At 45.6% G+C, this 144,179-nt stretch overlaps 2 protein-coding genes, 1 long non-coding RNA gene and 6 other non-coding genes across 9 annotated transcripts; 5 read left to right on the forward strand and 4 right to left on the reverse strand.

Annotated features, from left to right (window-relative positions):
• The first annotated feature begins 426 nt into the window (after positions 1 to 426).
• Positions 427 to 62,070, forward strand: KAT5 (lysine acetyltransferase 5). Its single transcript, XM_040328890.1, has 14 exons — positions 427 to 532; positions 6,196 to 6,262; positions 6,546 to 6,614; positions 8,241 to 8,377; positions 12,998 to 13,069; positions 13,192 to 13,272; positions 22,959 to 23,054; positions 24,252 to 24,500; positions 39,625 to 39,714; positions 47,761 to 47,901; positions 58,657 to 58,750; positions 58,832 to 58,991; positions 59,126 to 59,207; positions 60,794 to 62,070. The coding sequence occupies exons 1-14, from the start codon at positions 524 to 526 to the stop codon at positions 60,926 to 60,928; spliced, it is 1,482 nt and encodes a 493-aa protein (XP_040184824.1). The 5' UTR covers positions 427 to 523; the 3' UTR covers positions 60,929 to 62,070.
• TRNAG-GCC lies at positions 27,390 to 27,460 on the forward strand. Its single transcript has one exon. It is a non-coding gene; the product is annotated as a tRNA-Gly (tRNA).
• Positions 28,504 to 28,575, forward strand: TRNAK-CUU. The gene has a single exon. It is a non-coding gene; the product is annotated as a tRNA-Lys (tRNA).
• Positions 62,071 to 64,467: 2,397 nt separating the features above from the next.
• On the forward strand, positions 64,468 to 66,435 carry LOC120916927. Its single transcript, XR_005744142.1, has 2 exons — positions 64,468 to 64,594; positions 66,350 to 66,435. It is a non-coding gene; the product is annotated as an uncharacterized LOC120916927 (long non-coding RNA).
• A 20,779-nt stretch (positions 66,436 to 87,214) lies between these two features.
• Positions 87,215 to 111,520, reverse strand: RNASEH2C (ribonuclease H2 subunit C). Its single transcript, XM_040328891.1, has 5 exons — positions 111,413 to 111,520; positions 111,163 to 111,324; positions 95,338 to 95,450; positions 88,928 to 89,047; positions 87,215 to 87,415 (listed from the first exon to the last, which is right to left on the reverse strand). The coding sequence occupies exons 2-5, from the start codon at positions 111,320 to 111,322 to the stop codon at positions 87,395 to 87,397; spliced, it is 414 nt and encodes a 137-aa protein (XP_040184825.1). The 5' UTR covers positions 111,323 to 111,324; positions 111,413 to 111,520; the 3' UTR covers positions 87,215 to 87,394.
• Positions 111,521 to 120,705: 9,185 nt separating this feature from the next.
• Positions 120,706 to 120,788, reverse strand: TRNAL-CAG. The gene has a single exon. It is a non-coding gene; the product is annotated as a tRNA-Leu (tRNA).
• A 21,932-nt stretch (positions 120,789 to 142,720) lies between these two features.
• Positions 142,721 to 142,792, forward strand: TRNAQ-UUG. Its single transcript has one exon. It is a non-coding gene; the product is annotated as a tRNA-Gln (tRNA).
• Positions 142,793 to 143,062: 270 nt separating this feature from the next.
• On the reverse strand, positions 143,063 to 143,134 carry TRNAD-GUC. Its single transcript has one exon. It is a non-coding gene; the product is annotated as a tRNA-Asp (tRNA).
• A 551-nt stretch (positions 143,135 to 143,685) lies between these two features.
• On the reverse strand, positions 143,686 to 143,796 carry TRNAL-CAA. The gene is made up of 2 exons: positions 143,759 to 143,796; positions 143,686 to 143,731 (listed from the first exon to the last, which is right to left on the reverse strand). It is a non-coding gene; the product is annotated as a tRNA-Leu (tRNA).
• Positions 143,797 to 144,179: the final 383 nt, after the last annotated feature.

Raw genomic sequence — 144,179 nt, forward strand, 5'->3', positions numbered from 1 at the left:
AATGCTTGGACCATGCACTCATAAGCCAACTGCAGACACCAGATGGCGCTTCGCCTCCTTCTCCTCAATAATGCTTTTACAATGATATAGTCAAACATAATGTGTATTCCATACTGGTATGACGATAAACAGATGTAATTATTTATTTTATTTTTTGAGGGAAAATAAGAAGTAGTCGTTTGCTCGTGATGAATACAACCAAACACTTCCTGTAACGTTAGTCTCTGCACTGCTGCAGTGAAGCGCGCGTTGCGTTCCAGACAACAGAGCAGAAGGGCCCCCTTTGTAAGCCTTCGAAGCTGCCTTGTTAAGTGCCTGATTTTAGATAGCGTTGCAAGCGTAACCTAAATCGAATCGGTATGATTTGGTGTGACGGGTATGACTCGAAAATCCACCGTATTTGGTGGAAAATGGAAAACTTGAAAGTGTCAGGCGCGGTGTGGGCAACCTCAGGCTCAGTGGTCTGGGGGGGAAGAGGCGGAGTCGGCGGGGAAGGGAGGCGGAAGAAGCCCGTAGAGTCAACATGGCGGAGGTGAGGGATTATTATTAGTAGTATCTCTGTGTACAGGTTTATTTGTCGCTAGCATTCATTGTTTCTTATTTCCAGTTAAATGAATGTAGAGGGGACAATTCCTCACACGTTGTAGCCGTTCTGCTCCTGTTTCATTAAACAAGGGATGCTGGAGGCCTGTGTTTTCATGTCACTCATCCATTATCAGTGAGCTGGGGCTGCTTTCAGTGCTGAAACCTGGGCGAGGAAGCAGTCACTGCCTTGTGTAAGACAATGATATGTCGCTGCTGGGTTATTCAGTGATGAGCAATGTAGAATAAATGACAATTTGTTTAAATTAATTAAAATGTATCAAAAGACAACTTTATTTAGGCTTTGTTCACATTAAAGCATGTGCCTAATGGAGGGCTGTGTTTACCTGGACAGGTATCCCATGCATCCCCGTGCAGGCAGTCCTATTGGGATGCAGCAGCTGCACGGACACAGACGGTACTCCCAATCTGACAGTCATGTGGGTGAAAGGATTTCAGATTGGGAGCAGCATTTGTGTCCTGGTGTGTCGCTGTGCAGGTAAATGCAGCTCTCCACGGGTGTGCACTGTAATTTTCAGTAGAGAAAATACAGAATGAAAATGTTCATACAGTGCGCAGCGTTTTGACATGCCCTCTGCACATCCAGCTAAAGTGGTTGTAAACCCTCTACTATACCCGGTGAAGTGAACCGTCTCGGATAATGCACAGAGAATAAAAAATCCTCCTACATAAATTTTACTTGTATATCCGCTAGAGCTGCACGATTAATCGCAAAGAATCAAAATCGCGATCTTTTTTCCTTCCCGATCTTCAAAACCGCAAGTCACGGTTCTCTCTAAAGACCCTCTTACACTAGCGGACTCCGTCTCAGCGGGAGATCTTTCCGCTGAGCTGGCGGACGACGAGTCCCTCTCTGCTCACTGAGCGGGGAGGGGCTTGTGCAGCGCCGCTGTCTCTTATGAAGAGATCTGATTAGGGATGAGCTCCGGCGTGTTCGCACAGTCCACGTGCAGAGCCTGCCAGGAAGTCGGCACTGCATTGCGCTAATCACAGAGAGACATTGTCCCGCTGCTCTGCTGCAGAGATCGGGAAATGTCTCCCTGCCTGTGGTTAGCGCAGCGCCGTGCAGAATTCCTGGCGGGCTCTGCACGTGGACTGCGCGAACACACCGGAGCTTATCCCTAGATCTGATGAAAAGGACAGCATGTCCGTTTTCATCAGATCTCACCCGAAACGTCGTCATCCGTCCATATCGGATCGCCATCCGTCTGATTTTAACGGATCGGGTCGGATGTCAGCGGACATGTCTCCGCTGACATCCGACGCTCCATAGAGATGTTTGAATCGGCCGTTCAGGTCCGCCGACAAATATGACAGGCGGACCTGAACAGTCCAACCGTGTGAAAGGGGCCTAACAAGTGCAGAGAGTTCTCACAGCTGGATAAACAAAATTCAGGCAGTCTGACAAGTTTTAATATAACACAGTGAATAAGTGGAAATTATGTATCTCTTCGTTCTTTTATGAAAGGAAAGAGCTTTGGCGTTTAGATGAAAGAAGTTTAACCATTTAAAGACCAAACCTTTTCTGACATTTGTTGCTTACAAGTAAAACAAATTGTAATGCCAACGGCCACCACCAGATGGTGCCAGGTCACAGAAGCAAGCTTGGGCCTTCACAAGGCTGCAAAGCCGCGGCCTCAATTACCGGCGGGCGCAGGCGCCAGGTCACAATTTCTTGTCGCAATTGCGACCTGGCACCCAGATTTTGTCGAGCCCTGCCCTAGAGAATAAAATGGTGGTTGGTGCAATATTTCATGTCACACCGTATTTGCGCAGCTTTTTTTTTTTAAATGCAATTTAAAAAAAAATACTCTTTAACCACTAGCCGACCAGCCACCGTCATTATACGGCGGCAGGTCGGCTCTCCTGGGCGAGAGCCCGTAGCTATACGTCCTATCGTATAGCCGCCACTAGGGGGCGCGTCGCCGGGCACACGCGATCGCTCGTTACAGAGCGGGGACCGGGAGCTGTGTGTGTGCTCCCGGTCCTGTCAGCAGGGGAAATGCTGATTTTCTGTTCATACAATGTATGAACAGAAGATCAGTGTTTCCCCTAGTACGGCCACCCCCCCCACAGTAAGAACACACAAGGGACATACTTAACCCCTTCCCCGCCCCCTAGTGTTAACCCCTTCACTGCCAGTGGCATTTTTATAGTAATCCAATGCATTTTTATAGCACTGATCGCTATAAAAATGCCAATGGTCCCAAAAATTTGTCAAAAGTGTCCGAAGTGTCCGCCATAATGTCGCAGTAACGAAAAAAAAATCGCTGATCACCGCCATTACTAGTAAAAAAAATATATTAATAAAAATGCCATAAAAATACCCCCTATTTTGTAAACGCTATAACTTTTGCGCAAACCAATCAATAAACGCTTATTGCGATTTTTTTTTTACGAAAAATAAGTAGAAGAATACGTATCGGCCTAAACTAAGGAAAAAAATTTTTTTTTATATATTTTTGGGGGATATTTATTACAGCAAAATGTAAAAAATATTATTTTTTTTCAAAATTGTCGCTCTATTTTTGTTTATGGCGCAAAAAATAAAAACCGCAGAGGTGATCAAATACCACCAAAAGAAAGCTCTATTTGTGGGAAAAAAAGGACGCCAATTTTGTTTGGGAGCCACGTCGCACGACCGCGCAATTGTCAGTTAAAGCGTCGCAGTCCCGAATCGCAAAAAGTGCTCTGGTCTTTGACCAGCAATATGGTCCGGGGGTTAAGAAGTTAATAAAAAAAAAAATAAACAGCAAAGTTAATCCTTTTTTTTTTTTTTTTTGTATAATGTGAAAGATGTTACACCGCAAGAATCGTGATCTTTATTCTAAGCAAAAAAAAAAAGTGTGATTTTCATTTTAGCCAGAATCGTGCAGCTCTAATATCTGCTGTGTTTCCCATTCTACACTCTTCGGAAACTTTTTTTTCACCCTTAGTTCTGTTTATTTGCAACACGCAGGGCACTACTCTTGCAAATCCCATAGTCCCTGGTTCATCTCGGGAGTAAGCAGAAGAGGGTGGCTAATTTCTATATAGTGAGACCATAGAGAGCGAATGTAGCCACTCTTTAAAGTGACACGAAAGCTTTTTTTTTTATAAATAACAAACATATCATACTTACCTCCACTGTGCAGTTAGTTTTGCACAGAGTGGCCCCGATTGTGCTCTTTTGGGGTCCCACGACAGCTCTTGCGGCTCCTCCCTGCAAGAGCTAACCCCCTCTGGGAAGCTCTCTCCCGAGGGGGTTACCTTGCGGGCGCGCTCCCATGCCATACAATCGGCTTCCATAGCTCCGGCGGCCCTGTCATTGGATTTGATTGACAGCAGCAGGAGCCAATGGCTGCGCTGCTATCAATCTATCCAATGAAGAGCCGATCGGGCATGGGGAGAACTACGCGGGATCACACCCTAGGAAATTCTGGGTAGCAAGTAAAACTGGGGCTGGGGGGGGGGGGGGGGGTGGTGTCTGCAAGATGTTTTTTCACCTTAAAGGGACACTAAAGGTTCCCGTTTAAAAAAATAAATAAAATAACATGCATGTTATACTTACCTCCACTGTGCAGCTCGTTTTGCACACAGTGGCCCCGATCCTGGTCTTCTGGGGTCCCTCAGCGGCTGACTCTGCTCCTCCCTGCAAGAACTAACCCCTTCATGGGAGCTCTCTCCCATGGGGGTTCTTGCAGATGCGCTCCTGTGATACATCCGGCGGCTATAGCCACAGACTGTATCACTCGGCCCGGCGCGCCACCTCATTGGATGTGATTGACAGCAGCGCAAGCCACTGGCTGCGCTGCTATCAATTCATCCAATCTAGCCAATTAACAGCCAGACTGAGTGGAGGAAGAGGACGTCAGGGGCGAGCGCAGCAGGTGAACGGGTTCAGGTAAGTAAAATGGGGGGATGCATTAAGGTGAAAAAAATAAAAAAAACCTTTACAATCCCTTTAATGCATAGGATGCATTAAGGTAAAAAAACACAAAGGTTTACAACCCCTTTTAACAAAAGTCAGGTCACAGCAGCAAAAAAAAAAGAATTTGGAGGAGGCTGAGAGCAAAAAACTGTATGCCCTAACTTGCCTTTGTAATGTTACAGTTAACATCATGTGTTTGGCAGCTTGATGTTGGCACTTCCTTAGTTGGCCATTGGGCTGCCTACCAGATCCACGCATGCCTACTGCAGACCTCATAGGCAGCCCAACAGCCAAATCATTTGCTTAAAGCAGAATTATACGTGCCTCAAATCCAGCAATATGATGTTCCGGCCGCTGACATTTTCGGGTGTCCGGCTTCTGGGTCTCTTTTATTGGCCGGTCGAGGATGATGTCAGTTATCTTCGCCATTGCCGAATTTGTACAGGATGCTGTGTGTGCGCAGCTCACTCTACAGGCAGGCAGGTAACTTTAACCACTTAAGGACCTTGCCTGTTTTTCAGACTTGGTGTTTACAAGATTAAAACAGTTTTTTTTTGCTAGAAAATTACTAAACAAAACCAAACATTATATATATTTTTGTTCTAACACCCTAGTAAATAAAATGGCGGTCATTGCAATACTTTTTGTCACACCGTATCTACGCAGCGGTCTTACAAGCACACTTTTTTGGAAAAAAAAAACACTTTTTTGAATTAAAAAATAAGACAACAGTAAAGTTAGCCTAATTTTTTTTATATTGTGAAAGATAATGTTACACCGAGTAAAATGATACCCAACATGTCACGCTTCAAAATTGCGCCCGCTCGTGGAATGGCGTCAAACTTTTACCCTTTTACCCTTAAAAATCTCCATAGGCGATGTTTAAAAAATTCTATAGGTTGCATGTTTTGAGTTACAGAGGAGGTCTAGGGCTAGAATTATTGCTCTCCCTAACATTTGCTGTGATACCTCACATGTGTGGTTTGAACACCGTTTTCATATGCGGGCGCTACTCACGTATACGTTCACTTCTGCGCGGGACGGGGTGCTTTAAAAACATTTTTTGTTTTCTTATTTAATTTTATTTATTTTATTTTTACACTAAAAAAATAAATAAAAAAAGGGGCACTTTTATTCCTATTACAAGGAATGTAAACATCCCTTGTAATAGAAAAAAACATGACCGGTCCTTTTAAATATGAGATCTGGGGTCAAAAAGACCTCAAATCTCATATTTAGACTAAAAAATTAGCCTTTTGAAAAAATGACAAGAAAATGTGCGTTTTAAGAAGCATGGGCGGAAGTGACGTTTTGACGTCGCTTCCGCCCTGCTATGCTATTGAGACGGGGTGGGGGCCATCTTGCCCTCACTCGTATCCCAGCCAAGCAGGAGACAGGACCCGATCGCCGCTGCCGACGGTTCCGCTAAACGACGGAGTCAAGAGTAAACACAGTTGATTGATAATAAATGGATTCTGCCAAACACTAACCATGAGTCCAAGAAACGTTTTTGTGTTTATCATTCATATTCACTGAAAAATGACAAAGAAATCATAAATTCTGCCAGTGTACGTAAACTTATGAGCACAATTTTATACAGTATTTGTAGATCTAAAAAGATCTATTGTAGATAGATCAAATATATATTTGCATGTTAACACCTGCTGCTTTCATTCTTTCAGCCAGAGATTGTGGAAGGATGTCGATTACCTGTCCTTCGCAAGAATCAAGACAATGAAGTGGAATGGCGTACGTGATTCTGATAGTCTCTTGTTTATTATTCATTATTTTAAAATAAATGCCCTAAATCTGAGAATATATAATGTACAAATCAAAATCCAGTTGTCAGCTATGAGGGTATTATAATATCATGTGGTATTTTAGCACAAAATGACTGAAACCAATTTTTTGTTTTTGTTTTGGATAACGTAGGTTATATTTAAATATTTTAGACAATGATCTCGCTAGGAGTCTATAAACGAATGACAATATGCCCATTTGTTGATGATGCTATTTTCTGTATTATTTTTAGCACTGGCAGAAATCCTGAGTGTTAAAGACTTATCTGCAAAGAAACTGTTCTACGTTCACTACATTGACTGTGAGTAAACTATCTATTTATAAAATATTATTTTGTAGATTTATTTTTATTTTTTTGTATGCTTTTAAATGCCTTCAAAAACTTAAATTACATGTTATGTTTTACAGTTTCCTGCAGTGACTGTTTCCCTGTGTACTACTATTAGTTGTAGATATGTGGGATTTTGTGTTATTAGAAGCGGACAAGTGTGTTCTTAAATTGGGTAAAACAGGTGTATAAACCAAAATCGATCTTCACATAAGAATTAGTATAGTTTGAATTGTTTTTGTTATTTACATTGAACAGAACGTTGAACAAATAAATATACTGCATGCAGCTCTTTCTACTACTGAAGGTGCTGGGAAAAAGTGTAGTGGTTTGTAATGCCCCTTGACATTGAGAGGTCTTTCATACCAGGCATGTTTTCATGCACTGTTTGCATTTTGTAATGCATTACTGGGCTGCATCAGCAGTTTGCATATGTTTCTCTGCATGGTCCCATCTGTTAAAGGGGAAAAACCTTCTGTCATTCAGCAGCCCCCCCGAGCCTCCGTTATATATCTTTTTTTAACAAACAAGGTTGGTCTTTATTAATGCAAAAATGGTACAAGACACAGTACAAGCAGTAAGGAAGCAGGATATAAAATACACAATGTACATGAGACAGGGGAGAACCCACAGGGTGCACCAAGGAACACACATCCAGTCTAGATATCCCCGTTATATTTACCTGAGCCCTGTGTTTCCCTCGATGGGAACAAGCACACCAGCTCCGGCTGGTGTCTCATGTCCTGATTGTATAGATTGATAGCAGCACGGCCATTGGCTCCCACTGCTGTCAAATCCAATGACGTAGGCGCTGGGGGGCGCGGCCGGGTCCTGCTTTCTGTGTCAATAGACGCAGAAGCAGGACACGGGAGTGTACCTGCGTGGGTGTCCCAAAGGAGAGTGCTTCTCTGACGGGGCACTCGAGAAGAGGAGGAGCCAGGAGCGCCGCCAAGGGACCCCAGAAGAGAAGGATCGGGCCACTCTGTGCTTAACCAACTGTTTTGTTTTTCAAAAAATGTACAACATGTCGGATTTCTAAAATTTGTTTGCCGCACGAAAATCGGCTGTTGCTGCAGCCCACTAACGGTGCGAAATTTGTACGAAAATTCTTTGATACGATTTTCGAAAGAAACTTCTTTAGAAATTCGAACCGTGTATGGCCACCTTAACTGAGTATAACCATCTGATGCACTCTGTGTTCTGATGAGAAACATTGCAGTTTCTGCATCTTTTATAAAGTCACTAACCCTTAGGGAGTAGCTAACCAAAAACCCGACTTGCAGAGTTTTTCACCCAAGCAGGAAATCACATTTTTATAGGTGTTCTGTACACCAACGATATACAGAACATATTGCCATATTAGTTAGAATTTTACAGAAAATTATAGTGGCGGCAGATTTAAAATAAAGGTAATTTTTTAATAATATTAATACTAAATTATAGTATGGCTTGATAGCAATTGTATGTGCTAATCTTTTTATTTGCATGAAAGCGGAGTTACTTCAAACAAACCAATACAACATATGTTGTAGCATAATGTATTTTCATAGATAGAGCTGTTGTAAAGCAAAAATGTTAATTATTTGTTTATTATTACAGTTAATAAGCGGCTAGATGAGTGGGTTACTTATGACCGTTTAGACTTGAAAAAACTCCAGTTTCCAAAAAAAGAGGCAAAGACTCCAACCAAGAATGGGCTTTCTGGGTCAAGGCCCAGCTCACCAGAACGAGAAGTGGTGAGTAATCTGACAAGATGATAAAAAGCAGATTTTCACCTCCGTGTGTGCGCCAAATGTGCACTGTTGCTTGGATTGAAAAAGCAGTCATTAAAAACTGGACACACCTGAAAATAAACACACTGGTTAGTGTACAGGGTCAGATCAAGGGTTCAATACTTGCCTTGCACTAATTGTAGCCATTTGTAATAAAAAATAAATAATTTATTAAACCAACCTGTTCCAAAATGTATACTTGATTTGTAAGTGGTCACCACCTGGCTGGATCCCATTAACTCAGTCCATAACAAAGGTGTCACTCATTTTCATCTGAAATCTTTAAATGTGCCTAAATGAAAGAGAAGTATCTATTTGGAGGGCTGGATACCAAAAGTGATAATTTTTGTAGCGAGATATAATGGCAGGCATGCCTGAGAATTAAAGCCAGCATGCTTCAAGAAATGATCAGTTTTTGGTAAAGTTAATTTCCAAACTAGAATTATCAACTCCTTTTCTTGATTTACACAACTGGGTGTTAACGTTAGCATGCTAATGCTAGGAGTATCATATTCACAAACATTCTGAAAATAAAGTTTGATTAACTCTTCTCTTGGCTGGGAATGCTGAATGCTATTGTTATGGCTGTAGATTTTCTATAAATATGATTTTATAGCCACAGGAAACCTTCACCACATTCACGTTGATTTCCAGGCTGCGTAATGATTACTTGATGCATTCAGAATTTTTTTCCAAAAACGTTGCTGTGCTCGGTGCCTGCCAAATTTTCGGACCACAAACATGCATTGTTGTTACTTTAATTAACACTAAACACACACTGTTTAATTTACATTGTCCATTCTGTATGTGAATGATGGCACTGTAATAATGTTCATACAAAATATATATATATATGTACCTTTTGCCTATTTGATATACAGCTGTCACATGACCCAGATCTTTCCCAGCCTGTCTGCAGGGAAACATAAGCAGGTTGAGTTTCTGGTTCTCTGCTGCTGGTCACATTTTCAGAAAAATAAAACGGCCTTTGGAATACAGAGTAAAAATAATTGATATCCATAAACTGTTTTAAATTGACATACAAATATATATTTGAAATCAAATCTTTATTATTTTTTGGAAATAACATGGTGTGGTGATTTCAGCCAGTCACAGGCTATGTCACACCCCTCCAGCCTGTGTCTTAGAATAAGGGGGAGGTGAAGCCTTTATCAATCAAGATGTTATATCCCACCCCAATTGTGTTTAACTGGTTAGTGGGCATGGAGGAGGAGGGAGGGAGTTGGCTGTCATTTACCACTGTGTGACTCTCTAGTCAAATGGCCTGCTCAGATATGATGGGGAGGAAATGCTCAGCTTTGAAAATCACTGAGCATGTGCAGAGTTACCACCACAGCTGCAAAATCCCTAGCTGAATTAGAGACATGAACAGGAGGTGGTGATAGAGCGCAACAGGATCAACCAGTTTTGGAGAATATAGAAAATGAATCTCCCACAACAGTAAAATCTGTCTGTATATGCAGAATAGCATGCTTGTTATACTCACTGTGGAACTTAAGTGATTAATCCTCTGCATTCTGTAAAAAGGCAGTTTGATCCTGTATGTACAGATCCTCCCCCTCCTGCACATTCACTCTGGACAAATCCATATAAGACACAGTGAGGGTAAGTCCTGCTGCCATGCTCAGTTTGGTATCAATTGCTGGAGAGAACATTTCTGTTTCAGTTGTGCTGTTCATGTCACATGATATTGGCATCACACATTTGGGCGTGTATAAGATTCTAAATGAAAGCCCAGTTACTGATAAAGAACACAGTGGGCGGGACTGTCACATCTTGATTGATGGATGATCCGCCTCCCGTATAATCATAAGGACACAGGCTTATAGTGGATTTCAAGAGGCTGTGGTTCCCATAAACGACATAACACCACTGTATGTGTTTTTGCAGTGTTCCTTTTTTGACACCTCAAACAGAATCAGTTACAGCCTGCAGACGTGCATATTGAGGTAATCGATATTTCTAAACTTTAAAAATACAATTATTTCCCCAATTTCCTCTAAATTCATAAATAATACAGATCGTGCCAAAAATGTGTTATGTTTTTTTTTTTCTCATATTTGTCCCCCTCTCTCTCTCTCTCTCCCCCTTTTCTGTGCCTTCTCTCTCTCTCTCTTTCTTTCCTTCTCTCTCTGTGCCCTCTCTTTCTCTTTCTGTGCATTTTCTCTCTCTCTCTCTCTCTCTCTCTCTCTCTCTCTCTCTCTCTCTCTCTCTCTCTCTCTCTCTCTGCTCTCTCTCTCTTTCTTTCTTTCTGTGCCTTCTCTCTCTCTCGCGCTCTCTCTGTGCCGTCTCTCTCTCTCTCCTCTCTTTGTGCCGTCTCCTCTGTGCGTCTCTATTGCTCTCTCTCTCTCTGCTGCCGCTCTCTCTCGCTCTCTCTCTCTCTCGTGCCGTCGCTCTCGCTCTCTCTCTTCTGTGCCGTCTCTCTCGCTCTCTCTCTCTCTGTGCCGTCTCTCTCGCTCTCTCTCTCTCTGTGCCGTCTCTCTCGCTCTCTCTCTCTCTGTGCCGTCCTCTCTCGCCCTCTCTCTCTCTCCTGTGCCGTCTCTCTCGCTCTCTCTCTCTCTGTGCCGTCTCTCTCGCTCTCTCTCTCTCTGTGCCGTCTCTCTCGCTCTCTCTCTCTCTCTGTGCCGTCGCTCTCTCTCTCTCTCTGTGCCGTCTCTCTCGCTCTCTCTCTCTCTCTGTGCCGTCTCTCTCGCTCTCTCTCTCTCTGTGCCGTCTCTCTCGCTCTCTCTCTCTCTCTCTGTGCCGTCTCTCTCGCTCTCTCTCTCTCTCTGTGCCGTCTCTCTCGCTCTCTCTCTCTGTGCCGTCTCTCTCGCTCTCTCTCTCTCTCTGTGCCGTCTCTCTCGCTCTCTCTCTCTCTCTCTGTGCCGTCTCTCTCTCTCTCTCTCTCTCTCTCTCTCTGTGCCGTCTCTCTCGCTCTCTCTCTCTCTCTCTCTGTGCCGTCTCTCTCGCTCTCTCTCTCTCTCTCTGTGCCGTCTCTCTCGCTCTCTCTCTCTCTCTGTGCCGTCTCTCTCGCTCTCTCTCTCTCTCTGTGCCGTCTCTCTCGCTCTCTCTCTCTCTCTCTGTGCCGTCTCTCTCGCTCGCTCTCTCTCTCTCTCTGTGCCGTCTCTCTCGCTCGCTCTCTCTCTCTCTCTGTGCCGTCTCTCTCGCTCTCTCTCTCTCTCTCTGTGCCGTCTCTCTCGCTCTCTCTCTCTCCTGTGCCGTGTCTCTCTCTCTCTCTCTCTCTCTCTGTGACGTCTCTCTCGCTCTCTCTCTCTCTCTGAGATGCCGTCTCTCTCGCTCTCTCTCTCTCTCTGTGCCGTCTCTCTCTCTCTCTCTCTCTCTGTGCCGTCTCTCTCGCTCTCTCTCTCTCTGTGCCGTCTCTCTCGCTCTCTCTCTCTCTGTGCCGTCTCTCTCGCTCTCTCTCTCTCTCTGTGCCGTCTCTCTCGCTCTCTCTCTCTCTCTGTGCCGTCTCTCTCGCTCTCTCTCTCTCTCTGTGCCGTCTCTCTCGCTCTCTCTCTCTCTCTGTGCCGTCTCTCTCGCTCTCTCTCTCTCTCTCTGTAGCTGTCTCTCTCGCTCTCTCTCTCTCTCTGTGCCGTCTCTCTCGCTCTCTCTCTCTCTCTGTGCCGTCTCTCTCGCTCTCTCTCTCTCTCTGTGCCGTCTCTCTCGCTCTCTCTCTCTCTGTGCCGTCTCTCTCGTTCTGTGCCCATTCTCTCTCTCTCGCTCTCTCTGTGCCCCGCTCTCTCTCTCTCTGTCTTCTCACTCTCTCTCTCTCATATTCAGGAACAGCATGTAATACAGCATTTATTGATAGTTTTTTATGTTGTGGGTTTGGTGACACTTTGAGGAAGTTAAGCCTGTCACAAAACTGCCACAAATTTAATCGAGCATAAAAATTTTTTTTAGTTTTTTTTGGACATATAGGTATAATTTTAGCTGCCTATATTTGTAGATCTGCTGATTTTTTTTTTTTCCCCCAACATTTGTTTTTTCACTAATATTCTCTGCCTATATTGTTAAGAGACAATAGCTTCAGTGTTTCCAAAAAACAAAGCTAAATAAAGTGTCTGAGCCTTAATCGTTTTCTACTAGATATTGCCGCCTGTTGTTATATGCAACATATTTTGTGTTTCAGAATCGGACCCTCGGGTCCCCACAGTGTAACTTCTGTATTGTTCACCTGACCTGATGCTGGATTCTTAACTTGTCTATATAATTTTATATCATTTATTAATGAGTCTTAAATCTGATTTGTGTGGGGAACTTTAGTTTTCAGCTTTAGAAAATCAGCTAATACTTGTCATTCCAGCTTAAGTTTTTCATCTGTGTCTGGTTTAAAGGGCTGCTTTGCCACCCCTGTCCCAGGCAGGCAGGTGGTGAATGTGTGCATAAGTGTCTGTCTTAAAACATAATGACACAGGCAGATTATTTCTGAACCTCTGTCCCTGACACAGTGATATACCTTGAGAAGAAATTTGTATTTATTTATCATTGCTGTGTGAAGAGACAATAAAGTAAAATCCATACGTGTGACCCTCCCACTGTATTGGGGAGAGGTGATAAGCCTGTGTCATTCCTTCTCCACAGAGGAAGATTCCTGAACTCATTCTACCTCCAGTTGCAGCCCCTGCGGGAGGAGGAAAATCTCTCCCTGTTCCAGTAAGATATTGTCTCCCATTCATGTCTGTTTCCCTGATTTCAGTATTCTCCGTCAGATCAACTTTCCTTGTTGTATTTTATTTCCTTTTAATGACTTACAAGTTATTTTGCTCTTCTATCAGAAACGGAAAGTAGAAATTGTATCACCAGCCACTCCAGTTCCACCAGTGGTAGAAACCACTCAGGCCTCAGTCTTTCCACAGGTAAAACATACAATGACAAGCCGTTTTGATAATGTTACTGTTTCTCTACCATTGAAAATATTTGTGTGTAATCACTTGTCAGTGTTTTTTTTTTTTTTTTTTTTACTTGCTGTAGCCCTGGTGCACATTGCTGCTACTTTGAAATCGCCCTACTTCACTTGAAATCGCGCTACTTCAAAGTAGCAAGGTCAGCGCAATTTCAGCTGCTACTTGATAGACATCTGTGTGGCTTCATGCACAGATGTCTATTGAAGGCGCACCTGAAAAACTGCAAAAGTAGTGCAGGAACTACTTTTGCAAATCAGTGCAGCGCTGTAAAATCGTTGCACCGATTGAAACTTTGCCCTTGCCTCCAATAGGCTGCGACTTGTCATGCGATTTGATCTCTCAAATCGCATAAGAAATCGCTCAATGTGAACCTAGGCTAAAGGTCAATTTAAGTATTTAGTTTTCTCTTTTGTACACTTAGTGATGGCGTGTGCGTGTGATTATTTTTAAGGTTGTTTTTGCTAGTACACATTTTGGGGGGGAAAAAGCAAGGAGTTTACTTTTTTAATTCCAGATTATAATAGACTAATCTATTTTATTCAGTCCATTCCTGACCACAAACGTAGCTTATATTTCATGGTACACATCACATTCACACACTTGCACAAATTGCCTAATTTCTGGAAGAGTGCACAGCTGTTATTTACTCTACTGTTAAAACTGGCTGATATTGCACTGATTGGATGTGTTATAAGTCAGCCCTCAACATTTCCACTCGCCTGCTCGCATTTAGTGAGTGGGAATTAGTGGAGGGCGAGTTGTCAGACTGCGCTGACAGTTTCCTGGCTGATCGCTTCCTGCAGAAGTGGTGCGGCCCGGAGGGATGCTCCCTGCCCCCCGGACTGCTCTGATGTCCTGTAAAAAAGGCCAGTAGCGATCAGCCAGAAAACTGTCAGGATGATCTGGCGGCCGGAGCACACAGAGCAGGGATCTACTGCTGAGACACGGCTTCTATATGAATAGCCGGCCACTGTCAAACGAAGTCCTGCCTCCTGGATTGGCACTGGACTAGTGTGCTGTCTATTTAAGTAGTCGATCCAGGAGGCAGGACATTGTTTGACAGCAGCTTGCTATTCATATAGAAGCCATGTCTCAGCGGAAGATCCCTGCTCTGTGTGATCCAGCCACCAGATCCTTCTGACAGCTTGCTTGAAATTCCTCCCTGCTGCACTGATGGGCAATGATACAGTATTCATACCCCTTGAAATGTTCACCATTTTGTCATGTTGCAACCAAAAACATAAATGTATTTTCTTGGGATCTTATGTGATAGACCAACACAAAGTGGCACATAATTGTGACGTAGAAGGAAAATGATAAATGTTTTTCTGGCCTTTATGGAAGAGTGGTAAGAAGAAAGCCATTGTTAAAAGAAAGCCATAAGATGTCCCATTTGCAGTTTGCGAGAAGCCACGTGGGGGCACAGCAGATTTGTGGAAGAATGTCCTCTCTTCAGATGAGACCAAAATTAAAATTTTTGGCCTAAAGCAAAATGCTATGTGTGGTGGAAAACTAACATTGCACATCACCCTGAACACACCATCCCCACCATGTAACATGGTGGTGGCAGCATCATGTTGTGGAGATGCTTTTCTTCAGCAGGGACAGGGAAGCTGGTCAGAGTTGATGGGAAGATGGATGAAGCCAAATACAGGGCAATCTTGGAAGAAAACCTGTTAGAGTCTGCAAAAGACTTGAGATTGGGTTTGGAGGTTCACCTTCCAGCAGGTCAACGACCTAAAGATACAGCCAGAGATACAATGTAATGGTTTAGATCAAATCATATTCATGTGTTAGAATGGTCCAATCAAAGTCCAGACCTAAATCCAATTGAGAATTGGTGGCAAGACTTGAAAATTGCTGTTCAGACGCTCTCCATTAAAACTGACAGAGCTTGAGCTATTTTGCAAAGAGGAATGGGCAAACATTTCACTCTAGGTGTTCAAAGCTCTTAGAGACATCCCCAAAAAGACTTGCAGCTGTAATTTCAGCAAAAGGTGGTTCTACAAAGTATTGATTCGGGGGCTGAATACAAATGCATGCCACACTTTTAAAGGGGTTGCAAAGGTTTAATTTTTTATTTTTTTTAAATAAGAAATATACCATACTTACCTCCACTCTGCAGTTCGTTTTGCACAGAGTGGTCCGATCATGTCTTCTGGGTCCCTCGGCGGATGTCTTGGCTCCACCCTGCAAGAGCTAACCCCCCCCCCCTCTAGGGGGAGGGTTAGCTTGCGGGGCAGCGTGTGTTACACTCGGCAGCCATAGCGTCATTGATTTGATTGACAGCAGCGGGAGCCAATGGCTGCACTTCTATCAATCCTCCAATAAAAAGCCCACAAGAGCTGGGGGAAAGCATTGCGAGATCGTGCCCACAGAGATTCGGGGCTCAGGTAGCTTCCTTTACCTTAGTGCAGTTTTCCTTCACTTACCTCATCCTTCCATTTTGCTTTGAAATGTCCTTATTTCTTCTGAGAAATCCTCACTTCCTGTTCTTCTGTCTGTAACTACACACAGTAATGCAAGGCTTTCTTCCTGGTGTGGAGTGTCGTGCTCACCCCCTCCCTTGGACTACAGGAGAGTCAGGATTCCCACTAACACACAGCTCCTTTCTCTATCTGCAATGTAGAGAGAGTCCTGACTCTCCTGTAGTCCAAGGGAGGGAGTGAGCACGACACTCCACACCAGGGAGAAAGCCTTGCATTACTGTGTGTAGTTACAGACAGAAGAACAGGAAGTGAGGATTTCTCAGAAGAAATAAGGACATTTCAAAGCAAAATGGAAGGATGAGGTAAGCGAAGGAGGACTGCACTAAGGTAAAGGAAGCTTTTTAGGAGGAAAAAAAAAATTGTACCTTTACAACCCCTTTAATGCATAGGATGCTTTAAGGTGAAAAAACACAAAGCTTTACAACCACTTTAAGATATTTATTCACAATTATGTGCCACTTTGTGTTGGCATATCGCAGGGATATGCAATTAGCGGACCTCAAGCTGTTGCAGAACTACAAGTTCCATTAGCATTGCAAGGCTTTGACAGCCACAATCATGACAGGCAGAGGCATGATGGGACTTGTAGTTTTGCAACAGCTGGAGGTCCGCTAATTGCATATCCCTGGTCTATCACATAAAATCCCAATAAAATGTATGTTTTTAGTTGTAACATGACAAAATGTGAAGGGGTGTGAATACTTTCTCTTCAAATATTTTAAGTGAAAGGAAATATTCAAAGGGAAAGGAAACGTACATGAAACGTGGAAACATACATTGTAGTCCCCAGAGAAGGGGAATATATATATCCAAATGTCCAGAAATGCAATGTTTAACTGACTGGGTCATAGTTGGATAATGATAAACCAAGGTAGAACATTTAAGTATGTAACGACTGCATTGTACTATGGTATTAGAGGTTAAGGGATGCCATACGCGTATACCGAGTGTCAGAAAGGGACAACCCTCGGAGAGGTGGTAGAAGTGGGCCGTAAAGTGAAGCCCAGTGTACAAGGGTCATCTAAAGGTATAGGACTAAAAAAACAAAAAGGGAAGATGGTAAACCATAGGATATAAGAGGATGGTAATGAGAGGGGATATTATGGTTATCCAATAGACCTGATTCCTGAAACATCGAAGTTAGTTGAGGTCAGGACAGGTCATCATTCTTACAGTGGGTTATTCCAAATCTGGGGAGCTAGTGTGTATAGAGTCTGACAGGGGGAAGAAGAGGGTATAGGGGTGGAGGGAAGGGGATCCTGAGGGATGGCTTGTTTGGGTGACGTTAAAGATCTATATCAGAGTGACTTCGATATCAAATTTTTATAAGGTTCAAGGGGACAATAGCATTTCATCAAAATCTGAGGGGATGAAGTGATCAATCCAGGTCCGCCATAAGCGTTCATATTTGAGAGTTTTGTCCAGGAGGACTCTGTTTTTGGTCTCTACAATGTTGAGATTTTTCCATGCGTTGGCGATTGTTTGTTTAGCTGCAGTGGTAGCCTGCAGGAGGAGTTTAAATTGGAGGCGAGTCACATCCAAAGGTTTTTTATTGAGTAAGGCTGTAACTGGATTTGGGTCCAATGAGCTATCAAAAAGTGTGGAAAGGATATAGAATTTCAGTCCAAAAGGTTTTACCAATGGACAGGTCCACCTAATGTGGTGGTGGGTGCCTGCTTCTGTGCAGCCAGCGAAAGCAGAGAGGAGATTATGAGGCCAGGCATTTGGAAATCTGGGCAGGGACAAGGTACCAGTGCATGAGGACTTTGTAGTTCATCTCCAATGCTACAATATTTTGAGAGGCCAATTTAGTGGCTTCAAATCACTTGATTACCTGTTTCTACTACACCAAGTCACTTTGGAGTTTTTCACGGAGAATGAACTTGTCATGAGGATTTTATTAATCAACTAATTTAGCATTTTTTGGGGTTTTCTCTGTTATATAATAACTTTGCTTTATACAATATTTTTATGCGCTATTATTGGACTATTCACACATAACTATATTTTTGTTAAACCTCATCTGCCATTTGGCTCCCCTCTATTTTAACTTTGTCTTCTTGCAAAGTATCCTATTGTGAAGTTGTTGCCCTGCCAAACTTTGTATAATCAGCAAACACTGTAGGGTACTGTATCAAACGCCTTAGGAAAATCTATACAACCTCCACAGGCCTTTCTCTATTCAGTTTTTTTGTTTTAGATTTGGCAAATGATAGAAATTAAACCTAAAGCGCTAAATAATTAATGCCTCGTTTCCACTGAGCGTATCGGTTCAGTACGGTTCGGTTCGGTACGCTATTTTGGGTGTTTCCATTATGAAAGCGTGCCATAAAAGCGAACCGTACCGGACCATTCTGGGTCCTGCTTGAGATGTGGAGCCATAGAAATGGAACGGTTCCATTAGGACGGACCTACAAATACATCTCACTGATTGGTGGACGCGCTAGGCATTTTTCCTAAATCCTGTATGGTCCCGACGTTCCGATTTTCCGCGGAAACACTCACGAGAATAGACCGGTCCATTCTAAACCGTTCCAAACATACTGACCCGAACCGTTCCGTTCAGTGGAAACAAGGCATAATTTTGTGAAGGATCAAATAATTAAAAATATAACATTTAGAAAAATGTATTTAAAAAAAAAAACATGACTTTGTATGTAAATGGCTTAGGTAGTTGCTAAATGTATACATTAATTATACTTCCAACATAAAGGGCTTTTAAGACAAGTAATTTTTTTTTTCTTTTTTTTAAACCAGCTAAAATGTTTCTAATTTTGTGTGAGTGTGGTAGAGTTAGATCTTCTGTTCTTTATAACTAGGATTATTTTCCTTAATTTTCTCTCTCTGTGACACTTGTACTAGAGATGGAGGGGCAGGTGTCACCAGGACAGGAATACAGTGAGGGAAAAAAGTATTTGATCCCTTGCTGATTTTGTACGTTTGCCCACTGACAAATAAATGATCAGTCTATAATTTTAATAGGAGGTTTATTTTAACAATGAGAGACTGAATAACAACCCAAATTTTTTTTTAAAAAGTTATAAATTGATTTGCATTTTAATGAGTGAAATAAGTATTTTGATTTCTTCGCAAAACATGACTTGGTACTTGATGGCAAAACCCTTGTTGACAATCATAGAGGTCAGACGATCCTTGTAGTTGTCCACCAGGTTTGCACACATCTCGGGAGTGATTTTGTCCCACTCTTCTTTGCAGATCCTCTCCAAGTCATTAAGGTTTTGAGGCTGACATCTTTTATACAGGTAAAAAGCTAAGATTAGGAGCACTAAACTTTTAAGAGTGCTCCTAATCTCAGCTCGTTACCTGTATAGAAGACACCTGGGAGACAGAAATCTTACCGATACGGGATCAAATACTTATTTCACTCATTAAAATGCAAATCAATTTATAACTTTTTTGAAATGCGTTTTTATGAATATTTTGTTGTTTTTCTGTTTATCACTGTTAAAATAAACCTACCATTAAAATTATAGACTGTTCAATTTGTGAGTGGGCAAACGTAAAAAAATTCAGCGGGGATCAAATACTTTTTTCCCTGCACTGTACTTGACCAGCAATAAAAATATTCCGAGTTCTAAACCCTTGCACACACTAAATTGACTTTTGCTGTTGGGGAGATTTTGCTGTCAGGGAGTGAGCAGAATAATCTCTAACAGGGAACCAAATGGGAATAAAACCTGACGGCTATATCCAAAGCTAAGTAGAAAGTTATTTTTAGCTGAAGATGGCTTAATGTCAATTGTTGATACCTTTACTGACGTATTTCTTAAAGAGGTTGTAAAGACAAAAATATTTTCCTCTTAAATTAAAGTCTGACAGTAGCTGATAAAGTAAAAAGTAATGTTTTGCATTATAACTAGTTTGATACCTGTTGAAATCGAGCTGTTTTATTCACCTCCGTCACTCCTGAATCATTATTCTCACTGACTTCCTGGTTTGCGGTGCGCATTCATTCTTGCTACATCACGGCCTAATGGGAACTACAGTTCCCATTAGGAATGAAATAAGAAAATAGAGGAACACCAACCATAGGATGGACTATGGGTGTCCTAAGGTATTGCGGTGCCGCGTCCTAGCATGAGTGGAAGTTTTTAATTGTGAAGGAATAATGGACTTTATAGGCACCAATGGTCAACATAGAATGTAAAAGAAGTTTTTTATTGATACAAGCCCAGAGCCCTGGGTAATTGAATCAACAATTACAATATAGAAAAACAATATTAAAAAACATATAATTGACTATATTAAAAACATTAGTAAGCATAGAATATCTCTAAAATGCTAATAACCCATAGGGGTTGTACAAAAACCACAGATAGTCCACATGGGACAACAACAACAGTTGGTGAACAAACGTAGGCTTCAATTTGTGTATTTTTATACATATGCTCTACATGTTTCGCATGTTACTGCTTCTTCGGGAGCTTAAAAAGAATATTTTCTGGAAGGAAAAACATAGACTATTATTGGTTTCAGATTTTAATTTAACATTGTATATTTTGTGAATCAGAATAAGTAGTGTTTCTTGTGCAAAAAAGCACCATAAAAAATGACTCAGTTTGCCAAGAGCCGCCAAACCACCGGTGCAACCAAAGGGATCAAAGGTGAGGGAGGTGTAGGGACATGCCAGATACCCACATAGTTAATCAGAGGTGTTAAGAAATAGCACCGTCCTCGCCAGAATAGAAAGAGTGGCGAGTAGTGACGGATATGCCTAGATAGTGCGGCAAGAAGAAGAAAATAGTATATATATATATATATATACCTCAAATTGTCGGTGGTAATAGAGTCAGGGAAAGGTGATAGCGAAGCTCCACACATCACCAGTGAACAAGTGAGAGTGAACCATTTTGTGTGTATAGAGAGACGAGATAATATAATAGTAAAAGAAGTAAAAAAGTAAAATAAACCTACCATCAGCAATGATAGGTAAGAAAAAATTGTGTATATGTGTAAAAGTTCCAACGATATTTCTGGATCAATGTGGTAACAGTTTCCAGTGGATAAAGGTGTAGTTTTTCGGACAAAGTTTGAACTGGAGTAGGGTCTGGTAAATAAAAAAGTAGATAGTGCTAGTAAAAAATTATGGCTTGCGCAACGTATAAATGCATATAGAAACCCGAATCAAAAAATATAGATATACATACCCAAAGTACAGGGTACAGTCAGGATAGGGCTGGTTCAAGGGTTAGGAAGCAGTGCACGATGATGTATATACACTGCACCTTTTTGAGTAAAAAAGGCAAATGCCCTTAAGGGTTAAATCCCCAAAAAATTGTAAAAGACCGGACCAGACCGTTAGAACAGAACTGTAGTGGTATGAGATGGTATCTGTATGAGAAAGGATGAATAAACAAAAAATAGTCTAAATGAGGGCTGTTATAAACATAGCCAATAATGCCAGTCACCGCTACCAAAAGAAAAAGAAAGAGACCCATAAAGGAGTGCTTACCATGTCCAGGTACACCTGTTGTCTCACACGCACTGTCTATGGGAGCAAACGTGCAGCTTCCTGGGGATCCTGCTCCATTATAAGCCTGCATGTCTCCGATCACGTGAGCGGATGGGACTTCCGCATCACGTGTTCCGACCAGAGATCACGAGGGCCAATCCCCTGACAACGCAAGCTCCATGGGCGTCAGATGACGCCTGCCAGAGCCAACGCGAGTAACCGGGCCGGTCCTCGTGGAAGGGGAGGAGTGTAAGAACACGCTCCGCCAATGGGATTAGGCGGGGCGTGTCGGACCGGCACTGCACGTATTCGATGGCATAGCCATCAACACAATACAGGTCAGGCCGAAAATCTCTCATCCATCCCCTAACAAACCGCAGCATAGGATACGCTGCGGTTATCTGGCCGTACACAACCCCCCCATGAAACCCAAAAAACAGATGCGCCAGTCCTAGCAGCTATGGCAAACTGAGTCATGGGTAAAAGAAACTTAAAGTAGTAATTCCTAAAAAGAGGAAGATCATAAACAAAATTAAATTATACATAGTAACACGCCACCAGCCAGTACATGGTGAAAGTGGCCATGAATTATTGCTGCCAAGTGAAGCAGGACATGCATAGAGTAATACAAGCATATTCAATATTTTTATACATAATCATGTCTAGACATTGGAAATATCTGTAGGGAGGTGGATAGTCATAGGAACATAAGAAAGAGAGCAAAACTACAGTAGCAGAAAAACAAACGAGGGGGAGAGAAATAGAGAGTATGTCTAATGGAGTATAATTGATATAATTTTGATCCCTTTGGTTGCACCGGTGGTTTGGCGGCTCTTGGCAAACTGAGTCATTTTTTATGGTGCTTTTTTGCACAAGAAACACTACTTATTCTGATTCACAAAATATACAATGTTAAATTAAAATCTGAAACCAATAATAGTCTATGTTTTTCCTTCCAGAAAATATTCTTTTTAAGCTCCCGAAGAAGCAGTAACATGCGAAACATGTAGAGCATATGTATAAAAATACACAAATTGAAGCCTACGTTTGTTCACCAACTGTTGTTGTTGTCCCATGTGGACTATCTGTGGTTTTTGTACAACCCCTATGGGTTATTAGCATTTTAGAGATATTCTATGCTTACTAATGTTTTTAATATAGTCAATTATATGTTTTTTAATATTGTTTTTCTATATTGTAATTGTTGATTCAATTACCCAGGGCTCTGGGCTTGTATCAATAAAAAACTTCTTTTACATTCTATGTTGACCATTGGTGCCTATAAAGTCCATTATTCCTTCACAATTAAAAACTACAGTTCCCATTAGGCTTAGCCTCCATGCCTGTGAGGGATAAGAGAGCATCTTCACGCAGGGCTGTAGTCATAGGGAGGGGGTGAGCACATTCTGCTTTCCACCATGCAAAACGGCTCAGATGCTGGTGGAAAGCAAGAAGAGTGACAGGAAATGGCATTTTCAAACCTGGATTACTGTATTTTGGAGGTCAAAAGGAAAAACGAGGTAAGTGATATTTAAATGCTGTAGCTTGCAGCAATCAAGTGATCTAATAAAAAACAAAACCTTTAGTGTTCCTTTAAATGTATTCTTAAGTCTATATATTTGAAACCACTGAAACTTCATAAAGTGCCTGTTGGCTCTTCTGGTTCTTTCTTGTAGAATGGGGCAGCACGACGGCCGAGTGCCCCTGCTGTACCTCCTGGACGAAAAAGGAAATCAAATTGTCTGGGTGCCGATGAAGTACTGATTGATGAGGTAATACATTTTTTTTTCTTTTTACATTTGGCTATTGAGAAATACTATGATTAACTATGAATTGGGCTTCATGTACACGGGATATTTTTACAACCTCTCCTGAACGATTTAACTTGACAGATACATAGTAACCCACGTTTAAAACGTCAGTTTTGCCACGTTTCCATGCCAAGTTTAGCTGCGTTTGCGTTTAGAAGCGTTTTAACAATTTTTAAATGGCCAAAAAAACGAAAAATGCCTATAAACTAAATGCGAGTTACAGCGTTTAGCCGTGGAAATGTCAACGTCTGAAAAAAAAAAAAAAAAGGGCCTATAAACGCGCAAATGCCTAAAAACGACAGTAAACCAACCTGTGTACATGTACAGATAGGATAACATTAAATGAGTTCAGTGGCAGTTGAAAAAAGTGTCCAACTGCCTCTGAACGTCCGTTTCGCAGCACCAGTGTACATGGGGCCTAACAGTTTGATTTTAAAATACTATTTTCACATGAGAGAAGTTATGATTACTCTTGTGTGTAAAAGTTTTATGATATTTTAAATGAACCACTTAAGACCCGGACCAATATGCAGCTAAAGGACCAGGCCCCTTTTTGCGATTCGGCACTGCGTTGCTTTGACTGACAATTACGCAGTCGTGCGACGTGTTTTCCAAACAAAATTTATGTCCTTGTTTTCCCCACCAATAGATCTTTCTTTTGGTGTTATTTGATCACCTGCGGTTTTTATTTTTTGCGCTATAAACAAAAAGTGACAATTTTGAAAAAAATGCAATATTTTTTACTTTTTTTTTTTTCTCAATTTAGGCCCATATGTATTCTTCTATATATTTTTGGTAAAAAAAAATTGCAATAAGCATTTGATTGGTTTGCGCAAAAGTTAGAGCGTTTACAAAATAGGGTGTAGTTTTATGGCATTTTTATAAAATATATTTTTTTTTTTACTACTAATGGTGGCGATCAGTGATTTTTTTTTTTTCGTGACTGCAACATTATGGCGGATACTTGACACATTTTTGGGACCATTGTAATTTTCACAGCGAAAGGTGTTATAAAAATGCACTGATTACTGTGAAAATGACACTGGTAGTGAAGGGGTTAACATGTAGTAATTTCTGGATGCATTCAAAGATGTATTCTAAGCAGCCTGGTTTGTTTGAGGGCTAGGTTAACATAATATTCTGTCTTGCATACCTTAGGACTCCCAGGATAGCTCAGATGGAATCCCAACTGCACCACGAATGACAGGAAGCTTGGTGTCTGACCGCAGCCACGATGACATTATTACACGCATGAAGAACATTGAATGTATTGAGCTAGGACGTCACCGCCTCAAGCCTTGGTACTTCTCTCCATACCCCCAAGAGTTGACTGTGTTACCTGTCCTTTACTTATGTGAATTCTGCCTCAAATATGTCAAGAGTCTTAAGTGTCTGCAGAGACACCTGGTAAGTTAAAACAATTAATCTCACTAGCTGTAATGAACAAACGATTTGCTACAACTAGCAACTAGTTAAATACTTACTTATTTTTAAAAATATATTGTAATTTTGTGTATACTTCTTTATTATGTACAAAACTAAAATATTTGTTATAGATTTTTTCCTCATATATGGCCATCACATGAAGCTCTATGTTTATTTTCAAATTTTTAGGCTCTCCTTATCTACTTTGCTGATAAAGTCTGTTAGCCACATCACTCAATAATGAGATTAAGGCCCCTTTTCACACAGTCGGACTGTTCAGGTCCGCCTGTCAGTTTTGATAGCGGACCTGAAAGGCCCCTCAATGCATGCCTATGGAGCGTCGGATGTCAGTGGAGACATGTCCGCTGACATCCGACTCGATCCGAGCCGCCAAAATCAGACGGATGTCAATACGTCCCCATCTGTCCATATCGGATGAGCTCTGATGAAAACGGACATGCTGTCCGTTTTCACCAGATCTCTCCGTAGGAGACAGCGGCACAAGCCCCTCCCCGCTTTGTGAGCAGAGAGGGACTTGTCATCCACCGGCTCAGCGGAGAGATCTCCCGCTGAGCCGGCGGGAGCTGGCGGACTCCGTAGCAACGTAGTCCCCCTCGTGGGGAAGAGGCCTAATTTGCACACAAAATGGAATTAATCAAAACAGTGACTCATCGTCTCATATCTCTGTTTCGGTTTTATTCAGAGAGAGGGAATGAAGGCAGGCTTCTCTTATATCTATGCATTGTTCCTTAATGCACCTTCCATTAATCTCAATGGAAACACTTCAAAGCATATGCCTTAAAACATATTAACATCAGCATGCATCATAAAACACATTATTGTTTCACAGTGAGCATCAACACGTATTAACCACTTAAGACCCGGACCATTATGCAGCTAAAGGACCTTGCCCCTTTTTGCGATTCGGCACTGCGTCGCTTTAACTGACTGCGTGGTCGTGCGACGTGGCTCCCAAACAAAATTGGCGTCCTTTTTTCTCTTATCGTCCATGGACGGACACAGCTCCTTAAGTCTTGACAAGTGGGTTATGTTCCCTGTTTACAGGAGAGGACTAGGCAGAAACATGTTAAATGGTTAAATACATGTTACATTAACAGAGTTGAACAGCCCCGCCCAGGGGGCGGTCCCTCCAGACATAACCCTCCTCACTGCAGCTTGCAGCCTCAGTTTCGTTCTGCCTAGCAAAGGAGATGGACGTATGGCTCCCTTTGGGCCCAGCGCCTTGAGGAGAAATTTTCTTTTATTTTCTTTCTTTTAATTTTTTCTTAAAGAATCTTCTTTCAACTGTCGGCTGAGAGACAGGCTGGATATTATAGATCCTTGTAGTCTTCTCAGTCCGACCAGCATGCGTGGACACACCTTTGCAAAGAGGCTTGGTCTGCCACGCCATACCTCATGACTCCTGAGGTGGCCGGTGAGCTTTGCTCCGAGGTCCACATATGACTGGGCTGTGGTGTTGTCTCACTCACAGTGGACCGGGCCGACAGCTACCTCCATTGCGGTTGTAGTTCTGTCAGGAATGCGTCAGCGAATGCTCGCTCTGAGGCAAGTACAGTCCCTCCAGCTTAGGTGGGTTGGTACGGCTGGGCATTCCCGGGGTTTGGGGCCTTTTCTCCTCCCTCCCCTGCTCCTTTCCCTCTGCTGCATTGCAAACATTTGCCGCTGTCGGGGGGGGGGGGGGCTCCCTGAGGGGACTGTGTCTGGCCTGAGTTTTTCTGTGAGGTTTCTGTGTGTATTTTTTTATTTTTTACACTTTTAAAAGCCTTAGAGGCTTTTGCTGTTTAAATGCTGCGTTTTGCCGCCATTCGGCCGGCTCTGGCGCCATTTTTGGGGTGGTTTTCAATTGCATTGAAAACTCCCATTGGCGGCCATTTTGCCGTAGCCGCGCTCCGAGGACGTTCGGCGGCCATCTTGGCTGACCCCTAGTGCTGAATCCTACGGTACACACAGGTCCCTCGGATGCCGCAGTCTCCTCACAGTATTTTTTCCTCCCCACACGCCGTGTGCTGTGGGCGGATGGCGCGCTGGGCAGTCTCCTCCTCGGTGAGTCCCCTGGTATACCCCCGACCAGCGCAGCGAAGGGTGTGTTGCCCTGCATAGGGCGTTGGAGCTTCTGTAAATCAATGGCAATTTATACATACACACTATGTGTATGGGTTGCTCTATTGGAGTCAGTATCTGGTCCTTCCCCACCTGGGATCCCACAGATGGTTTTTTACTGTTTGTCCTGGACACCTTGGTGCCAGGGTGGGGGACTGTGGACGGGCAGGGGTCAAAGGAGTGCCCTCCTCCCCCCCCCCCCTCTTATCCCCTGGGGAATGCTCTGTCACAGATGGAGCCATGGACCAGATACCTGGGGGTGCAGGATAAGGCACTTAGAGGTGCGCTTCTCACTGCTGTACGGGACTCCCTGTAGCTGGATAGTGCAGCTGGGTTTCCGCTGAGGGCTCGGTCTTTTTTGGGATCACACAAATCAGACCGCTCTGTGTAGGTTTTCCTTCTGTGCCCTTTCTTGCTAATTTAAAAAAAAAAAAAAAAAACGCGGAATGAGAAAAGCCACTGAGGGCTTTTGTAGTCCCTCACCGCCTGGCGGCTCGGTGCCCCTTGAGGGGAGCCTTTTAAGAGAGTGGGCTTCTCCTCCGGTGGTGGACCCTCCGGGCGTCATGTATAGGTGACCACCCCCCCCTATTGCGGGACACCCCCGCTTGTATGAATTTGACTGAGAAGATCCGAAGTTCTGACCCGTTCCATGTCTATCATGCTGGGGTCTGTCTTGCGGCCTATTGTGGCCACTACTCTGGATCCCAGTCGCTCACTGAGTGAGCATTTTGAACCATACAGTGGATAAATGCATTGGTGGTTCAGTGGTAGAATTCTCGCCTGCCACGCGGGAGGCCCGGGTTCGATTCCCGGACAATGCAATGAGTACTTTACTCTCTCCCGAAGTTGTTAGGCTAACGGACCTGCAGGTCCAGGGCCCTGTATATGTCTGTGATGTTTCACTGGATGCCGCGCCCTTGATATCCAGGGCTTTGGTTTCTGAGATGGCGCCTTCTCTGGTTGGAATGCTGGTCTGCTGGCCAGGTCTCTAACATACGCCCTGACTGATTTACCCTTTTTGGGTGGGAGACCTTTGGGTCCTTGCTGGTTGACATTATCAAGGATGTCACTGGAGGGAAGAGCGCTCTCCTCCCTCAGGCTTCCAGGGGGAAGGGGCCCCGCCGTGGGCCGGGTCCTTCTTTTTCCAAAGCGGTCTTTTTCCGTCAGTCAGGGGCCGCGGGCGAACCTCCTGGGCCGACAAGGGCTCAGCTGGGGGGCTGATCCGTCCCTGGGTGCGTAAGCCAATTGCGCCGGCACCCGAACCCGCCAATGTATGTAGCTTCCCCTGCCCGTCTCTTAAGTGGGGGGTCGCCTTTGCTGTTAACAGCTCGGTGAACCTCCCTGCCCTCCGACAGTGGGTCTGTGAGGTGGTATCTTCGGGGTACTAGATAGGGTCCCTTCTGATCCACCGAACAGTTTTCTTCCCTCGTGTCTCCCTCTCCCGGCTCGGTCTGCCTTTGAGCAGTATGGGACTTGCTAAGCTGCGGTGTGATTTTATCTTTTCCGCAGGACTAGTGGTTTGAGGGACTCTATCTCGGTCCCAAGGATGGGCATGATCCATCCGATTTTGGGCTTCAAGGACCTAAAGGTCTTTGTGAATGATGGGTAGGTCCGCTCGGAATCCATTCGTTCAGTGGGGTAGCCACTTGCACTTCGGTGCAAAAGGTCATAGGTACGACCCACCATGGGGCTGCTACCTATATAGCTTTTAGCTGCGCTCCATCCGGGGGACTTTCTGGCGTCCTTGGACATAAGGACGCATACATGCTTGTTCAACTTTGCGCAAGTCATAGAGTTTTTCTGTGCCTCGCGATGGAGATGCCCACGGTCAGTTGTGGGCCTTCCTTTTGAACTGGTGCCAGCAGCCCGGCTAGCTCAGTCGTAGAGCACGAGACTCTTAATCTCAGGGTCGTGGGTTCGTGCCCCACGTTGGGCGCCACCAATGATTTTCACCAAGGAGTTTTGCACTTATCCTATCCTTGTTGGGACAGCGAGGCTTTGCTGTCGTGGCTACTAGACGACTTCCTGACTCAGAGGTTGTGTCTGTGGCTTTTCGGACCCTCCGTGAATTCGGGTGGGTGTTAAACATTTGGAGTCGGCCCTGGTTCCGACTCAGTTTGGAGTGCCTACGACTTCCGGACTCCTCGGTGGCAAAGGTCTTTTTTCTCCCTGGAGAACTTGCAGACTCTTCAGTCGGTGGTGATTATTGACATCACGCAATTGGTCTCTCCATTTGCAAGCAAATTCTAGGTCTGTGGATAGCCTCCTCCGAGGCGGTAGAGTATGCCTAGTTGCCACACTCGTGTTTTTTTCCAGAGGGAAATGCTGTCGAATCTCTGGTCTCTGAATCATCAGATTCAGGTACGCCACCTAGTCAGTGTCTCTCTGAATTGGTGGCTGGGATCCCTGACTTTTCGGTCTGGGAGGTGGTTTCTTCCCTTCTGTGGAGATTACAATGGACGCCAACCTCTAGGGTTGTGAGGGCGTCTGGGGGGTCCGGTCGGCCCAGAGTCGCTGGACGTGAGTGGACCTACGACCACACAGGCCTATATGCGCCCAATCTCGGTAACTGCCCAAGCTCGGGCCTGGTTAGCACCTAGGTGGGAGTCCGCCTGGAAATACCAGGTGCCGTAGACCTTGTCTACTGTTACTTTCCCTAGTACTATGGGCGGTACTATGAGAGGCTATGCCTCTCCTCATGGTCGAGGGGGTTGCAAGGTCGTCCGATCTTGATTCAACCTAACAACGCCACGCCGGTGGCTTCGGGCTACCATCAGGTATGCCGGCAGGCGGGCTACTGGAGTCGCCTGATGTTGAATCAGGACAACTGGTCTTGGTACATGGAGTCAACTCCCCGGCAGGAGGTGAGCCTCGCAGGGCATGGATCTCCTAGCCACTCGTCTCAGCCACAGGGGTATCAAGGTTAGTGGCCAGATCTAGCGATCTGGTACAGACGTGCAAGTTGCGCTGGTGGCCCTGTGGGGTCTGTCTCTGCGACTTTTATGCCTTTCCCCCATTGTAGTGGCTTCCCCACAGAGTGGAGGCTGAGGAATCCCGACGACTTTAATAGCTTCAGATCCTGGGTGCGCCGATTTCGGCCGCCTGGTAGCGGAGGTACCCTGGCGGTAGCCAGGGCAGGAGGTCCTCCTGTCTCGAGGTCCCATACTTCCTCCTGTTGTACAGTCACTGACTTGCTCAACAGGGCTATTGGAAGCCAGACTTTAAGGGACCGGGGTCTGTCCGACCCAGTCACCTCAACAATGCTGAGGGCACGGTAGTCTTCTTCCGGTGAACCTACCGTTGTGTCTGGCGGACCTACATCTCTGGGTGCAAAGAGATGGAGTGACGTCCACGGACGTACTCGGGGTCCATCGGCCTGCTGTTTTTACAGCTCGGTGGATCAAAAAATTAGCTTAGAGCACCGTTTGGGGGCAGATTTCAGCCTTGGCTGTGTTCTTTCAGTGGACACTACCTCAGAAGTGGCCCCTTTAAGTGGCTTTTACCTCTGTTACAGAGGGGTTTCTGAGTTGGCGCTCTTGTCTTGCAAGCCGCCATGTTTGATCCTTCATAGCCTTAGGTGGTGGTGCGTCCGCGACCTACCCTTCTTCCGAAGGTGGTTTCGGCTTTTTCGCCAGAATAAGGACATTGTTTCTCACATCTTTCTGTCCTCGGCCGCCGCATCCTACGGAGGTTGCCTTTCATACTTTAGGCGGGGTACGCACTTTGCGGGTATACTAGCCTGCTACTGCTCAGTTTCGGAAGATCTGACTCTTTAGTGTCGGTGTCTGGTCCACAAAAGGGGACTGACAATCTCGTTGCCCACCATTTCTAGGTGGATCAGGTAGGCTGTCATACAGGCCTGTGTTCTTAAGGGGCGGGCCCCCCTTTTCCGGTCCGACAACATGCGTCGGTCTCAGGTGTGCGAGGCGGCGACTTGGTCGTCCGTTCACAGCCTTTCCAGAATTTACATGGTTGCTGTGAGTGCATCTTCTGATGCTTTTTTTCGCCCGCTAGTGTTTGCAGGCGGCCGTTTGAAGTTGCATCTCCTCCATTTGAGGAGCTCTGCTTGTTTTGGGGTGAAGTTAAAATTGGTTTTACTGATATATTTCCCACCCCTCGTTTTTTGACGCTGCTTGGGGACGTCCCACTTGTCAAGACTTAAGGAGCTGTGTCCGTCCATGGACGATAAGAGAAAATAGGATTTTTTGTACTCACCGTAAAATCCTTTTCTCTGACGTCCATGGACGGACACAGCTCCCACCCCTCCTTTTTAGGTTTGTACTGCTTGTTACGAACTGAGGCTGCAAGCTGCGGTGAGGAGGGTTATGTCTGGAGGGACCGCCCCCTGGGCGGGGCTGTTCAACTCTGTTAATGTAACATGTATTTAACCATTTAACATGTTTCTGCCTAGTCCTCTCCTGTAAACAGGGAACATAACCCACTTGTCAAGACTTAAGGAGCTGTGTCCGTCCATGGACGTCAGAGAAAAGGATTTTACGGTGAGTACAAAAAATCCTATTTTTCCCACAAAGAGAGCTTTCTTTTGGTGGTATTTGATCACCTCTGCAGTTTTATTTTTTTGCGCTATAAACAAAAATAGAGCGACATTTTTGAAAAAAATTCTATATTTTTTACTTTTTGCTGTAATAAATATCCCCAAAAAAGATATAAAAAACTTTTTTTTTCCCCCTCAGTTTAGGCCGATACTTATTTTTCTACCTATTTTTGGTAAAAAAAAAAAACGCAATAAGCGTTAAACGATTGGTTTGCGCAAAATTTATAGTGTTTACAAAATAGGGGATAGTTTTGGCGGCGATCAGCGTTTTTTTTTTGTGACTGCGACATTATGGCGGACACATCGGACAATTTTGACACATTTTTTGTGACCATTGTCATTTTCACAGCAAAAAGTGCTATATAAATGCATTGATTACTGTGAAAATGACAATTGCAGTTTAGGAGTTAACCACTAGGGGGTGCTGTAGGGGCTATGTGTGACCTCATATGTGTTTCTAACTGTAGGGGGCGGGGCTGGACTTGTGACGTCATTGATCGTCTTTCCCTATATCAGGGAACAGACGATCAGTGACACTACCACTGTGAAGAACGGGGAAGGTCTCCCCGTTCTTCAGCTCCTGTGACTGATTGCGGGTAACCGCGGCGATCGGGTCCCGCGGTCACGGAGCTTCGGACCGGGTTGCGTGCGCACGTCCGTGACCCACGGCTGGGCATTAAAAGGGGACGTACCTGTACGTGCCTGTGCCCAGCCGTGCCATTCTGCTGACGTAAATGTGCAGGAGGTGGTCCTTAAGTGGTTAATGTGCACTTTGATATCTGTTGGTATTCAGCACATGTAAACATATTTCCATGTGTTTACATTGATTTCTGTTGACAATATATAGGTGTGAAGAGGTCTTTAGGGTCCTGTGAATCCCAAAATATAGGTGCAGCTGGAATAAACAAATAATTTCTCCTCTCCTTGCAACAGTACTTGAAACCCGTGACCACTCTCTTATTAAATAAGAAAATAAAAGTTATGAAAATTACCAAACAAAAAATGTGTTCTAAATAAGTAAAAAAAAATAAAAAAAAAATGTCTCTAGTCTAGATCATCAAAATGTTAATTTATTTCAGTAATTCTATTCAAAACGTGAAACTCATAGTTTTTATATAGATTTACACAGTGATTTATAATTCAAGCATTTCTTTCTTTTAATTTTGATTAATGTGGCTTACAGCTAGTGAAAACCCCAAATTTTGTGTCTCCGAAAAGTAGAATATTGTGAAAAAGTTCAATATTGTAGACTCGTGGTGTCACGCTCTAATCAGCTAATTAACTCAAAACACCTGTAAAGGTTTCCTGAGCCTTTAAATGGTCTGTTAGTCCAGTTCAGTAGGAATCACAATCATGGGAAAGACTGCTGACAGTTGTCCAGAAGACAAGCAAGGGTAAGTCACAAAAGGTCATTGCTAAAGAAGCTGGCTGTTCAGAGTGCTGTATCCAAGCATATTAATAGAAGGTTGAATGGAAGGAAAAAGTTTGTTAGAAAAAGGTGCACAAGCAACAGGGATAACCGCAGCCTTGAAAGGAATGTAAAGAAAAGGCCATTCAAGAATTTAGGGGACATTCACAAGGAGTGGACTACGGCTGGTGTTGGTGCTTCAAGAGCCACCACACACAGACGTATCCAGGACATGTGCTACAACTGTCACATTCCGTGTGTCAAGCAATTGCTGAACCAGAGACAACTTCGTATCCTCTAACACGGGAGTGCAACCGAGATCGTTATCTGGATTGTCCATACAAGCCTTTACTCCGTAGAGTTTAAAATCTTCATGCTACCTGGGGTCTTCTTTTAACTAAGAGACCACCGGGAATCTGGTAAGCAGATTCATTACTCGTTTGGTGGAGGTCTCTTCTTTTTCTTTTTTTGGATTGTCACTTACCAACATGGACTTTTCTTTTCATATTCACTGGTGAAAGGATTTTTTTGCTTCCATTAAGGACTTTTTTCTGATAATTTGTTGTTCATTTATATTCATCATATTTTTCACGGATGATTTACTTTATTCGTTTTTGGACACATTTATGCATTTTTATTATGTGTAGCGCATCTTGTTTTTTCTCTAGAGGGAAAGCCTGGCAGAAATGCTGATAGAAGCCTAGCGTAAGCCTCTGAGATAAAACCCCTAGTACCAGCCACCCCAGTCATAAAGTGGAAAATTGGTGCTGGGGACAGAATCCAAGGGTTGTTCCCTGCCTGGGCCCTGATGGCATGCCTCAGTTGCAGATAAAAAAAGTGCATTGTCTGAGGTAGTTTAAACTTCTCCCGGAGCTCCGCAAATGGGAGCAGACGGCCCCCGGAGAATATATGGACCAGATGTGTGACCCCATACCTCCTCCACCGCTCGCCACATGTCAGGGACAGCAGCTCCTCATAGTAGCGATTGTTCCAAATTGGGCTGTGTCCCGTAAAACCCTCTATGTTTTGTAGCTGTCGTGTTTTATTCCAGACTTTCTGCATTAGCGCATACGTGGGAAAGAGTCTATTTGATTTGGCACATTTGTAAAGATTCGAGCCCAGTCACCATGCTGTCTATTCCCGTCATATGCTTCACTATGTCTACCACCGGGTCTCCTAGTCCCCCTTTCATGGCTCTGGCAATATGTTGTAGTTGAGCTGCAATGTAATACAACCAGGGATTTGGGAGGGCAAGCCCTCCCGCCTCCTTTGGCCTTTGGAGCTGTTCTAGTTTGATCCTGGGAGTCTTATTAAGCCACAGAAAAGAGCGGAATAGGGAATTGATAATCCTGAAAACTTTGAGGGGGACAACCATGGGAGTATTATGTAGAACATACAATAATTGCGGCATAAACACCATCTTCGTGAGGTTTACCCTGCCTACTAGGGACATTTTCAATTTTGACCAGACTTTAATTTTTTCTTTAATTCTGCCTACTAAGGGAGAAAGGTTAAGCGTAACATAGTCCAGAGGCTGGGGGGTAACCCAGACCCCGAGATACTTGATTTTGTTCGCCACCGGAATGTTCTGCAATGTGGGGTCCGACGGAGCCGTCGAGTCTAATAGCATTATTGCGGACTTGGTCCAATTAATCAGTAGGCCAGAGTAGGAACCGAAGGTCTGAACCACAGACATCGCCTCGCTAAGGGATCCCAACGTGTCTCCTAGTAATAGCATCGTATCGTCCGCGTATAGCATACGTTTTTCATGCGTCGACCCATACCTAAATCCAGTAATCCTCTGGTTAGAGCGCACCAGAGCTGCCAACGGTTCTATGGCAACCGCAAACAGCAAGGGTGAGAGGGAGCACCCCTGCCGGGTCCCCCTATGCAGTGGGAAGGGAGAAGACACTCTGCCCTCCTCTCTAATAACCGCCAGGGGGGAGTCGTACAGGAGCCGCACCCACGACTGAAACACCGGTCCGAATCCAAATCTGCTCAGTGTCGCCCATAGGAACTGCCATTCAATGCTATCAAATGCTTTGTGAGCATCTAAAGACAACAGTGCTCTATCCCCCATATTGTCTGCCGTCGACTGAATGTTAACGAACAGTCTCCTGAGATTAATGGCCGTGGATCGTTCCGGGATAAATCCCGACTGATCCGTGTGTATAATCTTAGCTATTACTTTATTCAATCTTATTGCTAAGACCTTTGCCAATATTTTTATATCGCTCTGCAGTAGCGAGATTGGCCTATAGGAGCCAGGATCTAATGGATCCTTCCCTGGTTTGAGTAAGAGAACTATGCTAGCTTGTCTCATGGAGTCCGGTAGACGTTGCGACTCCCTGGCCGCATTCAGAGTATGAAGCAGTTTCGGGAGCACAACATCTCCATATTGTTTGTACACTTCTATCGGGATACCATCATCCCCAGGTGCCTTGTTATTAGGAAAAGAATTAGCCGCCTCTATCATCTCCTCAATGGTGATAGGAGTCTCAAGGGACTCCGCCTGGGACTCCGTTAAGCACGGTAGATCTATCCCCTGTAGAAAATCCTGAGTCTCCTCCCCAGTGTATGTTTGCTTTGATTCATACAGGTTAGCGTAAAATCTAACCAGTTCCCTCATCACCCGATCAGGAGTATTGACTAGCTGTCCCCCCTCCACCCTCAGAGCTCCAATGGATGGGGACGTCTGTTGTGATTGTACTATTTTGGCCAGGAGTTTGCCCGTCTGCTCCCCCTCTTCATAGAAGGCCATTTTTGAAAAGAACCTTTTCCTGTTTGCCTTGGAGGCGTCAAGTCTAGTCAGTGCATCTTGTGCTGCAATCCAAGCCTCCCGTGATCCCTCCCCCGCATTAGCAATATACTCTGCTTCCAGGCGCCTGACCATCTGAGCCATCTGTTCCCTTTGTTCAGTTGTGCTGCGCTTTATGGTGTTTACCTCTGCAATAAAGATCCCTCTCAGAAAGGCCTTAAAAGCATCCCATGCTGTGTCCGTGCCAGGATGATCCGCATGTCTCTGCCAAAAGGCCACAATGTCTTGTTCAATTTTGTCATGGGAAGGGAAAAGGTTGAGCCAAAAGGCGTTAAGTTTCCATGGTGCACGCGGAAGGGTAGTAAGAGGCCTGACCCTTAAGGTGAGCAGAATGGGGGAATGATCCGAAATGCACCGGGGGAGATATTGTACATCTTCGACGTACTGGGTGGCGGAGGATGAGCACTTGCATAGATCAATCCTGGACAGGGACATATGCGATTTGGAGAAGCAGGAAAACTGCCTCTCCAGGGGGTTCCTCATTCTCCAAGGGTCTACCCACCCCACCTCCTCTATAAACTTTGCCATGGCTGTCCTTGTCGTCCCCGGGGCTCCTCCCGGGCCAGGGACGTCTATCAAGGTGCGGGTCCATTATCCCATTAAAATCCCCTACCGCCATCAAAGGGACACCAGGGTTACTCAGCTGAAAGGACAGGAGGATACGCAATATTTGAGGGCTGAAAGGAGGAGGAACATATAACGCAGCGAGTATGAATGTTAACTGATATACTCTACACAGTAAGAATACATATCTTCCCTCCTGATCAATCCTGGAATCTAGTAGTTGAAAATCTAGGGACCTATGTACCAGTACACTCACCCCCCTTGAATAGGAGGTGTGAGTGGAATGATACGACCAGCCCGCCCAAGCGAACCCTATCCATGACACAGTGTCTGGAGTCAGATGAGTCTCCTGCAAGACACATATGGCAGGAAAATGCTTCCTCAAGGCAGACGATACCATGGTTCTTTTAAGTGGGTCCCCCAGTTCCCTTATATTCCATGAAATTACTGCTATTTCTGTCATCACGTCCCTTTTATAAGAGCATCACATGTCATATCAACCCACCACCCACCATAGCAGACACTACCCCTCTCATTCCTGCCAGCGGGTATATTTCATTTAACTTTGCCAATGTAAGATAAGAGTCCTCCTTTGAAATCTACCAATAATAGTAATAAAACAAGATATACAGTACAGGGAGGAAGTGTTAGGACACTGTGCAGCAGTAGCAAGCAGTCAAGCAAGCCTCGCTGCGCCATGACCATCAATACCTCACCGCTTGGGTCATGTGTAGCCCGGGCAACTGCAGGCCTGCAGTTCCGGGCGTGAGTCCGAAGTGGCAGTCCCTCCGAGTGCGGTGAGAGGAGAGCATCAGCCATAAAACAAAGAAAAATTAGTAGGACTAACATGAAAAAAAACAAAAAACATAACATCTTTGCAGCGCACTGCTGTGGGGCTAAACCTGCGCCCCTTCCCCACCACAGACGCAACGTGCAGCCTGCAGTCCCTCTCCTGTGCCTCTCAGGGCACCGCCTATGCGATCCAAGTCTCACGTAAAAACCTGGAAAGTCAATTAGGAAAAGGGGGGAAAAAATAAACCAGTTCGCACAAATTCTGAGTAGTAACAAAGTCAGATCAAGGCCCTTTTTTTTTGTCATCTGCATATAATGTTCTCCCGGTCCTAGGACCCTATGGCTAGTGGCAAAGAAAAAAACCCCCCCCCCCCCCCCCCAACACTCCCAGGAGGGAGACAAAAATCAAGAGGAAAAAAAAAAACACAGGGGGGTTTGAACCGGCTTACCACCGCACCACTTGGTTCATCAAAACAGGATAGTTCAGTCCGCGTCTGCCTCCGGCCTCTCCGCCTGGCGAATCAACTGTTCGTTCATATCAAGCCACGATGAGGCATCCGTCGCCGATTCGAAGAACTGGGCCCTGCCGCCTGCAATGATGCGAAGTTTAGCAGGGTAAAGCATTGCATAGTTGGCCCGCAGGCGTTGCAATCTCCTCTTCACTTCTCCAAATTTGGCCCTTGGTCTCTGCACCTCCGCGGAGAAGTCGGGGTAGAAGGACACTCTCACTCCATTGAGTTGAATGTTGCGGCGCTCTCTGGCCAATCGCAGAATAATTTCCTTGTCCTTAAAGTTGAGCAATTTGGCCAGCATGGTACGTGGCGGGTTGCCCGGTGGGAGAGGTCTGGGTGGCACCCTGTGCGCCCTCTCCACTGAGTAAAAAGGTGTAAAGGAATCTTTTCCAAAGACTTCTTGAAGCCAGGCTTCCACAAATGCAGTGGGGTCTCGGCCCTCCGTTTTTTCAGGGAGGCCCACTATACGGACATTGCTCCTCCTCAAACGGTTCTCAATGTCTTTGTTGCGGTTTTCGTTGGTTATCGCTGTTCTATCTGTGACCTGTAGTTCCCTAATGAGGGGGGCCATTCTATCTTCCACCTCGCTTACACGACTTTCCACCGCTGTGGTGCGTTCCCTTATTTTCTGGAAGTCGTGTCGAATCAATCCCACCTCCTCCTTCAATCCCCCAAAGTGTTGCTGCAAAGTCTGCACCGAGGCCATGCACTTATTGACCGCTTTAAGTATCTGGGCTAGTGTGGGTTGCTCCATGCCCTCATCACCCCCCTCCTCCTCCGCATGTACCTCTGCTGCTATTTGGATTGAGGCCTGCTGCGATGCCTGGGCAGAGCCAGGCCTCTGCATCTGTGTGTGAAAGATATCTGGCGTGGCGTCCAGCTCCTCATCCGAGGGACGGTCTGCTATGCCATTAAGCTTCTGCGCATAGTACACCATATCCCTGGGCATCTCCTTCCCCTGGGCTTTAGGTGTCGAGGGGGGATTCTTACCCGTGTCCTTCTTGTCCCCTCGTGTCTTCCAGCCGGCAGCGGCGCCATTTTGCAGGTCCTGCAGCTCATCTCCCTTGAGCTGTTTGCGGGTCATCATACCGGTAAACGGGCAGACGTGCGGGGCGGTATGTTCCCTGGATGCCGCGGTACTTCGATGCGGTGTTTGGGACCGGAATCCAGCAATATTCTGGCCGGGAGAAGGATCACTGCAGTGTGCTTACAGGGAGCTCTGTGAGACACGTCCGCTCACATGCTGCTCTTGGCCACGCCCCCCAGGGAGATGTTTATTAATTTCCTTTTGTAACTCCAGAACAGGAAGGGAAATCTTCTCAACGGGACACAAAAAACAACTTGGGGGCTTGGATAATACTTGCCTACTTTTATTCAAAAACTTTATTAAGAATATTAAGTCCTGCTAGATCACTTCAGGCTGGCCCATTTGCAGGTATAGCTATGTAGAACATTAAAAAAAGGTGCTTGCCTATACTGTTTAAAAAGTCTCACACTGCTCTGCACATGCTCAGTTGATCTCTATTTTTAGGCACAGTGCTGATTTTTGTCAAGGCCAATCTGCTGACTGTCTAAAGATTTACTAATGCTCAGGGGCTCTGGGCTTCAGCAAAATGACAGCTTCCGGCAAGAAGAAACAGGAACAATGCTCGAGGCAATATACAGCACACTCATTTTGGTAGCATAAGTATTAGTCCTCTTGCACACAGGAGTAAAAGAATGCTGCGTTTTTTACTGATCTGAAATGAGATGCATTGTTGTTTATGGGACATTGCACACAGCTGAGTAAAGCTTGGTAATACACAATTGAGTACAGAGCAGTAACCCAACAATAGAAAATTTTACATTTGAGTGCAGTAATTTACTCACACACTCGTCTATAGGCTTGTTTACGTGAGTATAAATGAGTATATTACAATACTGGCAATGTAGAAGAATTTTACTCTATATATCTATATTCTTATGCACCTTTGCTCGCCTATACTGAACATTACTCAGGTCTTTACACACAGTTTTTAGACCCTTGCACACGGGCGTCACGAGTTCCTGAGTAAACATCAGTAAATTATGATGCCTGTGTGCAAGGGTCCTTGTGGAATGTATGTTTCTTGCGAAAGAACATTATTTTTATCAAGATGTTCTGGGTAAAATTCCACTTTAAAAACATACCGGTATATAACCTAAAAGAAAAAAGTAACTAACATACAATTTTCTTTTAGGTTGATGTGGACAGTACCACTTTTTTTCTTTACATATAGCAGGAGGTTTTGTTCCCATTATAAATTGGTAATTGTCCTTTATGCAACAATGCTGATCCTTTCTTTTGTCCTTCAAAGACCAAATGTAACCTGAGACATCCACCAGGGAATGAAATTTACAGGAAAGGGACCATCTCCTTCTTTGAAATAGATGGACGTAAAAATAAGGTAAGTACAGGTGCATTTTACTTATGTAAATCTAAGATGTGCTTGAAACTGCGTGTTTAGCGTCATGGAAAAAAAATATAGGTAATCCAAACTACAAGTCTTTCCTTATCAATTTCAGCTTTGACGCTAACCTCAGATAGCTCCCCCAAAGCTAACAGAGCAGGGCTTCTGGGTATGAGGGAGCACATGACCTCCCCATGTGACAGTGTTTGGTCTGAGTCTTTAATCAGCGTACATTAACAATGTCACATGGGGTAGCCCGTGATGTAAATTCCGTGCTCAACTGCTTCAGGACCGCCCCATGTACATATACTGTGGCAGGGTGGCTCTTAAGCGCAAAATCACATACCTGTACGTGATTTTTTTTTTCTTTGGGTCTAGAGCGTGTGCTGCCACTGTAATTGAACACAGCATGAGCCAATCAGTGGGTCCGGGGGACCCACTGTCTGCCGGAAACCCAGCAATCGTTCCAAGAGAGGCAAAGCGACAGTTTGCCTATGTAAACAAAACAGTTCACCCTTTCTGCTAGTAAGGAAGACCATGATCTTGTGTTTCTGCAAAGCAGGAACACAGATCTGTCTTCCTACAGTTAAACCACCCCCCACACAATAAGAAAGTACTCCCAGAAAACACCTTTTAACCTTTGATCGCCCCTGATGTTAACCTTTTCACTGCATTTTTTTAGCACTGATCACTGTATTGGTGTCACTGGTCCCCAAAAAGTGTCACTTAAGCCTTGTACACATGATCGGATTTTCCGACAGGAATTGTGTGATGACAGCCTGTTGGCTGAAAATCCAACCGTTTGTACGATCCATCAGACAATTGTCAGATTTTCCGCAGACAAATGTTGGATGGCACGCTTATAAATTTTTCGCGGACAGTGGTCTGATTTTCCAACACAAGTTCGTCAGACAAAAGTCCAAAGTACAAACACGCATGCTGGGAATCAATGCTCACCAAATACGACATTAGCAGAAGGTCCCAAAGGTGGCACTCAAGAGCTGAAATTTCACGTAGTACGTCACTACGTTTGTTGGCCGACAATTGTGTGCGTTGTTATTCAAGACAAGTTCATGGCCAACGCCTTTCGGACAAAAGTCTGGTGCTCTGTCTGTGGAACATCGGATGGTGTGTACGAGGCTTTAGTGTTGGATTTGTCTGCCACAATATCGCAGTCCCGCTAAAAATCGCCAATTGCCCCCATTACTAGTAAAGAAAAAAAAAAAAAAAAAATCTATAAATGTATCCCATAGTTTTGTAGACCCTTTAACTTTGCTCAAACATATATATATATATATATATATATATATATATATATATATATATATATATATATATATATATATATATTTTTTTTTTTACCAATAACGTAGCAGAATACATATTGGCCTAAATTGATGAATACATTTGATGTTTTACTTTTTTTTTTTGGATATGTTTTATAGCAGAAAGTAAAACATTTTTTATTTATTTTCAAAATTGTCGGTCTTAAATAAAAACCACAGAGGTGATCAAATACCACCAAAACAACGCTCTATTTGTGTAGTGTTGCACGACTGCGCAATTGTTCGAAATTGGGATAGAATCTTGGGAACAAAGAACATGGAGGAGAGATGGGTTTACTTTAAGAGCATATTAAATAAGGACAAGAGCCAGTGCATCCCATTGGGAAATAAATTTAAAAGAGCGAACAAAAGTCCTGGATGGCTTAACTTCAATGAAAAAATGCATATAAAAGCAAAGGGGAAGGCTTTAAAAAAATACAAGGCTGAGGGATCAGCATTCAGACTTTACAAAGAATGGAACAAGAAATGTAAGGGTGCAATTAGGGCGGCTAAGATGGAACACAAAAGACACACAGCGGAGGAGAGCAAAAAAAAAAAAAAAAAAAACCAAGACAGATCATATTGGCCCCATAAAGAATGAGGAAGGAAATTTGGTTACAAAGGATGGGGAGATGGTGAAGGTATTGCATTTATTCTTCTTCTCAATCTCAGACTTGGGAAACTTAACATTATTAAGTCATCGGGACCAGATGGTTTGCACCCGAGGGTACTTGGGGAACTCGTTCAAGTAATTGCCAGACCATTGTTCTTAATTTTTCCGAACAGTCTATTGACTAGAATGGTACCAGCTGATTGGAGAAAAGCTAATGTAGCACCGATATTTAAAAAAAGGGCTAAACTACATCCCTAGTATGCAAGCTCCTGAAGGTGATGATAAGGGACTATATACACGATTTTAGTAATGAAAACGCTATCATTAGCCGTAATCAGCATGGATGTTTAACCTTCTATGAGGAGGTGATTTGCCATCTAGATAAAGGAAGGCCCGTAGACGTGGTGTATCTGGATTTTGCAAACGTTTTGACACCGTTCCCCATAAACGTTTACTGTACAAAGTAAGGTCTGTTGGCATGGATCATAGGGTGAGTACATGGTTTGAAAACTGGCTACAAGGGCGAGTTCAGGGGGTGGTGATAAATGGGGAGTACTCGGAATGGTCAGGGGTGGAACGTGGGGTATCCCAGGGTTCTGTGCTGGATCCAATAATCACACACATAGTAAAAATGCAATCAGCGAATAAATAAACACCCCCTTCTATAAAATGCAAGCTGGACACTAAAGATTTTTCACAAAAAAAAACAAAAGAGAAAGTATAAATAGTAGAAAAGTGCAGCGCAATATAAATAAAAACAAAAAATATGTAATAACATGAAGTCCAGAAAGAGTCCTTATAGAGATGGAGTCTCAGAAGATTTGTAAAAAGGCTCCACGGTGAAAAAATCAAACAGCAGTATATGTGTGGTGACAGACCCTCCACCACATGTAGTATGTCTGCCTCACTGAAGAGAGGATAAGGGTGACTTCTGGAACCTCAATAGGTGATCGGATGAAGACTCCTTATAAAACAGTCAAGTATCCTTAGATAAAAGTACAAGCCGCTCACCTTAGCAGATGGACCTGTGGGTGAGCAGCAGGTCAAATGCGCTGTCCCTCTAATAAGGGGGTATTATAAGATGATAACGGTGCCTCCTCGGTCGATCCTTTTCTCCAAACCGACTTTCAGTGGCGCATGGTCATCTGGTATACTCTCATGTAGTTGAATTGGCATGAAAAAGTATAAAGTAGACACATAGTGCTCTCCGTATAGTAACCAAAATGCAATAAGTTTATTTAAAAAAGAAGTACTCACAAAAGAGGCACTATATCCTAGTGCGTAGAATATGAGCATATATCGATAAAATACCAAGTAGGTGGCTGTCCTGACATCAAAATTGGAAGCCCCCCGCACGCGTATCGTCCCAAGGTACAGGACTTCTTCAGCTCATGGATGGCAGCGGGTGACGTCATCCAAGCGTGGCTCCTCCCCCGTATGCGTTGCGTTTAAATGAACTTCCTCAGCGGGGTGCGGCCACAACGTCACCCAACGTCTGATTTAAGGAGAGCGATTGTCATACCAACCGTCAGTAACAATCCGCGAACCTCGCGGCTCATTTAGAAAACTGTAAATGACAGCTGATCGGTGCTGACGCATCAGACCACCGTCATCGGAATAGAGAACCTATTAAAGGAAATGGTGAAAATACATGCCCAAAAGCAATCCAGCAGGAATGGCGCAAAACTGCCCACTACTGGATAATCGGTGAAACATCCTAAGAAATCGGTTTAATATTTAAAAACATTTCTCCAAAACATTTTAAAAAAACATTTTTTAAAAACATTTTTTTAAAAACTGACTCACCCGATGCCATCCAAAAAATATTTTAAAATGAATACCAAAAATTACACATGATATTGCTACATATACAAACATACATTAACCACTTAAGGACCGGACCAATATGCTGCTACATGACCCAAGGGGTTTTTACAATTCGGCACTGCGTCGCTTTAACAGACAATTGCGCGGTCGTGCGACGTGGCTCCCAAAGAAAATTGGCGTCCTTTTTTTCCCACAAATAGAGCTTTCTTTTGGTGGTATTTGATCACCTCTGCGGTTTTTATTTTTTGCGCTATAAACAAAAATAGAGCGACAATTTTGAAAAAAATGCTATTTTTAACTTTTTGCTATAATAAATATCCCCCAAAAACATATATAAAAATATATTTGTTTTTCTCAGTTTAGGCCGATACGTATTCTTCTACCTATTTTTGGTAAAAAAAAATCGCAATAAGCGTTTATCGATTGGTTTGCGCAAAATTTATAGCGTTTACAAAATAGGGGATAGTTTTATTGCATTTTTATTAATTTTTTTTTTTTTACTACTAATGGCGGCGATAATTTTCACAGCAAAAAATGCATTTAAATTGCATTGTTTATTGTGAAAATGACAGTTGCAGTTTGGGAGTTAACCACAGGGGGCGCTGTAGGATTTAGTGTTCACCTAGTGTGTGTTTACAACTGTAGGGGGGTGTGGCTGTAGGACTGACATCATCGATCGAGTCTCCCTATAAAAGGGATGACTCGATCGATGCAGCGCCATAGTGAAGCACGGGGAAGCCGTGTTTACATACGGCTCTCCCCGTTCTTCAGCTCCGGGGAGCGATCGCGACGGAGCGGCTATAAATGACCCCCGACCCACTTCTAGGCAGGGACGTACAGGTACGCCAATGTGCCTGTACGTGCCATTCTGCCGACGTATATCTACATGCGACGGTCGGGAAGCGGTTAAAAACCCAAAGAAAATTGATTATAAAGTAATTTATCCGAAATGAAACGGTTAAGATCAAAATCAACATTTAACGCTTTAGGTGTTAAAGCTTTCGCCTCCACTATCCAGAAAGACTCTCTTTGGCTGATCCGACGAAAATAATTGCCATCCCTCCAGTGTCTATCTACCCTTTCAATGCCCCAGAACTTCAAGCATCTGGGCTCCCTATTGTGGCATTGTTTGCAGTGTCTGGAGACACTGAGTCCTTAGACCTTTTTTAATATTGTTCACATGGTCCCCCACTCTTACCCCAAGGGGGTGGGAAGTTTGGCCTATATACTGGAGCCTGCAGTCGCACTCCAGCATATAGACCACTCCCCATGTACTACAATTGATCAAATTTTTAAGTTGATATGATTTTCTAGTGGCAAAGGATGTGAAATCCTTCCGCTTTTTGATGTTAAATTTACACTGCTTACATGGCTGACATCTCCCAGAAGCATAAAAACCTGAGAGGAAGGAGAAAATCCTATTTTCTTTAAAAGTAGGAGGATCAATTACTCCTGGAGCAATAACGTTCCTAAGGGAAGGGGCCTTTTTATATATGAATTGAGGGCGTGAGGGGAGGACTGTACCAAGTCTGTGTCCTTCCTCACGACCTCCCAATGTCTCTTGACAATTTTTTCAAATAATTTATGTTGTATATTAAAATCCAACACCATTTTAAATTCAAATTTATCAATCCTTTTATTGTCAGAATCTGAGACCAAATTGGTCCCATCAATAAGATGAATCTTCTCAATCTCGTTCTGTATTTGATAACCTTTATTCTGAAATCTCTCAGCCAATATCTGCGATTTGTGCTTCAAAGTCGTCTTTTAAAGTGCAATTTCGCCTGAAGCGGATGAATTGGCCCCTTGGAATATTGCAGAACCAACTACTGTGATGGCAACTATCCAAAGGGATGTAGCCATTCCTATCCGAAGGCTTGAAGTAATTACGGGTTTTAAAAACATTCCCTTCTCTGAAAATTTCTAAAGAGAGATATTTTTGGAATTTATTATTTAATTTTGTCATAAAAAGTTCAAGGCTATTTACATCACCCTCCCAGATCATTTGTCATCGTTTGTAGCATTTAAGCTAATAGGGACGATGCTGAAATATGATTTCCTCTTCCCATAGGGCCAAGTTGGCTACACTTGGGGCAAATTTTGCCCCCATAGCCACACCCATTGTTTGGAAGTAAAAGTTCTTGTTATACCAAAAATAATTCTTGGTTAAAGAACTTTACGTTTTAAACCCCTTTGTACAAATATATTTAAATCTTCTTTGTACTCAAAAATAGGGTCACTTTTCAAACCTTTATAAGTGTTCACATCCCCCAGTAACCGGCCCATTTCTCCCTTGTAGTATTCCTTACTCATCACTACTAGACCCCCACCCTTATCAGCAGGGCGTATCACCACATCCTTTTTGGACTCGAGTGAAATTATGCCCTTTTTGACAAAAGAGGGGTCTCTGACTTTTCGAATTTTCATTGTAACCAAGTCGCTTAAAGCGGTAGTAAACACCGTTCTTGTTTTTTTTTTTTAACCTACCTGAAAGGCAAAACCCATAATGAGCTAGTATGCACCGCAAACTAGCTCATTATGAAATGCTTACCTTGGAACGAGGCGTAGGGAACTTACCTGGTCCACGCCGAGGGAGATGTCATCTTGCCTCTGCATGTCTTCCGGGTATCGCCGCTCCAGCGCTGTGAGTGGCTGAAGCGGCGATGTCATCACTCCCGCGCATGCGCGTGGGAGACTCCTAGCCGGCAAGGTCCGGCGGCTGCCGGGCCTTTCGTCGAGGATCCCCACTGCGCTGCAGTCAGCGGCGCATTGTAAGGGGAATATCCCCTAAACCGTTCTGGTTTAGGAGATATTCTTTATACCTACAGGTAAGCCTTATTATAGGCTTACCTGTAGGTGAAAGTGGTAGTACAGAGTATACTACCACTTTAATTCCATATTTTTGAATACTTCGGTATGCTTAGTATCCAAATTGGGGGGGATTAAACACTGATCTATTCTTTAGTGATGAATGGGCTCCCACCGGGATCAAGGAAGGTCTTTCTGCCGGCTTAGAAAGAAAATATTTTTTTGATATTGAGAATCCTTACAAATTCCTGGACATTGACATATGTTTGAAACTTGTTAAAGGACTAAAATTTGTGCCTGTTCGTAATTTTATCAAGCACTTTAAGTTCATCATCAGACTAATACCGCTGATATTATATATACCAGTAACTAATGGGATCTTATCTTTTTTAATTGTTCTACATCCTCGCCTTCTCTTCTTTTTCCCTTCAGCCGGTTTCCAGTGGGGGTCTGTGTGGATGGGGGTTCCCTAAAAAACCTCTCTGTTGATCTCTGTCCATCAGGGGTGTAAAACGGTAATTGGTAGGGACAGAATACTCTTGATGAGCATATTCATCCCTCCAAGCGTTGTGTTGGGTGGTATTTTGATCTGAAGAGGCGTTGGAATTGCCCCATATCATCTGATGTTGATGATGATTGGCATTTTTTTTGAGGATGCGTATTCATAGGTGGCGGAGGGTAATAACCACTGCCTCTCCCCCTACCCCCTCTTCCAGGCCAGCCCCGTCTTCTCTGAGGATATGAAGGGCGATTATGCTTGAAGTTTTGTAATGGAGTATGTGGGCAGAGGCATGATGGGACTTGTAGTTTCGCAACAGCTGGAGGGCCGCCAGTTTGAGACCCCTGCTTTAAACACTTTGTTAGGACAGACCCTGTTCAAATTGTGGTTACAACTGATAATAAAGAACCACCAGCACTGTACAGAAGAGGTTAATTATTATAAACATAACTCCCCATCCTTTTGTTAACATTACATGGAAGGGTAAAGTTAGGTAGGTATTTTAAGAAAGTAAGCAGAATTTGTTTTATATTTTTTTTTAAGTTATACTTTGTGCACGATAACATGTAATAAAGTAGGTGTTATCCCAATTCAGCTGCAAAGGTGAAAATACACTATAAGAGCTAGCTTTCAGACCATGTTTCATGTTACATGAAGCATGGTTGGCGAACACCGCCTCCACACCCAAACCACCCACTCACCCCCAATTACAGGATTATGCGATCCTTTTCCGCACCCGCTATTGTCATATTTGAAATCCACACAGGTGTGTGATAGCTCTGCACACGCAGCCGTTACCTTCATTCTTGACCTTTCATAAGTCATATGTTAACAAACAAGGGTTTGTTGCTAAAGAAATTCTTGGCCCACTAGCAAATCAGGTTTTGAGTCTGGCTGTCACTTTTCTGTGAAATGTACTATTACCTCCTTTCTGTCTCTAATGCACTATTAACTGTTTGCTTTCATTTCAGAGTTATTCTCAGAATTTGTGCCTTTTGGCGAAATGCTTTTTGGACCACAAAACATTATATTATGACACAGATCCCTTCCTCTTTTATATTATGACTGAATACGACTCAAAAGGCTTCCATATTGTTGGCTACTTCTCGAAGGTTGGTGTTATTGTAAACTCTAAAGATTTTCAGTTGCTGTAATATCTGCAGTTACCTTTTGCTGATAATGAGAGGAATATTTACAATATGCTTTAACTGTAAGAAAATGGAGAAGGACACAAATTGGGTGTGGAAAGAGCTGCTCACCCCTAAATGATAGATAATAGGAAAGACTCCCCCAGTGGGGTTTTTGGGCAGCGAAATGTATTAGGTGAAAAAAAAATAGAACTGAAAATGAATGTAATTGTAAAAAGTAGAAAATATTTATTAGTACATAGGAAGTCGCAAAAATGAGCTCTGGTACTCCATACAAAGTCAATAAATACATACAGAAAAGTGAGCACCAAAAGAGTGACATAAAAGAACATAAATGGTAAACAGATATGTCAGACAGGTACTGACGCGTTTCAACCCATTTGTAGGGTCTTCTTCAGAGGAACTATAAGGTGCTAACTGTAACAAAAAATAAAAGATCAACATATATAGTTGCTACAATGTATTGCAGAACAAATATCTATTAGCAAGATTGTTACATATATAGATACCTACTTGCTGTATGTAAACATAGTTGTATTTAAACCAGAGATTGCTTAAAAGCTGAAAGCTAAAAGACTCCAAGAATGGACCCCAAGAATGATCTTCCACACAGAAGGCAAAGCACCGGAGAAACCCGGAGGCGTGGCGTCTCATATGGCGGCTTACAGGGGCTCACAATATAGGTGGGAATGAGGATTCCGGACCGAGCCCAGACTTGCGAGGCAAGGGGATCCCGGCGAGACAGTCAACACAGGGACACCTATGAAAAATAGTAATAAAAATAAAATATACAGTATATAGTTGTGTATAAAAAAGTAACTGAATTGGGTCAGGTCATTGTGCATACACATTACACATCAACCATTGTTTGTCAGCAGGGCATCAGAGAGGGGGAAAGGCATGGGCCAGCGGTGTTGGTTTGTTTGAACATAAACAAAAATTGTATTTTGGATATACTAGCATGTTACATAACACATGTGGGACTGTGGGGGGGGGGGGGGGAATGGATAAAGAAAAAGGGGAAAAGAAGTGAAGGTGGTGCTGGTGAGGTGATGGAACATGTGTATATGCTATGCTTAAGGTAAAAACCGGTTGGTGAAATAGCTAGGGCCTGGAAACGGCACTAGGCTGACAGCATGAGCCCATGCCTACAGAGGAAAAGATATAAGGAGGAAAGGTTAAAATGGAATGTGTATGGGAATCGCATCCAAGTAGCACTGCCCAAAAGTCAAGCTTCTTACCCCATATTACAATGATCCGCTCCTGCAACAGTGGACAAGGGTCACAGACTGACTCCATCAGTCCCTGGAGAGTGTATATATAGGTGCATGCACAATACCTGAGCCAATGGTGGTCCTGCGTTAGCGACTGTCTGCGCCCTGGACGGCCTCCCCTCAACAGCCGAGCCAGCCAGATCCAGGCCGCAATGGCGGCTATCCCCATTGTGAGCTCCTCGGCGTCGGTGGAGGACAAAGTCCCCGACCACTGTCGTAGTCCAGTCCGTGACGTCACGCGCAGTGCGCACCTGTGTGCGCGTGAGACAGAACACGGCGCTCCGGGAAAGCCAACGACGCCGTCAGTGAGGGGGAAAAACACCAACCGACACAGCGGGACCAGCCCGCCATCTGGTGGAGTATGAGGAAACCCAGAACCCTGGGCCCTCTCCCCCTCACTGAGAAGCAGCCAGAGACAGCAGGTCCTTCACCTCCTTCACTTCTTTTCCCCTTTTTCTTTACCCATTTTATTTTTATTTATTTCTTTATCGTTACATCACGAGACACAGAGCGGCATTCATTACTATATGGGTTATATGGAGTACCTTCAGGTGATGGACACTGGCAATCTCAAACAGGAAATGCCCCTCCCTATATAACCCCCTCCCATAGGAGGAGTACCTCAGTTTTTACGCCAGTGTCTTAGGTGTTGGTCATGGTTTAGCTTGCCTCCGCATCCTTGGGATTAGGTGAGCTAACCGGTTCTGTCCAAAGGCCTCAGCGCTAAAGTGGTCAGTAACCGGACCCCAAACCCTTGGGGTATAGCCCATAATGCTTTTCTTTTTAGAGAGCTGGACCCTGGGCCCAGAACTTAGAAACCTTTGGGTGCCTAATGTTTCTGTTGCCAGAGTGCTATATGGGCCCAGGACAGTGGATCCTTCATAGGAACCCAGGGCCTGAAGGTCTAGACATCCCCACGGAGATGGGGGAAGATTGGGCCTCTTGCTTGGCAAAGTCCTGCGGCATGGAGCAGGTAAGTGAGGGGAAAACTTGCGGAACTTGGTTCTTAGCAGGTTTTTTCTGGGGGGTCACAGGGGACATGCCTAAGGTTATGCGCTGCATCTGGCAAACTAGTCACATATCTTAATGATAGGATGGCTCTATGTGTATTTTTTCCCCATAAGAAGTGACCTCCCTTGTAGTGTTGGAAAAGCATTTGAGTAGGGCCTGTGTAATATAAAGTGTATGTGTGTGTCAGAGAGCTATGCTTACCTGCAAGCCTCCAGGCGATGCTCCATCAGTCTTCCTCCTCAGAGCCTGCAAAGCAGGCAAAACGCTGACCTCCTCGTGGTTCCAGCTGGAGCAGAGAGGCTCCCTTCGTCCCAACCCCCCCCCCCCCTATCGGCGCGCGCGCGTTCACGTGTTATAGGCGCAATTCGCGCCGTTTAGCTGAGGGGGGAAGGGCGGGTCAGTGGTTTAAGGAAGGGGCGGCCCTTCCTTTTCATTCCAAACAGCATTCGATACATTGGAACTGGGGAGGAAAGACCAGAGCGGCAGCACGGGGCGCCGAGGACACACAGTGGCCAAAAAGAATATTGCAGTCTTCAGAAGACTGTTTTCAAGCCTAGAAATAGGCTGTTTCTTTCTATCTCATAGTTTTTCTTGCAATACTACTCAGGGGGACAGAATGATTTTTCTTTCCTGGATTTGAAACAAAAAAAAAAAAAAAAAAAAGTCATCTAGGGGAGAGGAAGCATTTTTTATCCCCCAAACAGGTGTTTGGGCAGTTAACTTTTATAGTTCCAAGTACCAATAGGTAGCAGGTGTACCTCGGTATTGTACCATGGCATCCGGGTCAGAGGGTACAAGAGGTGGGGATTCCCCCAGAGAGTCTGAGGTCTCGGACAAAGCTATGCCGCTGCTTTCCCCACAGGGAGCCTTGGGGCCATCGGGATCTGGGGCTGGAGCTGGCGCGGGTCAGTCCAACCCTAAGATGGTCACGGACGAGGTATTACTCACCTCTTTAAGAGAGATGGAGAAAAGAATGGGAAAAATGATAGCCACAGCTATGCGGGGCAGTAAACGGATTAGATCTCCGTCGCCCGAGCGTGGACCCTCAGAAGAGGAGGTCCTTTCCTCAGGGGAATTGGACGATCTCTTGGACAAGGACCAAGTAGGTTCAGGGATCGAAGATCCGGATACAGAGGAGTCTGGAGCAGTCTCCCAAGGGGAGGGCTGGTGGATTCAAGCCTTAACGGACTTGGTCCATAATGCATTCAACTTGCCAGTACCAGATCTCCAGGTATCGACGGTTTCAGCTTTGGGCTCACTGAGGGCGCCTCAAAGCAATGCAGTGTTTCCGATCCACCCTCTATTAGAGGGAGTTTTGTTCCAAGATTGGAACAAGCCAGATAAAATCTTCTTACCACCTAAAAGATTCTCTGCCCTATATCCTATGGAAGATAAATTTTCCAAGAAATGGGCTACTCCTGCAGTGGACGCAGCCATCTCATGTGTTAACAAGTCGTTAACATGCCCTGTAGAAGACATACAGGTATTCAAGGATCCAGTTGATAAACGCTTGGAAGCACTACTTAAGAACTCCTTCACTACGGCAGGGGCAGTAGTACAGCCAGCGGTGGCTGCGATTGGGGTTGCTCAAGCATTATCGGATCAAATTAAGCAGATGCTTAAACTTATTCCTGCCCAGCAGGCAGAAGAATTTTCGGATGTCCCTAGGGCCATATGTTTTACAGTAGACGCAATTAAGGATTCTATCCAGCAAGCGTCACGTTTATCGTTATCCCTTATCCATATGAGAAGACTCTTATGGTTAAAGAGCTGGGAGGCCGAGCCCCCATGCAAGAAGCTCCTGGTAGGGTTTCCCTTCTATGGAGAACGACTCTTCGGAGAAGACCTAGATAAATACATTCAGACCATTTCAAACGGCAAAAGTACTCTCTTGCCAACTAAGAAGAAGTTTCAGGGGCCTGCGTTTAAACGACAGTACTCCCCTGGGCAGGGGCCCTCTAATGCCAAACAGTATCGACGGCCTCCTGCGAAAGCAAACTTCGGCTTCAACAGCAAGTCTCAAGGACAGGCTGCTAGAGGCAGAAAGCAGTGGTTTCGCAAACCAGCAAAACCAGCCCCCAAGCCCTTATGAAGGGGCGCCCCCACCCACGAAGGTGGGGGGAAGGCTGCGACTCTTTTCAGAGGTTTGGGAAGCCAGCATTCCCGACGAGTGGGTACGGTCTTCCGTGGCCACGGGCTACAAATTAGATTTCCTAAAGTTTCCTCCTCCTCATTTCCAGGAGTCGAGGATTCCAAACGATCCCGAGAAGGGAGCCGCATTAATGTCAGCATTAAATCATCTACTTTCCCAGGAAGTAATAGTAGAGGTACCAGTCCTGGAACAGGGACTAGGTTTCTACTCCAACCTATTCATCATCCCGAAGTCCAATGGAGATGTCAGGCCAATTTTGGACCTAAAGATGGTAAATGCATACCTAAAGATCCGCTCATTTCGGATGGAATCCGTGCGGTCAGCAGCTGCCACACTCCAAAAGGACGACTTCATGGCGTCCATAGACATAAAGGATGCCTACCTTCATGTTCCAATTCATCAGCCACATCAAAAATATCTACGCTTCATGGTGGCTTTGCGTCACTTCCAATTCGTGGCGCTTCCCTTCGGGTTGGCTACGGCCCCCTGGGTGTTCACGAAGGTCCTAGCTCCAATCCTAGCCAAACTAAGGATCCAAGGGGTCACGATCCTAGCATACCTGGACGACCTCCTAGTCATAGATCACTCGTCTCCCGGCTTGGAGCGAGCAGTGGCCCTCACGGGCCAATACCTCGAGAAGTTCGGCTGGGTCCTAAATCGAGAAAAGTCAGATTTCCTGCCCACAAGGCAGTTGGAATATCTCGGCATGAGATTAGACACAGAACAACAAAGAGAGTTTCTACCTCTGAGGAAGGTCAAAGCCATCAAGGAATTAATCCTACTGGTTCTAAGCAAAAAGGAACCGACTATTCGCCTATGTATGAGGTTACTAGGCAAGATGGTGGCCACATTCGAGGCGGTACCATACGCCCAGAGTCACACTCGCATCCTGCAGGCAGCCATCCTGTCAGCATGGAGCAGAAGGCCACAGGCCTTGGATATCCCGTTGCCGCTCTCATCAAGAGTCCGACAAAGTCTGTGTTGGTGGTTAGATCCTCAGAACCTACTGAAGGGGAGATCTTTCAGCCCAGTGGCTTGGAAGATAGTGACCACAGACGCCAGCCTGACAGGCTGGGGAGCAATTTTGGATGGTTGCACTCGCCAAGGTACTTGGGCAAAGCTAGAGGAGCAGTTGCCCATCAACATCTTGGAGCTCAGAGCTGCTCGACTAGCCCTCAGGGCTTGGACGTCAAAATTGCAGGGGTTCCCGGTGAGAATTCAATCAGACAATGCCACGGCCGTGGCATACATAAATCACCAAGGGGGAAACAGGAGTCAAGCCGCTCAGAGAGAGGTAAGCTTGATTCTCCTATGGGCAGAGGTTCATGTGCCCTCCATATCGGCAATATTCATTCCCGGAGTGGACAACTTTCAGGCGGACTTCTTAAGCCGCCAGACTCTATGGCCGGGGGAATGGTCTCTGCATCCACAAATCTTTCAAGCACTCTGCCAAAGATGGGGAGTGCCGGACGTGGATGTCATGGCATCGAGACTCAACAAGAAGCTAGACAGGTTCATGTCCCGCTCAAGGGATCCGATGGCCTGCGGAACCGATGCGCTGGTTTGCCCTTGGCATCAGTTCAAACTTCTTTATGCGTTTCCCCCGCTTCAGTTACTACCCCGCCTGCTGCGCAGGATCAGGGTGGAGCACATACCAGTCATCCTGGTAGCTCCAGCATGGCCCAGAAGGGCATGGTACTCACTAATCTTAAAGATGGTAGTGGGAGACCCTTGGACTCTTCCTCTACGGCCAGACCTGCTATCGCAAGGTCCGATCCTCCACCCTGCCTTACGGCATCTAAATTTGACGGCTTGGAAGCTGAATCCCTGATTCTCAGGGGTAGAGGTCTGTCTCTGAAAGTAATCTCTACCCTAATCAGAGCCAGGAAACCGGTCTCTAGGGTGATTTATCACAGGGTCTGGAAGGCCTATGTAGGCTGGTGTGAGTCCAAGCTATGGCTTCCTCGCAAATTCACCATTGATAGAGTTTTAAGTTTTCTCCAGCTAGGAGTGGATAAAGGATTGGCATTAAGCACAATCAAAGGACAGATTTCTGCTCTGTCAGTGTGGTTTCAGCGGCCGCTGGCCACCCACTCGCTGGTTAAGACCTTCCTTCAAGGGGTCTTACGTATTAAACCTCCAGTTAAATCCCCGCTTTGCCCGTGGGATTTAAACCTTGTTCTGTCAAGTTTACAGAAACAACCGTTTGAGCCGTTGGCTGAAATTCCTTTGGTTTTACTGACAAGGAAGTTAGTATTTTTGGTCGCCATAGTTTCCGCAAGAAGAGTATCGGAACTGGCGGCCTTATCCTGTAAGGAACCATATCTTATTTTTTATAAGGACAGGGTCGTTCTCCGCCCTCATCCTTCCTTCCTACCGAAGGTTATATCCAGTTTTCATTTGAACCAGGATTTGGTATTACCATCCTTCTTCCCTAAACCTACTTCCAGAAAGGAAGGGTTGCTGCATACCTTGGATATCGTCAGGGCCATGAAGGCCTATCTTAAAGCTACAAAGAAGATCCGGAAAACAGATGTGCTGTTCATATTACCGGATGGGCCCAAGAAGGGGCAGGCAGCTGCAAAGTCCACCATTTCTAGGTGGATTAAGCAATTAATCACTCAGGCCTACGGCTTGAAAGGGTTGCCTCCTCCAGTATCATTAAAGGCTCATTCTACTAGGGCCATGGGCGCCTCCTGGGCAGCACACCACCAGATCTCTATGGCTCAAGTTTGCAAGGCGGCAACCTGGTCTTCTGTCCACACGTTTACAAAATTCTACCAGTTGGACGTAAGAAGGAATTCTGATACAGCCTTTGGGCAGGCAGTGCTGCAGGCTGCAGTTTGAGACCCTCGGATTCCGGGGGCTCCTCTTTTTTGAGTTAAATTTAAAATTTAAGATTATTTTTCTCAACTAAGTTGGATTTATTATGATTTGAGTATTCTCTAAATTAAATCCTTTTGTCTTGGAGATGTTCTCCCTCCCCTCATTGTAAGCATTGCTTTGGGACATCCCATATAGTAATGAATTCCGCTCTGTGTCCCGTGATGTAACGATAAAGAAAAAGAGATTTTTAATACAGCTTACCTGTAAAATCTTTTTCTTGGAGTACATCACGGGACACAGAGCTCCCACCCCTCTTTTGAGGACCATTTTGGGAGGCATACTGCTTGCTACAAAACTGAGGTACTCCTCCTATGGGAGGGGGTTATATAGGGAGGGGCATTTCCTGTTTGAGATTGCCAGTGTCCATCACCTGAAGGTACTCCATATAACCCATATAGTAATGAATGCCGCTCTGTGTCCCGTGATGTACTCCAAGAAAAAGATTTTACAGGTAAGCTGTATTAAAAATCTCTTTTTTTTTCACAGTCCCACATATGTTATGTAACATGCTAGTATATGCAAAATACAATTTTTATTTATGTTCAAACAAACCAATACTGCTGCCCATGCCTTCCCCCCTCTCTGATCCCCTGCTGACAAACAATGGTTGTTGTGTAATGTGTATGCACAATGACCTGACCCAATTCAGTTACTTTTTTTATATACAACTATATACCGTATATTTTATTACTATTTTTGATAGGTGTCCCTGTGTTGACTGTCTCCCCGGGATCCCCTTGCCTCGCAAGTCTGGGCTCGGTCCGGAATCCTCATTCCCACCTATATTGTGAGCCCCTGTAAGCCGCCATCAGACGCCACGCCTCCGGGTTTCTCTGGTGCTTTGCCTTCTGTGTGGAAGATCATTCTTGGGGTCCATTCTTGGAGTCTTTTAGCTTTTCAGCTTTTAAGCAATCTCTGGTTTAAATACAACTACGTTTACATACAGCAAGTAGGTATCTATATATGTAACAATCTTGCTAATAGATATTTGTTCTGCAATACATTGTAGCAACTATATATGTTGCTCTTTTACAGTTAGCACCTTATAGTTCCTCTGAAGAAGACCCTACAAATGGGTCGAAACGCGTCAGAACCTGTCTGACATATCTATTTACCATTTATGTTCTTTTATGTCACTCTTTTGGTGCTCACTTTTCTGTATGTATGTATTGACTTTGTATAGAGTACCAGAGCTAATTTTTACAAAACTTCCTATGTACTAATAAATATTTTCTACTTTTTACAATTACAATAATTTTCAGTTCTTTTTTCACCTACCACCTAATACATTTCGCTGCCCAAAAACCCCACTGGGGGAGTCTATGCTTTAACTGTAATTTTTTGTGTATTTTCTTATTTTCATGCCAGAGTTGTTGAGCATACAATAGTACAGGATTCCCAATGCAAGCATCCACCTGTTCGGAAAAGGAGATCAGCATTTGAAGTAGCCACTTAATATAACCCCAGTGCAAAGAAATAAAAATATATTAGTAACAAGTCTCAACACACAAAAAAAATTAATGCCTGTACTCTTTTTGGGCAATGTCACTTACCACGATGCACAGTGCTTTCACATCTGTTGGTGTGTGGTGAGGTGCAGATGCATTTTTTTACGTTTTATTGGTGCGTTAGGCCCCGTTCACACTTGTGCGACTTTTCCTGTGACTTTGAACATCAGAGTCGCATGAAAAGTCATACCTCATGATTCTCAATGATAACCATTCATATATGTGTGACTTCAAAGTAGTCCCTGTACTACTTTCATCCGTCTTTGATGCGAGTTGAGGTCCATAGACCTCAAGTTTACACAGGCATTCTCTGAAATCGCACAGCTTTCAAGTTGCGGCAGTGTGAAAGGGGCTTTATGGTGCTTTTCAGAATGAATGGCAGTGTACATATTCCATGCATTATGGTGCTTTTTTATCATAATGTGCACAAGTGTAAATGGAGTTTAAACAACACCACCCACATCCTGGAGGATCTACTAGGACAGGTCAAACACGCCTGAACAGAGTTGAACATCTGACTAATTGAGTGGCATATCACATCTCAAGTTCTTTTTTCAAAATGGTGTCAAGATTCAAATTATCAAGCGATCTTATGAGCAGGTTCACCCTGTTATTTTGGAGTAATGCACATGTAACAAACGCATGTGCATTGCAGCAGACTACAATGCACAGTGACACATTACCATGCATTGTGGTGCACTGATACAAAAACATTGTGTGAAAACCTTTATTTGGTGCTTTATGTTGCCTTACCAAACACATTAATGCACCACAACAGTGTGAAACCAGCCGTAATGATCAAACCTTTTGTGCACAAATGCAAAGCAATATTGACTTGGATAAATATAAAATAACAGTTGTGCAGAAATTCACTCATAAGGATTTGCAGACATTTTACTCTGCCATGTGTTTTATTTTGCTTTTGTCTTCCAATTAAAGGACACGCTTTTTACTCCATCCTTTGGGTATTGTGAACCTCTGTGTACCTGCCTTTTAGGAGTAGCCCTTCAAATGCTATCAAACGAATGCAAATATAAGTATTTTTCATTCATTCCCATAACCTTTTTTTTAAGGTAATCAAAAATGGTTATTGTACTAAGTTCCTTAAAAAGGATGGGACTTTTACATTGCCAAAGTATAAGTTTCCAATTATATGGTAAAAGTAATACAGTTACACTTTAACTACCTCAAGATCCCCAAGGTGTCTCTAGCAGGTGTCTCCACCATTTAGGAGAAGATTAGCTAGATTCCTTGAATGTAACAGTTCAGTATAAATACCTCTAGCATCCCTCAGGCATCCTTGAACACCTGTGCACATTGAGGCCATTGTGCTTACGGTCTCCTCCAGGCAGCCCAGCACAAGGGGGTCTCCCTACCATACTGCAGGTACAGCTCTAATCCCACTAGATTACTATAACTAGCTACTCTGTATTTATTTTTATATTGGGACACAGCTCCATTATCTCTATATGTTATGTATGAAAGTGGATTTCTCAAATAAGTAAAATTGCTATACAGTTTTGGGTGGCATTTGCAGACACGTCCCTATATAGTTGGGGTATGTAGTAGTTAAACTTGAATTTTAAAATGTGCTCAAAATAAATATTGTGATAAGGCAATTGCAATGGAATTGTCCTGTATTAATGTTTTTGTTTAATTATTTGAATCTGTAATATAGTGTAACTGTATTACTTCTACTACGAAGTGGACAACCTTTATTCTTTTTCGTTAACATTCCCACTATTATGAGAAAGTTTAGCACAGTGCATGTTCATTTTGGGAATGTAATGCATATTTCCAGCCCTTGTACCAAGAAGCTCAACTGTAATCTACAATAGATAAGGTAATGCAGAACATTCACCACTCTCTACTCCGTTGACCTTTGCAGGAGAAAGAGTCTACAGAGGACTATAACGTGGCTTGTATACTTACCTTGCCACCTTACCAAAGAAGAGGATATGGAAAACTGCTAATAGAATTCAGTAAGTAGCCTACAACACTTGTTAGTCTATTGGGTCTTGTGTACTTATCTGAAATGTACTAATATTCCTTACTTCCCGCAGGTTATGAGTTGTCTAAAGTAGAGGGAAAGACGGGCACGCCAGAGAAACCACTCTCGGATTTGGGTCTTCTATCTTACCGTAGCTACTGGTCTCAGACAATCTTGGAAATCCTCATGGAACTGAAGACTGAGACTGGAGAAAGGCCACAGATCACTATTAAGTAAGATGTAATGATTAATATAAGTAAGTCATAAGCCGTAGAGTGATGTGTACAGGTGGTGTAGTAATGTTCAGGAACTACATTAATGAGAAAAAATTGTGTATATGTACTAATGTGGGATTTTTTATTTTTAGTGAAATTAGTGAGATAACCAGCATAAAGAAGGAAGACGTTATATCTACACTGCAGTACCTAAATCTCATAAATTATTACAAGGTAAATCTCTAAACTAAAATCCTCCCATCTTAGCCCATTGCCTAGGTATTCAAACTGTTTTATTGCATGTACCTTGATTGCTAGATCTATTCCAGGAGTCTGGTATTCTGCAAAGCCCAGGTGGTCAGCCTGCTTCCCTTTGGCGCACTTACTGTGCAGCCTTTGGGGCCCCTGCAGACAGTGAGAAAACATTTTTTCTTTTCTTTTTTTTAACCTCAGATCTATAATATTGGATGTTGCTGAGACTATAGGCATGGAACATGAGAATGTCAGTCATTATCTTAATCGAAGAGGACACAGGCTAGATATTCATAGACTTGGTGGATGACTAGGTGTTTGCATCACACCACAGGTGGCACCTTTACCATCACTTCCCTGTGCTTTTTACCACAATGACTTCACTACAAGACAGTGGAAACCTGGGTCACTGTGGACCATACTTATAGATGCCCTTATCCAATTTCCAAATCCAACTCTGCGAGTACCCCAAAAGAAAATATATGCTCACTGATAGAAAATTGTGGAAAACAGGCACAAGAGAATCGTGGCTCTGTCAAAGATTTGCATACCCCTCAAGCCACTCAGTGTGACGTTGCTTCCCTTGCACCAGAGCTCTACATCCGTTTTTAGCAATATCGGCACACATCAAGCGGCCTATCTGGCCAAGTAAGATTTCTCTGCAACTCCACCTTCTAGTGAATCTACCTGCTCTAGAAGCAGTAAAAATGGCGCAAAACGAGGAAGACCCTGTAATCAGTGCTAAGAGTAGGCTGTGAAAGATCCCTTGCCCCTGGGCTCATAGGAGCCTGAAAACCATTCAGCCATTGGCTCCCGCTGCTTTCTCAGCCAATGAGGAGGGAGAGTCCCCGGAAAGCTGATGCTCCTGTGCACAACGCTGGATCAAGAGGGAGCTCAGATAAGTATTTGGGGGGGGGCTGCTGCACACAGAAGGTTTTTCAAAATTCATGAATGCAAAAAAAACTTCAGCCCTTAGAAATGTATCAATCGACAATTGCTAGAGCCATAAGACAACTCATCACAAGAGTTATGCTCTTAAAGATAAGGTACCCCCATTACCTCTATGGTCTCACTCTACCAGATCTGATGGAGTTTCCTGGGCTTTGACATCAAGCTTCTGTTGCCCAGGCCACCACCTGGTTTTTAGTTCATGCCTTCTCCAAGTTCTACTGGGTGGATGTCCAGACTCCTGCGGATGCAGCCTTTAGCCACAAGGGTTTCTCCGCAGCACTCTGACCTTTTGTTTTGTTGGGCCTGTGGGCACTTCTTGTTGCCCACCCCTCTGATTCATTGCTTGGGTACGTCTCAGAATCTGGCAATCCAGCCTGTGTCCTGTACTATATGATTATTTAGGATAAACATAATTTTGACTTCCATTCTCTATCCTGTTGCATATCTGTAGTCTGACAACTTTCTTTTACTTGCTGTATATTATGTGCAGCTCTTTGGTGATGTCAGGGATGCATTTGAGGCCACTTGTCTCTCATGTACATTGACCACGACTGTATTGTAACATGTTTCTTAGCTTGGCAATTTTCCTTACTGACTGGAGCATATGCTTTTTGCAGGGTCAGTACATTCTTACACTTTCAGAAGACATTGTGGAAGGTCACGAAAGAGCTATGCTGAAGAGGGTTCTCAGGATAGATTCCAAATGTCTGCACTTTACACCCAAGGACTGGAGCAAAAGAGGGAAGTGGTAGGGAAATATTATACAAGAACCTGAAAATCGGAAGAACCAGAAATGTTAAGCTGTTGTATGGCATGTAAGAGACTTTCAAAGCCTGAACGCCAAGAACTTTTTGAACAAGTGAATTTTTCCACTTCATTCAAAACAGAACTGACAAACTGTTCTATCATTTCGTGAAGGCCATATGGCTGAATACAGTCTTTTAGATTACTGGCTGATGGAAAAAAAACAAAGTGCCACCGATGCCAAGGTGTGAGTGGTCCCATAAGCTGGAACTGTACATTTAAAAGTGGTGCTTGCTATACAGAGTAAAAGAAATGGTATTTAAGACACACAAACAACAAAAACAATGACTTATTGAACTGATTGGACAACTATGGAGTAGTCTATAAAGAATCTTTATAGACTTTTTAGCTGTAGGCTTTATTTAATTGACTATCATTACACACTAGTATGGCTAGCTCCAAAATAATATTTGCTTGAATATCATATCCACCTGATAAACATGTTAAAAAGAAATTGCTACACACACATCTTTTTACAGATTACCTCTAAAGGTGCAAGTAGACATGGAGGGGGCTTTAAGGTGTTCGAGAATGATTCAGTCAGTGTCGGGCAAAACTGTTTGAACATGAATCATCTACTCAAACTTGATACTCATTTGTGGCGGGGAAAAGTGCAAGGAGACAAGTTCCACAGCAGCTAACCTTCAGGGAAACAATGGCGATCAAATGTTTTTCCGTTTACCACAGAGTGGTCACCCAGAGCTGTCTGCACTCGCCATGGATTTGTTGCCAAATTTGCCTAAAAATTGTGAAATGGGAAGATATTTAGGTCAAGTGATAGTTTTAAAGGAAAATCTTTTCCCCCTCTATGTGATTTTTATGAAAATAATTTGATTTATACATTTAGACAGTGCAGCAGCTTCAGACTTCAGTAAAATGAAATCTGCTTGTTATTACTTGAAGGTTTTTGCACTGCCTAATGGAATAAGCTCAGAAGAGTTTTATAGAACAAAAACGTTTAAAAATAATTTTTGTGATTTTATTTTCCACAAGTGATTTGCTGTGACTGTATGATGGAAGCCAGTGCTAGCTGTCATTTGAAGATCTAAAGTGACATTTTTAAAAAAAATACAAATGTTGTTTCTTACTATGTGTCTAAGAGATCTTTTAAAAACAATGTGGAGTACTTTACATAGATCATTTTTTTTAAATATCAGCAGGTTAATAATTAATCTTCTGCAGTTTTAAAGTGCATTTTTTACTTTTTGCACCAAACTCTAAATGCCGCGTACACACGATCATTTTTCGGGTTGTAAAAAACAAAGTTTTTCAGGCTCTAGAACACGATCGTTAAAAAAAAAAAAATGCTCTAGCAAAGCGCGGTGACGTACAACACGTATGACGGCACTATAAAGGGGAAGTTCCATTCGGATGACGCCACCCTTTGGGGTGCTTTAGCTGATTTTGTGTTAGTAAAAGACGATTCGCGCTTTTCTGTCTGTTACAGCGTGATGAATGTGCTTACTCCATTATGAATGGTAGTTTTACCAGAACGAACGCTCCCGTCTCATAACTTGCTTCTGAGCATGCGCAGGTTTTTCACGTCATTTTAGCCCACACGCGACCATTTTTTACAACCCAAAACGACAACGTTTAAAACGTCATGAAAAAATAGAGCATGTTCGAAAAAAAAAAATTGGCCGTTTTTCCCACACATGATCGTTTTAAATTACATTTTTTTAAAACTTTGTTTTTTACAACCCGAAAAATGATCGTGTGTACGCGGCATAAGTATTGCTCCAGAAGCATTATGATGGGCAGTGGAGGTAATCGTCACCCTGGGTTGCATGGTTTTATGGAACCAAAGTTTAATTAACTTGGTGCTAGCCAAGATTGTAGGACTACTTTTAAAACATTTTAATTTTTTTTTAACTTCAGGCCTCGTTCCCCTTTATTAACCGCCAGTTTAAGGGTAGAGATTCACAACCATGATCAACCTCAAACCAGATAATGAACCCTAGAAAGCGCTCACTTTATTTTTATTTATTTAATTTATTATTGGAGAAGTGTGGGATTAAAAAAAAAAAAAAAAAAAACCTGGCGACTCCAAGCCCAAGAACTGTGCAATCGCATAACCACTGATCGCTCAGTTCACTCAGAGCTGAGAGTGGTGACTGTTGGTCACCGTGCTTTGCTCACCCAGCTCTTGCTGAAGAGTAGGCAGGAGCGGCTGGCTCAGACTCTCAACAGTGGGCTGGAAGGCTGAGCCAGTTGTTGGTCAGGCACCTGTGTGGCTCCCAACATTATTGTTAGAATCTTTTCAGAGGCTGGGGCGGCTCTGTGATGTCGCCTACTGTCAGTTGATTCTGGGTCACTCCCGTGACCCAAAATAGAAGTTTAGCCAAAAAAAGGTTTGGCCAGACTTTTTTTTAACACATTATATTTCACCCAACACCATATTTTCTGTGTTAAATTAAAGGGGTTGTAAAGGTTCATATTTTATTTTCTAAATTGGTTTCTTTAAGCTAGTGCATTGTTGGTTCACTTACCTTTTTCCTTCGATTTCCCTTCTAAATGTTTTTTTTCTTTGTTTGAATTTCTCACTTCCTGTTTTTCCTCAGTAAGCTTTCCACCATCATCCGAGCGGTGGAAAGTCATTTAGAACAGCTTACTGAACACCTTACTGAGGAGAAACAGGAAGTGAGAAATTCAGACAAAGAAAAAGAACATTTAGAAGGGAAATTGAAGGAAAAGGTAAGTGAACCAACAATGCACTAGCTTAAAGTAACCTATTTAGAAAATAAGAAACAAACCTTTACAACCCCTTTAAGACAAGGTCACTGTATGCCCAGCAGAGCAATTAATACAGAATATTTCATGTGTATTCATTTCCAAATAACAAATCAAAAATATGAAATGGCAATGTCACAGCTAAGAAACTGGGTGACGAAAGTGCACCTAAACCTTGCCTGCAATAATTCAAGCATCTAGTTCGCTTGACACCAGTAATTGTAATTCTTACCTTCCTGCTCTCCCCTATCACACAACTTGTTAAAATCCTGGTGATTCCAGGTATTGGGGAACACATACCACCTCCCCTATATTACCACATATCCTCAGTGCCGGAGTGTCCAAAGGTCAGAGAAGTTTATAAAGCTCTCAGCGGGTCTCAAATTTCTGAAATTTGCATAGGAATTCTTAGGGGCTTGCAGCTAGGGGAGTTCAGATGACGGTATTGGCTTCTACAGAACAACATAACTTTTTTTTCTTCGAGAAAATGTACAGGTCAATTTAGAGGAAGTGCAGTCTGCTCACATAATTTGTAATAAAAACATCTTTGCCATTCTGAAGCTTCCCTCCAACCACTTTGCATATTATTTTATATATACTGTGATTCTGTACTTATCAAATATGCTGCAGAAATCTCCCTCCACTGAGTCTGGCTGCAGCCATTTTAACTGTGGGCAGCTGAAGCTGCTGCCTGTTCACTTCCTGGATTTACACAGACACACAAAGGCACACCTCCAGCTCTGCTGTATAAGGTATTTACTGGCAGACAAAAAATGTTTTACTATCCAAAGTTAAAACAACAAGGGCAGAAGATTTAATAGATGGAAAGATCAAAAACATTACTGAAGTCCCGATATAAAAGTATAGAGACTTTTGTGGTTTAGGTTTTGTCTATTTTGTGTAGTGAGGTGAGGGGCGCTATATCAAAATAGTGGATGCGTGTCACAATGTGCGTTTGAGTAGTACACAGTGTAACTGTGTGCCCAAATCTATGTGAAAAACCAAACAGATTATAGTTTAAACTCTATAAGTACAATAGTGCCAAATGCTGTGGAAAATAAATAAAAAAAAAAAAAAAAAAAAAAAAATTAAAATTAAATTAAAAGAATGTCCAGCAAATAAATAGTTAAGTGCAAAATGGATCCAGTGTTGTATCAAGTCCAGGTGCAAAATGCAAATAATCCAATCCCAAATCGCAGGGAAAAGTGCAAATGCTAAAGTGCTTGTGAATCATCAAAATAGCCAAAGTGCGAGAAAGAAGTGATCCGCCTTCACCTATAGGTCACCAGAATAATAATGGATGGCTCCTTACCACACGGTGTTGACCAGATTACTTAAAATATGGTCAATCAGGCTTGTTTTAAATGAGGATCAGCAGGGTCTCATTGGATTCCAATGTCAGCGATTGCAGCAAATGGTGTACCAAGAAAGGAGAAGAGATACCACCATAGTGTAAAACCATTTAATATCCAAAAGTTAAAATTACAATGCCAAATGGCCTCTTACTGTTGCTGGTGCCCGTTCCCGGCACTGAGGCTGTAGGTGGTGGGGATAGTAAGACAAGATAAGAGATGGCTGCGTCCTGGTCCACTAGCGTGCGTTCCACCGCTAGTTGTCCATCAACCAGTGAGACCGGAAGTGCGTGGCTATGCGTGCGCGCTTGGATACCGCCTCGACGTCACGTTTCAGTTAAACCGTCTTCAGGACGCTTCCTGAAGACGGTTTAACTGAAACGTGACGTCGAGGCGGTATCCAAGCGCGCACGCATAGCCACGCACTTCCGGTCTCACTGGTTGATGGACAACTAGCGGTGGAACGCACGCTAGTGGACCAGGACGCGGCCATCTCTTATCTTGTCTTACTATCCCCACCACCTACAGCCTCAGTGCCGGGAACGGGCACCAGCAACAGTAAGAGGCCATTTGGCATTGTAATTTTAACTTTTGGATATTAAATGGTTTTACACTATGGTGGTATCTCTTCTCCTTTCTTGGTACACCATTTGCTGCAATCGCTGACATTGGAATCCAATGAGACCCTGCTGATCCTCATTTAAAACAAGCCTGATTGACCATATTTTAAGTAATCTGGTCAACACCGTGTGGTAAGGAGCCATCCATTATTATTCTGGTGACCTATAGGTGAAGGCGGATCACTTCTTTCTCGCACTTTGGCTATTTTGATGATTCACAAGCACTTTAGCATTTGCACTTTTCCCTGCGATTTGGGATTGGATTATTTGCATTTTGCACCTGGACTTGATACAACACTGGATCCATTTTGCACTTAACTATTTATTTGCTGGACATTCTTTTAATTTAATTTTAATTTTTTTTTTTTTTTTTTTTTTTTTTATTTATTTTCCACAGCATTTGGCACTATTGTACTTATAGAGTTTAAACTATAATCTGTTTGGTTTTTCACATAGATTTGGGCACACAGTTACACTGTGTACTACTCAAACGCACATTGTGACACGCATCCACTATTTTGATATAGCGCCCCTCACCTCACTACACAATATATGCAAGTCAGTCACCTGATTTTATTTGGGAGCAGCTTCACTCAGTTAGTCACTTGATTTATCAAGTATATAATTTAGTGTAATTCATTTGGCGCGAGATTTATTTTTCCTGTAGGTTTTGTCTATTATAAAATTATTTATCGATACAACTTTCAGTGCAATAAAAATGCAAATCAATTCATAGCAACAGCTGCAAAATTATACTTAGTCTTGAATGCAACTTTTTTGATGTATCAGATGAGTGCTGAAAGCCTTTGTGCATCGAAGGTTTTGAAAAAATGCTTTAGTATAACACTGACAAAAGTACACAACAAAATCAGGACATGCTCAAATACACCAAGAAATGGATTGCCGATATGGAAATGGTAGGGTTTCACCAATACCGGTATCAGTCCCAGTACTAAGCATTTGCAAATGCTCAAATACCTGAAACGGATACCTTTGTTGTGCAATTTGGGGCCCATACAAAATGAATGGGTTCGAATGACACTGCAAAGGATCGAATGCGATTTGAACAGGGATGTGGTGGGATTCCTGTCCGAATAGCATGCGGTTTCCCCACCGCTCCTGTGTGAACCCAGGCTTCTCATAGTGACTTTTGCTTGGGTTCACACATGAGCGGTCTGGGAAACTGCATGCAATTTAGACAGGAATCGTACCACATTCCTGTTCAAATCGCATTGGATTCTTTGCAGTGCGATTTGAGCCCATTCATTTTGTATGGATTCAAATCGCACTGCAAAGGTACTTGGTATCAGCGAGGACTTCACCGGTAAAGAAAAGAGTATCAGTGCAACCCTAGTAAATAGGTAAGAGTGTTTAATTAGATTGTGCTGAAATATCCAATAACAGATAATATGGTCATTAAACCTGACTAAATTGATCAACATTAACCCCATTGTAAGTCTCATGACACACAATGGACTTCTGTGGCTCCTGCATATAAATATGCCCTTTACTGTTCTGGTCTTTAACCACTTAAGCCCCGGACCAATATGCTGCCTAAACACCCAAGGTGTTTTTACAGTTCGGGACTGCGTCGCTTTAACAGACAATTGCGCGGTCGTGCGACGTGGCTCCCAAACAAAATTGGCGTCCTTTTTCCCCCACAAATAGAGCTTTCTTTTGGTGGTATTTGATCACATCTGCGGTTTTTTGTTTTTGCGCTATAAACAAAAATAGAGCGACAATTTTGAAAAAAATGCAATATTTTTAACTTTTTGCTATAATAAATATCCCCCAAAAACATATTTATAGCGTTTACAAAATAGGGGATAGTTTTATTGCATTTTTATTTTTTTCACTACTAATGGCGGTGATCAGCGATTTTTTTCGTGACTGCAACATTATGGCGGACACTTCGGACAATTTTGACACATTTTTGGGACCATTGTCATTTTCACAGCAAAAAATGCATTTAAATTGCATTGTTTATTGTGGAAATGACAGTTGCAGTTTGGGAGTTAACCACAGGGGGCGCTGTAACATTTAGTGTTCACTTGGTGTGTGTTTACAACTTATGGGGGGTGTGGCTGTAGGAATGACATCATCGATCGAGTCTCCCTAATAAAAGGGATCACTCGATCGATGCGCCACCACAGTGAAGCACGGGGAAGCCGTGTTTACATACGGCTCTCCCCGTTCTTCAGCTCCGGGGAGCGATCGCGACGGGGCGGCTATAAACGATTAGCCGCGCCGTCGTCCCGGATCGCTCCCCGAGGCTTACCGACCTCCGCATGTACCGGGGGGGGGTCCCGATCGGACCCCCGACCCACGTCAAGCAGAGGACGTACGGGTACGTACATGTGCCTGTCTGTGCCATTCTGCTGACGTATATGTACATGAGGAGGTCGGCAAGTGGTTAAAGATGCTGTAGACAAGACCTCTGAATTGCTTTTCAAGGCTTCTTCAGCATACATTCCAGGCCAGTATGGCGAGTATCTTTATATTCATTATGAAGCCACCGTCTGGTGATTAGAAATTGGTAAAAAAAAGACGAAAAGCTTAACCCCTCCTAGCTGGGCACATCCTTGGTTTGTTGTTTATGTCCTAGGTGATGGTCATGTCTATGCAGCCTCTGCATTAATGTATTATTTTTAGCTGGCTAATCCTATTTCCATCCAGAGCTTCTGCTGAGAGGAATGGTACCTGGAGTCCATCCTGGACACGCTTTGGGAAAGGCCTGTAATGTTGCTGTTTGGCACTGAACTCGGTCAATAGATCGACTTCAGTACAACCAGCCAACCCATAGATGGAAAGAAACTCAACCAGTTCAGCAGGGACCAGCTGAATTTCGATCCATCTATGGGTGGTTTAACCAGTATGGCTCTAGAGCATATTTTTGTTCATGTTCTTCATTTTTGGCAATAAAATTGTTTAAACACACAGAACATTATCTGAAAGCAGAGGTTTTGTAGGATAAAAAGATGATCTTTGCAACTTTTTATGTCACATAATATTTACCTTACTTATTAAACACAAATTTTCTGGAAAAATATAGTAAAATACATTGTTGCTCAAGCACGCACAATATACTACCAATTTTTTGGAAAAAGATAAGGTTGCGCCAAGTAAATAGATACCAAACATGCTAAGCCTTTAAATTGTGTGCGCCTGTGATTCAGTAAATAACTATGGTACCCAAAAATCCAGGTGACGCTTTCAAAGCTTTTACAGCTCATCAGTTTAGAGTTAAACAAGGAGCTCTTGTGCTAGAATTATTGTTCTCACTCTAATGTTCGCGGCGATGTGTCAAATGTGTGGCGCAGTTTACGTGTGTGTTTGTGCATGTGTGCGAGGCAATGTGGGTTACAGCAATCTTTGTTTTTTTTAACCACTTGCTTACTGGGCACATATACCCCCTTCCTGCCCAGGTGAAATTTCAGCTTCTGGCACTGCGTCGCTTTAACTGACAATTGCGCGGTCGTGCGACGTGGCTCCAAAACAAAATTTACGTCCTTTTTTTTTCCACAAATAGAGCTTTCTTTCGGTGGTATTTGATCACCTCTGCGGTTTTTATTTTTTGCGCTATAAACAAAAAAAAAAGCGACAATTTTGAAAAAAATATATTTTTTACTTGTTGCTATAATAAATAGCCCAATTTTTTTTTATTTTTCTCAGTCTAAGAAAAAAAATCACAATAAGCGACTGGTTTGCGCAAAAGTTATAGCGCCTACAAAATAGGGGACAGAATTATTATTATTTTTTATTATAATTTTTTTACTAGTAATGGCGGCGATCTGCAATTTTTATTGGGACTGCGACATTATGGCGGACACATCGGACACTTTTGACACATTTTTGGCACCATTCACATTTATACTGCGATCAGTGCTATAAAAATGCACTAATTACTGTATAAATGTGACTGGCATTGAAGGGGTTAACACTAGGGGGTGAGGGAGGGGTTAAATGTGTACCCTGCATAGTGTTTCTAACTGTGTGTGGAGGGGGATTGACTGGGGTAGGTGACCGATCTGTGTCCCTATGTACAAGGGACACAGATCGGTCTCCTCTCTCCCTGATAGGACATGGATCTGTGTGTTTACACACACAGATCCATGTCCTTGTCTCTGTAACCGCCGATCGCGGGTGCCTAGCGGACATCGCGGCCGCCAGGCATCTCAGTGATTTTTGTTTTACCTGTAAAATAATTTTCTTTGAGTACATGACAGAAAACGGGGATCCCACCCACTCATTTTCTGTTATATGGATTGCTACAAAACTGAGGCTGTACCAAGCTGGGGATTTCCTGTCTTTTTTCAGCCAGTGTCCAATCACTTAAAGGTAACCTATCATGATGCATAGTACTGTCAGCTCTTCAGTTTTCCTAAAGCACCTCCAGCCAGATGGGGAGACACAAAAACACATGCAATACCATAGTCAAAACTGCAGTAACTCATGTGTCGGGACCACATGACTTTGGGTGGATAATCGGTGCTGTCGTGAGAGACTCTGGGAAAGAACATTACTGGTAAGTGTAACTTTGTTTGTTTTTTTCTCCCTAGTCGTCTTTCAGGACAGCTACCTGAGAGGATAATCGAGCACTTACCCTTAGGCGTCATACACACGATAGAATCTATCCGCAGATAAATCCAATCGAATGGGTTTCAGCGGATAGATTCTATGGTGTGTACACTCCGGCGGATATTTATCCGCGGATATTTCCGAATTCCAGCAGATAAATATTTGTCGACATGCACAGAATATCTATCTGCTGGAATCGGATCCCACGGATGGATCCGCTCGTCTGTACAGACTCACCGGATCCATCCGTCCAAAGGGATTCCCCGCACGCGTCGTAATGATTTGACGCATGCGTGGAATTCCTTATATGACAGCGTCGCGCCCGTCACCGCGTCATAATCGCGGCGACGGCGCGACACGTCATCGCCAGAGGATTTCGGCGCGGATTTCAATGCGATGGTGTGTACACGCCATCGCATAAAAATCTGCTGAAATCCTCGAGAGGATTTATCCGTGGATACGGTCCGCTGGATTGTATCCGCGGATAAATCCTCATGTGTGTATGGGGCCTTAGAGTGAGACTATAGCTTGTAGGACCTTGCTGCCAAAGGCTTGATCCTTTGCTGACAAAAGATCAATCCTGTAGTGCTTGACAAAGGTGGTAAAACTGGATCATGTTGATTCTCTGCAGATCTGCTCCGGTTGTGACCACGACTATAAAAAAACAACTGCTTTAAAGGTTAACAATTTTTATAGAACATTCTTCCTGGGGTTCAAAGGGGCCCCCTACAAGGGCCTGTAAAACCAGGGACGGGTCCCACTTAGGGAACGGTGGCCCCTGCCTACTTAATGCCCAGAAAAACCTATCCTAAGATTGGATGCAAAGGCCTCTTCTACATATACAGAGAGTGCCGAGACTTGGCTCTTCAGCATGTTGAGGGCAAGGGCCTTGTCTGCTCTGCAAAAATTCCAGGGCTGCAACCAGACTCCACCTCAAAGGAGCTTTCTGCACACCAAGCGTTGGACCGCTTCCACACTTTTTGGTAGCTAGCACGTTTCCTTCATGCTGCTTAGCAGCTTATTCACCAGTCTGTTTGAGAAGCCCTTGTCCTTCAGCAAATGCTCCTCAATAACCGGGTAGCGAGGTTCCATTATTATACCTGAGGGCAACATTGGTCCCTGAAACAAGGGGAACCACAAAGGTTCTACTGCTAGTTCTTTTAGAATAGAAAACCATGGTCTCCTGGGCCAGTGTGATGCAACCAAGAATTGGAGAGGTGTTCTCTGTCTAAAATTACCTCAGGTCTGCTGGTAAGAGGAGGGGGGGCATAGTACCTAGAGAAAGTCCAACTCTGTGCAAGAGCATCCACCCGAGCGTCAAACCTTAGCCTTTTCCCTTAAGGCGAATAGATCTACCTGTGGGACTCCCCATTTCCGGGCAATCATTTTAAAGACCTCTTGGTTGAAGCTCCAGTCACCACCTTGCTTTTGGCCCAATTCCGGATTTCTGCTGCCAGGGACCATAATGTTCCACTCCTTGTTCCCCCTGTATGCGACTGCTGAGGAGTTGTCAGCCCTGACTTGTATGTGATGATCCTGCAGCAATTCCTGAAAAGTAATAAGCGCTAAAAGTACTGCTCTTAATTCTTTCCAGTTCGATGACCCAACCTTTTCTCTGTGACATTGAGCTTTATGGGCTTTGTCCGGAGGGCAAAAAATTGCTCCTCCTTCGCCCTTATCTCTCTGCCCCAGGGCTTGTTTTTTTTTTTTTTTTTTTACTCTCGGCCCTAGGCGCCCTGGAACAATTCTGTACCCAAAATCTTTTTTTTTTTATTTGTTGTGGTAGCTTATGCTTAACTGGAAACTACTTTTCTGTTAGCGCTAGTACTGCTACCAGTCTAGGATCGAAAAGTAAGTCCCCGTGAGAGAAATCCCACATAACTTGGCTTTAGACGCACAGTCCCCCTGCCACGTCTTGAGCCATAGAGCACCGTTTCCTTAGATGTCCCTTCTTTAATGTGAGCCTGTACAGTGGGGATTGAAATTTTGGGCACCCCAGTAACAATTTGTATTAATGTGCATAAGGAATCCAAGGAAAGATGGAAAAATCTTCAAAATGCATCAAATTACAGATTAGACAATCTTATAATATGTCAAAAAAAGTTAGATTTTATTTCCATCATTTATACTTTCAAACATGGGTTCTTCTAAGCAGTTGTCTAGAAAACTGAAAATAGTTGACGCTCACAAAGCTGGAGAAGGCTATGTAAGAAGATAGCAAAGCGTTTTCAGATGTCAATATCCTATCCTGTTGGGAATGTAATTAAGAAATGGCAGTCATCAGGAACAGTGGAAGTTAAAGCAAGATCTGGAAGACCAAGAAAAATATCAGACAGAACAGCTCGCAGGATTGTGAGAAAGGCAATTCAAAACCCACGTTTGACTGCACGATCCCTCCAGAAAGATCTGGCAGACACTGGAGTTGTGGTACACTATTCCACTATAAAGAGATACTTGTACAAATATGGTCTTCATGGAGGAGTCATCAGACTCTTCTATGTCCTCACCACAAAAATCAGCGCTTGAACTTTGCAAATGAGCCTGATGCATTTTGGAAACAAGTTCTGTGGTCTGATGAGGTTAAAATAGAACTTTTTGGCCAGAATGAGCAAAGGTACGTTTGGAGAAGAAAGGGCACAGAATTTAATGAAAAGAACCTCTGTCCAACTGTTAGGCATGGGGGTGGATCAATCATGCTTTGGGGTTGTAGTGCAGCCAGTGGCACAGGGAACATTTCACGAGTAGAAGGAAAAATGGATTCAATAAAATTTCAGCAAATTTTGGATGGTAATTTGATGCCATCTGTGAAAAAGCTGAAGTTAAAGAGAGGATGGCTTCTACAAATGGATAATGATCCTAAACACACCTCAAAATCCACAGGGATTACATCAAGGCATAAACTGAAGGTTTTGCCATGGCCTTCACAATCTCCTGACCTCAACATAATTGAAAATCTATGGATAGACCTTAAAAGAGCAGTGCGTGACAGACAGCCCAGAAATCTCAAAGAACTGGAAGACTTTTGTAAGGAAGAATGGGCAAAGATACCTCAAACAAGAATTGAAAGAATCTTGGCTGGCTACAAAAAGCGTTTACAAGCTGTGATACTTGCCAAAGGGGGCAGTACAAGATATTAACTCTGCAGGGTGCCCAAACTTTTGGAGACACCATTTTTTTGTTTTCTGTAATTTTGTGGGTGTAAATGATGGAAATAAAATCTAACTTTTTTTGACATAAAAGAATGTCTAATCTGTAATTTGATGCCTTTTGGAGATTTTTACATCTTTCCTTGGCTTCGTTATGCACATTAATAAAAAACTTTCGATCCCCACTGTAATCGAGTCAGCCAGAATTCTAAATTGCGGGTTACTGCCTTAGCTGGCTTCAAACTCCCAACAGCGGAATCCAAGGACTTTTTCAAAAGAGAGTCCATTCTCTTGCCCGTGGCATCTGCCAAGGCCCCCTATAACCTTGAAGGCCAAGTCAGTATACCTGGGACAAGGCTGCGTCTAGTTTTGGATTTTTGTTCCAAACTGACGCTGGGTCCTCTGAAAAGGGAAACCTGTGCTTTAGTGCCCTCAAGAAGAATGGTTTCTTTTTCAGGATCATGGCATTCTTTTTTTTAATCACCTCCACCAAAGCCCTGAAAAACATAATACAACAGAGACCTCAAATTCAGGGGCGCATTTCTGGAGCACTGCATGTCTCCCACATGCTCCTTCCCTCTGGGCACCGAGGGACCCCCCAACCAAAACCACGGGGGGGGGGTCATTGGCAAGGGGATCTCCCCTGGGTCCCCCTTGTTATGACTGGAATCTCCCAGAGCAGCCTGGTTTGCGTAGGACATGTTTCCTCTTAGTCTCTACAGCATTCCTGGCTCCACTCAAGCCTGCACCTCACCCTCTATCAGGGTCCCACGGTCAGAATTGAAAGCCATGGGTCAAAGGGAAGTGCCTACCCCTGCAAAAGACGTCGCCCGCCCTATATTCCAGGTCCATTGTGGCTGCCGCTGTCTGGTGAAAATGGTCACACTGATGCCAGCACTGCAAATGATGGGGAACGGACACCTGCCCAGGTAACTGAGAAGAAGGCTCCCAGAGCTTCCTGCTGCATGTGGAGAAGCTGTGGTGGCAAGTACTTTCTATATGCAGCCAGGTAAGCCTCCTGGCAATTGTTCAAGGAGCCTCTGCCCCCACTAGAACTATCGGCCTCTGCTCCCTGCATAATGTCTCCCCAACGGAAGAAACGGCAGGGGGGGGGGGGGGGGAGTACAAATTCAAAGGGGGCTGGCTTGGTGTTTGATGGAAGGGAGGGGCCAAGGTCTCAGGTGGCTGTCCTAAAAGATGATTGGGGAAAAGCTAAGGTGCCTGAGAACAACTCTTTGGCCAGGTTTAACCACTTTACCACCGGGCCAATTTTGGCACGTCTCTCACAATTTTTTTTGCTAGAAAATGAATCAGAACCCACCAAACATTATATATTTTTTTAGAGAATAAAATGGCGGTCATTGCAACTTTTTTTCTTGCACGGTATTTGCGCAATAATTTTTCAAACACCTTTTTTTGGGGGGAAAAACGGTTTCATGAATTAAAAAAAAAAACAAAACAGTAAAGTTAGCCCAATTTTTTTGTATAATGTGAAAGATGATGTTACGTCGAGTAAATAGATACCCAACATGTCACGCTTCATGGAATGATGCCAAACTTTGGTACTTAAGAATCTCCATAGGTGACGCTTTAACATTTTTTACAGGTTACGATTTTCGAGTTTCAGAAGAGGTCTAGTACTAGAATTGTTGCACACGCTCTAACGCACGAAACAATACCTCACATGTGGGGTTTTAACGGCGTTTACATATGTGGGCGGGACCTGCATGCGTGTTCACTTCTGCGCGTGAGATAACGGGGACAGGGGCGTTTTGAAAAATGTATTTTATTTTTTGTTACTTAATTTTTTTATTTTTACACTTTTTTCTTTTTGATCACTTTTATTACTATTACAAGGAATGTAAACATCCCTTGTAATAGGAATCCGTGTGATAGGTCCTCTTTATGGAGAGATGTGGGGTTAATAAGACCCCACATCTCTCCTCCAGGCTTACAAGCATGAAATTGGTAAAAAAAAAAAAAAAAAAACACTGATCACATGCCGACAGCCGCGATTGCGGCTTTGTTTACGTCTGGGTACCGGGCGTGACGATATGACGTCACGGCCTCCGACGGTCATAGAGATGACTGGTCACCAGTCATCTCTATGCTTTCCAGCAGCGCCGACCGATTCGCTCTCCAGGCCCCGATGTCACGGGAGAGCCCAGAGAAGCACCAGATGGCGGGGGCGACATCCCCTCCCGCTGCCTATAAGAACGATCAAGCGGCGGGAACCGCCAATTTGATCATTCTTATCGTGCACAGAATCAGCAGCTGAAGACAGCGATATCTGAATGATGCCTGTAGCTGCAGGCATCATTCAGATATCACCGCGCAAAGCCGAGGACGTCCCTGCGTCAAGAGGTTAAAATGCATTCTTTAATATTTTTTTTCCCCCCAAGCTGCTTCCTCTAAGCCTGATACCCAATTTCTCTCCAAAGCCCCCCTTTCAATGACAAGGCGCACCCCCCCCCCCTTAAATGGATAACATCTGTTTGCCTTCTTGAACGCCTGGGTCAGAGATGTCTCCACGATGTTACAGACTGGAGTTTCACCATCTTTTCAGCCTGACGATTTAGGTCTTGCAATCTGCTGCAGAAGTTAGAGGACCTGAATGTCGTCATTCATCAATTGCTTTCCTAGTGTGTCTTGTTCCTGTGTCTACAGGGGAGAGGTTTCATGGTTGTTATTTTACCCTGTTCATGCTTCTTTAGCTGTTAGAAGATTTTGAACCAGTCATTGAATCCCTGCAGCAGGGAGATCTGGCATTAGTGGACATCAATAATGCCTACTCCATTCTCATTTTTCTCCCCTCTCATCAGCAATTGGAACATTTTGAGATAGGCAACTGTTTTTTCAGTCTGTGGCTTTACTCCTTTAAAAAGGCTCGGGCCCCAATTGTTCTTAGGGTGTCCAAACTGTGGCTACCTGGACAACCTCTTTTAAAGGATTGTCTGTCCAGGCTTTGAATGCCGATATACAACAGACTGTGCATACTGAAATAAAAATGCTACAATGTGGCGGTAAACCACAGTGATGCAAATAGAAGAATGGATGGGACTTCAAATGAAGCTCATGATGACAAAGACATGTAGATGGTGGGAATATAAATATTTATTGATATTGCATACAGAACATAGTTGTGAGCATTAATTACATGTACAAAAACGCACCTATCAGAAGGCACCAATCCTTGAATATGCAAAAACTAGTACATAACATGCTTAACAAACATCAATGATCATGGTAAAGAAAGGGAGATCCACCATATTGATATAGAATAGTATGGTTAAAATAACAACATCTGCACATACAACAGTCTAAAATTCCTATAGGGTAGAGATAGTATGGACACAGATGGGTGTGTATCACATACACAATATACACAATGTCATGGTACCTTCTCACCTCTGCACTAACCTCTTTCCCACTAGTCCATTACCATCTTTTCTCACTTACACTTTTCATTCCCTATCTTCATCTTGTCCTTGTTTCGTTCCCACTTGCCCTTCGCCCTAATTTTACCTTACCTTCACTTTTCACACCAGGGGGATCGGTGGGACCTGGACCGCCCCTTCGCCCTCTGGATGGCCCATGGTCCTCCACACCATTCCTTCCGGTACATGCCTAGCTGTAAGTCAACTATCCCCCCCCCCCTTACCTCAAGATACCGTATTGACTATTTATTTTCCTATTGCAGACACGCACATAATATGCGCCTGATGAGCGGATTAAGCCATGAAACGCGTCGAGCTACCATGACATAGTGTATGTGATACACACCCATCTGAGATCTGTGTCCATACTATCTCTACCTTATAGGACAGGCATATGCAATTAGCGGACCTCCAGCTGTTGTAAAACTACAGGTCCCATCATGCCTCTGGATGTCATGCTTGTGGCTGTCAGAATCTTGCAATGCCTCATGGGACTTGTAGTTCTGCAACAGCTGGAGGTCCACTAATTGCATATGCCCGCTATAGGAATTTTAGACTGTTGTATGTGCAGATGTTATTTTAACCATACTATTCTATATCAATATGGTGGATCTCCCTTTTTTACCATAATCATTGATATTTGTTAAGCATGTTATGTACTAGTTTTTGCATATTCAAGGATTGGTGCCTTCTGATCGGTGCGTTTTTGTACATGTAATTAATGCTCACAACTATGTTCTGTATGCAATATCAATAAATATTTATATTCCCACCATCTACATGTCTTTGTCATCATGAGCTTCATTTAAAGTCCCATCCATTCTTCTATTTGCATCACTGTGGTTTACCGCCACATTGTAGCATTTTTATTTCAATGATAGGGATGGAGGTGCATGACTCTACCCAGCCATGACCTCATTTAAAGTCCCAAATTCCCCCTCTTGTTTTAGACTGTGCATACTCTGTAGAAGTTCAGGTGGATTCAACTTACTTTCTAGAATACTTGGTACTAGTCCTGGGCAAATACCAGGTCTTTTTCCCCTTGGAAAAGACCAGGTCTCTCCACTCAAGCATTGGATACTCCAATCCAGATATCACCCCCTCAAGTTGCTTTTTTGCACAAGGGTATTGGGACATATGGTATACCGCGGCTTACGTTCGCTCCAGAACTCAGCATCCTGTCACCATGGGACAAACTGACTCCAGGCTCTCAATTGTCCCATGCATTTATCATCATCCTGACTTGGTAGATTTCCCATCTTACATTGGAGTCAGGGAAGTTGTAAGCGGCAGGCAAGGGATCTGGAACAATTAGTCTCCTAATCCTCGATATTAAGAAGATGGCTAGTTTTGCTGAGACAGGGCCATCTCCTACGACACTAGCAAAAAACTAAAGCCTTACCTAGCCAAAAAGGGATTGCCCCTTTGTTTTTTGTGCCAGTGTCCAAGCACCTTAGTCCTATCAGAATGGATATGAAGATGCTCTGTGTCCTGGGATGTACGATAAAGAAATGTAGCCGTCAGAGAAAGGAACCTTCATATTAGGAAGGGGGGGGGGGGGGTTAGAAATGGTTTAATGGTCAAAGCTCTCACCCTTAAAGGTTTTTTTTTTTTTTGCACCAGATAAAAAAAATAAAATAAAAAACGTGATGCAGTGAGCTCTCAGTTTACACCACTGCAGTGCTGTCATGTGTCTTAACCACTTAAGACCCGGACCAATATGCAGGTAAAGGACCAGGCCCCTTTTTGCGATTCGGCACTGCGTCGCTTTAACTGACAATTGCGCAGTCCTGCGACATGGCTTCCAAACAAAATTAGCGTCTTTTTTTCCCCACAAATAGAGCTTTCTTTTGGTGGTATTTGATCACCTCTGCGGTTTATTTTTTTGCGCTATAAACAAAAATAGAGCGATAATTTTGAAGAAAAAAAAAAAAATTTTTTTACTATCCCCCCAAAAACATAAAAATTTCCTCAGTTTAGGCCGATACGCATTATTCTACCTATTTTTGGTGAAAAAAAAAAAAAACGCAATAAGCGTTTATCGATTGGTTTGCGCAAAATTTATAGCATTTACAAAATATGGGAGTTTTATTGCATTTGTTATTTTTTTTTACTAATGGCGGTGATCAGCGATTTTTTTTCGCGACTGCGACATTACAGCGGACAATTTTGTGACCATTGTCATTTTCACAGCAAAAAGTGCTATAAAAATGCATTGTTTACTGTGAAAATGACAATTGCAGTTTGGGAGTTAACTAGGGTTGTCCCGATACCACTTTTTTAGGACTGAGTACGAGTACCGATACTTTTTTTCAAGTAGTCGCCGATACCGAATACCGATACTTTTTTTAAAATGTGTCCCCAAATGCAGCGATGTCCCCCCACAGATGCAGCCATGTATCCCCCCATCCAGCCATTGTCTCCCCCCATCCAGCCATTGTCACCCCCCATGCAGCCATTGTCACCCCCCATGCAGCCATTGTCACCCCCCATGCAGCCATTGTCACCCCCCATGCAGCCATTGTCACCCCCCATGCAGCCATTGTCACCCCCATGCAGCCATTGTCACCCCCCATGCAGCCATTGTCACCCCCCATGCAGCCATTGTCACCCCCCATGCAGCCATTGTCTCCCCCATGCAGCCATTGTCACCCCCATGCAGCCATTGTCACCCCCCATGCAGCCATTGTCACCCCCCATGCAGCCATTGTCACCCCCCATGCAGCAATGTATCCCCCCATCCAGCCATTGTCACCCCCCATCCAGCAATGTATCCCCCCATGCAGCCATTGTCACCCCCCATGCAGCCATTGTCACCCCCCATGCAGCCGTGTCTCCCCCCATCCAGCCGTGTGTGTCATCCCCCATGCAGCCGTGTCTCCCCCCATCCAGCCGTGTGTGTCACCCCCCATGCAGCCGTGTCTCCCCCCATCCAGCCGTGTGTGTCTCCCCCCATCCAGCCGTGTGTGTCTCCCCCCATCCAGCCGTGTGTGTCTCCCCCCATCCAGCCGTGTGTGTCTCCCCCCATCCAGCCGTGTGTGTCTCCCCCCATATGCAGCCATGGCCCGCTTACCTGCTACCGCCGACTGTGTACTACGGCCGGCCAGGAACATTACAGCTTTGAATAGCTTTTGATTGGCGCCACGCTGCGTGTATAGACACTCCCCCTCGCTCGGGATTGGACAGTTCACCCGAGCAAGGGGGAGTGTCTATGCGTGGCGCAAATCATTACAGCTATTCAAAGCTGTAATGTTCCCGCCCATATTACACAGTCAGCGGCGTAACGGCGGCGGATCGCAGCGGCGAATTGCGGCTGACTACCGATACTACGTATCGGCGTCTGACTACCGCCGAAAAAACTCGGAATCGGTCCCGATACCGATACTAGTATCGGTATCGGGACAACCCTAGAGTTAACCCTTCAGCGCCCCCTAGTGGTTAAGTGTGACCTCATATGCGTCTAACTGTAGGGGGGCGGGGCTGGACGTGTGACATCATTGATCGCCGTTTCCTATTTTAGGGAACAGACGATCAATAACAGTGCCACTGTGAAGAACGGGGAAGGTGCGTTTACACACACACACACACACACACACACACACACACACACACACACACACACACACACACCTCTCCCTGTTCTTCAGCTCCTGTGACCGATCGCGGGACTCCGGTGGCGATTGGGTCCCGTAGCGAAGGAACTTCGGACTGCGCGCGGCCGACCCACGGCTGGGCACTTACAGGACGTAGAGGTATGCGATTGTGCCCAGCCGTGCCATTCTGCTGACGTATATCGGCGTCAAGCGGTCCTTAAGTGGTTAAAGTAAAGCATGCATCTTTTCCTGCATGTAAAATGTACTTGCACCAAAAAAATAAGGAAATAACTTATAAATTCAGAACTGAACAAAGGGATTGTGATGTAAATGAGCCCTCATACATAAATCGATCCATCCAAAACTGGCACAGACCAGATTTGATTGGAGTCTTTCATAAAAATATTCCTCAAAGGTCACTGTGCATATGCCCAGTCAATATTACGCTAAAATGAATTATATATTCATTAAAGTGTAAAGCAGCTGAAATGTTTAACTCTGTAAAGAACAGGCGATTCTGGCGTAGGGCAAGTGATAGGCACATACTCTGTTCTATAGCGGAGGACAGCAGTTCAGGAAGTGCTACAGTACCCCCTTGAAGTTTTCTATTTTGTCATGTTACAACCAAAAACGTAATTTATTTTATTGGGATTTTATGTGATTGACAAAGTGGCACATAATTGAAGCGAAAGGAAAATGAGTTAATTTTTTTTTTACAAATAAATATCTGAAAAGTTTGGCGTGCATTTGTATTCAGCCCCCTTTACTCTAATAACCCCAACTAAAATCTAGGGGAACCAATTGCCTTCAGAAGTTACCTTATTAGAAAATGGAGTCCACCTGTGTGCAATTTAATCTCAATACAGCTGTTCTGTGAAGTACTCAGGTTTGTTAGAGAACCTTAGTGAACAAACCACATCATGAAGGCCAAGGAACCCCCCGGAAAATGGAAGAGTATGGCACAACTGCAAACCTTCCAAGACATCCACCTTAACCCGACAGGCTGGGCAAGGAGAGCATTAATCGGAAGCAGCCAAGAAGAGGCCCATGGCAACTCTGAAGAAGTTGTTGACATCCAGAGCTCAGGTGGGTGGGAGAATCTAAAAGTAAAGTAAGGTGCCATGTGATGTCTGAGTCTGACTGTGAATGTAATGATGACATGCCAGTCTTTAGCAGTGCTGTGATATCAGCTCTCCTCCCCTGCATGATCTTCCATCAACCTCCATAAGTTTGTGACCCCTCCTCCTTCTAGATACTTGTCGTCTTGCTCACATTCTCCCTCACTTGTGCCCAGGACAGTCTCAATGCAGTCACCCCTGTACTCTCCTTCTCTGCCCCCCCATAGTGGATTGTTCCTCCAACTCACTGCCCCCAGGCTGTGTATTCCCCCCCCCCCCTCTCCCATTCTGTCACCTACATTCAGGTCTTCTATCTTATCGAGTGCAACTCCTCACTCTCTCTTCTAGTCTCATTTCCCCCTCAATTCTGCTATAAATCTCCCATCCCCCTATCCAATGTAACTTCTACTCCCCCTCTACACTATCATCACCCCTTACACACTCCATCCCCCTCTACAAATCTCTATCAGACTGCCCAGACACCACTAATTAACCCTTTACTGACTGATCTGGTTAATGTGTCATTTTCTATCACCTATAGCTTAGATCTGTCATTATAGGATTCTTAATGGAGTCTGAGCGCTAGTCCAATTGCATCCATAATTTCACATTCACACTTGTGCAATCACAGACATCGCATGTGATCCGCACCGCATTGCCATGCACATTACATGCGATGTCTGTGCAATTGTATGGCTGAAATCCCATCACATTTACACCAGAATGGTGCAGGACTATTTTTTTTGTGTCCACACTGGAATCGGATCACATGGGTGTTGACACCCAATGCAATCCGATTCCTGTACCATTTTATAGTTCACACTGCAACCTGCGAACCAATCAGGGGGTGTCATTAGTTTTCTATTGACACCCGCAGTGGTTCGCAGATGTCAGTGTGAACCATCTGTGATTCAGGTGTGATGCGGGAACCCGCACAGGATTCGCAGGGTATCCCACATCACACCACTGTGAACCTATTTCACTACATTTCAATTGTTTTTCATAATTGTTAAAAAAAAAATTTAAATGGATATTTAATAAGCATTAATCTGTGTGTGTGTTTGGGGGGGGGGGGGGGCTCGCAATCTCCAAAACCAATCTCTCTATGGGATCAGCCATGATCCTTCTCCTTGTCCAGGATTCAACTCTCCCACCCCCCTCCAGCAGACCTAATCCCCCTGTGCACCCAGCAGCTTCTCTTCTCTCAGCACACAGGGGGATAGTTTCAGGATAGGGGCGAGAGTGCCTTCCTGAACCTTGCTCTCTGAATGTAGCATCCTCCTGAGCCCTGCACTCTGTACGTAGCATTCTCCTGAGCCCTGCACTCTGTACGTAGCATCCTCCTGAGCCCTCCACTCTGTACGTAGCATCCTCCTGAGTTCTGCACTCTGTACGTAGCATCCTCCTGAGCCCTGCACTCTGTAGGTAGCATCCTCCTGAGCCCTGCACTCTGTACGTAGCATCCTCCTGAGTTTTGCACTCTGTATGTAGCATCCTCCTGAGCCCTGCACTCTGTACGTAGCATCCTCCTGAGCAAAGCACTCTGTACGTAGCATACTCCTGAGCAAAGCACTCTGTACATAGCATCCTCCTGAGCCCTGCACTCTGTACGTAGCATCCTCCTGAGTTCTGCACTCTGTACGTAGCATCATCCTGAGTTCTGCACTCTGTACGTAGCATCCTCCTGAGTTCTGCACTCTGTACGCAGCATCCTCCTGAGCCATGCACTCTGTACGTAGCATCCTCCTGAGCTCTGCACTCTGTAGGTAGCATCCTCCTGAGTTCTGCACTCTGTACGTAGCATCCTCCTGAGTTCTGCACTCTGTAGGTAGCATCCTCCTGAGCCCTGCACTCTGTAGGTAGCATCCTCCTGAGCTCTGCACTCTGTAGGTAGCATCCTCCTGAGTTCTGCACTCTGTAGGTAGCATCCTCCTGAGTTCTGCACTCTGTAGGTAACATCCTCCTGAGTTCTGCACTCTGTAGGTAGCATCCTCCTGAGTTCTGCACTCTGTAGGTAGCATCCTCCTGAGCCCTGCACTCTTACATAGTTACATAGTTACATAGTTAGTCAGGTTGAAAAAAGACACAAGTCCATACAGTTCAACCACAACAAACAAAATAAAAAAACACAGTAAAATCCTATACACCCAACTCCATACCCACAGTTGATCCAGAGGAAGGCAAAAAACCCCAGCGGAGCATGATCCAATTTGCTACAGCAGGGGAAAAAATTCCTTCCTGATCCCCCGAGAGGCAATCGGATTTACCCTGGATCAACTATACCTACAAATCTTAGTACTCGGTTATATTCTGTACATTTAGGAAAGAATCCAGACCTTTCCTAAAGCAATCTACTGAGCTGGCCAGAACCACCTCTGGAGGGAGTCTGTTCCACATTTTCACAGCTTACTGTGAAAAAACCTTTCCGTATTTGGAGGTGAAATCTCTTTTCCTCTAGACGTAAAGAGTGCCCCCTTGTCCTCAGTGATGACCGTAAAGTGAATAACTCAACACCAAGTTCACTGTATGGACCTCTTATATATTTGTACATGTTGATCATATCCCCCCTTATTCTCCTCTTCTCAAGAGTGAATAAATTTAGTTCCTCTAATCTTTCCTCATAGCTGAGCTCCTCCATGCCTCTTATCAGTTTGGTTGCTCTTCTCTGCACTTTCTCCAGTTCTCCTATATCCTTTTTGAGAACTGGTGCCCAAAACTGAACTGCATATTCCAGATGAGGTCTTACTAATGATTTGTACAGGGGCAAAATTATATCTCTGTCTCTGGAGTCCATACCTCTCTTAATACAAGAAAGGACTTTGCTCGCTTTGGAAACCGCAGCTTGGCATTGCATGCCATTATTGAGCTTATGATCAACTAAAACCCCCAGATCCTTCTCCACTACAGACCCCCCCAGTTGTACTCCCCCTAGTATGTATGATGCATGCATATTCTTAGCCCCCAAGTGCATAACTTTACATTTATCTACATTAAACCTCATCTGCCACTTAGTCGCCCAATCAGACAGAGCATTGAGGTCGGCTTGTAAATTGGAGACATCCTGTAAGGACGTTATTCCACTGCATAGCTTGGTGTCATCTGCAAAGACAGAAATGTTACTTTTGATCTCAGACCCAATATCATTTATAAATATATTGAAAAGTAAGGGTCCCAGCACTGAACCTTGGGGTACACCACTGATAACATTGGACCATTCAGAGTAAGAATCATTAACCACGACTCTCTGAATTCTGTCTTTCAGCCAGTTTTCTATCCATTTACAAACTGATATATCCAATCCTGTAGACCTTACCTTACACATGAGCCGTGTGTGCGGAACTGTATCGAACGCTTTTGCAAAATCCAAATATATCACGTCCACAGCCACTCCTCTGTCCAGGGTTTTACTTACCTCTTCATAAAAGGAAATCAGGTTTGTCTGACAACTTCTATCTTTCATGAATCCATGTTGTCTGCTGCTTAAATAGTTTTTTTCCAGCAAGAACTCATCCATGTGGTCTTTTATTAAACGTTCCAGTATCTTCCCAACTATAGAAGTTAAACTAACAGGTCTATAGTTACTTGGTAAAGACTTTGTTCCCTTTTTAAATATGGGCACCACATTGGCCCTGCGCCAATCCAGTGGTACTATTCCTGTCTTTAATGAGTCCCTAAATATTAGATACTGTACGTAGCATCCTCCTGAGCCCTGCACTCTGTACGTAGCATCCTCCTGCATGTAGCACCAGCATACAGGAGGCACACTGACCACCAATATGCTGGGCCAGTGGTTACCTTTTATTTATCTCATGGATGAAATGTGAGAAATAACGTGTGTGTGTGTGTGTGTGTGTGTGTGTGTGTGTGTGTGTGTGTGTGTGTGTGTGTGTGTGTGTGTGTGTGTGTATATGTGTATATATATATATATATATATATATATATATATATATATATATATATATATATATATAATCATAAATCATTCCATAAACACATAGCACATACAATGCATATATCAATTGAGGAATATATGCTTATAAAATAGTTTACCATTTGCCGATAAAAAAAAAATATATATGTCCCCGGTTTTTATTTTAAAAATCTGGTCACCTTATACTAAGGGGGGGGGGGGTTTGCACTAGGAGTGTTTTCACTAAGGGGGGGGTTGCACTGAGGGGGGTGTGAACTGAAGGGGGTCTGTGTAACATGCAGGGGGTCCAGAGCTGTGGGGGCTGTGTAATGTAAAGGGGTCCAGAGGTGCAGGGGCTGTGTAATGTAAAAGGGGTGCAGTGATGCAGGGTGCTGTGTAATGTAAAAGGGTGCAGGGGGCTTTGAGATGTAAAGGGGTCCAGTGATGCAGGGGGCTGTGTAATGTAAAGGGGTCCAGAGGTGCAGGGTGCTGTGTAATGTAAAGGGGTGCAATGATGTAGGGTTCTGTGTAAATTTTAAAGGGGTCCAGTGATGCAGGGGGCTGTGTAATGTAAAGAGGTCCAGAGGTGCAGGGTGCTGTGTAATGTAAAGGGGTCCAGAGGTGCAGGGTGCTGTGTAATGTAAAGGGGTCCAGAGGTGCAGGGTGCTGTGTAATGTAAAGGGGTCCAGAGGAGCAGGGGGCTATGTGATGTAAAGGGGTCCAGTGATGCAGGGGGCTGTGTAATGTAAAGCGGTCCAGAGGTGCAGGGTGCTGTGTAATGTAAAGGGGTCCAGAGGTGCAGGGTGCTGTGTAATGTAAAGGGGTCCAGAGGAGCAGGGGGCTATGTGATGTAAAGGGGTCCAGTGATGCAGGGGGCTGTGTAATGTAAAGCGGTCCAGAGGTGCAGGGTGCTGTGTAATGTAAAGGGGTGCAGAGGGCTGTGTAGTGTAAAAGGGTCCAGCGGTGCAGGGGGCTTTGTGATGTAAAGGGCTCTAGTGATGCAGGGGGCTGTGTAATGTAAAGGGGTCCAGAGGTGCAGGGTGCTGTGTAATGTAAAAGGGGTGCAGTGATGCAGGGTACTGTGTAATGTAAAGGGGTCCAGTGATGCAGGGTGCTGTGTAATGTAAAGAGGTCCAGAGGTGCAGGGTGCTGTGTAATGTAAAGTGGTGCAGGGGGCTATGTGATGTAAAGGGGTCCAGAGGTGCAGGGGGCTATGTGATGTAAAGGGGTCCAGAGGTGCAGGGGGCTATGTGATGTAAAGGGGTCCAGAGGTGCAGGGTGCTGTGTAATGTAAAGGGGTGCAGGGGGCTATGTGATGTAAAGGGGTCCAGAGGTGCAGGGTGCTGTGTAATGTAAAGGGGTGCAGGGGGCTATGTGATGTAAAGGGGTCCAGAGGTGCAGGGGGCTATGTGATGTGCAGGGGGCCACTTGACTGGACTTGCCCCCCAGGCCTAAGGCTGCCAGCCCTCCCCTGGGTTGGTCCATCACATGAAATGCTAATAAAATATTTTTTTGGGTTGTAACATGACAATGTGGATTAAATATTCAAGGGGTATGAATACCTTTTCAAGGCACTGTATGAATATCAGTCCCATAAGATCATCTAGAAGAGACCATGTGGCACAAGCTTGATCCTAAAAGTGCAGTAACAGCAGTTTCATTATAAAAAAAACAAACATGCACATACTACTTGGAAGTAAAAATACACGACTACTTTTGTCTGGCTTTCAAATGTGCTCATAAATACATGACAGTTTTACCACTTTTCTTTTATTTAAAAAAAAATATTCAACTTCACACACTTTCGGTGCCCAAGTACAGCTGCAGTATACTATTTGCCAACATTTATGAGCAATGAAATGCATGATATATTTACATATGCAAAATATTTACTGGAACAATACATCTTGATAGACAGAAATGTGACCTTCTAATCAACCGGTGTATGGACCTGAAAAGGAAGGAGGAGAATGACATTATAGAACTTTAGGCTACACTTCATATATCACAAATCTGCTAAACCATTTTCTAAGTTTTTGTTCTAAACAAAAAAAATAAAATCTGACTTTGACAGCCTTAGACTCTGTAAGCAACTATAAAACATTTGACTACCAGAAATGTAAGTGGAATCTGCCAAAAAAAAAAAAAAGTACCTGTAGTAAGAGAAAGCCATTGCAGACCAAATTGTAGTTACATGGTTGCCTTTTAAGTCACTGACATGGATCACAGAGATATTAAAAAGGCAAAAGGAAATTGAAAACCACCGATCTGCATATCAGTTTCATGTTTTTGACCCAGAAGCTACTGCAGGCAATTTGCATTATCAAAAAGGGAGTGTCAGCAATGATGGCCTTGGTATATACAGGTTTCCTTTTAAGCTAGGCACATAGCCAGTATAATCACAACTTTGCAAGCCATATATGAAGCAGGTTTTCATGCCAACATATTTCCTATGTATTGTGCAGGCATTGATGGTCTATAGGTGTGTGGTACACATATGGCAACCACATGCCGCCGTCCCCCTATGACCCTGCTGTTACCTACAATAACCCAATCACCTATGTCCACTAATCACATCTGCCCTCAGCAGTTGATTTGTAGATAACCAAGTTGTTCTTGGGAGTTTTAAACTAGGATTTCTCAGTTTAGCTGTGCAACATGTCAGATCCCAAATGCAAAGGGAGCAGTCCTGCTGTTTCCACCCTCTCCAACACACAATTCACTAACAGTTCCAGGGTGGCCAGCATTGTCCCCCCCCCCCCCCCCCCCCGAGGAACACAGATCACCTGGATTGTTGTCTGACATTCCTGCAGCTGTAATGACAACTGTCTATAAGCTCCTTCCATATCTTTATTTTCCTAGCAGGTTCTGCTATAGACATAACGTCAATTTGTAAAAATGTCTAAAGAAGCAGCTGCTATCCTTCATAATCATTCCGCTGCCTTGCAAATCAAGAAAATTGAGGCCTGATGCCTAAAAAGCTCACTAAGCAATTGCAAATCTGCTCCTCGGGTCATACAATCTCTCTAAACTTTTCTGAGTTGATGTTCAAAGGATCGTCTAATGCCAGCTTTGGACATGAGGTCCTTCAGGCAACCCATTAAGCTGCATTTTTCTTGGAATGTGGGCCTATTTGTGTTGCTCACTCCTCAGTTGGACTACTTTTAAATATTTCTTTCTACCGTCTATGAAATACTACTGACCCGGTGTTCCTTGAATAAACGATAATACTCCTACTTCTCTACAAGCTGAGGCATTAACAGAATAGGAGGGGGCTATACCTGGCTGGCCAAAGGCTTTTTCGTTTGCCAGTATCCAATTCCCCCTGTAGGCAGAAATAACCCCCATTTTCTATGAGTTACTACTGATCCTGTGTAAAGTAAACACAGAAGATTACAAAAATCCTAATTTCTAAACATATTAGATGACTGAGCAATTAAATACTATGGTCTGAATGCATTACCGCAGCAGCAATTTTCGGCCATGCTAGTGACCTCACTAGAACATCGTCTGCTGATGGTGGCGTTTCCAGGTTCCATTGTATAAAAGACTGGAAAGTGGTTCTGACTGTCAGTGAACGATCCTGGAATAGAGAAGGACAAAAGCAATGTTACAATAATATTAAAGGGATCCTAAATCCTGGTGGATGAAAGCAGATGTAGAACTATAACCCTATGGGCTTCATTTCTTACAATCTGCTCATCTAAAATTCAAGTCGTGAGTGTCAGAATGTTCATATTAACCACTCAAGGACCGCCTCATGTAAATATACGTCAGCAGAATGGCACGGACAGGCACATGCACGTACCTGTACATCCTCTGCTTGACGTGGGTCCAATCGGGACCCCCCCCCCCCCCCGTACATGCGGCGGTCGGTAAGCCTCAGGGAGCGATCCGGGACGACGGCGCGGCTATTTGTTTATAGCCGCTCCGTCACGATCGCTCCCCGGAGCTGAAGAACGGGGAGAGCCGTATGTAAACACGGCTTCCCCGTGCTTCACTGTGGCGGCGTATCGATCGAGTGATCCCTTATATAAGGGAGACTCGATTGATGACGTCAGTCCTACAGCCACACCCCCCTACAGTTGTAAACACACACAAAGTGAACCCTAAATGTTACAGCGCCCCCTGTGGTTAACTCCCAAACTGCAACTGTCATTTCCACAATAAAGAATGCAATTTAAATGCATTTTTTGCTGTGAAAATGACAATGGTCCCAAAAATGTGTCAAAATTGTCCGAAGTGTCCGCCATAATGTCGCAGTCACGAAAAAAAAAAAAAAAAAAAAAAAAAAAAAAAAAAAAAAAAGCAATAAAACCCTACCCTATTTTGTAAACGCTATAAATTTTGCGCAAACCAACCGATAAACGATTATTGCGATTTTTTTTCACCAAAAATAGGTAGAAGAATACGTATCGGCCTAAACTGAGGGAAAAAAAATGTTATATGTTTTTGGGGGATATTTATTATAGCAAAAAGTAAAAAATATTGCATTTTTTTCAAAATTGTCGCTCTATTTTTGTTTATAGCGCAAAAAATAAAAACCGCAGGTGATCAAATACCACCAAAAGAAAGCTCTATTTGTGGGGAAAAAAGGACGCCAATTTTGTTTGGGAGCCACGTCGCACGACCGCGCAATTGTCTGTTAAAGCGACGCAGTCCCGAACTGTAAAAACCCCTTGGGTCTTTAGACAGCATATTGGTCCGGGGCTTAAGTGGTTAAGCTGGCGACACACACACACACACACACACACACACACAAATCTGATTGTACAATTATTCTACTTTAGATGTACCTACTACATAGTGTAATGCCCTATCTAGACAAGCTTTATATCCAATCAGGCCTTCTAAAAAGGTTAAAAAGGATTTTATAAAGGCAATGGACGAGAGAAAAGCCTGGTGCACTATGGTCCATGAGGTCACGACGAGTCAGACACGACTAAACATAAAAGGCCATTGCACAAGCAGACAATGGTTTGTGACCAGCATTGGCAGAGTTTAGAAGAAAAAATAAATAAAAAAGGAAATGCTTAAAGGGAACCTGTCATTACAAAATGATGTCGCCAATGATTTGTATTTTAAAGCTGCAGGCTTTAGGTCTGTCATGTTGATCCTAGCTTCATTACTGTAACGGGAGTCACTTTAGGGGCACAGGGTGAATGAGAACCCCACTATGGTCTGTGCTAGTCACATTTAATGCGGTCAGATATTGTATATATATATATTGTGTGTTGGCTGATGTATATTAGTAAGCTTGCTGTGATGAAAGGGGTGGGGTGTGATTGCATTCCATTGTCTATTGTGGTAATTAAGTTGGCTATGTGGATTGGAGCTTGGTAGTCAGTCTGCATACCTATTATGGGATGTTTTAAGTGTCTTGCTGTGAGGAAAGGGGGGGAATCACTCCAGCAGCCCCCCCTGCTGGGACTGTTTGCTGAAGGAGAAGTTTGAACACACCTGACCTGTATCACCATTGTCATTGGACAATTTAACCCACCCTGTTTCCCAAGGGTGGGAGGGATGTATTTTGAAGAGGAATGTGTTACCATGTGCAGATAATAAAGATTCATTCCCTGTTTTTGAACCTCAAACAAGAGCTGTGTGTCTCGTTTCTGGGGGGGATTCTTATGGGTCTCGTTCGTTTGCCTGATTGTGGAGTGTCGATAAGCTGTCGTGGATGTGATGGAAGGTCGTAAACGGTGGTGACCGTTACAATTGGTGGCTAGCAGCGGGATAATTCCATCGCTTAAAGGACAGCTACAAGGACTACTGGAGAACCGTGGCAGACCAGCCAGCAACCATAAGAAGATGGACGTGATCACAGAACTGGTCCAAATGGATGGAGCGGAAAGGCCCAGCGTAACAGACAGGACCCCGGAGGAGGCAAGCTTTGATCGGGCTGTCAAACTAAGACTGGCACACTATGGTCCTAACCCTCCACCGGAGATCATAGACCGGGTTATAGCTGCTGTGGATGCAAATTGGCTACGGCAAAGACGTTCTGCAGCAGCAGAACTCACAGCAGCACCAACTGAAAGAAGAAAGATACATAATGCTGCTTTTAAGAATTTCATTGAAACTGAAGGGGAGATTGATGGGTATCTTGCTGATTTTGAACGGCAATGTGCCCTACACCGGGTGCCCACAGAGGAATGGGTTACCATTTTGTCTGGGAAATTGTCCGGCCGGGCCAGTGAAGCGTTCAGGGCCATCCCAGACAAGGATATTATGAACTATGGACTGGTAAAAGAAGCACTTTTGGCCAGGTATGCCGTCACACCGGAGGCATACCGGAGGCGGTTCCGAGAGACGAGCAAGCAGACTGGAGACTCATATACCGAGTGGGCATGCCGCCTACACCGCACAGCATCCCACTGGGTCGATGGATGCCAAGCAGAATCCGGGGAAGAGGTGCTGCAGGTGTTCCTGCTGGAGCACTTCTTTGACAAACTGTCCCGTGAAGTCAGAGAATGGGTCCGGGACAGAAACCCTTTCTCCTTGTCTGAAGCAGCTCGCCTGGCGGACGAATACACAGACGCCCGCAAACTGGACAACTCTGTGGTCAAGACCACAGCTCGGGTGGATTATCGATCAGCGGCACCCCCGCTGGCTATTGCCTACAAACCCCAGTCGGACCGTCCTACAACACCACCTCCAGCGGCCACTTATCCTCAGAAGCCCAGGTTCATCTCCCAGGACTACTCACAGCCCATCAGGTGTTTTGGGTGTAAACAGCTAGGACACAGAAAGCTAGACTGTCCATTGAATCCACCCAGGCAGTCACAGTCATGGAGACAGCCAGAAAGGGGGAACCCCCGCACACCCATGCCTGCGGCCCACTGCGTTGAGGAGGAAGAACATTGGGGCGTTCTGCATGAGGCAGATCCGATACAAGCAGCTAACCAGGACAACAGGCAGCAACACAGGCAGACTGTCTGGGTCAATGGAAAGGTAGCCAATGGATTACGCGATTCTGGGGCCACGATGACCCTGCTACAGAAGAAACTCATCCCAGAGAGCCAGCACACCGGAGACACCGTAGCCGTAAGAGTAGCGGGAGGCACCGTCTTCCGGCTACCCGTTGCCCGGGTTCACCTGGATTGGGGGGTTGGTTCGGGACATGTGAATGTGGGGGTGATGAAGGATTTGCCAGCAGATGTACTACTGGGGAATGATTTGGCCCCCCTTGTTTCTGCGTACGCCCCGATGTGCCCCGCTGAAGCCCACACAGTGACTACCTGTGCCCCAACCCGCGTTGCTGGAACCAACTCGCTTGCTGCTGAGACCCGGGTAAGACTACCTTCCCCGACATGTACTGTAGATCCGGCACAATATCACAGTCTAAAATGGGAATGTGACAAGTTGGCCAGAGAGAAATCGGAGATGCAACGACACTACGTCATGTATTATGAGATGTCCCGTGGCTTGAACATTGAAATGCACAAACAGGCTGAAATTGTCAAAAGATTAAATGGGATTTGCGCGCAGGTGGTGCCGTATCTGTCCCAAGAGCATCAGCAACAGGTTTTGGGAGCCATTGAGAGAGCAAAGCAAGTGACTGTTCCAGAACTGAATTCCATTATTCACCTTCACCATCAGCTACCGACCTGGTAAGCCAGATGGCAATGCTGATGGGTTATCCCGGCCTCCTAGTTCCGGACATCCCCAAGTTGACCCGAAAAGGATCAAGCCGGGTCTGCCGGAGTGTTCCACAAGGAGGGGGCCATGTAACGGGAGTCACTTTAGGGGCACAGGGTGAATGAGAACCCCACTATGGTCTGTGCTAGTCACATTTAATGCGGTCAGATATTGTATATATATATATATTGTGTGTTGGCTGATGTATATTAGTAAGCTTGCTGTGATGAAAGGGGTGGGGTGTGATTGCATTCCATTGTCTATTGTGGTAATTAAGTTGGCTATGTGGATTGGAGCTTGGTAGTCAGTCTGCATACCTATTATGGGATGTTTTAAGTGTCTTGCTGTGAGGAAAGGGGGGGAATCACTCCAGCAGCCCCCCCTGCTGGGACTGTTTGCTGAAGGAGAAGTTTGAACACACCTGACCTGTATCACCATTGTCATTGGACAATTTAACCCACCCTGTTTCCCAAGGGTGGGAGGGATGTATTTTGAAGAGGAATGTGTTACCATGTGCAGATAATAAAGATTCATTCCCTGTTTTTGAACCTCAAACAAGAGCTGTGTGTCTCGTTTCTGGGGGGGATTCTTATGGGTCTCGTTCGTTTGCCTGATTGTGGAGTGTCGATAAGCTGTCGTGGATGTGATGGAAGGTCGTAAACGGTGGTGACCGTTACAATTACCTATTGAAATATGGACCTGAAACAGTATGGGAGTTCAGACATATTTGGCTTCAATGGCTGCATGCTTGTTTCAGGGCAATGCAGCCTGTTCCTGGCTTCATTGCCTTATGACTGACCTGGAATAAGGATCAACTACTTTAAAAACAATTCAGAAATGAGCCTCTACATGTCTACCCTGACAGGAGGTTCCTTCTTCATCACCACTTTCTTTTAAAATTACGTTATTTAAAAAATACAGGGTTAATGTGTGTTTTTAAAGCAATTTAACCACTTAATTATTTAGTTACAACAGCTGGACAGGGCGCCTACCAGGGTAAATGTACCTGTATATTTTTTTTTTTGGGAGGGGGGTGTAATAGCCTTTTCACACACAAAGCCACCGGGGGCGGGGGGGGGGGGGGGGGGCAGAGGGGGCGTCAAGTTGGCCAGAGACATTTTTGCACACTTTAAACAAAAAAGGCCTGAAGATTACATAAAACCCCCAAACATAGATTTTCTGAAAGCAGACACCCTAGAAAATAAATTAGTAGTGCCAATATTTTGTCACTTGATATTATCGCAAAGGTCTGGGAAATGCAAAATGTTGAAAATAGAAAACACACAACAGCACACACTAAAAGTGAATTTTAGGGCAAACAAATGCAAACTACGTTTTTGGTAAAATATAAAAGACGAGTAATTAGATACCAAACATGTCAAACCTTAAAATGGCGACAAACTTCAGTGCCCTATATCTTCTATAGGCAACATTTTAAATGCCCCCTATAGGTCATCAGTTTAGTGTTACAGAGGGGGTCTTGAGCTAGAATTATTGCTCTCACCCCAGTGTGCGCGGCTATATGCAACATGTGTATCGCAATCAACGCTTTCACATGCAGGTGCCCCCAACACGTGTGTTTACGTTTGTACAGGCATCCGTATATGTGTGGAGGGGGGGGTTGCTCAATTTTTTTTTTGGGGGGGGGGGGGGTTGGAGTTTATGTGCTTGGGTGATGCTTATTTTCTTTGCAAAAAACAAGAAATTTTTCTTTTTGCTTGCCACCCATAGTTGGTTTGCTTCAGTTGCACTACAAGGGACTAAAACGCTCCAGGAAAGCTATTTTCATGCAGAGCTAATCAAAAGGATCATAGCAGATCACAGTTAAAAGTCAAATGGCTTTGTGTGCCATTGAGAAGGCGATTAGCTATACCCAATTGAGTTTATACGTCATTTTTAGGAAGGGTGATCCTTTCTCCAACTCTGCAATTCTGTATTTTATTCCGACATGCTGGCGTTATCTCTTTACTTAGACGTTATACTTTGCGCTGAGTAAATACAGCTGGATAAAACCAAAACAGCGCGTCTTTATTTCAGGCTGCAAAGCAACAAAATGGGATTTTAAAGGGGGGGCGATTCTTTTCTATATTCACTGTATTCCACATAAGTGAGCTGTGTGGTGGTAAAATTACATTTTACTGCAGGCCTACATTTAGATTTTTTGAGGGGATTGAAAGGGTATAACCAGAGGTGTGAAGAAAAAAAAGGCAATATATTGGTACGCAGTTTTACCTCTTCCTCAGAGAAAGGTTTATTATCCTCCTTCAGGACAATCCCCATATAACCTTCAGGGACCGTAACCTCCTGACCTCGGAGCACTCTGCCTCTGAATGAGACCTCTTTACCTGTAAAAAAAAAAAAAAAAGTCAAAAACAAATCAGTTCTTTCCATATATCTGGAAATACTGAGCAACCTAAAAATTAAGCCTAGTACTCAGTTTTTTTTTGTTTCTTGAAAAGACAGCTCCGGTTGGAGTCACTGTACTAACAATTCAATGTTAGTACAGCAATCTCCACCGCTAAGCTGTTGTGTTCTGACAGGGGGACAGCCCCCTTCAGAACACTCTGATCAGCACTCTCAGCCATTGGCTGCTGGTTTTCCAGCATGCACAGCCATACACATGCACGATCACCACAATTGTTTGATTCAGTGTCTTCCCTGACAGTCAAAGCAGAAGTAAACCCGTTGATTTAACGGTTTCAGAAAACAGTTACATTCCCAGCATTGCCAACTGCCAAGCTACCCAATGGCTGGTGTCATAGCTGATCACGTGTGCAGCGAATGGCCGTTGAATATTAGCCACATCAATACTGAGCACTTTCACCCCCTTCCTTCCCAGGCCAATTTTCAGCGCTCTCGCATTTCAATGACAATTGCGTGGTCATGCTACACTGTAGCAAAATTTTATTTTGATCATTTAGTTCCCACAAATAGAGTTTACATTTGGTCGTATTTATTCACGACTCCGTTTTTTTATTTCTTGCAATACAAATCGAAAAGAGCGCAAGTTTGAAAAAAAAATAATAATATTTTCTTCTATTTTAAAAGAAATCCAATTTTGTCATAAATTTAAGCCAAAATTTATTCTGCTACATGTCTTTGGTATTAAGTGTATAATTATACCCATTGAGTGTATAATTGGTTTGTGTGATAACGGACATATGTACGCAAATGATCATGTACAAATGATCAGATGTGTGCAGATAATTATTGGGACATATGATTTTACCGTTACATGTGTGGGGGGGACAGGTGTTTTTACTGTGTGTGGACGTGTTTTACACTGTGTGTTACTAGGCTGGTGATCACTATGAAAAGCCATACACACTGATCACCAGTCGGCTGTAGCGATCCGCTCTCCTCTCCGACAACTAATGTGTGAGGAGAGGAGAGTCAATCGCCTACCAACCGACTCGGTTTACATCACATGACCGCTGTGATTGGACACAGCCGTCATATGATCAGGAGGGCCAATCATAGAGCCCTCCTGCTGATTTGAGAAGCGCAGTGTCCGAGTGACACAAGCGTATCGGAATACACCGTAACCCATATTTACAGTGTAACATGTTCACATGAGAGCAGGCCCGGGATCTTCTCCCTGCACTCGCATTCACAATTCAAAAAGAACACATGGCCACTTCATTCATCCACAGATCCTTGTAGATCAATGAACTACAAGTACCATTAGCCTTTTCTGTTGATGGATTGTAATTCTCAATGAACTACTAGGGTGCTAATGAGCGCACTACGTAGTTCATTGAGCTTCCTGTTATTCAGTAACCGCTTGACTGTATCGGCGGTAAGGGCAAACAGCTACACAGACAGCCTGCAGGAGCTGGCATAACAGCCACAATCTGTTGATCGTGGGTGCAATGCTTTACAGCAGTGGTTAGACTGATCATTTGCCAGGGGTGACCGAATCCTGGGCTGTTCCTAAAGCCTGCACCACTCTCCCAGCCTTTTTGCGGCCACCCACCAGGGCTGTACCCGGAGCCTGTGGCTGCCCACTCAGCCTCCCATTCAGTTCATGGCATAGCTGGGGGGCAGAGACTAGAGGCCAGCTGACTGGTGAGAAATGTGAAGTGGGAGGGGCTGGAGGAGACCCCATCTCCCGATTTCAGCATAGGTGTCACTGCTGCAAGACACCTCAAAGTCAGAGACACAGTAAGTAACACTACCTGTGATTAGAGTTGCCATTAAAAGTCCCAACTACAGTTCTCAGATCAGCAGATGACCTTGATCAAGTGCACCCAAGTTTTCTGAACTCCCCCCAGCACTGCTACTCATCCCATTCTACCCACCAAGGAGTAAGAGAAGGAATACAAATAGAGAATACATGGATGGAAGAGGAAAAGAGGGGGAGGAATGGAGAAAAAAGGGAGAGAAAGAACAAGACAGACAGCTAGAGAGGGATGGGGTAAAAAACAGAAACAAAATTAGGATAGAGAGAGATAAAAGATAAAGAAAAGAGGACAAAAAGAAAGTGGTACGAGTGGAAGGGACTCAGGGAGCGCTAAATGTCTGCGGGTTAGGGTTGAAAAATTACTTGTCCTGCCTTGGATGCCAACAACCCACGCTACGAAAATAATTTTAATGTTAGGGGGTCCCCACAACTATCAAGGGGTCACGGCACTAGAAAGGTTGAGAACCACTACTTTACAGGTTCCGACAAAACGCATTTTTTTTACCTGCAAATATAATGTGCATTTATTATTTTTTTGTGAAGGTGAACGTCTCCTTTAAATGTGAACTGATCTTACTGTAGTTTGTACAAAGCCACTATAGAAGGAATGACAACAATATACTTGTTGCAATCTGCATGCTTTACTGATCTGTAAAGGAAAGTGACACCTTAATTCCTTATGAACCAATTACCAAGCTCAAACGATGCTTACAATCACCTGTACAAGGCAATTAAAGGGGTTGTAAAGGAAAACATGTTTTCCCCCTAAATAGCTTCCTTTACCGTAGTGCAGTCCTCCTTCACTTACCTCATCCTTCCATTTTGCTTTTAAATGTCCTTATTTCTTCTGAGAAATTCTCACTTCCTGTTCTTCTGTCTGTAACTCACCACCATAATACGAGGCTTCCTTCCAGGTGTGGAGAACGCCTCTTGAGGGGGCGAGCAGGAGTGTCAGGACGCCCACTCAAACACAGCTCCTTTCTCTATCTGCAAAGTAGAGAGCGTCCTGACTTGCCTGCTCGCCCCCTCAAGAGGCTTTCTCCACACCAGGGAGAAAGTCTTGCATTATTGTGGTGAGTTACAGACAGAAGAACAGGAAGTGAGGATTTCTCAGAAGAAATAAGGACATTTAAAAGCAAAATGGAAGGATGAGGTAAGTGAAGGAAGACTGCACTAAGGTAAAGGAAGCTATTTAGGGAAAAACATTTTTTTCCCTTTACAACCCCTTTAACCACTTCCTTACTGGGCACTTAAACCCCCTTCCTGCCCAGAGGACTTTTTGCGATTCGGCACTGCGTCGCTTTAACTGACAATTGCGCGGTCGTGCGACGTGGCTCCCAAACAAAATAGACGTCCTTTTTTTCCCACAAATAGAGATTTCTTTTGGTGGTATTTGATCACCTCTGCGGTTTTTATTTTTTGCGCTATAAACAAAAATAGAGCAACAATTTTGAAAAAAAAAAGGTTTACTTGTTGCTGTAATAAATGGCTCAATTTTTTTTAAAAAAAATTTTTTATCCTCAGTCTAGGCCAATATGTATTCTACATATTTTTTTTTTTTTTTTACTAAAATCGCAATAAGCGACTGGTTTGCGCAAAAGTTATAGCGCCTACAAAATAAGGGACAGAATTATTTTTTTATTATTATTTTTTTTTACTAGTAATGGCGGCGATCTGCGATTTTTATTGCGACATTATGGCGGACACATCGGACACTTTTGGCACCATTCACATTTTTACTGCGATCAGTGCTATAAATATGCACCAATTACTGTATAAATGTGACTGGCAGGGAAGGGGTTAACACTAGGGGGTGAGGAAGGGGTTAAATGTGTACCCCAATTAGTGTTCTGTGGGGGAAGGGGGGTGACGACCGATCTGTGTCTCTATGTACAAGAGACACAGATCGGTCTCCTCTCTCCCTGACATCACGCTGTCTGTGAGAGCCGGCAATGAGAGGTGATCTCATGTTTACATATGAGATCATCTCTCATTGGCCGCACAGATCGCCTAGCAAACAGCCACTCCGATTGGCCGTTCACGGCGATCTGTGTCCAAGGGACACGGCCAGCACAGCAGTTCCCCAATGCGCGCTCGGGAGCGCGCGCGGGGAACGAGCAAAGGGGCGGACGTCAATTGACGGCGCCCCAGAGAAGTAGAACCACCCTGCAGCCGTACGGCCGTCGGGAAGTGGTTAAAGGATGTGGCTGTACCCTGGTAAATGCAGATCTGATAATATGCACCCCTGGATTAAGATGTTCTTAATCCAGAGGTTTACATCTGTACCTATACACATGTACACGTTTTGGTCTGCATGCTGTCATAAAGGCGGCTTTGAGAAAAATCTGTGACTTTGTTACGCTGTACAGCTATCTGTTTGTGTGCCCTTTACTGTACCTGAAACTGGCAGTATGGGTGGATTTTCTGTACTTGCTATGGCATTATTAATTGATTTTATATTATACGTAGGAATAACTAATGTATCCACTATGCCTAGGAGTTAAAGCACAACTCTAGAAAAAATTTAAGAAAATCCACCCTACAATGCAAAGGTTAAAAATGCTTGTTACGTCTAGAGGAGAGCTGAAGAGGCTCTATCACTTAACTTAGGCCGGCCATACACAGGTCAAATCTGACTGTTGATCACTCAAGTTGGGTACAACCAGCCTGCCGGTTTCCCTTATCGCTAGCAATAATCACTGTCTCCCACCGGTAGCAGACAATGGCCTGGCAGGTGAGGTTCCCTTAATAGCACTGTCTGTGTTTATGGGGAAATCATGCAAACTTCTTTCCTGCAACCCACAGCTGCAGGAAAGAAATTTGTATCATGTATGGCCGGGCCTTACACCCCTGCTCAAGCCCCCCTCCTCCACCCGAAACAGTATTTCAGCACATACAATACAGGGATACTTAACCCCCCCCCCCCCAACCAATTCCCGAGTCAGTTTCAGATTGCCCACCGCACTACTGCAGTCTCAGTAGGGTGCTGATCATCAACATTAGTTGTATAAAGAAAAGGGTAAATTATATATTACACGGCCACGATCGTTAGAGCGAGAGCAATAATTCTAGCCCTAGACCTCCTCTAACTCAAAACATGCAACCTGTAGAATTTTTTAAATGTCACCTATGGAGATTTTAAAGGGTAAAAGTTTGTCGCCATTCCACGAGCGGACGCAATTTTGAAGCGTGACATGTTGGGTATCAATTTACTCGGCGTAACATTATCTTTCACAATATAAAAAAAATTGGGCCAACTTTACTGTGGTCTTATTTTTTAATTAAAAAAAATGTATTTTTTTCCCAAAAAAGTGCGCTTGTAAGACCGCTGCGCAAATACGGTGTGACAGAAAGTATTGCAACTATCGCCATTTTATTCTCTAGGGTTTTAGAATAAAACATATATATAACGTTTGGGGGTTCCAATTAGGGGGAAGGAGATGGCAGTGAAAAAAACACACACATTAGAACTGCTGTTTTACTTGTAATGCCAAAGGCCACCACCAAATGGCGCCAGGTCACAGAAGGAAGCTTGGGCCTTCACAAGGCAGCAAAGCCGCGGCCTCAATTACCGGCCGTCGTGGGGGCGCACGGAGGCACAGGATCCTGTGCCTCCGTGCGCCCCCACCTCCCGATCGCGGCGGGCCCGCGACGGCCGGTAATTGAGGCCGCAAAGCCGTGGCCTCAATTACCCGTGGGCACCAGGTCACAATTTCTTGTCGCAAATGCGACCGGATTTTGTAGAGCCCTGGGTTACACCCATATTCAGGGGTAACATACTACGAACAGACCAGCCCCCGCACCTCCCCGATCCCCACTGACCGATAGCGGTGTTCTTCTCCCTTCCCACTAGCTGTCACAAATTAAAATATATAAATAAATTATATGTGGCCGAGCGGGCCTCCGCACCCCAGCCATGTCACTGATTGACAGGGATCTGTGCATGGAAAAATACAAGGCGCGGCAGCCTTTGCAGCGGTCTGCTTGTAGTTTTCAAATGAACTACCACAGCACTGTGGAGCGTTGTGGCAGTTCATTCATGCTTCCTGTCAGATTGTGATTGTATCTGCTTACCCATACGGAAAAATAGATAAACTGGCTGATTGCTGACTCAATGCTTTACACGCTTAACCACTTGCCGACCCGCTCCTGTACATTTACGTCGGCAGAATGGCACGGACAGGCACAATCACGTACCTGTACGTCCTCTGCTCGACGTGGGTCCGATCGGGAGCCCCCCCCGGTACATGGCGCGGGTCGGTACGCTGCAGAAGCGATCCGAGATGAGGGGGTGGCTGTCCGTGTTCAGCTCCCCCTCTGCGATCGCTCTCAGCCAATGCCAGCGCGCCCCCCTCCTCTTCCTGTGTTTAGTGTAAACACAGGAAGAGGGAAGTGTGTGATCTCTCCTCGTGGTGGTCATATCGACCACCGCTGAGGAGAGAAGACATCACACAAGTAAGTGGTACCTAAACACTACACTGACACCAGCACATTAGGCACATTTAACCCCTCCAGTCACCGCCGATCGCCCCCCCCCCCCCCCAGTCTCCTGTAACAGTGTCACTGAATGCAGGGATCATTTATTTTCTGATTTCTGCATTTAGTGTCAGTGTTACAGAAAAAAGTATTAGGGCAGTTAGTTTTAGCCCCCTTTAGGTCCAGGGTAGCCCCCTACCCCCCCCCTAATAAAGGTTTAACCCCTTGATCACCGCCCTAGTTAACCCTTTCACCCCCTATTGCCAGTGTCACTAAGCGATCGATTTTCTGATCGCTGTATTAGTGTCACTGTTGCCGCTAGGCAGTTAGTTTTTTTTGAGGTTCGCCGCCAGGTTCTATAGCGTTAGGTACCCCCATAAATAACGTTTTTAACCCCTGATTGCCCCCTAGTTAACCCTTACCAGTGATCACCGTATAAGTGTTACGGTTGACGCTGGTTAGTTAGTTTGCTGTTTATAGCATCAGGGCACCCACCGTATATAACCCAATAAAGGTTTAACCCCCTGATAGCCCGGCGGGTGATATAAATTAAATTTTAGCGTCAGTCAGGGTCTGCGTCGCCCCAGGTAGCGTTAGGTTAGTGCCAGTACCGCTTACACCCACTCGCAAAGCATACACCCCCCCCTTAGTGGTATAGTACCTGAACAGATCGATACCTGATCTGATCAGATCTATACTAGCGTACCCAGCAGTTTAGGGTACCCAAAAACGCATTGTTAACGGAATCAGCCCAGATACCCGCTAGCACCTGCGTTTTCCCCCTCTGCCCAGCCCAACCCACCCAAGTGCAGTATCGATCGATCACTGTCACTTCAAAAACACAAGACACATAACTGCAGCGTTCGCAGAGACAGGCCTAATCCCTGCGATCGCTAACAGTTTTTTTCGAAACATTTTCTACATTTTCCTTTCTATAGTCAGGTGCTTTTTTACCTGTGAATCATCACCAGTGTACGACTAAATTTAGAGTCCAAAATGACAAAGCGAATGTACACTGGTGAAGAGGCCGTCAGGATCTTGAGCATGTCAGATAGTGAAGAAGAGGAGGTCACGCATCTGACAGAATCTGGCTCAGAATACGATCCTATTTACGACAGCGGCTCCATGTCAGATAGTTCGGACGATGGAGTGGTGGTCCCTGCTAAGGCCAGGCGTACCCGACCCCGTTCTGATGTTGTTGAGCAGCAAGAACCGCAGGACCCTTGTATGGAGCAGAGAGCCAGTACTAGCGCCGCTATTCCTTCTGGTGGATTGGCAAGAACCAGCGGCCTAGTACACCCTGGTCGTTCATCCAGCACTGCAGTAAGACGTGGTGACGTGGCGAGTCCCATAAGTGCAGTTCAAGCTGGCGAGGTGGCAAGCACAAGTAGTGTCCCGCTGCCACCAAGAAGAAGACAGACAGGCCCGTCGTGCCCATAGTGCCCTTCCTGCAGAATTCACCTATCCTGATTTGGTCCCCACCACTTCTGCAGAACCCGTACTTCCCCCATTCACTGGCCAACCCGGTATTCAGGTGGATACAGCGAATTTTATGCCACTTGATTTTTATTCGCTGTATTTCACGGAAGAGCTCTATAGATCTATTGTGGACCAGAGTAATTTATATGCTGGTACCTACATCGCCGCTAACCCCCAGTCTCTCCTTGCCAAAGAATGGAAACCTCTTGAGGTTTCCGAATTTAAGACCTTTCTGGGCCTTACCCTCAACATGGGCATACACACATTTCCGGAGTTGCGGATGTATTGGTCCAGACATCCCATCGACCATATGCCCTTGTTCTCTGCTTGCATGGCCAGGAAACAATACGAGGCGATCCTGCGGTTCCTGCATTTCAGTGACAATGCACTTTGTCGTCCACGTGGAGACCCTGAATTTGACCGGCTCTACAAAATTCGGCCCCTCGTAAACCATTTCAACGAATGTTTTGCAGCCTTGTTTAATCCCCAGCAGGTTGTATGCGTTGATGAATCCCTGGTTAAATTTGCTGGCCGCTTGTCTTTCAAACAGTACATTCCCAGCAAGCGTGCCAGATACGGGGTCAAGCTCTATAAGCACTGTGACAGGGCCACAGGCTACACATGGAGCTTTAGGGTTTACGAGGGCAAAGATAGTGAGGTAGAGCCGGAAGGATGCCCAGATTACATGGGGAGCGCTGGCAAGATCGTGTGGGACTTGGTGTCACCCTTATTCGGAAAGGGGTACCACTTATACGTGGACAATTTTTACAGCAGCGTGCCACTTTTTAGTCACTTGTTTGATCATCAGATTGGAGCATGTGGCACCGTGCGACCTAATCGCCGGGGCTTCCCCCAGAGGCTTGTAGATGCCCGTCTTAGCCTGGGGGCGAGAGCCTGCTTCAGATGTAAAAATTTGCTCGCTGTGAAGTGGCGGGACAATAGGAATGTTTTCGTTCTTACCACCCTTCACGCAGACACGACAGTACAAATTCGTACGGCGACTGGTGTTGTGGAGAAACCCCTCTGTGTCCACGAATATAACCAAAATATGGGAGGGGTGGACCTCAACGAGCAGTTGATGGCGCCGTATCATATTGCCCGCAAGACGAGACGCTGGTACAAAAAAGTGTCTCTACATTTATTTCAATTGGCTCTACTGAATGCTCATGTCTTATACAGAGCTTCAGGACAGGATGGATCCTTCCTTCAATTCCAGAGGGAGATCATCATCACAGAACTCCTGTATCCAGGCGGTACTGTACCTCACCATCCCCAACCAAATGCAGTAAGCCGACTGCATGAGAGGCATTTTTCGTATGCCCTCGAGAGTACCCCTACCCAACGAGCCCCCCAAAGAAGATGTCGTGTCTGTAGCAAGCGCGGATTTAGGCGTGACACCCGTTATTTTTGTCCCCGCTGTCCTGGCAATCCTGGTCTTTGTATTGGGGAATGTTTTGAACGCTTCCACACACACGTTAATTTTTAGTGTAGGGTAAAACATTACACAGGCTAAGTACACTTACAGAGGGTCTCCCAAGATGCCATCGCATTTTGAGAGACCCAAACCTGGAACCGAAAAGTTGAACAGTTCGTTACAAAAAAAAAAGTGTTAAAAAACAAACAAAAAAAAAAAAAAAATAGTTGTCGTTTTATTGTTCTCTCCCTCTCTATTGTTCTTCTCTTTTTTACTGTATTCTATTCTGCAAAGTTTTATTGTTATGTTTTTTCATGCTTGCTTTTCAGGTATGTAATTTACTTCACTGTTTTCAGGTACGCCATTCAGCTGTTGCGCGGACTTATTTATCTTGACAGCAACAGCGTTTGCTCCCACGATATATAAAGCCGCGACTCCAGTGCTGTAGGAGGTGATTTCACCACCACAGTTAAAAAAAAAGAGCATATATGCCGAAGCATGGGGGCAGCGGAGCGATTTTGCTCCTAATGCCGCGTACATACGGTTGACATTCCTACGGAGGCTTTCCCGTGGAAAAGTCTGACCATGTGTACACGGCATAGAAAAGTCCGACCGTGTGTACCCGGCATAACTTTTTTGCGGGAGGATGCCCCCATGCTTCGAGATAGATATATATATATATATATATATATATATAGATATATATAGATATAGATATATATATATATATATATATATATATATTTTAGGCACAGGTTGCGTTAAAAAATGTTTTATTTTTTACTATGTTTTTTTTTATAGGTATTTGCTTTGCAGGTATGGTATGATCTTACTGTTATACTGGAATGTTACTTTGTTTTAATGTTAACCATCATTTGCTTAGCAGGTACGCCATTCAGTTGCAGCGCGGATTTATTTAGCGTGACAGCAACAGCGTTTGCTCCCACGATATATAAAGCCGCGACTCCAATGCTTGTAGAAGGTGATTTCACCACCCACAGTTAAAAAAAGAGCATATATGCCGAAGAATGGGGGCATTAGGGGCGGAGGAGCGATTTTGCTCCTAATGCCGCGTACATACGGTTGACATTCCTACGGAGGCTTTCCTGTGGAAAAGTCTGACCATGTGTACGCGGCATAGAAAAGTCCGACCGTGTACGCGGCATAACTTTTTTTGCGGGACGATGCCCCCATGCTTTGGCATATATAAATGGTGCATGTATGCCCATCATTAGAAGTGGGTGGATGAAGGGAGGTATTCTAATGGTGGGCATACCCACCAATCAATCTTTTTTTCGTTCAGCCAACAGACTGCATGAAAAAAAAAAAAAAAAAGATTACAATACATGTCCAACAAGAACCATCAACGTATGGTATGTTGCTGGACTTTGAATGGTTATACCAGAATGATGCCTGCGGGTTTAGGCATCATCTTGGTATCATTCTTTTCAGCCAGCGGTCGGCTTCATGTAAAAGCAGTCCTAGCGGCTAATTAGCCTCTAGACTGCTTTTACATTCAGTGGGAGGGAATGTCCCCCCCCCCCCCCCCCCGGATATAAACAGCGCCATTGGGAATATGGAAAGCATTTTATCACACCGATCTTGGTGTGGTCAGATGCTTTGAGGGCAGAGGAAAGATCTAGGGTCTAATAGACCCCCATTTATAAAAAAAAAAAAAAAAAAAAAAAAAAAAAAAAAAGCATCCCTGTCCCCACCTGCTCTTGCGCAAAGGCGAACGCAAGCGTCGGTCTGGAGTCATATGTAAACAGCAATTGCACCATGCATGTGAGGTATCACCGCGAAGGGCAGACGAGGGCAGTCATTTTAGCAGTAGACCTACTCTGTAATCTAATGTGGTAACCTGTAAAGGCTTTTAAAAAATGTATGTAGTTTGTCGCCACTGCGCGTTTGTGCGCAATTTTAAAGTATGTCGTGTTTGGTATCCATTGTACTCGGCCTAAGATCATCATTTTTATTTCATCAATAATTTGGGCAATATAGTGTGTTTTAGTGCTGTAAAATAAAAAAAAAGTATTTTTTCCCCAAAAAATGCGTTTGAAAAACGCCTGCGCAAATACTGTGTGGAAAAACAATTTGCAACACCCAAAATTTTAATCTGTAGGGCCTTTGCTTTAAAAAAATATATAATGTTTGGGGGTTTAACTTAACTTTCTTGCAAAAAAATAATATGTTTTTAATGGTAAACAAACAGTGTCAGAAAGGGCTTTTTCTTCAAGTGGTTAGAAGAGTGGGTGATGTGTGACATAGCTTCTAAATGTTGTGCATAAAATGCCAGGACAATTCAAAACCCCCCCAAATGACCCCATTTTGGAAAGTAGACACCCCAAGCTATTTGCCGAGAGGCATCTCAAGTCCATGGAATATTTTATATTTTGACCCAAGTTGCGGGAAAAATAAATATATATATTTTTTTTTACGCAAAGTTGTCACTAAATGATATATTGCTCAAACATGCCATGGGCATATGTGGAATTGCACCCCAAAATACATTCTTCTGCTTCTCCTGAGTACGGGGATACCACATGTTTGGGTCTTTTTGGGAGCCTAGCCGCGTACGGGACCCCGAAAATCAAGCACCGCCTTCAGCATTTCTAAGGGCGCAAATTTTTGATTTCACTCCCCACTACATATCACAGTTTCGAAGGCCATAAAATGCCAAAATAGCACAAAACCCCCCCAAATGACCCCCATTTTGGAAAGAAGACACCCCAAGCTATTTGCTGAGAGTCATGTTGAGTCCATGGAATATTATTTTTTTTTGCCTCAAGTGATGAATAATGACCAAAAAAAAATAAATAAATGTACAAAACATTGTCACTAAATGATATATTTCTCACACATGCCACAGTTATATGTGGAATTGCAGCCCAAAATACATTCTGCTGCTTCTCTGAGTACGGGGATACCACATGTGTGGGACTTTTTGGGAGCTAGCCGCGTACGGGACCCCAAAAACCAATCACCACTTCAAGATTCTAAGGACATAAATTTTTGATTTCACTCACACAAATCTTGAAGGCAGTGCTTGGTTTTCGGGGGCCCCGTACGCGGCTAGGCTCCCAAAAAGTCCCACACATGTGGTATCCCCGTACTCAGGAGAAGCAGCAGAATGTATTTTGAGGTGTAATTCCACATATGCCCATGGCATGTGTGAGAAATATATCATTTAGTGACAACGTTTTGTAAAAAATTATATTTTTTTTTTTTTTGGTCATTATTCAATCACTTGGGGCCATAAAATTAAATATTCCATGGACTCAACATGCCTCTCAGCAAATAGCTTGGGGTGTCTTCTTTCCAAAATGGGGTCATTTGGGGGGGTTTTGTACTGCCCTGCCATTTTAGCACCTCAAGAAATGAGATAGGCAGTCATAAAATAAAAGCTGTGTAAATTTCAGAAAATGTACCCTAGTTTGTAGACGCTATAATTTTTGCGAAAACCAATAAATATACGCTTATTGCGATTTTTTTTTACTAAAGACATGTGGCTGAATACCATTTTGGCCTAAATGTTTGAGTAAAATTTAGTTTATTCGATATTTTTTACTTTTTGTTATAAGAAAAATCATTTTTTTTTTCAAAATTTTCGGTCTTTTCGTTTATATCGCAAAAAAATAAAAATCGCTGAGGCAATCAAATACCATCAAAAGAAAGCTCTATTGTGGGAAGAAAAGGACGCAAATTTTGTTTCGTACAACATTGCATGACCGCGCAATTACCAGTTAAAGCAGCGCAGTGACAAATTGTAAAAACACCTCTTTAGACAGCGTATTGGTCCGGGGCTTAAGTGGTTAAAAAAAAAAAAAAGTGCACTTTTTCGCCTGCAAAAAAAATAAAAATAAAAATAAGTTGCACTTATTATGAACTTCTCCTTTAAACCACTTGCCCCCCCCAGGACGTCATATGACGTCCTCGACTTTGTGCAGGGATATCTGAACGATGCTTGCAGCTACAGGCATCATTCAGATATCACCGTCTTCTGCCGGCAATTCTCTGCACAATAAGAATGATCAAAGCGGCAGTTCCGCTTGATCGTTCTTATAGGCCATCCGGTGCTTCTCCGGGCTCTCCCGTGCCATCGGGGGCCCGGAGAATGAAATCGACCGGCGCTGGCTGGGAAGCATAGAGATGACTGGTGACCAGATGGTCACCAGTCATCTCTATGACGGTCGGAGGCCCGGGCGCAACGTTATGACCCGTCACAGTGATTCCTATTACAAGGGATGTTTACATTCCTTGTAATAGGAAAAAAAAAAAAAGTGTAAATAAATATATATATATATATATATATATATATAATCGTGTTTCCCCGAAAATAAGCCTGGGTCTTATATTAATTTTGGCAACAAAAGACACAGTAGGGCTTATTTTCGGGGTAGGTCTTACCATGTAATGTGCTGTCTTCTCTCCCCCTCTCTCTCTCTGCCTGACAGGAATACCCAGTGTAAACTGAGTTAAAATGCTTGTAAAATCCTATAATACACTCTATTACAGTAGTATATAATGTACTATGTGTGTTTTTCTGTAATATAATTGTGCCAAATACCTTCATTATATCGCTTCTGTGACCCGCCGGAGCTCTCTTCCCCGCAATTATATTACAGAAACACACACATCGAACATTATATACTACTGTAATAGAGTGGATTATAGGATGTTACAAACATTTTAAACTAGGACTTATTTTCGGGGTAGGGCTTATATTGCAGCCCTCCTGGAAAATAACACTAGGTCTTATTTTCGGGGTAGGTCTTATTTTCGGGGGAAACACGGTATATATTTTTTAAAAACGCCCCTTTCCCCGGCAGAAGCGAACATGCATGCAAGTCCCGCCCACATATGTAAACGCTGTTCAAACCCCACATGTGAGGTATTGTCGCGTGCGTTAAGAGTTGTGATTTGTGATTTTTACATGAAGGAGAGAAGTGGTTATAAAGGATGTAAAACATGTGCACAGAGTGGCCGGGGAACCTCCTCTTCTTGGGTCCCCTGCCGGCGCTGCCAGTTCCTCTTCTGTCCAGTGCCCCCACGGAAAGCCACTTTCCATGGGGGCACTTATGCATGCTTGCTCCTGAGCATGCTGCTCTGTCACATTGACAGCGGTCCTGCCCCCCGCCACTGGATTTGATTGACAGCAACAGGAGCCAAAGACTCCTGATGTTCCTGCACAGCCAGTGAGACCCAGAAGTGAGGGGAGGGGAGAGAAGAGATGCAGACATGCACAGCACTGGATTGCATGAGGGCTCAGGTAAGTATTAGGGGAAATGAGGGCCAAAATCAATGCCTAAATATTTTTTACTTTAAAGTGATTTAAAGTTTTCTTGTTGTTTAATAATAAACATGTTGTTAAACATGTGGTTTTGCACAGAGAAGCCCAGATCCTCCTCCTCTGGTCCCTCGCTGATGCTTCTGGCCCCTCCCTCCTGCTGACTGCCAAAGGAAGCAGCTTGCTATGGGGGAACCTGAGCCACTGCTCTGTGTCCATTCAGACAGGGAGCCCTGGCCCAGCTCCACCCTCTCTCCTCATTGGCTCACTGACTGACAGCAGCAGGAGCCAATGGCACCCGCTGCTGTGTCTTAGGCAATCAGGAGGGAGAGTCCCGGACAGCCGATGCTCTCCTTCTCTTACTGGATCAAGTTGGGGCTCAGCTGCACACAGGGTTTTTTTTTTTTTTATCTTTATGCCTTAAAGAGTTAAACTTCAGTACCTATAGGTAAGCCTTATCTATAGGTACAATTTAAGAGGAAGACTTTTCTTCCTCCAAAATAAAAACTGGGGTGGTGCGCTTGCAGGACATTAGGAAAAGTCCTGCAAGCAGCCTCTTTGGGAGCGCTGTATTTAGCGCTACCAAAACATCCTGCCCTTGAAATGAATGGCCAGCCTAAAAAGTGCCGCAACACGGGCACTTTTAACCCCTTGAGTGGGGTTAAAAGCGTCCAACTAGTGGCCGAAAAGCACTGCTTAAACAACGATAAGTGCCACTAAAATGAGCAGTGCATTAGTGCCAACGCGGCCGCAGTGTGAAAGGGGTCTAAGAATTAGGGCATCATACACACAGAGTGTTTGCCAGCTCCGCTTTCCCTCTGGCAGAAAAATAAAAATTCTTGGCACAGGTAAATGCATTCAGGCACGGCAAGCGCTTGGGCATTAATTTCTTTGGCCAGAATAATTTATTTTGGCCATTGAAATTAATTAACGCTCGAGCACTAAACGCACCAATCATTGAGGTATGTTTAGACACGTTTACATGCGTCAAGCGTCTTTGCTGATAAAACGCTGCTGCTCTTAGATGCGGTGGGGGTTCTGCCTCTTATGTATGGACACCTAGGAGGCAGACACCAAAACTCAGTGTGCATGAGGCCTTACGGCAGGCACTTACCTGTGTGGTGGAGGTAGGTAGCCCCCTATAGTCAGGGCACTGGATGGAGTTCTTCTCTTACAGGGTAAGTCCTCTATCCCTCCATCTATAATCAGCTCACTCACCTCCATGGGCCTCTCTGATGGCCGGGGTGAAGTACTCAGTGACTTTGGCCGGACCCTGTCTCTGGATCACACAGGGAAGGAGGTGGAGGGGCTCCTGGGCGGCCGAGGACAGAGTGTGGAGCTCCAGGCGGGCACAGGGGGCAGCACTGCTCTCAGTCATATCTGAGGAAAGGAGGACATACCGGTATATATATTATACAAAGAGCCGCTCTGCTCTATAGAACTTCACACCAACACTCTCATTACTTACCTTCAACACGTTCCCGCCACCTCAAAACATGCGTCACTTCCGGTGCGGTCCGTCACTGAAACAGCTGACGGCTGGACCTTACTGCGCATGCGCGGGAGCTAGCCGCGGTCAACAAAAATTATGGTCTCAAGCGGGCGGAGGCGGAGAGATGCTTAAACGTCAGCAACAGCCCCGCTCACTCCACCCCACTAACACGCCCCGAATCGCACATGCGCGAATCTTATGTTTGTCCATGGTCGAGAAAAAATCTGGACTTGAGGGAGCGGCCAGAGCCGGAGAGTTGGTGGGAGGGGGAAATACAGCGGAGCTTGGAGAGGGGTACTGTACACTGTTCTGCCATGAGATACGCTGCCTCACTGCACCCATCAAACGCAACCACTGCGCCCGTCAAACGCAACCACTGCGCCCTTCAAACGTAGCCACTGCACCCTTCAAACGTAGCCACTGCACCCAGCAAAAGCAGCCACTGTGCCCATCAAACGCAGCCACTGTGCCCATCAAACGCAGCCACTGCGCCCGTCAAACGCAACCACTGCGCCCTTCAAACGTAGCCACTGCACCCAGTAAAAGCAGCCACTGTGCCCATCAAACGCAGCCACTGTGCCCATTAAACGCAGCCACTGTGCCCATCAAACGCAGCCACTGCGCCCTTTAAACGTAGCCACTGCACCCAGCAAACGCAGCCACTGCGCCCAGCAAACGCAGCCACTGTGCCCATCAACCAATGCACCCAGCAAACGCAGCCACTGTGCCCGTCAAACTGAACGCAACCACTGCCCAGCAAACGCAGCCACTGTGCCCGTCAAACGCAACCACTATGGCTCCGCCCGCCCACTTGAGACCATAATCTTTCTTGACCGCGGCTAGCTCCCGCGCATGAGCAGTAAGGTCCCGTGAAGTCGCGAATGCGCAGTAAGGCCCTGCCTTCAGCTGTTTCAGTGACGGAGCCGCACCGGAAGTAACGTAGTCGAGATCCTGCATGCTCCATACTCCATGCAGCTGACTCGGATTAACCCCTCACAAGCCGATCGATCGGCTATACAGAGGAAGACACAAGCTCAATCTAGATGACAGCAGCTGCGGGACATGGCGAGGGCTCACGGCGGACACACAGGCTGCTTGCGAGGTTGTATCACCTAAGCACAGGCTGGATGGGGACATAACATGGATATGATGGAGGAGGGGAGCACTGATCCCTGTATGATGGAGGAGGAGAGGCACTGATCCCTGTATGATGGAGGAGGAGGGGCACTGATCCCTGTATGATGGAGGAGGAGGGGCACTGATCCCTGTATGATGGAGGAGGAGGAGCACTGATCCCTGTATGATGGAGGGGGGGCACTGATCCCTGTATGATGGAGGGGGGAGCACTGATCCCTGTATGATGGAGGAGGAGGGGCACTGATCCCTGTATGATGGAGGGGGAGCACTGATCCCTGTATGATGGAGGAGGAGGGGCACTGATCCCTGTATGATGGAGGGGGAGCACTGATCCCTGTATGATGGAGGAGGAGGAGCACTGATCCCTGTATGATGTAGGAGGAGGAGGAGCACTGATCCCTGTATAATGTAGGGGGAGCACTGATTCCTGTATGATGGAGGATGACGGGGAGCACTGATCCCTGTATGATGGAGGAGGAGGAGCACTGATCCCTGTATGATGTAGGAGGAGGAGGAGCACTGATCCCTGTATAATGTAGGGGGAGCACTGATTCCTGTATGATGGAGGATGACGGGGAGCACTGATCCCTGTATGATGGAAGAGGGGGAGCACTGATCCCTGTATGAGGAGGATGGGGGGCACTGATCCCTGTATGATGGAGGAGGATGGGGGGCACTGATCCCTGTATGATGGAGATGGGGGGGGGGCACTGATCCCTGTATGATGAAGGATGATGGGCACTGATCCCTGTATGATGGAAGAGGGGGAGCACTGATCCCTGTATGATGGAGGGGGGGCACTGATCCCTGTATGATGGAGGGGGGAGCACTGATCCCTGTATGATGGAGGAGGAGGGGCACTGATCCCTGTATGATGGAGGGGGAGCACTGATCCCTGTATGATGGAGGAGGAGGGGCACTGATCCCTGTATGATGGAGGGGGAGCACTGATCCCTGTATGATGGAGGAGGAGGGGCACTGATCCCTGTATGATGGAGGGGGAGCACTGATCCCTGTATGATGGAGGAGGAGGAGCACTGATCCCTGTATGATGTAGGAGGAGGAGGAGCACTGATCCCTGTATAATGTAGGGGGAGCACTGATTCCTGTATGATGGAGGATGACGGGGAGCACTGATCCCTGTATGATGGAGGAGGAGGAGCACTGATCCCTGTATGATGTAGGAGGAGGAGGAGCACTGATCCCTGTATAATGTAGGGGGAGCACTGATTCCTGTATGATGGAGGATGACGGGGAGCACTGATCCCTGTATGATGGAAGAGGGGGAGCACTGATCCCTGTATGAGGAGGATGGGGGGCACTGATCCCTGTATGATGAGGAGGATGGGGGGCACTGATCCCTGTATGATGGAGATGGGGGGGGGCACTGATCCCTGTATGATGAAGGATGATGGGCACTGATCCCTGTATGATGGAAGAGGGGGAGCACTGATCCCTGTATGATGGAGGGGGGGGCACTGATCCCTGTATGATGGAGGGGGGAGCACTGATCCCTGTATGATGGAGGAGGAGGGGCACTGATCCCTGTATGATGGAGGGGGAGCACTGATCCCTGTATGATGGAGGAGGAGGAGCACTGATCCCTGTATGATGTAGGAGGAGGAGGAGCACTGATCCCTGTATAATGTAGGGGGAGCACTGATTCCTGTATGATGGAGGATGACGGGGAGCACTGATCCCTGTATGATGGAGGAGGAGGAGCACTGATCCCTGTATGATGGAGGGGGAGCACTGATCCCTGTATGATGGAGGAGGAGGAGCACTGATCCCTGTATGATGGAGGAGGAGGAGCACTGATCCCTGTATAATGTAGGGGGAGCACTGATTCCTGTATGATGGAGGATGACGGGGAGCACTGATCCCTGTATGATGGAAGAGGGGGAGCACTGATCCCTGTATGAGGAGGATGGGGGGCACTGATCCCTGTATAATGGAGGAGGATGGGGGGCACTGATCCCTGTATGATGGAGATGGGGGGGGGGCACTGATCCCTGTATGATGAAGGATGAGGGGCACTGATCCCTGTATGATGGAAGAGGGGGAGCACTGATCCATGTATGATGGAGGATGGGGGTGATCAGTGCTCCCCCTCCTCCATCATACAGGGATCAGTGCACCCCCTCCTCCATCATACAGGGATCAGTGCTCCTCCTCAATCATACAGGGATCAGTGCTCCCCCTCCTCAATCATACAGGGATCAGTGCTCCCCCTCCTCCATCATACTGGGATCAGTGCTCCCCTTCCATCATACAGGGAACAGTGCTCCCCGTCCTCAATCATACAGGGATCAGTGCACCCCCTCCTCCATCATACAGGTGTAGCAAGGTGTTACCATTGCAAGCATCTGAACGGACTGCAATATGTGCTTTAGATATAAGTTTGGCTCCCTCTGGTGTTTACTTTATGTCAGAGAAAAGGGCTCGGATTCAGAAACGAGATACGACGGTGTATCTTCAGATACGCCGTCGTATCTCTGAGTGCGGGCCGTCGTATCTATGCGCCTGATTCAGAGAATCAGTTACGCATAGATTTCCCTAAGATCCGACCGGCGTAAGTGTCTTACACCGTCGTATCTTAGGCTGCATATTTACGCTGGGCGCTAGGTGGCGCTTCCGTATAGTTACGCAAGGAATAAGCTAATTAGGTATTTACGCCGATTCAGAAACGTACGTCCGGCGCATTTTTTTTACGTCAGGCTTTTTTTGGCGTAAAGTTACCCCTGCTATATGAGGCGTAGCTAATGTTAAGTATGGACGTCGTTCCCGCGCCAAGTTTTGAAAATTTTACGTAGTTTGCGTAAGTCGTTCGCGAATAGGGCTTTGCGTAAGTTACGTTCACGTCGAAACCAATAAGGCTTTGCGGCGTAATTCCGAGCATGCGCACTGGGATTTTTTCACGAACGGAGCATGCGCCGTTCGTAAAATACGTGGGGTCAAAGTGAATTTGAATAAAACACGTCCACATCAAACACATTTGAATTAGGCGGGGCTTACGCCGGACGACATACGTTACGCCGCCGTAACACGGGGCGCAAGTCCTTTCTGAATACAAAACTTGTGCCCTAATTTACAGCGGCGTAACGTATCGAAGATACGTTACGCCAGCAGATAGATACACAAATCTATCTGAATCCGGCCCAAGGACTCTATTACAGTGGGTGGAACAGAGACTACATTACCCACAACTCCATTGTACGTCCGAAGGGCAGTGCGCCGCGCATAGCCTGATGGGAGGACCTATTTAAGAGAAGCGCGGTCTGACCCTGCTCTCTCGGGATGCCATCTTCAAGCCAGCAGGAGGCCTGTGTTGAGGCCTGCGGAAAGTGTGCCTAGGCCTGAGAAGCCTGGGCCTAAAGTTACCGGGAGCAGATCACCTAGCCAGAGAGGGATCCTTACAGACAGTTTCGCTGATCAAACGGAGGATTGGTCTTCAGCTCGCATCATCCAGATTCACCGGTACTCAGAGAGCGGCCGTGTGGAGGACCAGAAAGCTTATGCCATTGAGAGGCGGACCATCGAGGAAGGATTCCGGACCGAGGGAAAACCAGCGAAGCAAGGCCTCATTTGGTGAGCGGGCACTTGCCCACCAGCATAGCTAACTGACTGACAGGAGGGTGACTCTCACTGACTTTACCTGTGCTAACTGGCATTTGCAGCGCCACAAATAGGGAAACATCACATTCTGGGAGCGTTACAACACCCTGGGGAAGTTAGCATTCACTTTACTGTTAGCCTGTGTGCCTCAATTGGTTGTTTTACTACTTCTTCACCCTATCCATTGGAGTACAAATAAGTAAGTGCACCAATGTGGCTAGCCGAAGATCAACTGACTCCTAAAGGAACAGTCACCTGTTCCTCTATTCTCACAAGTTGTCATTACAGGACATGTATCAGTTGAACTGTTCGCTAGGGGGAGCCATACCATTGTAGGCTTATGTGATTGTTATAGCTGTTTGCATCACTTTGTGGTTTCTACTGTTTTATGTGAGACTTGGTGGAGAGGTGCGTGCCCCAGTGTTGACGTCACTGCACTGAGAGATTCCTCCACCATACTCTCATTCAGGTCTGGCCCTCAGGTCAAGTTATTTGGGTCTGACCGCAGGAATATTTCGAACCAGTGGTACTCCATTGACTTATACAGGAAGCTGTATGTATTTAATGTTGATTGCATAACCAATGTTCTATTCTTTTGCCAAGTAAACATCCTACCACTGGTTAAGCCAGGGTTTGACAAATTTGCTTGGAATCTAGGAGCCAACTATAAAAGTTAGGAGCCAAAAAACGCGCCCCGTCCTGCCAAGCTTGCGACCAGAAGCGAACGCATGCGTGAGTAGCGCCCGCATATGTAAACGGTTTTCAAAACACACATGTGAGGTATCGCCACGATCGTTAGAGCGAGAGCAATAATTCTAGCCTTAGACCTCCTCTGTAACTCAAAACATGCAACCTGTAGAATTTTTTAAACGTCGCCTATGGAGATTTTAAAGGGTAAAAGTTTGTCGCCATTCCACGAGCGGACGCAATTTTGAAGCGTGACATGTTGGGCATCAATTTACTCGGTGTAACATTATGTTTCACAATATAAAAAATTATTGGGCTAACTTTACTGTTGTCTTATTTTTTCCCCAAAAAAGTGCGCTTGTAAGACCGCTGCGCAAATACGGTGTGACAGAAAGTATTGCAATGACCGCCATTTTATTCTCTAAGGTGTTAGAATAAAAAAAATCGAGCTAAAATCTGGGGGGTTGACAGGCAGAGTGCAGGCCCAAATCTAAACCAGCAGCTCCTTCAGGGCTAGTGCTACACAGGGATCAGTGCTCCCCGTCCTCCTCCATCATACAGGGATCAGTGCTCCCCGTCCTCCTCCATCATACAGGGATCAGTGCTCCTCCTCCTCCATCATACAGGGATCAGTGCTCCTCCTCCTCCATCATACAGGGAATCAGTGCTCCTCCTCCTTCATCATACAGGGATCAGTGCTCCCCCCTCCTCCATCATACAGGTGTAGCGCCTGGTTACTTTACAGTACCGGTGCTAGTTAAATTTAGAGGGAGATCGGAGTGTAGTTAAACTCTGATCCAAATTGTTATGTGCTATACAGGGTCTCTGTCTCAGCTTGGCTGTGCTGTGGGCTTATTCTGCTGTGCTGGGGTGTTCTTCCAACCCCGGTGCGGTAGGTGGCGGCAGTGGAGTCAAGGTTTGGGTGCTCTTTCCCAGCAGCCAATCAGGAGGGTTTGGCCTTGCTGTACATGCTGGGGAGGGGTATTTATGGGACAGACGCTATTGGTTCTGGGTCTTCTTCTTCGAGTGTGGCACCCACCTTTAGGGTGACCACATCACGGCGCCCCGGCGTTATGGCCTACCTGGCCGGGGCGTGCGTGCCACGCGGGGTTTCTGGTTTCCGGGACCACAATGGCCCGGAACATCTGAACAGCAACAGGGACCCAGTAAGTTCCCACATTTGAGGATCCCAAGCTGTATTGCTGCTCGGTGGGGAGTCCGTCTGAGGAGCGCCATTGAGAGGCTGGCGGTCCAAAAGGGCCTTGACAAACTCCGGGGGTAGTGCTCCCCCTCCTCCATCATACAGGGATCAGTGCTCCTCCTCCATCATACAAGGATCAGTGCTCCCCCTCCTTCATCATACAGGGATCAGTGCCCCCCCTCCATCATATCCATGTTATGTCCCCATCCAGCCTGTCCTGTGTGTATGTGATTCCCCTCCTCGCAACCAGCCTGTGTGTCCGCTGTGAGCCCTTGCCATGTCCCGCAGCTGCTGTCATCTAGATGGAGCTTGTGTCTTCCTCTGTGTAGCCGATCGATCGGTGTATGAGGGGTTAAACCAAATCAGCTGTATGGAGCTCGTCAGCAGCTCTGCAAAATCCGAATGACTGTTTAGATGTTACATTTTCAAAAGCAGCAGCAAACCTGCTGACCTTACATGGTTGCTAATGTGACAGAACACCTCTGATTTTCACATTTAACATGTAAAAAGTCCGTCAGATTTACAAATACAGTATTTAACCCTTTCACGCCGAGCGTACGCATATATGCGTCATCGGCTTTCGGGAGTTATACCGGGATGATGCCCGCAGCTGCAGGCATCATCCCGGTACCGTTGTTTAGAGCCGGCGATTGGCTATCCAGGCATAACAACCGATGCGGCTAAAAGCCGCTCGGTTGTTATGCCGGAGGAGCGGGAGGGGACACCCCCCCCTCCCGCCGCTCTGACCGGGCCTCCCGTCCCACCGGGAGACCCGATCCTCGAAGTGCAAAGGAGGGATCTTTTAGACCCCCGATCCCTCCATAAAGAGTACCTGTCACCACCTATTACTGTCACAAGGAATGTTTATTCCTTGTGACAGCAATAAAAGTGATTAAAATGTAAAAAAAAAAACACAATTTTATTATAAAAATAACTAAAATAAATAATATATATATATTTTTTTTAAAGCGCTTCCCTCCCCGCGAGCTCGCGCAACAAAGAAAACGCATACGGAAGTCGCGCCAGCATATGAAAACAGTGTTCAAATCACACATGTGAGGTATCTCGTCAGAGCGAGAGCAATAATTCTAGCACTAGACCTCCTCTGTAACTCTAACCTGGTAACCGTATAAAAAGTTTAAAGCGTCACCTATGGAGATTTTTAGGTACCGTAGTTTGTCGCCATTCCACGAGTGTGTGCAATTATAAAGCGTGACATGTTTGATATCTATTTACTCGGCGTAACATTATCTTTCACATTACACAAAAAAATTGGGCTAACTTTACTTTTTCATTTTTTTTTTATTCATGAAAGTGAATTTTTCCCAGAAAGTTGCGTTTAAAACACCGCCGCACAAATACCGTCCAACATAAAATATTGCAGCAATCGCCATTTTATTCTCTAGATTCTCTGCTAAAAATATATATATAATGTTTGGGGGTTCTAAGTAATTTTCTAGCAAAAAATATGGGGGCAGATTCACAGAAAAAGTACGCCGGAGTATCTGCTGATACTCCGGCGTACTTTCAAATTTGCCGCGTCGTATCTTGATTTAGAATTCTCAAACCAAGATACGACGGCTTTTGGCATCGATCCGACAGGCGTACGGCTTCGTACGCCTTCGGATCGTAGGTGTAATTCTTCGGCGCCCGCTGGGTGGAGTTCTCGTCGTTTTCCGCGTCGGGTATGCAAATTAGCTGTTTACGGCGATCCACGAAGGTACGCGCGTTCGTTGCATTCTCTTACGTCGTCGCTAGTCGGCTTTTCCCGTCGCAAAGTTACGGTTGCTATTTAGGTGGTGTAAAATTAGACCAGCCATGTTAAAGTATGGCCGTCGTTCCCGCGTCAAAATTTAAATTTTTTATTTTTTTTTTGCGTAAGACGTCCGGGAATACGAAAGGACGTAACGCACGTCGCCGTTCAAAAAACACATCGGGGCGCCGTAATTTCGCGCAAAGCACGGCGGGAAATTTCCAAACGGAGCATGAGCAGAACGTTCGGCGTGGGAACGCGCCTAATTTAAATGATAACCGCCCCATTTGAATTAGGCGGGCTTGCGCCGGATGGATTTACGATACGCCACCGCAAGTTTACAGGCAAGTGCTTTGTGAATCAAGCACTTGCGCTTAAAACTTGCGGTGGTGTAACGTAAATGAGATACGTTACACCGCAGCGCAAGTACCTGAATCTGGCCCATGGATTTTAACTTGTAAACACCAAATGTCAGAAATAGGCTTAGGCATGAAAGGGTTAAGCATATAAGCTCAGTTTTGTGTTGAAAATAACTGTGAAATCTAAAACTTCGGTGGGTGTAACAAGATGTCCGCTTGCCCCCTTCTCACTCTATCATTACTGTGCAGGAGTGTGGGGTGTAGCAAGATGGTGGCGATGGAACGTCACTTCCGGAGCATTCTGTGATGGGGAGCCAAATGTGACGAGACACCGGAAGTGACGGCATACATACAGCCAAGCATGCTGGGAAATGTAGTAGTACTAATGTAGATTCATCCTCTAACTTACAAAAAGGAACGCTATCATCATTTCTAAATAAAATTCAGTTTGTCTGTTGTACATCTAACCTATCGTTGGAAAATGATAGAAGGGAAAAAAAAAAACATAAAAAAATTTTGTCAGAAGTGGGATTCGAACCCACGCCTCCAGAGGAGACTGCGACCTGAACGCAGCGCCTTAGACCGCTCGGCCATCCTGACAAGTTGTGTAGTATGAGTGTGTGTATTTTGTTGAGGTGTTTCAAAAGACCTGTCATTGGCTATTGTTTTCTGTATTAACCAGTTGGTAACCGCCCTATAGCCAAAATACGGCTACAGAGCGGTTCCTGTACTCTAGGAGGGCGTCAATGTACGTCCTCCCAGAGACTGCGTTGTGCGCGCCCGAGCGGGCGCGCACACGCGATCGCCGGTGCTCGCCGGGTCTACGGGACCCGCAGCAACAGCACTCGCGGTAAGGAGCCAATGGAAGCGGCTCCTTACCACGTGATCGCGCCGTCCAATGACGGCGCGATCACTTGTAAACAAACCGGCGTCATGTAATGACGCCGGTTCCTCCCTCTCCTCTCTGTACCGTTCGGTACAGTGTGAGAGGAGAGGGAGGGGGGGGGGGATCGGGCGGCAGCAGCAGCCGCCGCACTGTGGGGCTGGATCTGTGACAATTGCAGTCACAGATCCAGCCATCCCTGCGCAATACTCTGCAAAATAAAAATAATGATGAGTGCAATACTCTGCAATACCCCACCCCATACTCTGCAATACCCCACCCCATACTCTGCAATACCCCACCCCATACTCTGCAATACCCACCCTGGGGGGGTGGGTATTGCAGAGTATGGGGTGGGGTATTGCAGAGTATGGGGTGGGGTATTGCAGAGTATGGGGTGGGGTATTGCAGAGTATTGCACTCATCATTTTTTTTATTTTACTCTGCAATACCCACCCCCCCATACTCTGCAATACCCACCCACCCATACTCTGCAATACCCACCCCCCCATACTCTGCAATACCCACCCATACTCTGCAATACCCCCCCCCCCATACTCTGCAATACCCCCCCCATACTCTGCAATACCCCCCCCCATACTCTGCAATACCCCCCCCCATACTCTGCAATACCCCCCCCATACTCTGCAATACCCCCCCATACTCTGCAATACCCCCCCCATACTCTGCAATACCCCCCCCCATACTCTGCAATACCCCCCCATACTCTGCAATACCCCCCCAATACTCCGCAATACCCTCAATACTCCAATACCTTGCAATACGTCGCCTATGGGGATTTTTAAGTAGCAACGTTTGGCGCAATTTCACGAGCGTGTGCAATTTTGAAGGGTGACATGTTGGGTATCTATTTACTCGGCGTAACTTCATCTTTCATATTATGCAAAAACATTGGGCTAACTTTACTGTTTTTTTTTTTTTTTAAGCACAAAACTGTTTTTTTTTTTAAAAACACGCGTTCAAAAAATTGCTGCGAAAATACCGTGCAAGATAAAAAGTTGCAACAACCGCCATTGTATTCTCTAGGGTCTTTGAAAAAAAAGCATATATAATGTTTTGGGTTTCTATGTAATTTTTTTAGCAAATAAATGATGATTTTTTACATGTAGGAGAGAAATGTCAGAATTGGCCTGGGTGCTCCAGAACGCCTGATGGTGCTCCCTGCATGTTGGGCCTCTCTATGTGGCCACGCTGTGTAAAAGTCGCACACATGTGGTATCGCTATACTCGGGAGGAATAGCAGAATGTGTTTTGGGGTGTAATTTGTAGTATGCATATGCTGTGTGTGAGAAATAACCTGCTAATATGACAGAAACTAGATTTTTTTTTTTTTTTTTACAGAATTTTCAGTCTTTTTTCTTTTATAGCGCAAAAAATAAAAACCGCAGAGGTGATCAAATACCACCAAAAGAAAGCTCTATTTGTGGGAAAAAAAGGACAAAAATTTCAGATGGGTACAATGTTGTATGACTGAGTAATTGTCATTCAAATTGTGAGAGCACCGAAAGCTGAAAATTGGTCTGGTGATTAAGGGGGTTTTCGTGCCCAGTGGTCAAGTGGTTAAAGTGGAGGTCCACCATAAAATAAAAAAATTCACCAAAATTCTAAAAAATAATTGAAAAAATAAATAAAATGTTTTACTTACCAGATATTGCGGTTGCTATGCGGATCTTCCTAATCTGCCTCTTCCTAGTCCGTGGCTGGTATTCATCCTCGCGTTGTCTTCTGGAGAATGGTGCGCACTGCCTTCTGGGAACTGTGTGTATCCCAGAGAGCAGCCGCCCATTCATACAGACATGCGCAGTAGGAAACGGGCAGTAAAGCTCCACTGCCTGTTTCCCTTAGTGAGCATGGCAGCGCCGAGAGCTGCAACGATCAAGGGATCGGCTTTGGGGGGCCAACATCGCGGGCACCTAGGACAGGTAAGTGTCCTTATTAAAAGTCAACAGCTACAGTGTTTGTAGCTGCTGACTTTTAAAAAAAAAAAATGAATTGCGGGTGGAACCCCGCTTTAAGTCAATGCTCTGCTTTTTATCAAATATGTGGGCCTGCGAGGTGATCTCTTCGGGGTACTCAGCCTGGAGGAGGAGCCGAGGAGAGACACAACCCCCCCCCCACTAAGACATATCTTCTTCCCTCTCAAATCACTCCCCAGCATATATCCCCATACCACCCTCCCCCCCAAATTAAAAGATGCTCTGTCCCCCTGTGCTCATCCCACCCTGTCCCCCGGTGCTCATCCCACCCTGTCCTCATCCCACCCTGTCCCCCTGTGCTCATCCCACCCTTTCCCCCTGTCCTCATCCCACCCTGTCCCCCTGTGCTCATCCCACCCTGTCCCCCTCCCACCCTGTCCCCCTGTGCTCATCCCACCCTGTCCCCCTGTCCTCATCCCACCCTGTCCCCCTATCCTCATCCCACCCTGTCCCCCTGTGCTCATCCCACCCTGTCCCCCTGTGCTCATCCCACCCTGTCCTCATCCCACCCTGTCCCCCTGTGCTCATCCCACCCTGTCCCCCTGTGCTCATCCCACCCTGTCCCCCTGTCTTCATCCCACCCTGTCCCCCTGTGCTCATCCCACCCTGTCCCCCTGTCCTCATCCCACCCTGTCCTCATCCCACCCTGTCCCCTGTCCTCATCCCACCCTGTCCTCATCCCACCCTGTCCCCCTGTGCTCATCCCACGTCCTCATCCCACCCTGTCCCCCTGTGCTCATCCCACCCTGTCCCCCTGTCCTCATCCCACCCTGTCCTCATCCCATCCTGTCCCCCTGTGCTCATCCCCCCCCTGTCCTCATCCCACCCTGTCCCCCTGTCCTCATTCCATGAAAATGACAGGATGAGTCTTAAAAAGGAAGGGTGCGTCATATATAAAGTAGGGGGTGCGCGAGTTTCACCAGGCCTAGGGCAGCACAAAACCTAAATACACCCCTGGTACAAGATAGAGTTTCTTTCCTCTCCACCGAACAGATTCTTTCCCTCAAGTTTTCCTCTCCTTCCGGCTTGTCGGTCTGCCCTGTCTGGGGCGGTGCAGGACTTGCTAAGTTGCGGGGTAATTTTAACCGTTCCGCAGGACAAGAGGTTTCAGGGTCTTTATTCTAATCTGTTTGTGGTCCCGAAGAAGGACGAGGTCCATCCAATTTTGGACCTCAAAGCCTTACATGTGAGAGTAAGGAAGTTCCGCATATAATCCATTAGTTCGGTGGTAGCTGTGCTCCATCAGGGGGACTTTCTGGCGTCCTTGGACATCAAGGCCGCATACTTGCATGTCCCAATATGCGCAAGTCACCAAAGGTTTCACCCTTGCAGGCATCGGCCACCCTTCCTGCCTTCTAGGTGTCGGACACCCTTCCAGCCTTCCAGGTGTCGGCCACCTCTCAGGTGTCAGCCACCCTGCCTGCCTTCCAGGTGTCAGCCATCCTTCCTATTTGATGGGGTCTGTACTGAGGATGTACCATGGTTTGTGGAGGGGGAGGGGGTGACACCATGTTTTTACACACTGGGAAACACCAACCCTAATAGATCTTAGCTCACTTCTAGAGAGGGGGATGGGATTTTATATGTAGCGCTACCCCCTCAGGAGCCGCTGGTTAGATTGGGACGGCATGATTATGTTACCTCTATGATGTGTCTAGGGATGATGATGATGATGAGAGTAATGACGGAATGTCCAGACAAGGGTGACGTTTTCTGTGCTTTTATTACTGGTCCAACATGACCAACAGTTAACTTGAGGTAGATAGAAATAGGTTGGTGAAAGGAGAACTTGCAGATTCAGGCCTATGGATAAACGGAAGCAGTCCTGCTTCTAATAGCAACTCTTACTTCGTCGCCACTCCAGCCGGAGTGGGTATAGTGCCCCTGGACAGGTCCCTCTCAAAGACACATAGAATAAGAAACAGGTGCGCTACAGATAATGAGGCAAAAAATTGCAAACAAAAGAAAAAGTTTATAGATATATCCCAAAAATATGTGCAAAAAATGAGTCCTATCAGGAAAAATCCAGGTGAGGGTTCGTGTATGGTCTAACTCCTCAGCACCGAAAAGAGGGATATCAATGGCGAGAAGCTGATCAGCAATTAGCACTTCACTCAAGTAAGGAAATAGATGGCCGCTTACCAAAATGTTGGACCCCAGGGGGTCATTCAGGCATTGAAATAGAGATGGTTGTCACTGGATGCTTCGCTTCGGGTGGGTTTCTCCGCTAGGACCCCAGGAAGTCCTTTGAAGGTATCCCCCACCAAACAGATCCAGGATATGGCAGCCACTCAAAATCACAGGAACGTGTGGGTATCAAAAATGAAAAGAGGATTTCATAGTGCAGTAGTTCTTTTTAAAAATTGGTGCTTTATTCCAATCATACTGACATCTTAAAAGAGATACTTTCTTAAAAAGGACACAACACCGCACTGTAACAAAGTTGCAAGACGTATTGAAAAAACAAGTGCAGATCTTTCCAGCGTCGGTTCAGACCGATCAGCTGGGAGCGTGCTGACGTCAGTGATGCTCGCTCCACCCGACGCTGTGTTTCCCTCAAGAGGGCTTCAACAGGGAAGGAGGCGTAGGCTCACTTAGGTCCCTCTCACAGGCCTGGCAGCCAGAGTATCACTTAGAACTTCTGGGAAGGAACAAGTCTCTGCCACCGATTTGGCTCTAGTAGACTTAGGATTAGTAATGAGACCTCTACCACAGGCCTAGTACTCATGAACATGGATATTAGAGCGAATCCTCCCAGTCAATAATTTGCCCGAACCTCCCTCAGGTAGACTTCTTATCTTTTGGGTCACCGACCGACAGTTTGCAGGATACAACCTATCAGTGTCTGGCCACCCAGATCCCCGATGGATCGTCTAAGCCCTGTTGGATCACCTGCCTCCGGGTTCACCTCAGACCGAATCCCCACCGAACAGCATAACTCGTTTGGGATCTTCCTCTTGAAGTGTGGGGACCCAGTAAGTCACTGGGGCCCCTTTGCAGCTTTAGTTGCTCCGGGCCATGAGGGCCCAGAGTCAGGAACTCCGCATAGCACGTGCGCCCCGGCCTGGTAGGCCATATCGCCGGGGGCCCGTGATGTGCGCACACCCTAAAGGTGGGTGCCGCACTTGGAACCAGGAACACGCGAAGACCCCACAAAATGGCGTCTGCCCCAGAAATACCCTCCCCCAGCATGCCCCGCGAGGGAAACACTCCTCTGACTGATTGCTGAGGAAAGGCGCCTCCGCCTGGACCCCTCTGGCGCCACCTGCTATCCAAAGATGGAACTGTATCTTTGGAACACATAATGATACCACAGGACAGCCCAGGGCTGGCAGCAGCCCAATTTAACAGATTAACATGGATGAGAGCAAATAACTCTCTCATCCCCCCAACTAAATTTGACATAGCGCCTGTACTGAGAAGTACACAGGTGCTACACACTCCCCCCACTTGAAATGACACTGTCCCCAGTGTCCTGAGGCATTCAGGTCTGAATGCCGGCCTAAATCTGCTTAACAGCAATAGAGAAAGTAGGAAAGAAAGAAAATAAAAAATGCATAACTTTGACATACAAATATTAGCTTCCTGGAATACTATAGGAAGAACTATGGAATTACACAACACTACAATAAGAACATGGACATACACATTCCTATCTATCTATTCTGCCCCAGTCTCCGACAGCGTTGATAGTAGGTCAATAACCTGTAAGAAATGAAAGAAAAACGTACACACAAAATATACACTCCAATATATTAATAATTTCTATTTACAATCTCCAAGGTCAGAGTTGAAACTGCACCCTCGGGCCCGAGTGTGAAATTTCTCTTCCTCCCAAGGAGACATTAATAAGTGCTACATACTTTCTAAACTGCCAGAGTAAAGAAAAAAAAAACGATGTCACAATTTGTTTCTGCAGAAGTGCTAATGAGGTTGCAGACCACTGCCCCTTGTGGTCAGTGCGCTGGTACTACACGGCAGTCCAAGTTCAGTTCAAGATGCACAAACACACAAAAATAAAATAAAATAGGACATCTGTTTCGCTGAAGAATTTTCTGATGCTGCAAAGAAACCGGCAAGACCTCACTCTAACTGGCTGAAATAACCCATGCCCGAAGTTCTGCACATGCACCAAAATCTGGATCCGGCGGGTCAAACAAAAATAAACTTGAGTGCGGCAAAGGTCCTTGTCCAGGTCTTCTTCAAAAGCAGCAGATTGAGTAACATAGGGCCTATTTGTAGAAGTGTGGGTCAGGAAGTGAAATAATGTCTCCTCTTGCGTTAGTGGAAGTCACAGAGAAGACCTGGTCTGCTCTTCCTGGACACTTCATGACCACACGATCACAGTAAATATAGCGGCCCGGACTCCAGCCCCTGAGACAACCTTCTAGGCGGTTGCCTACACATAGAAAAGCTTACGGTGTCTCAAGGTCCTTCATTGGGACATTCAGGTGCTCCCAGATGGCATCCCTGTACCACTTTTCCCGCTGTTGATCAATCTCGAACAGAAGGGTCGGAGGTACGTACAGGTACTCCCAACCGTAGTCAGCAGCGACCCTGCGCATCACGACACGCTGCAACCGGGCCAAGTTGGGCAGCATGCGCGAATCTCAGAGTCCCGGCAGCACAATAGCGTCCGGTGCCCGTCTGAGTACGGGCACGTTAGTAGGAATGGGAGTGGTGAGGGTAGGAACAGGAGCAGACTCACCATCTCCCCAGGTCAGCTGCGGGATGCTCGGGTTCGATGCGCTGGGCCCACGCGGTGCGCTCCGGCCAGAGCGTTTCTTCCATCTCCTACTTGAAAAAGCCCAAAATCCCCCATAGCCTTGGGACTCTGGCTCGAACCAGTGATCATCGCCGTCCCCCGATAGGGACTCCAAGTCAGACGAATTACACTCCTCCGCAGGTGGATAATGGCATGCCTTGGAAGGGTCTCTAGGCCAGTCCGGTAAACGGGCAGACAGGTCTCGACCGCAGCCGCGGGAAACCTGTGCGGGGCCCTCTCTGGCAACAGCATGCCATACCGAGACCACATTGGCTGCGGTGGTCTCCGGTACGGCTTCGGCCTGCGTGCTCGTCACGCTGGCCACACAGTCACTTCTCTCCATCTTGCCCAATTTGCTTACCTCCGGAGAGCGGGATGGTGAGGCAGCGGTTAACAGAGTCAGAGTAGACTAGACGGTGATGATCTCAGGGTCAATAGCCTCCGGCTCAACGATCTCCACAGACGGGGAGGGTTCCGGCCATGGGGCCTCCTCCACCACGGTTACACTCCCGGAGATCCAGTTCACCCGATACTCCCGGGGAGCTTCGGTGGGTGGCTGGATTTTAAATAAATAGGCCCGGCATTTGTGGCACCGGGCGAAGGGCAAGAACCGTACAGCCAGCTCTGTGCAACGAGGACAGGATAGTCCAAGGGCCTCTGATCCTCCGCTGGAATACAACACAAACTTGCCATCCGTGTGCATCCGGATCCCCGTATCGGTGAGAGGTACTCCGGTGGCGGCAAACATGGTGGAGACCCCTGGAGCATTCATCGGGGGCCTCAATCGCTGAGAGGCTTCGGGCGGCAGTGAGGGAGCGGACATCTCACACGTGGCACTCTCTCTGGTAGGCGGGCAACAATTACTGGTTTGGCGCGAATCCTCACCCTACGTCTCACGCAGGGGTGGGTAGCTCCTCCCACTTGAAGAAAAAAACCTTTTTCCTTCTTGCACGTAGCGGACGCACATGGCTTCACCGCACATACGCCCAAGGTACTGCTACCTGAGGTTAACTCCTTCTTCCCCGCACAGTGAACACCCAACAATTCCTTGCTCTCAATAATAAAGTTGAACTCACGGTTCCGTTGCTAGAGGTAACAGCCGATCCCGGACGAGACCCCACGTGTAGCGCTACCCCCTCAGGAGCCGCTGGTTAGATTGGGACGGCATGATTATGTTACCTCTATGATGTGTCTAGGGATGATGATGATGATGATGAGAGTAATGACGGAATGTCCAGACAACAGGGTGACGTTTTCTGTGCTTTTATTACTGGTCCAACATGACCAACAGTCAACTTGAGGTAGATAGAAATAGGTTGGTGAAAAGAGGAACTTGCAGATTCAGGCCTATGGATAAACGGAAGCAGTCCTGCTTCTAATAGCAACTCTTACTTCGTCGCCACTCCAGCTGGAGTGGGTATAGTGCCCCTGGACAGGTCCCTCTCACAGGCCTGGCAGCCTTTATTCCAATCATACTGACATCTTAAAAGAGATACTTTCTTAAAAAGGACACAACACCGCACTGTAACAAAGTTGCAAGACGTATTGAAAAAACAAGTGCAGATCTTTCCAGCGTCGATTCAGACCGATCAGCTGGGAGCGTGCTGACGTCAGTGATGCTCGCTCCACCCAACGCTGCGTTTCCCTCAAGAGGGCTTCAACAGGGAAGGAGGCGTAGGCTCACTTAGGTCCCTCTCACAGGCCTGGCAGCCAGAGTATCACTTCGAACTTCTGTGAAGGAACAAGTCTCTGCCACCGACTTGGCTCTAGTAGACTTAGGATTAGTAATGAGACCTCTGCCACAGGCCTAGTACTCAAGAGCAGGGGTCTCCAAACTTTTTACTTCGAGGGCCACATTCTATATTTTACACATATTCGCGGGCCGGAAACATAATTTATAAATAAATCCACAGTAGAAGAAGAATAGAATAGAATTTGACTTACTGCTGACAGCAAGATTGAATGGTGCTCCTCTATTCTTTGCTGGCACCTAAACGCTGGAGCATCATGCAGCGGGGCTAAACTTCCAGCGTGCATGAGGCTTTACATCCGTGTCACCATCATCTGTGTCACCATCAGTCTCCCCATCCATCTGTGTCCCCATCAGTCTCTCCATTCATCTGTGTCACCATCATCTGTGTCCCCATCAGTCTCTCCATTCATCTGTGTCCCCATCTGTGTCCCCATTCATCTGTGTCCCCATCAGCTCCCCATCCAACTGTGTCACCATCATCTGTGTCCCCATCAGTCTCCCCATCCATCTGTGTCCCCATCAGTCTCTCCATTCATCTGTGTCACCATCATCTGTGTCCCCATCCATCTGTGTCCCCATCAGTCTCTCCATTCATCTGTGTCCCCATCTGTGTCCCCATTCATCTGTGTCCCCATCAGTCTCCCCATCCAACTGTGTCACCATCATCTGTGTCCCCATCAGTCTCCCCATCCATCTGTGTCCCCATCAGTCTCTCCATTCATCTGTGTCCCCATCTGTGTCCCCATTCATCTGTGTCCCCATCAGTCTCCCCATCCAACTGTGTCACCATCATCTGTGTCCCCATCAGTCTTCCCATTCATCTGTGTCCCCATCAGTCTCTCCATTCATCTGTGTCCCCATCAGTCTCCCCATCCAACTGTGTCACCATAATCTGTGTCCCCATCAGTCTTCCCATTCATCTGTGTCCCCATCAGTCTCTCCATTCATCTGTGTCCCCATCAGTCTCCCCATCCAACTGTGTCACCATAATCTGTGTCCCCATCAGTCTCCCCATCCATCTGTGTCCCCATCAGTCTCTCCATTCATCTGTGTCCCCATCTGTGTCCCCATTCATCTGTGTCCCCATCAGTCTCCCCATCCAACTGTGTCACCATAATCTGTGTCCCCATCAGTCTTCCCATTCATCTGTGTCCCCATCAGTCTCTCCATTCATCTGTGTCCCCATCTGTGTCCCCATTCATCTGTGTCCCCATCAGTCTCCCCATCCAACTGTGTCACCATCATCTGTGTCCCCATCAGTCTCCCCATCCAACTGTGTCACCATAATCTGTGTCCCCATCAGTCTTCCCATTCATCTGTGTCCCCATCAGTCTCTCCATTCATCTGTGTCCCCATTCATCTGTGTCCCCATCAGTCTCCCCATCCAACTGTGTCACCATCATCTGTGTCCCCATCAGTCTCCCCATCCATCTGTGTCCCCATCTGTGTCCCCATTCATCTGTGTCCCCATCAGTCTCCCCATCCAACTGTGTCACCATCATCTGTGTCCCCATCAGTCTCCCCATTCATCTGTGTCCCCATCAGTCTCCCCACCCAACTGTGTCCCCATCAGTGTCCCCATTCATCTGTGTCCCCATTCATCTGTGTCCCCATCAGTCTCCCCATCCAACTGTGTCACCATCATCTGTGTCCCCATCAGTCTCTCCATTCATCTGTGTCCCCATCTGTGTCCCCATTCATCTGTGTCCCCATCAGTCTCCCCATCCAACTGTGTCACCATCATCTGTGTCCCCATCAGTCTCCCCATTCATCTGTGTCCCCATCAGTCTCCCCACCCAACTGTGTCCCCATCAGTGTCCCCATTCATCTGTGTCCCCATTCATCTGTGTCCCCATCAGTCTCCCCATCCAACTGTGTCACCATCATCTGTGTCCCCATCAGTCTCCCCATTCATCTGTGTCCCCATCAGTCTCCCCATTCATCTGTGTCCCCATTCATCTGTGTCCCCATCAGTCTCCCCATCCAACTGTGTCACCATCATCTGTGTCCCCATCAGTCTCCCCATTCATCTGTGTCCCCATCAGTCTCCCCATCCATCAGTCTCCCCATTCATCTGTGTCCCCATCAGTCTCCCATTTATCTGTGTCCCCATCAGTCTCCCCATTCATCTGTGTCCCCATCATTTTCCCCATCCATCTGTGTCCCCATCCATCAGTTTCCCCATCCATCAGTTTCCCCATCCATCTGTGTCCCCATTCATCTGTGTCCCCATCCACCTGTGTCCCCATTCATCTGTGTCCCCATCAGCCTTTCCATTCATCTGTGTCCCCATTCATCTGTGTCCCCATCCACCTGTGTCCCCATCAGTTTCCCCATTCATCTGTGTCCCCATCAGTCTTCCCATTCATCTGTGTCCCCATTCATCTGTGTCCCCATTCATCTGTGTCCCCATCAGTCTTCCCATTCATCTGTGTCCCCATTCATCTGTGTCCCCATTCATCTGTGTCCCCATTCATCTGTGTCCCCATCATCTGTGTCCCCATCCATCTGTGTCCCCATTCATCTATGTCCCCATCAGTCTCCGCATTCATCTGTTTCCCCATCAGTCTCCCCATTCATCTGTGTCCCCATCAGTCTCCCCATTCATCTGTGTCCCCATCAGTCTCCCCATTCATCTGTGTCCCCATCACTCATCAGGCTATCCCCAAAAATTGGTGTCCCCATTAGAGCCCCCCCATCATTTATCCGAGTCTCCCTGCACATTTGTGTCCCCATCACAGCCCACCCCCGCCTGCATATTTGTGTCACCATTAGAGCCATCAGCCCCCCTCCTCACATGTTTGTGTCCCCATAAGAGCCACCAGCACCCCCACATTTGTGTCCCCATCAAACCCCACAGATATTTGTGTCCCCATCAGAGTCATCACCCCCCCCCCCACATTTATGTCCCCATCTGAGTCATCACCCCCCCCCCCCATATTTATGTCCCATCAGTCATCAGCCCCCCCCCCATTTATGTCCCCATCAGTCATCAGCCCCCCCCCCCCCACATGTATGTCCCCATCAGAGTCATCAGCCCCCCCCACATTTGTGTCCCCATCAGAGTCAGCCCCCCAACATTTGTGCCCCCATCAGTCTAAAACCCCCCCTCCACGTGTGTCCCCAGCAGAGTCATCAGTCCCCCAAAATTTGTGTCCCCATCAGTATGAAAAACCCCCTCCACGTGTGTCCCCATCAGAGTCATCAGCCCCCAGATGTTTGTGCCCCATCAGCGCCATTCAACCCACCCCCACACAAGTGTATCAGCCCCCCTCCTTGCATGTGTCCAGCGCGTCTCCACTCTCCATCACTGGCTGTGCACTGCAGACCTGCTGCATCTCCCGACTCCCGCCCCGCTGGTATTACACACTCGTTACTGGTTACCGAGGCGGGAGGCGGGAGCAGGGAGGCGGCAACAGGTCTGCCCTAAACACCTCATTGGCTGCTGGGATGCCGTGGTCCCAGCCAGCAGCCAACACACACAGTGAGACGCCGGGAGGGATTGCGGGACCTGCGCTGCATATTGCCTGGGGCGAATATGCAGCGCAGGTTCCACAACTAACAGGGGAACTAAGGATTCACGCTGCGGGCCGGAATAAATGGCCTGGCGGGCCGGATGTGGCCCGCGGGCCGTAGTTTGGAGACCCCTGCTCAAGAGCATGGATATTAGAGCGAATCCTCCCAGTCAATAATTTGCCTGAACCTCCCTCAGGTAGACTTCTTATCTTTGAGGTCACCGACCGACAGTTTGCAGGATACAACCTATCAGTGTCTGGCCACCCAGATCCCCGATGGATCGTCTAAGCCCTGTTGAATCACCTGCCTCCGGGTTCAGCCACCAAACAGCATAACTCGCTTGGGATCTTCCTCTTGAAGTGTGGGGACCCAGTAAGTCACTGCTTTAGTTGCTCCGGGCCATGAGGGCCCAGAGTCAGAAACTCCGCGTAGCACGTGCGCCCCGGCCTGGTAGGCCATATCGCTGAGGCCTGTGATGTGCGCACACCCTAAAGGTGGGTGTCGCACCAGGAACACGCGAAGACCCCACAAAATGGCGTCCGCCACAGAAATACCCTCCCCCAGCATGCCCCGCGAGGGAAACACTCCTCTGATTGGCTGCTGAGGAAAGGCGCCTCCGCCTGGACCCCTCTGGCGCCACCTGCTATCCAAAGATGGAACTGTATCTTTGGAACACATAATGATACCACAGGACAGCCCAGGGCTGGCAGCAGCCCAATTTAACAGATTAACATGGATGAGAGAAAATAACTCTCTCATCCCCCAACTAAATTTGACATAGCACCTGTACTGAGAAGTACACAGGCGCTACATATATATATACTTTTTTACTTATTTATTCCTTATTATTTACATGACAGGAGACTAGGGTGACCACATTTCCAAACTGCCATTCAGGGACACCCCCCCCCCATTTTTTTGCAGATTTTTGGGGCAGGGGCGTATGAAATCAGCGGGCCCATGTGCGCGATCAAAAGTGGGCCCTAGGCATCAAGAAAAACAACTGAGTGGTCGGGGCACAGAGTAGTCAGAGGGGCAGTGGGATGGATAGAGGCACACCTCCCAACTTTCTGAGATGGGAATGAAGGACACCTATTAGCAAAAATATGTAGGAGAATTATAAACAAAGAAAAACTGGTTAAACCCACAGGTGCTTTTTTACCACTACTATTCTTTTATATTGGCTCCTTGAGGGACAAACAAGGAGGAAAGAGGAACAGAGGGGCAGAGGGACAATGCTCTAAATGAGGGACAGTTCCTCCAAATCAGGAACAGCACAGGAGGGGGGGGATGAAGAACAGCACAGGTGGGACCAGAGGACAGCACAGGTGGGGGACTGGAGAACAGCACAGGTGGGGGACTGATGAACTGCACCGGGTGGGGGACTGGAGAACAGCACAGGTGGGGGACTGGAGAACAGCACAGGTGGGGGACTGGAGAACAGCACAGGTGGGGGACTGGAGAACAGCACAGGTGGGGGACTGGAGAACAGCACAGGTGGGGGACTGGAGAACAGCACAGGTGGGGGACTGGAGAACAGCACAGGTGGGACCAGAGGACAGCACAGGAGAGGGGGACTGATGAACTGCACGGGGTGGGGGACTGGAGAACAGCACAGGTGGGGGACTGGAGAACAGCACAGGTGGGGGACTGGAGAACAGCACAGGTGGGGGACTGGAGAACAGCACAGGTGGGGGACTGGAGAACAGCACAGGTGGGGGACTGAAGAACAGCACAGATGGGGGACTGAAGAACAGCACAGGTGGGGGACTGGAGAACAGCACAGGTGGGGGACTGAAGAACAGCACAGGTGGGGGACTGAAGAACAGCACAGGTGGGGGACTGAAGAACAGCACAGGTGGGGGACTGAAGAAAAGCACAGGTGGGGGACTGAAGAACAGCACAGGTGGGGGACTGAAGAACAGCACAGGTGGGGGACTGAAGAAAAGCACAGGTGGGGGACTGGAGAACAGCACAGGTGGGGGACTGAAGAACAGCACAGGTGGGGGACTGAAGAACAGCACAGGTGGGGGACTGAAGAACAGCACAGGTGGGGGACTGAAGAACAGCACAGGTGGGGGACTGAAGAAAAGCACAGGTGGGGGACTGGAGAACAGCACAGGTGGGGGACTGAAGAACAGCACAGGTGGGGGACTGAAGAAAAGCACAGGTGGGGGACTGGAGAACAGCACAGGTGGGGGACTGAAGAAAAGCACAGGTGGGGGACTGGAGAACAGCACAGGTGGGGGACTGGAGAACAGCACAGGTGGGGGACTGGAGAACAGCACAGGTGGGGGACTGGAGGACTGCACAGGTGGGACCAGAGGACTGCACAGGTGGGACCAGAGGACTGCACAGGTGGGACCAGAGGACTGCACAGGTGGGACCAGAGGACAGCACAGGAGGAGGGACTGAAGAACAGCACAGGGTGGGACTGAAGAACAGCACAGGGTGGGAGCAGAGGACAGCACAGGAGGAGGGGGGACTGAAGAACAGCACAGGTGGGACCAGAGGACAGCACAGGAGGGGGGGACTGAAGAACAGCACAGGTGGGGGACTGGAGGACTGCACAGGTGGGACCAGAGGACTGCACAGGTGGGACCAGAGGACTGCACAGGTGGGACCAGAGGACTGCACAGGTGGGACCAGAGGACAGCACAGGAGGAGGGGGGACTGAAGAACAGCACAGGTGGGACCAGAGGACAGCACAGGAGGGGGGGACTGAAGAACAGCACAGGGTGGGACCAGAGGACAGCAGGGGGTTGGCGAATGGGGGGTGAGGTGGGAGAGAGCAGAGAAGTTACTGGGGAAGATCAGCCAGGAGAGTATTGAGGGACCTGTGGGCAGCAGAAGGAAACTGGATAGGAGGAACTGATGCCCCCCATGTTCTTCTTGCAGCCACTGAATGCCCGCTTTTCCTCCTTTACCTCCTGCAGGCATTCAGTGGCTGCAAGAAGAACATGGGGGGCATCAGTTCCTCTATATGCCGCCCCTCCTATCCAGGTTTAGAGGGAAGCTGCATGGACCCCCTGGAGTATGAGGCTGGGTTGCAATGGCGCCCCCTGTAGTTACACCGCTGCAGTGGAGTAACTAAAACATTTCTGTCAGGTTGAAGGAGCAATGCATGGAATGCTGGCAGGATTCTGAGGTTGGGATAGTCGCTGATGAGCCACTCCTGAGAGGATTGCTTGGTATACAGAGGGGGGTAACAAGACTAGTAGGTGAAAAGGTGGCAGAACATGAAAGGCTGAGGGTGAAGGAGGAGGGAGGGGGGGGGGCAGTGAGAGGCAAACAAGTAGTGGGAGAGAAGAGACATTGAGCAGCTGGACAGGACTGGGTGTGAGGAGTTATCATGTGTGCAGGAAACATCTTCAGCTCTGAGGAGTTCATGCTGGGACCTGTAGTTCTTCACTTTTGGGGGGGGGGGAAGTCACATCCCCAAAAGTGAAGGATTACAAGTCCCAGCATGAACCCTGCCCTGATATCTAAGGATGTTTCCTCCTTCCATCCAGGGTGTCATGTGTCAGTGTCTCTCCTGCCGACCCTTATCTGCCTTATCTTATCTCTCAGCCTGGAGCAAGCCTCTGCGTGTCCTGTGCAGACACTCCAGCTTCTTACAAGTGCTGAACTCTGACTGCTGAGGGAGAGCCGACAGGATTATAACACGGATGGATCTGCTGGTCAGTGCTTTGCAATGTTACTTGCCTTAGTTTGTACCATCTCTCATCTGTACCCTGCAGTCTGTCTCACAGTCCGATGTTTCTTCTGACTGCCGGCTGGACTCCAGAGCATAAACGAGGAGGTGGGTGGAGCTTAACAGAAGGCGCGGAGGAGGAAGTTAAACTCTCCTCCGCTGTGATAGGTCTCTGCCTCTCTCCTGCTCTGACGTCACTGGTTGCTACACGCCAAGCGGGAGGCAGCCAGGTAGCAACCAGTTTGGGCACTGAGCCAGTGGTAGAAATAAAGTAAAAAGGGGTCTCACTCTCTGTCAGCTAGGGGTCCACCATAGGCTGAGACAGAGATGATGTATACAAAGGCTATTTTAGGGGGCATTAGATCTGCCCAGGCCAATTCCGGGACTCTGTATTGTCCCGTAATGAGTGTGTCCGGGACACGGGACACAAGCATTAATTAAGGGACAGTCCCGGGCAATCCGGGACACGTGGTCACCCTACAGGAGACCCCAGATATTTCACTTTTGATTTTGAGGACAGGGAGTTTGCAGTTTCCCCCTTTACCCGCAATGTATTGCACACAGGCACTGAGGTTCATTTACAAAACAAGACAATTACCCTTGTGAATAAACACAGTGTCCTATGTACAGAGCATACCTCTGTTCAATACAAGTCTGATCTATACACATGGGGAGTGATCATACTCCATACATGCTGACACTCCACCCTGGCAAGCTGAACACCTCCCCCTTTCCCCTGCTTGTGACCGAAGCAGAAGCTGACAGGAAGGGGGGGGGGGGTTGTTTGAGGAGAGAAGCTGAAAGCAGCCCAGAACACACGGCTGCTTGAGGTGAACAGCTTATCACACTGCCTCCACTTCCTGGTTTCAGCAGTACACATCACCAGGGAAACGGAGACACGTTAAAGACACGCACGTTCTTGTTATGAAGATGAAGGTGATGTGTACAATTTAATTTGCCTTTCCCATACTTCTCCTTTAATTCTATAGCACTTCTAAATAGGTGTAGCACTACCACCGCAGGAGCTGTTGGATTAGATTTGGGCCTGCCGTTACCTTACTGTTCACCACGCTCTCTTATGCCGCGTACACGCGATAATTCTTTGGCATGAAAAAAGTCTTTTTTCGGCATGTAGAAAAAACTACGTTTTTCCAACTTCATCATTAAAACGACGTTGCCCACACACCATCGTTTTTAAAAAATGCTCTAGCAAAGCGCGGTGACGCACTACAACACGTACGACAGCACTATAAAGGGGAAGTTCCATGCGGATGACGCCACCCTTTTGGGCTGCTTTAGCTGATTCCGTGTTAGTAAAAGACGATTCGCGCTTTTCTGTCTGTTACAGCGTGATGAATGTGCTTACTCCATTATGAACAGTAGTTTTACCAGAACGAGCTCCCGTCTCATAACTTGCTTCTGAGCATGCGCGGGTTTTTCATGTCGTTTTAGCCCACACATGATCATTTTTTAAAACCCGAAAAACGACATAGTTTAAAACGTCGTTAAAAAATGCAGCATGTTCGAAAAAAAATGTTGTCGTTTTTCAGAATCCGAAAAATGATGTGAAGCCCACACACCATCATTTTAAATTACATTTTTTTAAAACAATTTTTTTTTCATGCCGAAAAATTGATCGTGTGTATGCGGCATTAGGGGTCCTCCTTAAAGAGTTATTTACAAATGTCCGCACCAACACTTTTATTTTCTTAAAGGGTTTTATTAAACAAATTCCATCAGAGGGATGGAGGGGTAGGGGAGATTTAGGTACCTTGCTTTGCGGATCACAGGTATTTTCTTAGATCCAGAGTACAGATCGTTTCCACACTGGATTCAGCGACCACCGGATAGACTCTACTCTACCACTCTCACTGACCTAGCAGCCGATGCGAAGCTCGTTCAATAGTCTCTGCCACAGACTTAATGAGTGCCGTCGAGTCGTTACACAGTCCTCTGCCACAGGATCGTGTAACCACACACACACTTTGTAAAGTTCCAAAGAAGATACAGGTACAAGGTGCCAGAATCTTTCAGCCAGTCGGCAGCACCGTGAAGTAAATTGGCCAGGTTGCGTCCTCCAATTGAGTCCCCAATTCCTTGGCTTCTTCCTGCAGGCAAGACAGCACAGGACAACCCCTGGACCAGTAGGCCCCAGAAACTCCTGGGCCTACTCTCAGTAGCGGAGTCTCGGGCCAGCAGGCCCCGAGGCCAAAAGACTGCTAACACATCCCTGAGGCCAGGAGCTAAATAGCTTCCTTTACCTTACTGCAGTCCTGGTTTCATGTCCTCATTGCTCGTTTTTGCTTTGATGTTGCTGTAAAACTGCTGTGATCTCCACACTTCCTGGTTGTCTGGCTCCTTATAACCATCATACTAGGAGCTTTTCACGGTGGTCTAAGGCTGCATTCACACCTGAGCGACAAAACGCCCGACGCCGGACGCTTCTGCCGCTAGAGGGGAGAATTCCCATTGCTGTCTATGGAGATGGTTCACATCTCATAGACGCCGAACGCCTGTCGCCTGAAAAAAAGTCCCGGACCCTTTTTTTCAGGCGACAGTGGCGTTTTCCCATTGACAGCAATGGGAAGACTTTTGAAAGGAAAAAAAAAAAAAATGAAAGTTTCATAATCGCGGCAAAATACGCCGCTACCGCCGAACGCGCCTGTCGCTCAGGTGTGAATGGACTCTGTGCTGTCATTACTGTGTGTCTAAAACTTAACAGAACCAATCAGATTCATTTTAAAAACAAAACACTGCCCTGGATTTGTTTGTTTTTGTTCTGTGTGTCTCTTTACTTCACATAAACATGAAACCAGTTTAAAAACGAAAGTGAAACTACAGGCACATTATATGGTTGATTTGTATCTATTTTTAATCATTTTTAAAAGGAATCAGTTAACTTTTATGTCTCTATACCCTGTAAACAGTCATTTCAGCAAAAAAAAAAAATTCCTTTAGTGATCCTTTAAGTACCCCCTCCCAGAATGCATAGCGCCGGGGACCACACCCACTGGACTGCTCCTGGGAAAAAGGCACTCAATACACCCAACTCACTGCATTTCCAACCTTGACTCCTGGTGACAGCGACACCCACAGTCAAGTGGGAAATGTGCAACGCAGCTGAACTGGAACAGAAACCCATAATTTGGCATAATCATTCTGAGCTAAACTACAGCTCAGATAACTAAATTTACAAATAGCGCCTACTCAACAGGAGCAGGGCGCTACACAGGGATGAGCCGAACTTCCCCCGGTTCAGTTCGCAGCAGAACATGCAAACAGGCAAAAAATGTGTTCGAACATGAAAAATCAAAAGTGCTCATTTTAGAGGTTAAAAAGATGAGGATTGGGGCCACTCTGTGCAAAACAAACTGCACAGTGGAGGTAAGTATGGTACGTTTGTTATTTAAAAAAAAGAAAATCAACCTTTACAACCACTTTAAAGTGTAAGTGTAAAGTGTAAAGTTGTAAACCCTTACAGACCACTTACCTACAGGTAAGCCTAGATTAAGACTTACCTGTAGGTACAAGAAATATCTCCTAAACCTACACGGTTTAGGAGATATTTGCAGAAAAGACTGCACCGATGTCTACGGCGCATGGGCGCCTCGTGCCGTTAGTGAAGGCGATCGTGCCGTCACTGACGGTTCCCGCGCGAAAGCGCCAATCGCAGCACCGGAGCCATGATACCCGGAAGTCACTCCGGGAGTAATGGCGGCGACGGAAGAGGCGAACAAGGGCCGCTGTGGGGGCTTTCGATTTCAGGTAAGTACCTCATAATGAGCTAGTATGTTATGCATACTAGCTCATTATGCCTTTGTCTTGCAGGGTTTATTTTTTTCAGGAGGCTTTACTTCCTCTTTAAGGACTTGTTCATATCATAAGGTTTGTAGTGCATTTAGGGTAGCTCACTAATTTCAATTGAAACGCGCAAAAATAGCACAGGCTTAATTTTTTTGACAATTGCACTGCACCAAACCGCATGGTACGTATGAGTGCTTGTGCGCCTGCTAAATGCGTGGAGGTGCCATTAAGAATTATTAGAAACCCACATGCAGTGCTTTAACTGGGCCGGAACGCGGCGGTACTCAGTACCGCCACTTCCAAAAATGGCCCTGGAGAGTACCAGCACCTCTCCGTGCGCCCAGTACGTGGGTTTACAGTACCGGAACGCAGCCGGTGGGCTTGTCGAGTTGCGGGCCGGTAATGTGTGTCAGACAGGCAGCGCAGTCACAATATAAACTGTATGCCGCCCCGCCGGAGCCGACTCACTGCTGCCGAGTGCGCTCCTGGCTCCCTTTCCTCTGTCCTGTCACTCCTGTCCTGTGTGTTTCCTCGACCCCCCCCCCCCATGGAGGAGAGTTGGTTCATTCCCCGGCGTGCGCCGCGTGACGTCACGCCGGAGGCGAGGTGAGAGGTGAGAGGAGGACTCGCGCAGGGAGCTGTGTCGGCGGCAAGGAAAGAAGCCCAAGTCACGAGGAGCCTCAGCTCAGCCTGCGTCTACAGTTCCTAGTGCTGCTACTGTCTGGATCCTGGACTCAGGACTGCAACAGAAGAAAGTAAGAAAATAATTGACTGTATTGGAGGGAGGGGGGGTTGGACTGAGGTGACCATCAGTTTTTTAATAAAAAAAATGGCAGAAAAAAATATTTTTGAGTTATTTTGAGCTTGCCTTCTCTAACTAAAACCCCCCCCCCCCATTAATTGCAGCCTCACTGTGCCACCAAACGCAGCCACTGTGCCCATCAAACGCAGCCACTGTGCCCATCAAACGCAGCCACTGTGCCATCAATTGTCGCCACTCTGCCCATCACACGCAGCCACTGTGCCACCACATGCAGCCACTGTGCGAACACACGCAGCCACAGTGCCATCAATTGTCGCCACTGTGCCATCACATGCAGCCACTGTGCCAACTCACACTGCCACTGTGCCATCAATTGTCGTCACTGTGCCATCACATGCAGCCACTGTGCCCATCAAACGCAGCCACTGTGCCATCACACGCAGCCACTGTGCCACCACACGCAGCCACTGTGCCACCACACGCAGCCACTGTGCCACTATCAATTGTCGCCACTGTGCCCATCTAATGCAGCCACTGTGCCCATCAAATGCAGCCACTGTGCCCATCACACGCAGCCAAGGGTATTTTCATGTTCGGTATTGGGTGGGGGGGGGGAGCACCGGCGCCTAATAGAGTACCGGCACCTCTTTTGGCCCAGTTAAAGCACTGCCCACATGCACCTGCAGAAGTCAGCGCATTTTTGTGTGGTGTTGAAAAACTTGCAATTTTGCACCTGATGTTATCCAGCCCTCAGCCTCCTTATAGCAGTCACAAGGGAAGGTTTTCTTAATTTGACTATCACCCAGCAGAAACTCTCACCTAGGCAGATTTCACTGCAATATCTTTTTGAGGCCCCGTTCACACCTATGCGAATTGGTTGCGGCTTATACCGCTTCCAATTCGCATAACATTATAAAATATTGATTTTAATGATGCTGGTTCACATATGTGCGATGCATTCGCACTGCGCATTGCCCAAAAAAGCGTTTTCTAGGCATTGTGGTGCAGCTCAGGCCCATTATGTTCTATGGGCACGCATCTGATTCGCAGCTGTGTTCAGTTCTCAACAGGATTTCTCTCCTTGCTCACTACACTTCCCCCCCCCTCCTCTCCTCTCCTCTCCCTCCCCTCCCTCTTCCAGTTCAGCAAGTCCGCAGCTACCAGCAGATGAAACACTGAACAGCTCTGTAATCTGTTTGCAGAGATAACAGAGCTGGAATTTGCACAGCACAAGTGTGAACCCAGCCTAAAGGGAAATTTGTCAGACTGCGTTTAGTACCAAAATCTTATAATATACTACATAGTCACAGCTGCAAAGTATATTTTTAGCATGTATTTGAAAGCTTGGGCGGTATGAGGTTCCATGGTGTAATGGTTAGCACTCTGGACTTTGAATCCAGCGATCCGAGTTCGAATCTCGGTGGGACCTAAATGTTTTTTTAAAAACATAACACAATCCTGGTGACTTCCATTTTATGGGTGTAAATTCCATTTTATGAATTCAAATGTTCAATGGTTCATATTGTAATTTTTAAAAGTAAAATGCAGATCACAAATACCGTTTCATGTGTCAGAAAGATTGCACTATGAATGGTTTTATTATGAGTACATGAAATGATATCATGCAATGAAAGAAACGAAAATTTATAAAACAAATCCAGCGAGCCAGCTCTTGCAAGGAAAAAAAAAAAAAGATAGTCTCCCCGTCGGGGAATTGAACCCCGGTCTCCCGCGTGACAGGCGGGGATACTGACCACTATACTAACGAGGATTAACCTGTCTGAATTTCTGCTGGCATCGTAGTACTGGATGTTTTGCTCCAGAATGTCCTAGGAAAGCATATAGCAATATGGTCAAAAAGGATAGTATAGTCTTACTATAATTTGTGTATTGGCTAAAAAGGACCTTCTACCCATCACTCTTTAGCATTCCAGGCAACGTTTCAGGCTGGACGAGCATTGATGTTCAAGTCACCGTCTCTCCTGGAAAGGCGAGTGCTTGAATTCCACCTCTGACACTGTTGTGTACTATTACTTAATTTCTCGCTTTTCATCCAATCTAGGTTTCTATTACTGGTGTAACCAAAGTTCTGATCAAAATTAATTCCTTTACTGGGTAGAAGCTAAATTATTGTATTTCTTTGCACCGTCCTGATCTGCTGGGATAATTATCTGTATATGTAACTCTGTTTATAAACTCTGATCTACATTGCTAAGTAAATTAAATCATTTAATTAGATCCATAACGTAGAAAAACGATTGAAATCATGCTTAAATATAGTATGCTTATTTAAACATAGAACTATGAAAAAAAAAAAAGATGTGTCAGAAGTGGGATTTGAACCCACGCCTCCATTCGGAGACCAGAACACCCAACTGGGGAAGAACTCGCAAGTCTTGAGTCTGGCGCCTTAGACCGCTCGGCCATCCTGACACTTGGTGTGGTAAAGTCTAAAAATCATTTATATTTGACATAGAATGACATCCTACCTACTTTCATGACAAATTTTCAGATCTTAAAAGACTACAATAGTTATGCTGTTCATACACACTTTGAATCTTTGCCCCCTATTCAGCTGCTGCCATTTATTAATAAATATCATATGCTCGATGACACACTAAACAAGTGCTCTCATATAGAATTGCTGGGTAACAGATTTACAAGTCTATCAACATTAATGCTAGCCATACACCAATTGAAGAATCATTCAAATGGATTTTCGAAAAAAGGATCACATGACTGTGAGAGCAAACAATATTGCCATCATGTAATGACCGAATTTCTACCGATAAATTGTTCATTGGACATAAATTAAT

This window comes from Rana temporaria, chromosome 11 (assembly GCF_905171775.1).
Source record: "Rana temporaria chromosome 11, aRanTem1.1, whole genome shotgun sequence".
NCBI classification, from domain to species: domain Eukaryota; kingdom Metazoa; phylum Chordata; class Amphibia; order Anura; family Ranidae; genus Rana; species Rana temporaria.

Bases quoted from the DNA above. Each gene is read 5' to 3' on its own strand.
- KAT5 (XM_040328890.1), top strand. The intron at 58,751-58,831 runs GTAAGTAGCCTA...TACTTCCCGCAG, and splicing joins AAAACTGCTAATAGAATTCA to GTTATGAGTTGTCTAAAGTA. The intron at 58,992-59,125 runs GTAAGATGTAAT...TTTTATTTTTAG, and splicing joins AGGCCACAGATCACTATTAA to TGAAATTAGTGAGATAACCA.
- RNASEH2C (XM_040328891.1), bottom strand. From the start codon at position 111,322: ATGACTGAGAGCAGTGCTGCCCCCTGTGCCCGCCTGGAGCTCCACACT. The intron at 95,451-111,162 runs GTGAGTGAGCTG...TTTTTTTTACAG, and splicing joins CATCAGAGAGGCCCATGGAG to GTAAAGAGGTCTCATTCAGA. The intron at 89,048-95,337 runs GTAAAACTGCGT...TCTCTATTCCAG, and splicing joins AACCTTTCTCTGAGGAAGAG to GATCGTTCACTGACAGTCAG.